Source organism: Rhinopithecus bieti, unplaced genomic scaffold (assembly GCF_001698545.2).
Source record: "Rhinopithecus bieti isolate Rb0 unplaced genomic scaffold, ASM169854v2 scaffold_7049, whole genome shotgun sequence".
Lineage (NCBI taxonomy): Eukaryota > Metazoa > Chordata > Mammalia > Primates > Cercopithecidae > Rhinopithecus > Rhinopithecus bieti.
In genome coordinates, this window is record NW_016805922.1 from 984,060 (window position 1) to 1,125,213 (window position 141,154).

General features: G+C 43.8%; 1 protein-coding gene across 2 annotated transcripts; it reads right to left on the reverse strand.

Moving 5' to 3' along the window:
• Positions 1-52,562: 52,562 nt before the first annotated feature.
• LMCD1 (LIM and cysteine rich domains 1) lies at positions 52,563-117,469 on the reverse strand. 2 transcript variants are annotated; one of them, XM_017874161.1, is made up of 6 exons: positions 117,303-117,469; positions 85,641-85,729; positions 81,007-81,262; positions 70,257-70,592; positions 55,559-55,774; positions 52,563-53,760 (listed from the first exon to the last, which is right to left on the reverse strand). In XM_017874161.1, the coding sequence occupies exons 1-6, from the start codon at positions 117,342-117,344 to the stop codon at positions 53,602-53,604; spliced, it is 1,098 nt and encodes a 365-aa protein (XP_017729650.1). In that variant the 5' UTR covers positions 117,345-117,469; the 3' UTR covers positions 52,563-53,601. The 2 variants fall into 2 exon arrangements, with proteins under 2 accessions (XP_017729650.1, XP_017729651.1); XM_017874162.1 differs by lacking the exon at positions 85,641-85,729 and having other exon boundaries at positions 117,303-117,434.
• Positions 117,470-141,154: the final 23,685 nt, after the last annotated feature.

Below are 141,154 nucleotides of genomic sequence, written 5' to 3' on the forward strand. Positions count from 1 at the left end.
CAGCTGTGTTGGATGGACCAAGAGTCTGCATGCCAATCTCTAGTATGGTGTCTATACAAGGAATTTGGAGAGTGTTTTCGAATAGATACAGTTTTTTACATCACAGGCTGACCTTAGAGCCTGCCCACTGAGTAAGATATGAACTTGATGCTCTGTGCACCCATCACAGGCAGCAGCTCCCACCTGGTGGTGTAAGGCTGGATGGGGGGTGGTGCTGGAGGGGATGCCCTGCAGTCCTAATGCCGAATCAGCTTTGGAGAGGTGGTCCTGGGCTAGGCAGGTAGCTGTGTATCTGGTTGTGGGTAACCAGAGAACCTCTGTCATCTCATGATGCCTGCCCCACACCCAGAAGGGGATTGCTACAGCAGGGAGTGGCCTCAGGAAGCAGCCCCTCAGAGGGCCATTTGTGCCCTCTCTTGATCCCCAAATCCCCTTATCTGGATGTGGACTTAACAGGCCTAGTAGTTGAGGGAGGTTGGGGAGACTGAGACCATCCTCCAGGGCATCACTGATAAATAATATGGAAATAAGCACTCTCATCCTCACCCGCTACTACCGAACCCTGATTTTCCTGCGTCCTGTTTGCATGTGGCTGTTTCCCAAGTTTGGCTGAACCACAGGAACCCCACACACTGGCGGGTCCTGGCTAATGGCATGGTGGCTAGCCTTGTGCAGGAACAGCAGGGGTTAGGGGGTTCTAGCTCCCTTGGGACCACACAGAAGCCCAAGGGAAACTGGACAGAGAAGCAAAGGGAGATGAACCTGGAGAAGCCTGGGCTCAGCAAACCTTCCAGGCTCAGATTTCAGCTCCTGCTCACTCCGTAGCTCAGTATGTCAGGGAGGCCAAGGGCAGGATGAGGCGCCCCTGGGGTCAGGGTGCACTGGGGCATGGGCAGCAGCTGGTCCCAAGGACAGAACCTGCTGGTGGCAGGGGAAAGAGGGAGCATTCCCCAAGGAAGACCTCACTTCATCTTCATCCATCATGTTCAAGTCTGGGAGGCCCCTGCTCTGGTTTAACAAGGGAGACCATCCCCTCCCACCCCCATGGCCTACCTGTGTGGTTCTCAAAGGGGAGGCTTCTGCCTGTCAGGCACATGATACAAATTGGAGGGACAGCTCTTGGTTGTTGCAATGATTAGAAGTGACACCACTGGCACTAAGTGCACAGAGTCTAGGAAGGCCAGGCGTCCAGCAGTGCTGTTCTGCATCTCACACGACTTTCGCATAACCCACTAACCTTCATGCAGAATGTCAGTTATATATGAAAGTCCTATCAGTTAGTACTTAATGTAATGCTTATTTTTTATTTAGTGCTCACCTGTGTTTTTTGTTTTTTCCTATATGTCTTGTCTGAAATGACTTCAGATCATCTTAGTTTTCTTAAGTCCAAATGTGTGTTCTAAGTGGGCATAACTGATGAAGGCATTGTGGTTCCCCATGTGGTTGTGCCTGAGCATTTATAAACTGAAACACATGTATGTAAAAAATTACCTTCTTCCAATTGCTCCTCTGTATTTTATTGCTCCTGTATGTATATTTATAATCTGGGCATTAAATTCCTTTTTAAAAACATCTGTTATGTAAGTGGGCTATACATCATTTTTATTTTATTTTTTGGAGACAGGGTCTGCCTCTGTCATCCGGGCTGGAGTGCAGTGGCTCCATCACAGCTCACTGCAGCTTCCACGTCTTGGGCTCAAGCAGTCCTCCTACTTCAGCCTCCCAAGTAGCTGGGACTACAGGCGCACGCCCCCTTGCCTGGCAAATTTTTGTACTTTTTTGGTAAAGATGGGGTTTCAGCACGTTGCCTAGCTGATCTTGAACCCCTAGGCTCAAGCAATCCTCCTGACTCAGCCTCTCAAAATGCTAGGATTACAGGTGTGAGCCATCATGCCTAGCCTATGAATTTTATTTTAGGATGAAAAGGAAGCATTGTGTATGCTGAGGCTGAGGCTCAATAGCCCAGATGCACCGTTGGCTCGTGAATCCAAAAAGAAAATGCTGCAACAACATGGGCCCAAAGGACCACTGTTCCTGTTAGGCGGCAAGTGAGGGAAAGCAGCGGTGAGCCACGAGCCGCAGCATCCTTAGTTCTGATGGAGAGTGGGTCTGCTGGCCATTTGACGACTGCTGCATGTTTTCCCTTGCAGTGTCATCTGTTTTCATGACATTCACTGAAGCCAGGATATGACTTAATTTGCTATTTCTGCCTCTCTTTGTTATCGTAGGGCTGATTTGGCTGTTAGGGTATAGCCCTAGATTCAGTGGAAGTCATTAGGGGTAGAGAATAGAACATAAGGACACCTCTAATCCTAAAACTGGCCACCATAGACTGTGGCTCTGAGCCTGATTCAGTTTTGTTTTAGAATAACGTTAGATCCATGTGGTTTGCCTTTTCTTTATTACTCTGTCAAAGGGGAACATGGGCTCTCATCTTCACCAGTCAGCAACAATCACAGGGTCTCTTTTAGGTGGCCAGAGCCCTGCTGGGCTTAGTGAGGGTTTTGCAAAGATCTGAGGTCTCTTTTCTAAGTCTTCAGAATAATAGGAAGCATTATATGTAAACAGAAGAAAGTGAGAGGCTCAGCATGAGAGTCACGTAGCTGTACCAGATGAAAAGGCCTAAGACTTAAGTTGGTGGTGGTGTTTACAAATGACAGAAACTCAAATGGACTTAAACAGGAAACAGGTCATTGATGAATTCTTTCACCTTAATCAAGTTCACTAGCTTCAGGTATAGCTGGACTCAGGGATTTCAAGAATTTTATTCCAACAGGATCTCCCCTGCCTCCTGTCTTCTCCTTGTCCTATAAGCATTTCTCTCTTTTGCTTTTGTTCTCAGGCAGGCTTTCCCTGCCTTGGTAGTGAGACAGCTACTAGCAGCTTTAGAATTTCATCGTATGAACTCAGTGAACCCAGGAAAGAGAATGCTACGAGCTTATTTGCTAATTAACTTCCACAGAAATTCCCAGGGAAGGCTCTCAGTGGCTTGGTCTGGGTCACATGCCCAGTCACTGGCCAGGGAATGCAGTGACTGCATTGATCAACCTAGGTCACATGACCACACCCTCCCGCAAGCTAAGTTCTGTCAGCATGGGCCAAATCTGAAAGGCGACTGGAAGCTCTGCAGGCAGAAACATCACCTGTCCTCTAGAGAGGCAGACAAAAAGTGCCGGGTTCATCCAGGATGGCGTTCTGGAATTTTCTGTGTGCTTTATCCCAAATGACATCTTATGCCAAAGAGGAGCGATTGGGGCTGGGTCCTTTCCCTCCTTAGCCTTGCACCTCCCTTCCCTGTACTTGTTGGGGTTGCAGGACTGCTGTGCCTTTGCGCTGTGGTTATTACAAACACAAATTTGGACTGACCTTGGGCTTCCTTCCTGCAGGGCTCAGGGGAGGCATGTGGTCCTGAAATGTGTGTATGCATGGTGTGTACATGGGTGTAAGCGTGTGAGTTTGTGCGCTGTGTGTGTACATGGTGTGTGGGTACATGGTGTGTGTGTGTGTGTGTGTGTGTGTTCCAGTTGGGAGGGTCACTTCTTTGAAAGCAGGAAGGACTTCTCTCCCCCATGTTGTTTTCCTCCCCTTCCTTCCAGGCCACTGTCATTCTTGTGGTTCCCAGTACCCTGGCCCTCAGCATGTGATCACCTTGTTGTAACATGGTGGACTTAAATTTCTAGTTCACGGGCAGAACTTTAAATGGAGAATGATGAAAGAACTGTTTTTTCAGTCAGGGCAAACAGCCCACGTGGGGTTATATTTCTCAGCAGGAAGGCACCTGCTAGAGACAGCAGCTTGGATGCTGTTGGTTTACACTCAGATTTCCATTTTCTCTGCTTTTTGTTTGCATCGAGTGGTCTGGGGTTGTGTAAAGAGTATGGGTTTGGGAATCAGACACACTCGGGTTCAAATTCTGGCCCTGATCATTTTCAGTTCTAAGATGTTGAGCAATTCATTTAATCTGGCTGAGCCTCAGTTTCCTCATCTGTGAGATGGGGATGATAGCACTTGCTTTGCAGGATGGGTTGAAGAGATGAAAAGAGATCAGGCATGCAGAGCTCAGCATGAGGAGGTGCTGAGTACCTGGAAGGGTCCTCGCTCTCCCTGGATCGAGCTCTCTGGTGGGTCAGTGCTTGGCTGCTGGTCTCCGGCCTCTCCTGGGGGCTGGTGATCCGGGCCTCCTGCACCACAGTGGCTGCTTATAGGAGAGATGTGGCTTCCCGGCCAGTGCCCCTCTATTCATCTCTCAGTTCGTCTCAGCTCTCAGATCCTTTCCCTGGGGAGGTTTCCCTTGTTCTTTATTCAGGTGAGATCCCATGTCCTTCCTTTAGGGCTCACATCTTAGCAGCAACTGTACATGTGTTTGCTGTATTGCACATGCATTGTTGTATTTATTGAACATTTGACTTGTATCTGCCTGTCCCACTGGTGCCTGCCAATAAACGCCAGCAAGCATGACTGAAAGCCTGAATAAAAGTGCAGAATGTTGATTTAATACAAGGAATATTGGATTTTAATTCCAGCCTGGCCTCTACCAGCTGTGCAATGCTGAGCAAGTCCTTTCACCTCTGAGGTCTCTTTCTTGCACTCTGAAGAATGGGGTTGGATCTTATATTTCCTTTCCTTTCCTATGGCACTGTTTACTTCTCACTGATAAATCACATGAATCAAGCAGGACTGCTGTGGTTGGGTGTGTGTGGGGCCTCAGAACCCTTCCCTGCCTGAGCGCCTGGGCCCTGCTCCCCTCCAGCCCTCAGCTTCTAGAAATTCAGCTGAACACGGCCAGAGTAGAGCCACTCAGAGCCTCCTTGCCACCACATGTGTGAGTCTGGGGGATGAGCTGCATATCTAATAGACCACAGGACACTCCCAAAAGTTTTAATTCTTTTCTTTTCTTTTTTTTTTTTTAAGAATTAAAACCTTGGCAGAATCTGATTTTCTGCTTATTTCTCAGAATGGCAAACGTATTGAGGAGAAAAGCACTGTGGAGCCCTGTTGAGGGGTACTCTGGGCAGCAGACAGTTTTTCTGTTTTTTATCTAGAGCAGATGGGCCCTGGGGCATCCAGATTCAGAGGCCCCTCCCTCTATCCTGATCTCCAAGCTGCAGAAGCATGTTGCTACTTATTTTTGCATCTTTGATCCTGTGGCATTTCTTTGCTTTTTTCTCATCAGCTGATGGAATTGAAACTTACAGCTAAAAGGAAGATGGGATGTGGGAATGGGGATGGGGGGACACAAATCTTTTAGGTTAAATCAGTTACGGTCATTTTAGTGATAGATTCTGTCCCATAATCAGAAAGTACGGTAAAACTTTCAGGGGACTGGGACACAGGATGGGAATTTTTTTAGGGGAGACAGGACAGTAGGACTTCAAATCACCCAGTGTGGCTTCCGTGGTCACAGCCTGGCGCTCACATCTTGGCTCGACTGCATGTCAGCCAGTGAACTCTCAGGCACCTGTTTGCCTGGGACCAGTGACGGGTCTGCAGTGAGGACTCAGTGCAATTGTGCACACAGTGTGCATGGCACGCATGTCCTCAAGCCACATTAGGTGTTATGTGAGGGGGCACAGGGAGAGAGAGGCACATGCTGGGAGGGAGAGGTCAAACCCTCAGGCACGGGACTGGAGGGAGAGGGGTGTCCGCACACAGACTCTGAGGCCATGTGATGAAGGCAATGCTTTCCAAATGCCAGTCCAAATATTGGGACCTGACTGCACCGGCCTCACCTAGAAAGCTCATCAGAATGCAGATTCTCAGTCGCCCTTAGGTATTTGGAGGTAACGGTGTCTGAGATTCTGTAGTTTTACCCAGTGTCCTCAGAGGATTCTTATGCACGGTCAGAAGAGGGAATTGGCATTTAGAGTACGCATAGTTGAACTTTGGGATCAGAACTCTCAGCCTCGTGTCATTTTTTTTAGCTCACCATGGGAGGACCCCTTCTAAGCCTCATTTTTTTTTTAAATCTGTGAAATGGAGATGATCTTTAGCTACCTTGCAGGGCTCTTTTAAGGCTCACACGAGCTACTGAATGTGAAAGCGCTTTGCAATCGGAAGCACTGCCTCAATATCTTTTCTTGCTAGGAGTGGAAATGACAACCTTGATGGTTTCCAAGACTTCCGGCACTTTTCACTCGGTCCGCCAGGGGGCAGCAGGTACTAGTACATGAAACCTCGGAGCTGAAGCCATTTCTCCTGCAGGAGCGAGGTCCCGAGACTGCAACACCTGCATCCAATTTCCTCTCAGCAGTCCCTGGGCCATGGAGTGCCCTTACAGGACCAGACCCTCTGGAAAATCGAGGTGGCTGCAGGAAGTTTCTTCAGAAACGGATTTAGTATGTCTTCCATTATTTGTAGGCTGTAGTTAAAGTGTTTTATCTTCCCAAAGGAAGGATGACACAGAAAACAATAGTGACTTTGAGAAAGCCAGGCTTGAGATGCCAGACTGGAAGTTCATGGTCTAGGTTAATACGTTAGCTCCTGAATCCAATTCATTCATTCATTCATTCATTCATCCATCAGACTTGAACTGAGCCTCTTTTCTGCGGGGCACTAACTAGGCCAGGCGTGGGGGAGACGAAGGTGAATAGGGCCCTGATCTTGCCTTGGGGATTCTTGGTCTTTAAGGGAGCGGCAGATGTTTCTAGAATACCACGCATGTGTCAGGTCCTGTTCTCAGCCCTTTACAGGTGTCAAGATGTGAGTCCTATGATTGAGGTATTATTATTTCCTCCACTAGACAGAGGGGAAACTGAGGCCCAGAGAAATTAAGTCAAGGTCTCAGGTCTAGCAGAGACACAGGGCTTTGGACATGAGCAGCTGGGCTGCAGAGCCTTCACTCTCCCTGGTTGATGGGCGAAGCAGACGTGAGACCGATTCAAGGGTGGGTGCCCACAGCCCTGTTCCTTAGCCGCTCGTTCCTGGGAATGCTCTGATGGAGCCATGCTGCCAGCCCTTGAGCCACCGTCTGAAGGCGTCCTCCTGCCGACTGTGCCTGGCAGTTGGAAGTGCTGGAGGGGGTGCCCGCAGGAGCAACCCTTAGCCAAAGACGGGAGAGTGGGAAGTTGATTCTCTCCAGGTGGTGCAGTCATGGAGGGCTGCTCTAGAGTGCCTCCTAGCGTTCCCCAGAGGGACTGAGCTCCAGGTGCCCTCAGCGGAACCTGTGGCTGTCCCAACAGTGTATGTGGGATCCCCGTCCAAATAAACCACCCCCACTGAAAGCCTTGGCTCAGGCTCTGTTCTGGGAAATAGCCCTGCCTAAGGCCACTGTATCTCCCAGGATTTGTATCCTTTAAAGGACAAAGGGCTGAGTTCTAGGCACAGCTGTGGCTCCAGCCCAGAACATGCCGGGGATGAATGGAATCAGAGGTTGCGAAGCTTTGGGGGGCATTACTTTGCCCTTGTAGAGGGTGGTGAAGGCCTCTCAGAAGAGATGACATTTGGATTCAGATCACCTCTCTTAACTCCCTCTTAAAGGGCATGCTCCCTGGCTGATGATTTCCTTGCCTTTCAAACCCACGTGCCTGTCTGAGGTCTCAGAAAGCCACGAGCCAGCCCCTGGAATCCCAGTGCCTTCTGTACCCTGCTTGTTCATCTCTAAGCACTTTTTTTCCTCCATATTGGTCAGATATGGTAAACAATCAGTTGCTTCTGCCTGACTTTTCTGGAGCCATCTGAAGCCACACATAACCTCCCAGGGCCTCAGTTTCCACACCTGTGAAATGGGGACGGTGACGCTTTGAGTCTCAAATGTGATAGGCTTTGACAGCGGGCATGCTCAGCTGCTGGGCTCCCCTGGGTGCTGGGTGGCAGCCTTAGCCCTGCTCTCCGCAGCGGTCCAGTGCTCTGCCTTGCTCATGAAGGTGGCCCAGCTGCTGCCTGCTTATCTTCTGCCCCGTCACCTGCTCCAGGCATGGGGCATCCTTCTCTGATCCTTGTTGGCCCTGATGGTGTCCTGGGCTCCTAGAGGATATGCTGCACTTCTTCCTCGTTTCTTTCAGATGCCCCCAGACACCTGAAAGTAACCAAAGTCATTTTAAAGGTTCAAACAGCCCTCCCTGAACCCCTCCAGCACAACCCAGTAAAACATTTAGACTTTGCTCTACTGACAGAACGCTTGTCTCTTCCCCACCTTGTCATACTACAAAGCCCTGTGTGACTCCTCTAACTTACCCTTAGGGGGGCACCATGACCCCCTCCCAATTCCTTGCTTTTTAAAGGGATCCTTTCAGGTACTAATAATGGCAAACATTGATTAAGCTTTTCCCAAGTTACAGGCGCTATTCTAACCATTTTTCAAGTGTCAGACCCTAAGTCTTCACAACAAGCTTATAAAGGAGGGACTGTTTTTATCCCCATGTTTACAGATGAGGAGATGGAAGCCCAGAGAGTTTCAATTGCTTGCCAAAAGTCATAGAGCCGGGAAGTGCAGAGCCAGGCCACTGCCTGGTTTTAAATTCTGGATGGAAATGCAATGTGCTGGTTTACATGGTGTGCTGGTGCGTGTGTTATCCTCAGCAGTGCCCAGGGGACAAATGGGCAGACTAGCCTACAGTGACAGCAGGCTCCCCTCTTCTCCATTGGGAACTGTCAGAGGAGGCTGGGTAAGGAGAGCAGCTTGGTCGCCTAGGGCTGTGATGGGGAGGCCCTAGCACAGCAGCTGCTGGGTGAAAGTGGGTTGTTCTTCTTCAGTAGGAGTTTTGGCCCCAGGTTGCTTTGTTGCCAAGGCCAGCTTGGCCTCTTTGCAAATAATTGGCAATTGTGCCGTTGCACTTCAGCCTGTACAACAGAGTGAAACCTTATCTGAAAAAAAAAGAATTAATAGTAATAATAATTGCTGAGTACTTGGTATGTGATATGGTTTGGCTGTGTCCCCACCCAAGTCTCACCTTGAATTCTAATAATCCCCATGTGTCAAACGTGAGGCCAGGTGGAGATAATTGAATCATGGGGGCAGTTTCCCCATAGTGGTCCCAGGTAACCTCTTTAGCCACACGGGAGAGAAGAAACATCTTCATTTTGGAAGGCAAGTAAGGGTCCTATCCATAGCTTCCTGTGCATGATCATTGCTCAGGGCAAGGTGACCAGTAGAGCCCTGGGTGAGCCTCCCCTCTGCCAGCCACTGTGGGACTAGAATTACTTACAATGCATATTATGCAAGATATGGTGTATGTATACACACACACAACATGTATATGATTAATTGTAAAACAACTTTTGCCTTTGAATAAATCTTAGCTAAGCCTCATCCCAGCCCTGAGACCATCTCATCAATCTCTGCGAACTTGGTCTGCTGATCTGCAAAATGATGGTATTAAGAGTACCTACTCCTCCCAGATCTGTTGCGAGGACTAGAGATACATAATTAATGGAGGGCTCTTAGAACACAGCCCAGCACGTACTGTATTAGTGTGTTCTCACGCAGCTAATAAACACAGACCCAAGACTGTGTAATTTATAAAGGAAAGAGGTTTAATTAACTCACAATTCCACATGGCTGGGGAGGCCTCACAATCATGGCAGAAGGCAAAGGAGAAGCAAGACATGTGTTACATTGCAGCAGGTAAGAGGGCATGTGTTGGGGGAGCTCCCATTTATAAAACCATCAGATCTCGTGAGACTTATTTACTACCACGAGAAGAGTGTGGGGAAGCTGCCCCATGATTCAATTATCTCCACCTCACCCCACCCTTGACATGTAGGGATTATTACTATTCAAGGTGAGATTTGGGTGGGGACACAGCCAAACCGTATCACATACTAAATACTCAGTAATTATTATTACTATTAAATCATTTTTTTGAGATAGGGTTTCACTTTTGTCCAGGCTGTAGTGCAATGGCACAATCAGGGCTCACTGTAGCCTCAAACTCCTGGACTCAAGCAATCCTCCTGCCTCAGCCTCCCAAGTAGCTGGGATGACCAGTGTGTGCCACCTGCCCGGCTAAGTCCAGTGTCACACGTTGTCATTATTACTGTTACTTTTACAATGTGGAGTCACTGTGGGAATTAAATGCATAAATGAAATGATTCCTCACACAAAGTAAGTGCTCATTAATGGGTACTTTATATTTTTGTTGTTATTACAAAGTTCTTTCTTCCTCATTTGATCCCCACCCCAGATGTGGGGGAAGGCTGGGATTCCTTTTCTCATTTGAAAAATGTTGAAACAGATGCATCTAAAAAAAGCAAAATGTCTTGTTCCAGGTTTCCTAAAGAGGAAGCATGAAAGGCATAATTGAAATTCAAAATCTTTGGTCTGAAAATCCTACATCCTTTCTTCTAACCACGGTGAATTCTTACTAAGGGATAAGGCATTAAAGCCTTTTTTGAACCATCTTTCTCTTGTGGAGGAACACAGCCTTTTAAACCACACCAGCTACTAACTGCCTACTAGGGTCTGAAAGTGTCCTCCTAGCAGTCATGTCCCCAAGGTGATGGCATTAGGACGTGGGGCCTGTCAGAGGTGATTAAGTCACTAGGGTGGAGCTCTTATAAATGGGATTAGTAACAGCTTTTCTAAGAAGAGGCCGGAGAGCTAGCTCTTTCCACCAGGAGAGGATACAGGAGAAGTCAGCTGTCTGCAGCCTGGAAGAGAGTCCTCACCAGAACTCAACCATGCTGGCAGTCTGATCTCAGACTTCCAGCCTTCAGAACGGTGCGAAATGAATTTCTGTGGTTTATGAGCCACCCAGTCTATAGTACTTCGATATTGAAGCCCAGACAGACTGAGACACTGCCTGTTCACAAAATTCTGTTCCACCTATCATTTCAATTTCGTGCTCTTAGGAGTCCTTTGAGGCCCGTCTATTTTGAAACCCATTTCAAAGATGAGAAACTTGAGGTTCAAAGAGTTGAGCATCCTGCCCAAAGCCATGCAGCAGGGGGAGCCGGACCAGGGTCTTCTGGCTTCTGGTTCTCCAGTATGGTATTAAAGAAAGAGTCCCTTTAAATCCAGAGGAGGCTTGGGGTGTGCCAAGAAGCACCCAGTGCCTCCACAGAGCAGGCTTCTTCCTTCTCCGTCTTCACCTCCCTGGTCATCCTGGCAGTCCCAACTGTGCATGAGGGCCAGCCTCTCACTGTGACCTCCACCCCCTCTTGTACTTGGTGCCTCCTGGTGAACTTGCTGTGCCTTAGAACCCAGTGCTGCCTCCCTTTCACTGCACAGTCCCAGTGTGAACCTTTCGAGTGCGTCTCCCAGCACTGGACCCTGCAGTCTCTGAGCCCCACTTCCACACTGTCATCTCAGACCTGCCAGCAGGTGGTCATCTGTACATGGTATGGCTGAGCCTGAGATCTCACCTCCCAACACCCAACTGGCAGTAGATGGTCAGGACCATTCAGAGGCAAACAGAGGGAGGCATGCAGGGGTACAGAGGACAGATAGATGTCACTGACCCCACCAACAAATAGTGAAACAGCAGAAAGAAAACATAGATGTACACGTGGGCATTAGGACACTTGGTTGCAAGTAACAGAAATCTAACCCACCGTGGGTGAAGCAGTTTACTGGCACACAGAACCGAGAAGTCTGGTGTAGTTCTGACTCTGGGCTGGGGTGTTCCCAGAGGTTCAGGCACGCTGTTGAACATGTTTCTTTCTACATGTCTGCTAGGCTTCTCTATCCTGCTAATGACAAGAGGTATACCCTTAATTCCAGGCTGGCTGTGACTCTCTCAGCATTCCTGCTGCCAAGAGTTCATGACTTTCCTGGTTGCTCTACAAAAGTTCCCAGGACTGAGACTCCTTGGGCCAAACACCCTGGCTTGATCGAGCCTAACCCCAGTCTCTATGGCCCTGTGCTAAAATAAGCTGATTATCCGGGCCTGGATCTGGGGGATGGGACCTACCCCATCAAAACACCCTGGATAAGGAGAGGGCAAACCCTGCTTCCCGCAGGAAAATTCAGGTGCCATTTCCAGAAGCGGAGGAAAATCCTGGCAGTAAAACCACCAACACCCAGGGCAGTGTTTATGCACATACTGGACACTGGGTGTCCCCAGCCAACCACTTTCCTCGTAAGACTGCAAGCTTGGACCTGTTCAATGTCACATGTGAACTTGATAAGAAACCAGGGTGGAGGGTTTCCTCTGAGGATGCAAGGGCTGGGATGGAGATTCTCTGTCTAGACTGGCCTGAGTTCTTTCTGAAGCTGGGCAGGACAATCAGGCTCCCAATTTTCCCTTCTTCCTGGTGCCCCCAGCAGCCACCGACGATCGCCCTGCCTCACAGTCAGGGAGGCTGTTGAGGAAGACAAGATGCCTATTATTTCTAAGGGACATGCTCTCTCCAGGTGGTACAGAATGCAGACTCTCCCCTGAGAAAGAGAGAGTGAATGAGGACAGCCCAGGCTGCAGAAGCCAGTGTGGTCTGCCTTTGGGCAGCAGTGGGCAGGTGGTTTTGGCTCTGTGGTCATTGGTGGGCACAGGGAGTCCAAATTCTTACAGGGGAACAGATCCAATCTGACTCTACAAACATGAAAATCTTCCTGGCTGGAAGCATCTGGCTATTCTTCTCATTCCTCCAGGTTGGCTCAGAGGAAGTTTTCTCAAAGAAGGATCCACTCAGCGGCTGCCCCTTACAGCTGCAGAAAAGCCTCTTTAGTTTTGCCCTGAAGCAGATAGCTGCAGATGCAGCAACCGTCCGTGAAGAGATGGGATTTATATTGACAGACACATGTTTATCCAGATCAATTACGGAAAATTATTTTTCGCAACACTCCTCAAACAAAGTTTTGCAGCTAATAATCAGTTTGAGTTGTGCAATGTGAATGCCAAAAATGTGAGATGAGATGAGAAAGCTATGGGCTAGATTGCCTCTCGGGAGAGCACTGTAGGCCGGGAAGAGACACTATGGTGATCCTCTGGAGCAGAAGGCAGGATGCTCTCTAAATTACTCTGCATAATTAAGGAGAGATAAGTTTGATGTTGGGGAGGGAGTGATTGGATTGGGCAAACTGACCACTGTGTGGAGGAGTGAGTGGCAGGAGAGAGAGAGAAAGTCAGCACTACAGAGAAGGGCCTGGGGCGTGCCCATGTACTGAGTGGAGAACTTTCAAGGGAGATATTGGGTGCAGGGTGACATGGACCCTCCCACATTGTCAGGGGAAACTGTTGAGAAATCCTCAAATGCTTGGTGGATGAATCTGTTCCATTTGCTTCTCTGGATCCTCTCTGGACCCATCTCCACTCTAGACTGGTCCCTGGGAGGCTTTCCTGCATGGACCTCCTCACCCTCTGGCTTTTTTGAGGGTTTGGCCAATGGGGAGTGCAATGCACTGAATGTGTCCCACCAAAATTCATAGGTTGAAATCCTAACCCTCAATATGAATGCACTTTACTTTGGGGAGTAATCAGGTCATGAGGCTGGAGCCTTCATGAATGGGATTAGCGCCCTTATAAGAAGAGATGCAAGGGTTTGATCTTGCTCTCTGCTCTCCATCACATGGGGATACAACAAGAAGGTGACCATCTGCAAACCAGGAAGTGGGCCCTTCCTAGACACCAGATGTGCCAGCACCTTGATCTTGGACTTCCAGCTTCCAGACTGGGAGAAATAAATTTCTGTTGTTTATAGGCACCTAGTCTCTGGTATTCTGTAGCAGCCCAGACTACCTAAGATACGTGCTTTACTTAGGTTTGGACAACAAGGAGCTTTCATTTAAGCCTGGGAGGGAAAAGAGTGAGGCTGGGATACTGGTTCCCCTATCCCCCAACTGCTGTGTTGCCTTGGGCTGGTTGGGTCTCTAGACAGAAGACCTCAGCCGGGATGGAGTGGCATTTCTCCACAGCCTTCTCTGTCTCCTGCTTCCTAAAGTTGCTCCTTCCTTGGCTCCTGCTGTTACTAGCTCTAGGGAGTCACACAATCCCTTGGGGTTTCTATAAGGCTTGCCCACACCTTGACAAAATTTCCCTCCATTGAACACTCCCCAAATAATCCTGGTTTGAGTGTGCTGGCTGTTTCCTGCCAGGACTCTGACAGACCCACTTGGTGTGAGTGCTTTTCTCATGGAAGCCAGTCTAGGACATGAGTTCTGGGTCCTGGGTGAGGGGCTGAGCAACAAGTTCACACCAGGGAAGAGTTGGCTTGTAGGTTAAAGCAAACACATTTGGGAGCTCTCCGGGAATATCCCAGCAGCCCGGCTGCCGCTTGAAGCCATTCCCGCTTGCAACTCCAAACTTCGAGGCTCAGTGGGGGAGGGTTAGCATTAGGAGAAATACCTAATGTAAATGACGAGTTAATGGGTGCAGCACACCAACACGGCACATGTATCCATATGTAACAAACCTGCACGTTGTGCACATGTACCATAGAACTTAAAGTATATAAACAACAACAACAACAACTGCAAAAATCTGCGTGCTTCAGTGTGAAAAAAAAAAATATCAGAGTAGCCTCAGGAGCTCACCCAGGCTAGGGCCCCTTAGGCCATTATGGGGAGGTCTTTCATTAACTGAGACTGGGAAAAACTAGGATCTCAAAACACAGAAAGTAGGAGATTGAGAACTGCTGATGTGACCATTTCACTGATGTGGAAATTGACGTTATAAGAGGTTCAAGGTCACAGGTCAAGTAGACAGCAGCATTGAGAGAGCCATAGAAATGTAAAAATAGGCCTTCGTCCGAGATCAGATGCTGAGCTCAAGTGTTTATAGGCCACGTCTAGGCATGTCAGCTAGGAGGGTTCTGAGGTGCTGAGATTGAAAATATGTTTCTCTGTTTTTCTGATTACAAAAGTAATTCAGATTCATTACAAAATATTTTTAAAATATGGCATAAAGTAAAGATCACCCAGGATCTTACCACTTAGACACAACTCATATTTACCATATTTCCTTCCAGGCTTTTTTCTTCAATATAGCTGCAGTCATTCCCTTCTTATAACTTTGTTTTCTACATATTTTTCTTAGCATTATGAGTAAGCATTCTTTGTAAATGTGATTTTTAGAACTTCCTATTTTTTTTTGTCACATAGATTGCCATAATTTGTTTATATAACCAACTCATAATCACTACCATAATAGTGGCATTTACTTTTTTCTTTTTGTCTCTGATTTTTAATTTTTTGCTATTATAGTTAATGATACATACTTATATATGTATGTAACTAACATATACAAACCCTGTACTTACATATTTGTGTTCATGTACAATTATTTCCTTCATTTAGAGTCCTAAAAGTGGAATTACAGCATGATAGAAAACATGAACATTTTTCAGAGTCCTAATAAATATTGATGACTTAGTTTCCAGGAAATTTGTACAGAAGACCCTCAAATATGGTCATTTTGTTCAACATTGTTTTATTATAATGTTGATGAAAAAAAATCCATTTCCGGTTGGGGCTGCTGTGTGTGTATGGAGTATGTACATTCCCCGTGTCTGCGCGGGTTTTCTCTGGGTACCCCAGTCTCATCCCACATCCCAAGGATGTGCTGTAGGTGAATGGGCGCCCTCAGTTGTCCCAGCTTGAGTCTGTGTGGGTGTGTGAGTGAGTGTGCCCTGAGGTAGGATGGTGTCCTGGCCAGGGTGGGTTCCCACCTTGTGTCCTGAGCTGCAGGGACCGGCTCCAGCCACCCACAACCCTGACTTGGAATAAGCAAGTTGTAAAATGAATAAATGAATGAACATGAATTATTTTAAAATAATAATTTATAAAGTTCATGATAATCATACAAAAGCACAACAATAAACTATTTGGTACCAAAGTGCTCAGTGAGCCACCGTGTTTGTAATTGTTGGTGTTTGAACTGAGTGGTGGTAGGAGGTGCTTCTGACAATGTTTGCTTTGCATATGTTTATTCCTTGATTTAACTCACTCACTGATTCACCAAAAGTTTAGTAAATAATTCTCTTACTTGTTTTTATTAATATTTCTTAGTATGTGTATCTTACATTTATTTCAGTGTTTGTTATTACAGTGTTTTGGGTCTTTCTTTAGAAGTTGGTAATGATTTTGTGACCAGAATTATGACATAGGAACTTAACTCTTGTTTATATCAATTAGCCCATGGTCAAACTGGTTTTGTTACATGTTTTTTGCTGACAGTCTCAGTTTCAGAGATCCTATCAAAGACGTTAAGTGAGGACTTAGTGTGCTAAAAACATTTCTCCTGCCAGTCCCCTAGGACAGTGTGTGTCTCAATGTATGGAGTTTAGTAGGGGCTTGCTTCCAGGCATTGGCTCCACTCCAGATCCCAGCCCTTCCCCCAGGCCTTGCTTTGCTTCCAGGTTTCACTCCATTGGTCTTAAAGGTGAGCCCCATGCCGATTAGTGAGCGCATGGTGTGCATGAAGGTTCCAAGAGTAATATGTGCCTACTTTCTACTTTCCAGATGTTTCTCCCCTCTGGGGCCAATTCCACCACTCCCTGGAAAGTGATGTGATGACCCTGGGCTTGAGTCCAAAGAACATAGGAGAGTTTTGGCAGGTCGATGGTGTGTTGGTGCCAACTCACTTAAAGTGAAAACACTATAAGGTGAGTTTACATGGATGAACATATCAGCATCTGCCTCACATGATATCAGAGGGCACCACAGCCTCCTCCCAGAGACTTCCTGGGCAGCCAGATCTCTTTGGAGGACAAGTGAGCAGGGTGTGATTTAGAAAGGGTTTATGTGTGGGATGTTGACGGAAGGTATATTAGTCCGTTTTCACGCTGCTGATAAAGACATATCCGAGACTGGGAAGAAAAAGAGGTTTTACTGGACTTACAGTTCCACACGACTGGGGAGGCCTCAGAGTCATGGTGAGAGGAGAAAGGCACTTCTTACATGGTGGTGGCAAGAGAAAATGAGGAAGATACAAAAACGGAAACCCCTGATAAAACCATCAGATCTTATGAGACTTATTTACTACCACGAGAACAGTACGGGGAAAACCACCCCCATGATTCAAATTCTCTCCCACTGGGACCCTCCCACAACACCTGGGAATTATGGGAGTGCAATTCAAGATGAGATTTGGGTGGGACACAGAGCCAAACCATATCTGCAGGGTAAACATTTTCTAGGTGTGGAGACCTGGAGACACTGGCCTGTAGTGACCATTAGTACAAAGTCAACAGTAGTAAAAGAAGTGGAAACTTAGCCTCTCTGAGCCTCAGCTTCCTTCTCTGTGTGGGTTAATGTTGGAAAAGTTTTCTTGGGCATTTTCCATTGAGCACACATTTACCCATGTGCATGAGTGTGCACACACACACAAACCCATCCCAAATTTATTTGCATTATGAACTTGCTGGATGGTGGATAAATCCAAACTCTTACCTATATTAATTTTCATCTTCCTACTACTTATCCTGATGCTGGAAATACATTTAGTGGATTATTAGTAGTAGCTATGGAAACCCTGAACAAGGCCCTCTCCCCCCCATCACTACCCTGGGGCCTCACCATTTCCTGTGACTGGGTATAGCTCATTTAAATGTTAACTTTAAAAATGCAATTAAGAAAGTGGATCTTCAGGGCTTGTGTTTGGGCTTATCCAGTGTTTATGTAGTCATCTTGCATTGCTCTTCTCCCTGAGTGTGGGCAACTTAGAGTTGCTGGACATGACCATCTTATAGATGTGGAAACTGAGGCTGAGAGAGGGGCCATGTCTAGCCACAAAGCATCCACTTGGTGAGTGGTAAACCCAGGAAAACAATGCATACCTCCAGATTCCAGGCTGGTGCTTTACTTATTTTACCCATGACTTTAGAGAGGCAAATTCCCTTAGAAAATGTGTCTTAAACAAATCTTCCCGTTTTTTTCCTTTTGAGATGGGGTCTCACTCTGTCACCCAAGTTGAAGTGCAGTGGCGGCCATTTCAGCTCACTGCAACCTCTGCTTCCCAGGCTCAAGTGATCCTCCCACCTCAGCCTCCCTTGTAGCTGGGACCACAGGCGTGCACCACCACACTCAGAAAATTTTTTGTATTTTTGATAGAGACAGGGTTTCACCATGTTACCTAGACTGGTCACAAACTCCTGAGCTTGGGTAATCCATCCATCACAGTCTCCCAAAGTGCTGGGATTACAGGTGTGAGTCATTGTGCCAGGCTACACAAATCTTCTCAATTCATAAACAGATGGAAGTGGTGAGAGGGGGTAGGTGTGGCCCAGAGTCTCATCCACTATAGGTTTCTGAAGCAATTTTGTGGATCTCTACAGTTCTGCCTAGAAATCAGTGGGGTCCACTAAGCCTGCTCCCTTCTTTCACTTATTCTTTCATTCATTTATCCACTCAACAAACTTATGATGAGTACTCACCATATCTTATGCTCCAGGCTCAGCTTAAGTGAAGTACCTTGGATCCTTCCAATAAATTCCCTGTCTTTGCCTTTCTTTCCTTTCTTAAATTACTCAGAGTTTTTCCTGTTGTTTTCCATCAAGAAATCCTAATAGGTGCAAAGAGTTTATACTATTTAGTGGGTGAAGCCCCTTTGAAAGATTTTAGGTGGGGAAAGATTTGAGTGTTATATAAACTATGCTGATGGCTTAGAAAGAATGACTGAGTTCCCATATGAGAAGGAGGAGATAGGAGTACAGCAGGTTGGTTAGGTAGTATTGAAGTCGAGGAAAGAAATACTGAAAGTCTAAGCTAGTCAGTGATTAAACTAAAGGCAGGAAGGTGTAGTGATTAATAGCTTGGATTCTAACCACAGACCAGGGTTCAAATCCTGACCCTGCTGCTTACCTGGTGTGTAAACATGGGCAGTTTATTTAACCTCTCCAAATCTGTTTCATCTGCGGTAAGACAGACTGGATAACAGCATCTCTGCTTGTGAGGGATTCACTGAAATAACTAAAAGGGAGGTGAAGCACAATGCCTGGTTCATAAGAAGCATTCAGTAAATACTATTGGCTATTGTTACTGATAATGGTGGTGATGATGATGACAGTGATGATGATGGTGATGATAATGGTTATGATAAAAATGATGGTGATGATCGTGGTGATGACAGTGATGATATTTATGATGTTGATGATGATAATGGTTATGATAATGACGATAGGTGATGATGATGGTGGTAGCTGATGACAGCAAGACACTGATGGACAGTGATGATAATGATGGACACTGATGATGCATGTATAATGGTTTTATAATGATGGTGATAATGATGATGGCGTGGATGGACGTCATGACATTGATGATAGTGATGATAATGATGACACTGATGATGATGGTGATTGATGATGAGAATAATGTTTATATGATGGTGGATAATGATGGTGGTGATGACAAGTCCATGATATTGATGATGGTGTATGATAATGATGACATTGATGATGGTGATGATGATTGTATTGGATAGATACTGGTTATAATGTGGTGATAATTGATTGATGGTTGGTGATGACAGGTCTGATATTGATGGGATGGTGAATGATAATGATGACACTGATATGTGATGATGAATGATGATAATGGTTATAATGATGGTGATAATGATGATGGTGGTGATGACAGTCATGACACTGATGATGGCGATGATAATGATGACATTGATGATGATGGTGATGATGATGACAATGGTTATAATGATGGTGATAATGATGATGGTGGTGATGACAGTCATGACATTGATGATGGTGATGATGATGATGACAGTGAAAGTGAGCATGGTGATTGTGATGGTAATGATAATGATGGTTATAACTATGAAGGATGGAGACAATAAGTGAAATTTGAGGGGAAAGGCAAGGATGATTCCTGAAGTTCTAGGCTAGGTGATGGAGGGAGTCCTTTTTAAGAAAAAAAACATACAAAATGTGTTCATATGGTCCTATGCTTTTTGGAATTTGAAAAGTTGGATATCTTAATCCCAATAAATTAAGGTTGCCTTCTCTTTTCACTCTGGCTTTTTCTCCTGTATGCTATCTCTTTTATTGAGTGGTGCTTTTATTGAGTGGTGCTGGGACAGCTTCAGGAAGGACCTATGCAAACTTCATTAGCTGTGTGTTTAATCTATTTCTTTGTAATTTTCAGAATATCTGAATTATATTTACTTTATGTTTTATTACATTGTCTTATAGTTTTACATGGGAACCAACATCACTTGGCTGTTATCAGTCTTATGCTTATACATGATACCAACATTACTTTTATAAATAGAAAGTAGCTACAGAATTAAATATGATGAGATCAAACCAAATTATTCTATTTAGTTAGATACCTGCCAACACTTCTGTTTTTGCTAAAAAGGGAGATTAAGTATGTCAGAAAGGTGATAAAGACAGTGGCAACAAAGAGAGACCTTTTTTTTCTTGAGACAGAGTCTTGTTATGCTGCCCAGGCTGGAGTGCAGTGGCACAATCTCAGCTCACTGCAGCCTCACCTTCCCAGGCTCAAGTGATCCTCCCACCTCAGTCTCCAGAGCAGCTGGAACCACAGGTGCATGCTACCATGCCCAGCTAATTTTTGGATTTTTCTCAGAGATGTGGTCTCACTATGTTGCCCAGGCTGGTCTTCAACTCCCGGGCTCAAGCGATCCACCCACCTTTGCTGGGATAACACATGTGAGCCAACGTTCCTAGCTCAAAGTGAGACTTTCTCCTTGAAGTAACCAGCTAGATTGGCAGAGAAGTGATAAATGAATATGGTCAATTTTTCACTGTGTGAGTCAATGTTACTTAATGCTAGATTTGTGGAGCACTGAAAGCCATGTCCTGAATGGCCAGTGATACTCACGCTATACCATGGACAGTCCTGCTTCAAAGACAGGCTGTCATATTACACACCACGTGACTACACTATTCAGGACCTGTGGAAATGGACATCAACAGGTGGACACAGGTAAAAATTAGCTCATAACTAATCAGCTTGGCCTCTCAGCCTGGCTTCTGTAGGCAGGCAAAAGGGTAGGCATCACTAAACAAGGCTTCTATTTAGAGAAGGCATCTGAGCAGCTGAGTTTGGGATGGGCCAGGCACTGCAGAAGGATTGCTTAAATCTCCAAAGCCAACTTGTGGGTGACATCACTGGAGCCAAGGGGGCAATAGCCCAGCTCAGAGATCACCATGAAGCAATTAAATGGACAAGAAATGCTCCTCACTTCTAGGTTCTTCCATAGAGGACCCTCCTCCCAACGAAGGAGGCGAAGCTGGTAAATTGGTCCCCTGGAAAAGAAGTGAGGATGAGAAACAGTTTTGCCATTATTTTGTTGAGTGTTTTTTTTTGCCATTATTTTGATGAGTTATTTTGATGAGTGTAATTTTCCTAGTCCTTGTCCCATTCAATAGCAGTTTGGCCAAATGACTTCCAGGAAGACTAAGAAGCACTAACATAATTATGGATACCAAAATTGACCTTTGCAAAATATTCACATCCTTTTAAAATTCTCTTTCTAGGCTGTGACATTAGCAGTGATGCTCAAAATATTGGCAACGTATTTTTTCAAACTTTATGGAACATTTCAAATGTATACAAGAGTAGAGAGAAGAGCAAATGTAACAAGGCCCCTTGGTACTCAGCCCCCAGTTCAACGATTATTAACTGAGGTTGTTTCATCTGTCACTTCTCCCTCTTCTGGAACCCCCATTAGGCTATTTTGAAGGAAATCCTATAATTATGTCATTTCATCCACAAATACTTCAGAATGTATTAGGTTGAACCTTATGTCATTTCTGGTAGGTAAACATATTTATTTAAAGTTTATTTATTTGGGTGAGGATTCAAATGTGGTCCACCCATTTTGACATCGTCTTCATCTCGCCTTTTCTCCTTTCGCATGTCTCCATCGTTCTTCCCATGTCCCTTATGTTTATAGTTATCCCAACAGGGGACATTTGGGAATGAAGCACAGTAATCCCCCCTTATCTGCAAGGGGTATATTCCAAGACTCCCCGTGGGTGCCTGAAACCACAGATAGTACCAAATCTTAGGTATATTAAGTTTACTATGTTTTTCTCCTATGCAATCACTTTTTTTTTTTTTTTTTTGAGACAGAGTCTCACTCTGTCACCCAGGCTAGAGCTCAGTGGTGCGATCCTGGCTCACTGTAACCTCCCCCTCCTGAGTTCAAGTGATTCTCCAGCCTCAGCCTCCCAAGTAGCTGGAATTACAGGCATGTGCCACTGCACCCAGCTAATTTTTGTACTTTTAGTAAAGACGGGGTTTCATCATGTTGGCCAGGCTGCTCTCGAACTCCTGGTCTCAAGTGATCTGCCCGCCTCGGTCTCCCAAAGTGTTGGGATTACAGGCATGAGCTGCCATGCCCGGCCCCTATGCAATCACATTGTATAATATGGTGGGTGACACAGACAGTGTGCATACACTTGACAAAGGGAAGATTGAAGTCCCAGGTGGGATGGAGAGGGACAGTGTGAGATTTCATTATGCTACTCAGAATGGTGGTGTGCAATTTAAAATTCATGAATTGTTGATTTCCGAAATTTTTTACTCAATCTTTTCAAACTGTGGTTGACCTAGGGTAACTGAAACTGTGGAAAGTAAAACCACAGATAAGGGGGGATTACTGCAAATGTCTTTGGAGTCCCCAAGCAATTCTGGGTGTTGTCTGCTCTGTGAGGTTCCAACCTCCCTCCTAGAGACACTCAGAGATTGTGCATTGGCTACTACCTTAGGAGTTTTTATTCTCAAGAAACTCTGATTCCCTGAAAAAAAGAGGTTCCAGAGATGAGGGAGTTGGTAGATTGGAGGATGCAAGGGCCTCCTTTGTGCTTCTGGGCCCAGTGGGACTGACATTCCTAACAACACTTTGACCAAAGGTGGAAGGAAACCTGGTCTCACCCTCAGCCTTGCCATTGCTCTGTGACCCTGGCCAAGTCACTCAATCTCTCTGGGATCCAGTGTATTCAAATGCCACAAAACAGAACGTTTGTTCATTTGTTATTCCCTCTCTTTCCCACCATTAGAATCGAGTCTGCCCTATAGCGAAATGCCTAGCATGTAGTGAGCACTGGCTCATGTCTGCCGAGCAAGGGGATTGGGTGTTCTCAGGAATCCCTTGTGCTCCAAAGCCCTGCTGTTCTCCCACGCCTAAGACTCATGCGCAGTCTCGCCCATCTGAACACGTCTCACTTCCATCTCACAGCTGGGGTTGTCTCTCATTCCTGACAGTTTGGCTGACTGAGAAGAGAACAACTGCAGCCCCCAGTGGAGGGAGAAGGGGCAAGCATGTGGGAAGCCACTTTCGCATGTCCTTGACTAAACGTCCCCTTTCTGGGTGATAGCCTGGGTCCCAGGGCTCAGCTCTATTTTGGTTGCCATTTGGCAGGTGTTGCCTTGCTGAGGCCTGGGACCTCAGGGACAAGAGGCCAAAATCTGCTACAAGAATGGTAATTTGAGGAAACTTGGCCCCCTGCCCTTGGGGCTTCGGTGTTCTTTAGGACAAGCTGAGTGATGATATCACGGACTTAATTACTTTCTGGAGCCCTTGTCTCTGAGCTCTAGCCCCTGTGTGAGGCCCCAGGGAGCCTAATTTAGGAGAAGGAGTCAGTGGGATGGCAGCTGTTGAGAGGGGCTGGCTAGAGAATTTCAGAAAAAGGTGCTTTGCTACACCTGGCCCTAGAGGCAGTGTTTCCATCCTGAGGCCTCCCAGGAAAAAGGCTCAGTTCCTGGAGATAAAAGGGCCCACAGGGAGCATCTTGGCCAGCAACTACCGTTCTTAGTACCCCTCCGAGGTGGTCATTCTGCTGTGCTTGATTACTTCCAGTGACGGGGAGCTCAGTCTCTCTGGAGACAACCCATTTTATGATTAGACAGCCCTGACTGCTGGTCAGTACCGAGTTGATTTCTACATAGCCCAAATCTTCCTTGATGTCACTGGCATTGCACACACAGGCTTCACCCTGTGGAACCACACAGAACAAGTTTGAATTCTTCTTCCTTGTGACAGCCCTTCAGATATCTGAAAGCAGCTCTCATGTCCTCCTGAGCTTCTTCTCTATGCTAAACATAGTGCTTTCAGCCATTGCTCATAAGACATGGCTTCAGTCCCCATCACTCCTCACCATTTTCCACTGGATGGGTACCTGTTTTTCACTGTCCTTCAAGTGTGGGGCTCTGGAGGCTCCGAATCGGAGCAAGGAAAAGGAGGACACTCACTTTATTCTGCCCCCTCACCACACATCTGCGATCACAACTCTGCTTAGCAGACACCCCACACTCTGTACATGCAACAAAACTCCCCACGTCTTCCTCACACATGCTACTAGCACTCTGTGCTACCCCCTCTGGGATTAGGGCAGCTGCATTTCAGGGCCCAAGCACAGAGCTTTCCACCATCTGTCCCCATTAAAGTTTTGCCTTGTTGGATTCATGCTGTATTGTTCCAGGATGCCTGGATATTTTTGGGTCCTAATTTTCTCATTCAACATTTGGCAGCCCTTCTCATCACAGTGCCACCCACGCCATTGATGAGCATGCTGTGTGCCTCACCCCAAGTCATTGATAAACATGCCGTCTGGGCTGGCACATGCATCCCTCTCAGGCTCACATGAAGCTGTTACTCGGCACCCTTTTGGGGGTAGTCATTCAGCACATTATAGGTTGTACAGCCACATAGCTCCCATTTCTTCACCTACTCATAAGAGTGTTAGGGGAAGCCTAGCTGTGGTCTAGATTTTCTGTGTCTACCCACAACTCCTGACTGAGGTATCTTGTCTTAGGCAATGAGACAATGAACTGAACTACCTATGCCCTGTGCACCGCCAGCCCATGCTACCTCCTAGTGATCTCTGCCTACTGTTTAGAAGGTTAACAATCTCCAGGCTGCCCTGGAAGCCAGAAGAGAGGCAAGCCATGAGGCAGTGGCGTTCAGTGGGGCAGCTGCTTGTGTGGGGTTCTTGGGGCTGATTAGCAGGTGATGGAGACTCTGGGCTTCTGATTGAGGTCACAAGGAAGGGCTGTAGCCTGAGCGACAGGTGCAAGGAAAGGGGAGCCTATGGCCTCGTCCAGGTCAGCTCCCCTGTAGAACCTTTTCCAGAGGCTGAGCTCAGTGGGTTCATAACTAGAGGGACAATAGGTCTTACATTGCTCTACTTTATTTTCCTTCCTCCTTTCCTTCTTTCTCTCCCTTCCTTCCCTTCCTCTCTTTCCATTGAAAATTTTTTTTCCCCGAGCATGGTCTCTATTCACCATTGCCCTGTGTATTAGTCAATTCTCACACTGCTGATAAAGACATACCCAAGACTGGGCAATTTATAAAGAAAAAGAGGTTTGATGGACTCACAGCTCCACGTGGCTGCAGAGGCCTCGCAATCATGGTGGAAGGCAGAAGACACGTCTTACATGGTGGCAGACAAGAGAGATGGAGAGCCAGCCGAAATAGGAAACCCCTTTTAAAGCCATTAGATCAGGTGAGACTCATTCACTACCATGAGAACGGCATGGGAGAAACTCATGATTCAAATATCTCCCACCCGGTCCCTCCCACAACACGTGGGAATTATGGGAGCTACAATTCAAGATGAGATTTGGATGGGGACATAGGCAAACTGTATTACTCTGGGTGCCAGGTGCAGAGATGACTGAGACACTGACTTGTCCTCCATGTCACAGACCAGCGGGAGAGACACATGGCAATCACTAGCCTCCATGCCTGTGGTAAGAGGCGAGCTGGAGGGGCACACAGGGCGCTATGGGAGCATGGAGTCCCTGAGTTGTCCCAAGACCTGCTGCTCTGCCCCATGGCCTTCAAAAACCATTGAGCTATCCCTGGAATGACCACACTCTGGTATCCAAATGACAACTTCCCAGACTGTCTTTCATACCTGAAGGAGAATAACATTCGTCTGTTGGACCCTGGGCTTGCTCTTTGGTTTAAAAAATGCGTTCCCCTGAGGAGATGACTTAGCCCAGGTCATTTTGGGATTCAAGGTCCTGTTGAAATTGGAGACGATGCTTGACAGGCACCAAGTGACCATAGGTCAGTGTGATATGTAGATTTAACCGGGCCATCTGAGGGCTGGGAGCTCTCAGTACTCTCAGACTCTAGACTCTAACATCAGTTAGTCTGGGGTTTGCACAGTGGTCCTTCCTGTCACTGACTGTGTGGCCTTGAGTTGAGCTTCTTAGCCTCTCAGGGCCTTAGTTTTTCTCATCTGTGAAATGGGAGTAGTATTTTGCAGAGTCATTGCGAGGATTAATGGAATGAACGCAGTACCTGGTACACAGTAGACTGTTGCATTTCCTGCCTCTAATAGTACTATGAACTCTTTTGAAAAAGCTGTGACTCTTTTAAAAAGGAAAAAAAATGCTGGAAAATGTAAATAATTTAGGTTCCATATGGTGCTTGAATTATGCTTTCAAAATGATTCCTAATTTGTGTTTCTCAAGCAGATGACATTTTGTAAGTTTGCTTTTCTTTGCTGCTAGGTTTTGTTAGGAAGTCTTTATAGAGAGGAAAATGCAGCTGCATTTCAAAAGTCAAAGCCTCCAGGCCTTGCCTTTGTTTGGGACAGCTGGGGCCCACAGACCAGGGGTCCAGCAGTGTTTCCTGACAAGCAACGACAGGTGGACCAAGGACTGCCTTGCTCTGTGCAGAGAGGTGTGGCGTGAAGCAGGGAGCTCCTGGGGTGCCAAGCTGGAAGTGCTTGTGCGTGGCTAGCACCAGAGGAGGGAACAGTGCCATGCAGCAACACACAGTACAGACACGTGGCTTTGCCACTCACCTCTGGGCTACTGGCCAGGGTTCAGGCCGGAGGAGGCTCAGGGTGGAGAATATTCCTCCTGCACCTCTGACCTTCACCTTCCATTCCCCATTTTCAATGCCAAGACCTGAGTTCCATGTTCTCCATCCCAGCCACTGTCCCCACTTCTCCTCTGGTAGGACTCAGGCCAGCCTTAGATGCCAGCTCACCACAGCTCAACCTGATCCTTGTCTGATGATCATTTCTCTCCTGGATTGGTCTCCTTTACTCCCCTTCCTCCTGAATCCCAACATTGTGCCATTTCACTAGGATTTCCCAACTGTGAATTCCTGCGATATGGCCAGCTCATGCCATTCCACACCAAGTTAAGTCAGCAGATTTTATACTATTTATAGAATGACGTGAAAATTCAGACCTGGCACCATGTCTGCTGACCTGGTGGCCACAGTAGAATTTCTTTTCTCTTTCTTCTTTATTCCCGAAAGTCTAAAAGATAGCTATTTTCGCAAGCAATGTATGCAAATATATTCTCACTGGAAAGGATTTTAAAAATAGAGAAATATGGCTGGGTGCAGTGGCTCATGCCTGTAATACCAGCACCTTGGGAGGCTGAGATAGGAGGATTGCTTGAGCCCAGGAGTTTGAGATCAGCCTGGGTAACATAGGGAGACCCTATCTCAACAAAAAATACAAAAATCAGCTGGGTGTGGTGGTGTGCATCTGTGGTCCCAGCTACTTGGGAGGCTGAGGTGGGAGAATTGCTTGGGATCAGGAAGTCAAAGCTGCAGTGAGCTGTGATCACACCACTGCACTCCAGCCTGGGTGACAGAGTGAGTCCCCGTCTTTAAATAAACAAATAAATAAATAGATAGATAAATATAGGAAGAATATGTAGAGTAAAATATTTAAGTTCCATTTCAATCAATTCTATTAACAGTTTTATTCCAGTCTTTTTTCTACGTATTTGAGTACACTTTGTATTGTTTGTGTAAACACAAGTGCAACTATATATGTGTGCATACAGTAAAGAGTTTAACCTTTCCTACAGGAAGGTCTGGTTTTGCCCTCAACTCCTGGGAGGTGATCTTTGTTTGCCTAGTGCCCCAAGCTTGCCAGATAGTAACATGTGATTTCAGGTGAGGCTGACCACACCAGAAAGACCAGCAGTGTGATTGAGGGTGGGGCTTTGAATCATGTAGTATCAGTTGACCTGGAGACTAGATCAACCATGTGGGCAAACTATCCACCAATCAATCAATTACACCTATGTAATGAAACCTCAATAAATACTCTGAACACCAAGGCTCAGGCAATCTTCCCTGTTAGGCAATGCTCTGTGCATATTGTCACATATGGGTGCCAGGAGAGTAACATGTCCATGATTCCCTGGGAAGAGGACAATGACAGCCCTGCCTTTGGCACTTCTCCTACACTCTGCCCTATCAGCTTATTCTCTTGGCTGATTTTAATCTGTATTCTTTCACTGTAATATAAACTGCACTGTGGGTATAATCGCTTTAAGTGAGTTTTTCTTTAAGAAAATTATTGAAGCTGAGGGTTTTGGGAATCCCTCTGAGTATACAATTGGCAGGAGAAATGAAGGTGGTCTTGGGGACAGTGCCCTCTAACTTTATAGTTGCCTAAACTAATTGCAGTGTGTGGTTTTACCTATGTATACATGTGCATATTTAAATTACTTGATAGTGAATTCCATTCATGGTCCTGGGATTTGAATTTCATCTTTCATATGGTTGGAGACCTTCTTTATGCCTGTTGTGCCTCAGTTTCCTCAGATGCAAAATGGGGTTAGTAACAACAGCTTCAACTATAGGATTGTTATGAGGAGTAAAGGAACAAATGTTTGTAAAGCTCTTAGGTTGGTGCCTGTTATGCACTTAGGGTTACAAAACAGATGATAATGATTTTCATACCAGACCATGGAAATCTACCTTGTTGCTTTTAATAACTGAAATGATATCATTTCTATTAGTTGCCTCTGGGTTTCCCACAAAGAAAGTAGTAATTAGGGAACTAAAATGTGTTGTTGGAAAATGTCTCTTGTTGCACTACAAGGCTGAGTAAATTAGTCAGCTAGTCTAGAACAAAGTATTTATCTGGTACCAATTATTTATCTAGAAAACGCTAAGTTGGCCCACACTATGTGCAGAGGCCCAGTGCTGACAACTGTAGGGCTATAAAAACAGGTATATTGAGAGAAGCAAAAAAGGAATGAAATGAACATCCTTTGCAGATCTAATCAGTGGCCTTTGCTATTCATTTGTTATTTTATTTAATCCTCATACCAACACTGGAGAAAAATGGTATGAGCTCATTTTCAAGGAGACCAAAAAAGAGTCTCAGTTTAAGAAACTTGCTTAAGTTGACAAGGCCATGATATGTTGAAGGTAGAATTTAAGCCTAGATGTGTCTCATTTCAAAACCTGTTCATCTTGAACAGCATTTCACTGCTGGGCAAGACAGAGATGCTGCCTTAAAAGAACTTGTTGTCCCTTTGGAGGAGGGGTGGTAGAGATGGGAAAGATGAGACACCATGCAACTAAAGAATGTTCAAACTCTGATAAGCACTTCTCCATTTGCAAAGTTTGTCACTCAATAAGCAATTGGAATTTTCAGAACGACTCTGATATAAACAAACATTATAGTTTGCAGGTGAGAAAACTGAGGCTCAAAGAAGCTAAGCATCTAGCCTGTCAGTATCTAATAAGGGACAGAGCTGGTAGTTGAGTCTGCATTGCTGCATGAGTGGGTGTAATAATACTGTGAATGACTTTCTCTATGAAGAGGAGAGTCCCAGGAAAGGAGAGACTCGGAGTTCTTGCCTTGTTCCTGACCCCATCCCACTAAACCCTGGAAAGTTGTTTGCAGATTCTTTAAGTTTTAGCACTTTCTCTTGTGACCTAGCTGCTGAAATCATTGAGACACTGCAAACATATTCCTTTGGTCTTTTGATAATAGTGCATTCCAAAATTGAACATAAATTAAAAACAAAAGCCTTAATTAGTTTCCTTTGCATCTTTATCTGCAACCAAATAAATGGCTGCCTCTGGAGAGTTTTCTTCATTTCTTTTCCAGGCATGAATCATCCTCAGATCTATGCCTCCTCCAAGATACAGTAGAAAATGAATGGGAATTTAATGTCAGCCAAGCATAGTAGGACATATCCAAGTCGAATACAGGGATGGCCACAGGGCAGTCAACAATGACTTAGAACGCTTCGTTTCATTCTCTAAGTATGGGCTTTGAAATAGTGGCTGCTCTCTGAGCCAGCAGAAGAAGGTCATGAATGAAACTGGCATTTATTTTTCCCTGTAAACTTCCATTTATGAGATCTGATGGATTTACCTTCCCTGTGGTGAAGGCCTCTCAGGCAGGCTGGGGCACAATTACTGCAAGATACCAACCCTTCCTAATCTGGAACAGCTGCCACTGGCATAAAGGTAACCTAATTCTTCTGGAATCTGGGCTCTGTTTTTACTCTTTGGAACCAGTTAAACCTGGGGCAAATATTGTAACCACCCTCTCAGGTTCTTGTTTTGAAGACCGCAGGAGTGCTGGGATTTTGGAGATTATTCAGGAAACATCTGCTCTGAGAAACCTCCACTCAGCGGGAAGCAATAACAATGAATTTGCCCAATTCATCTAAGCTACTTTTAATTGGGCACCTACTATATCCCAGTCCAAGTGCTCAGAACTGGGGATACAGTCATGGACAATACAGACATGAACTCTCCCACCCTTTAGAAAGCTTCACTACAGGGCCTCGCTGGACTGAGATTTTAATTATAAGGTGTTTTTGCAGCTGTAGTCTCAGTTTACACATAGCAAGCATGTGGAGGAGGCATGGATTGGTTTTTCCTTTCTTCCAGATGAGGGAAACTGAGGCTGGGGAAGGCAAAAGAGGGAAGGTTTGTGATTTGACAGTCACACACTGGTACTGGAAATGGGTCTTCAAGGTCACAACTTTATCTAAATGCTTGGACTTCAAAACCAGTAAACTGGTTATTAGGGAAACTTTAGGGAAGTTACTTAATGTTTCAGAGCCTGTTTCCCCTCCTATAAGATGGGAATAAGATAATCTACTTTGCAGAGTTGTTGAGATGGTTGAGTTAGATAACGTAGATGGATATTAATAGACGGATGGCTACCTGTAGATGTAGATAGATACAATAGATTGTAATGTGCTTAAGCACTGGACATACTGCCAAGAATGTAAGAATACTTACCACTGCAATAATAACATTGGCAGATATTTATTGAGTGCTTACCCTGTTCCAGGTAATTTCTATTATTATTCCTGTTTTACCATTGACAAATTCTAAGCATAGAGAAGTGAGATGACTTTCTGAAGTTACACGATTCATTGAAAAGGTCATAAAGCAAGTATTCAAAACTTATAATTCAGGCGTGTATTATCTATAACTCCATTGTATATATCCCCCTTTTATTTAGCCAGTGGAAAGAAAAGGCAATTAGTTTTGAACTACCAGAGGAAAGGATAGAACCCGTTCTCAGGTAATTTATAATATTGCGTAGCCTTTCCAGATATAGAGCTCTACGTAGCCTCCTGAAGGACGACTGGGGCCTTGGTTTTCTCACCTGTTCCATGGTCATTGTGATAAGCCCTTCAGGGTTGTTGTGAATGGCCAAGGAAAAGTTTTGGAAATCCCAAAGTGCTGTACACAATGAGAATTGCTTGTTTTCGTGTGTTGAACTCTGAGAGCCACGTCACCTTGTGCTCTAAGTTTGTAACGATGCCATTTGACACAGAGAGAGATAAATCAGTCTGCTGAATCTACAGCCCCAAAGATGATATTTTACTGGGGCAGAAGGACACCAGCTGACTATCCAGGAAATTTGGAGTAAACTATTTAAGTTTAATGCCTGGTTTATTGATACCTGCCATTCAAGCTGAAGTGCTGACTTTAATCTCATTTTTTAAAGACTTGTTCAGAGCTGTTTTCTGTTTCTCATTTTGCCTTTAATTACCTGTCTCTTGTCTTAAAATAATGGTCAGCATCACTGCATTGAGGTACGTAATTCAAAGGGGGGGGGGGACAACATAAAATGGAAATTTCTTGCTTCTCAAGAAACAAAAATAGACGTACTCTTCACTATTACACCAATTTTCAGATGTGAAAGAGAAGAAACTGTTGGTAATAATTTCTTTTCATAGATTTTAAAAGTATTTTATTGTAGTAAAATATATACTACATAAAATTTACCATTTTAGCAATTTTTAAGTGTATAATTCAATGGCATTAAGTACATTCGCATGATTGTGCAACCGTCACCACCATCCATCTGCAGAATTTTTTTTATCGTCCCAAACAGATCCTACATACCCTTTCTATAGCACAATAACTTCTCATCCCTCTCTCCCTTCCCCTAGCCCCTGGTAACCTCTACTCCACTTTCTGTCTGTATCAATCTGGCTACAACTTTAGGTACCTCATGTATGTGGAATCACATAATATTTAACTTTTGTGTCTGGTTTATTCATTTACTTTGGGGTTTTCTAAGTTCACCCATGTTATAACATGTTATAGGCTGAATTGTGCCTGGACAAGTGTGTATAACATGTTATATTTTGAAATCCTAACCTCAGCATCTCAGAATGTAATATTGTTTTGGAGATGGGATCTTTACATTGATACTTAAGTGAAAATGAAGTCATTATGGTGGAACTTAATCCAATAGGACTGGTATCCTTATTAGAAGAAGATATTAGGACACCGCTCATATTAGATTAAGGCCAAAGAGAGAGTCCTAAAACAGATCCTGCCCTCATGGCCCTGAGCAGGAACCAGCCCTGCCAACACCTTGATTTCAGACTTCTAGCTTCCAGAACTGTGAAAGAATCAATTTCTGTTGTTGAAGTCACTCAGTCTGTGGTACTTTGTTATGACAGCCCTAGGAAACAGCATGTATCAGAATTTTATTCACTTTTTAAAAAGACCAAATAATATTCCATCGTATATGTATACCACATTTTGTTTATCCATTCATGTAACTGTTTCCATCTATTGGCTATTATTAATAATGCTGCTATGAACATTGGTGTACAAGTCTCTGCTGGAGTCTCTACTTTCAGTTCTCTTGGGTATTTACCCAGAAGTAAATCCATATGCTGGATCATATGGTAAATCTATGTTTAACTTTTTGAAGAATCACCAAACTGTTTTCCACAGCGGCTGCACCATTTCACATTCCCACCAGCAAAGCACGAGGGTCCCAATTTCTCCACATCTTCACCAACACTTGTTATTTCCCCCCCCCTTTTTTTTTTTGTTTTTGGAAAAACTCGTATCAAGGAGTTCTGCTTCTCAGATGGCAGAATATACTCTGTGATGGTTAATACTGAGTGTCAACTTGATTGAACTGAACGGTGCAAAGTATTGATCCTGAGTGTGTTTGTGAGGGTGTTGCCAAAGGAGATTAACATTTGAGTCAGTGGGTAGGGAAAGGCAGACCCACCTTTAATCTGGATGGGCACAATCTAATTAGCTGCTAAACAGGCAGAAGAATGTGAAAAGGCAAGACTAGTTTAGCCTCCCAGCCTACATCTTTCTACTGTGCTGGATGCTCCCTGCCCTTCAACATCGGACTTCAAATTCTTCGGCTTTGAGACTTGGACTGGCTTCCTTGCTCCTCAGCTTGCAGACGGCCTATTGTGGTACCTTGTGATCATGTGAGTTAATAATCCTTAATAAATTCCCCTATATATACATCTATCCCTTTAGTTCTGTCTTTTTAGAGAACCCTGACTAAAATATCCTCAGAGAACAATGATAAACTCTGGATAAAATACAAAGATCAACTCCTGAGGTTCTAAAAAGTGCAACAAAGTAGGCAGATTTTGGAGAGGGTCAGACCTTGAAAGAAAGGACAGGCACCCACTAAGTTTCTGGGGTTTATGGCTCTTGCTTGAAGACAAGATGCAGTCATAGTGAAACGAACCGTAGCCAAAATACCAACAGAAATCCTGCCATATTCTTGGCCTGGGAACCAGAGCCAGGTTCTTATAGGGCTTGTAACCACTGGGGAGTGAAGGTGGACACCAGGATGGGAGAAAGCTGAAGAAGAGGAACCCCCAAATTCCTTATATTCTCCCAGAAGCCTCTGGTTGAACCCTAAAATGCAGGCACAGAGCAGATGAAAGTGTCTTTCAGGGAAAGTCAAACAAAATCAATTGTGTTTGTACATATTGGCAGCAAACAACTGGAAAATAAAATTTCAAAAAATTACAATGTTGTCAACAATTTAGGAATAAATTCAACCAAAGATGTTGAATGTCTACAATGGAACTCTAGAATGGAACATATCCATAATAAGAAAAATGAAAGAAGACTTGAATAAATGGAGCCATATACCATATTCATGGATTGGAAGACTGAATAGTGTTGAGGTCAGTTCTTCCCAAACTGATCTGTTGATTCTACACAATCGCAGTCAAGAATCCCAGCAGGCACATTTGTACAAATTGAGCTGATTCTATAGTTGGTGTAAAATATTCAAGTGACCTAGAATAAACAAAAACAATTTTGAAAGAAAACAAAGTTAGAAGACTCACACTATCTGATCTCAATATTTATGATAAAACCATAGCAATCAAGACAATGTGGTGTATGGGTAAATATGAATAATAGACATACAAGTCAGTGAAACAGAACAGAAAGTTTAAAATAAGCCTACATGCATATGGTCAACTGATTTTCAACAAATGTGCCAAGGCAATTGAGGTGGGGAGGAAAAGTGTTTGCATTCAATTGGTCAAAGCAGTTCATAAGGCTAGTTTAGATTCAAGGAATTGGAAAATAGACTGTACCTCTTGATGGGAGGGACAGCAAAATCATATTGCACGGGTCATGGAGACAGAAAGATGGGAAGGATTGGATCTATTTTGGCGTTTACCACTGCAGGCAACCTGGATGTGCCTTTGGGACCACTCATCAGACAATTCTGCAAATCTGTCCAAGTCTCAGATCAAAAGGCTACCTCCTCTGAGAAGCCTTCCTGGATTGCTGTACCTCAAGGTGGCCTACAATAACTGTTTATCATCCCACTCTGTTCAGCTCCTTTATAGTTCTTCTACAATCTTGTTCATTTGTTTCTTCACTTGTTCATTATCTGTCTTTCCCGTTAGAATATAACTGCAGTTCAAGACGGCTTTACAGTACGTGAAAAGAAAAGAGTCTGGAAAAGTAGCTAGAGGCTAGACCCTGAAGGGCAGGAATAGCCCTGTAAGGAGTTCAGACCAAATATACAGAAACAAAGACTCAGACATTTAGAACAGGGTGTGACCTGATGAAATTGGTAATAGAACTATATACCATATTCTATTGGAATATGAATTGGAAGACTGAATATTGTTGAGATGTCAGTTCTTCCCAAATTGACCTGTTGATTCTACACAATCCCAATCAATAATGGTGTACGGTATAGGTAATAGAACCCTTGTTCTATTAGGTTGGTACAATAGTAATTGTGGTTCTGCCATTACTTTTAAATTATTTCAAAATCCCTGCTACAAGGGCACTGGAGTATATTTCCCTGGGCCCCCTGTAGTGGCAGGTGGTGTAAAGGGACAATTGGAGAACAGGGACAGAGGGAAGTTTGTCTGGAAGCTGCTGTAATAACCTGAGGGAGAGTGGATAACCTGGCTTCAGGGGACAGGGGAAATGGAGAGACAAGTCCCTGAAGGCTGGTGTGGCTGGACCTTCTGATTTTTCAACAAAGTACGGATATTAAGTTGTTCTTTGTAGAGCCTTACAATTTTTCATTGCTGAAAACTAATAAAAATGTTTAAACTGCTCTGTGGGGGGAGCTGTGGCTTAAATCCCACTAGACAGCTATGTAAGGCTGGTTGCCTCTCTGGTAAGCATAATATAATCATGATTTCACAGGTGTTAACTGTAACTTAACTTGAATTCCCGGAATCCAGGTTCTTATTCTGAACGGCTTATGTGTGCATCCCAAGATACAGTGCCAGGAGACAAAATCAGGAGGCATGGGGGGCAAGGAGCAGTGGGGAATGTGAGCCCACGGAGCGATGAGACCCAGCCCCCTGTCTGTACTTGGGGGAACTTTGGATTCTAATATGTTATGAATGGTCTAGATGCAGCTCTACCACTTTCTAGCTTGGTGAACTTGAGCAAGCAATGTCTTCACTTCTTAGAATGTTGGTTTCCTCCTCTGAAAATTGAGAATAATAATCCCTGCTCCTCAAAGCTGAATGATGGAGAAAACAAGAAAATGTAATTACTTACATGGTGACAACTGTGTACCACATGCAGTTCTGTACCCTTTGCCTCAACCATTCATGTAAGAGTCCCAGCAACTCTATGAGGTTATCACTATGTTTTCCTTTTTTTATACAGGAAAACTAAGGTTTGGAGAAATTAAACAACCTGTCAAGTCTACATAGCCACAAAGTAGCAGATCCAGAATTTAAACCCAGCCTTTAAAATCTGTGGTTCCACTCAGTATGCTATGCCCCCAGAAAGGAAAGTACCTGATACTTAGTAGGCCCTCAGCGAAGTCATTCATCCATTCAACTGCTTCCTATGCACCTACTGTGTGCCAGGCAGTGTGCTAGGCTCTGGGGGTGGAGTGGCAGAATAGATATGTGTGGCTCCTGTCCTCATTTTATATTTGTTGAGTGTTAGTTGAGTGATGATCTGTGTTTGGGGGCAGGAAACTATACTAAAAGGTAGGTTTTGCTATTATTCAGGTTGGTGAGACCAACAGATCAGAAGCTGATGGCTATTGAAAAATAGTTTGTTACTCACAGTTCCAGAGAGGAGTTGTGCCATGCCATGCAGGGCCACATGGGGAAGCCCCAGGGCTGGTCCAGAGGCAGAGGGAGTGAGGGGAAAACATGGGCGGGAACCCTTATTGTGGTTTTCTTGGGAAGAAATGAGCAAGGCAGAGTGAGCAGGCTGAGCAGTCTGGGAACTGGAGAGTTTGAATAACATGGTGAGTTCTGGGCCATAGGATCTGGGGTAATCCCTAGTTGCCTGGTACCTGGCCTTGGGGTGATTTAGGGCAGGGGAATAGTGTCTTGTGCTGCAGGAACCTGATAAAGGAAGCAGATGGGAAGTGTGGACTCAGGATTTATTGCACATCAAAGGCAAGCCCATTTACTATCTCTAAGAACTGGCTGGCACTTGGAGGGGCAGTCCCTCCTCCGTCAGCAAGGCTCCAGTGCCAACGTATCAAGAATACAGAAAAGAAGAAAATATAGTTAAATCAGAGACACATTCTCTGGCATGAAATAGACATGCTTCTGCCCTACATAAACTTATAGGCCAGCTTGAGAAAGGACAGTCCTGTTGGTAGCAAACAATAGCAAACTTAGATATAGGAATTCTTCTCCTGTTCATTCTTTTGTCAAAAATTTATTTATTCATTCAGGATGGTATTTATGATTGCCTACTGCATGCCTGCCAGGCAATGATCAAGGTGCTGGGGAATAAGGCACCGGCAATTCCCTGCTCCATGGAGTTTACATCCTAGTAGGGGTTATCATTAATAAGTAAACAAGTAAAAAAACAAGATGTACCTCCTATATGTGCCACACAAAAAACAAAGCAGAGGATGTCATGTGGAATGACTAGTGGGTGATGCCTTTCAGATAAGGTGGTCAGGGTCAGCCTCTCTGAAGAGGTGACATCTGAGTTGATCCTGGATGGCAAGATAGAGCCTTGTGATGATCTACGGAAGCAAGGAGCATCCCAGGCATAGGGGACAGAAAGTAAGAAGATCCTGAGGTTGGGTCAGGATTTGCCTGTTATGTCTCAAGCATGATTAAAAGGCCCCATCTGGCTGGAGCACAGTGAGCAAAGGAGGGGGTGGTAGGAGATGAAGCTGGGGTAGTTTGCAGGTGCCAGATCTTCCAGGCCATGATCAAGAAGTTGGATTTTATTCTATAGAGAGACATCACAAAGTCAGAAGTAAGAAGGGACTTGAGCTGATGTATGGTAAACATTGGCTTGTGGGGAATGGGTTATGGTGGGCAAGAGTGAAGACCAGGTGAGAGCCAGTTGAAGTCAGCCAGGTGAGCAATAAGTGTCTCCTGAGTGCCTGGAGCCATGCCAGGAGGTGAAGGCACCACAGTCCTGGTCCGCAGGGGCTCACGGTGTATAGAGCAGGGAATAGACCCTTACAGAACTGGGGCACTCATGCATGAACCTGGTGTCTCAAACTAGGCCACTGGGTTCTCAAAGTGCCGAACTTTCTCTCCAAAATAACTCTCCTGCTAGAAGAAGCCAGCACAGCCTGTTTGTAAAGTGGCTCTTGAAGAGCCTTCTGAAGGACTGAACACTCTGAGCTCTGCCTTCAGATGCCGGGGAAGGTTCTGGGCCCTGAGCTTTCCTTTCCACTGTGGCCCTCGGAGTGTGCCTTGAATCTGGGTGGCTCTGCTGGGATCCTGGGCCATTTTTTTTCTGCCTCTTTTTTACAAGTTTCCACTGGGATACACAGCTCTGAAGTATTTCCCCAGTCCAGTCATTATCTTAGTGTGGATTATTTGAGAATGGAGGTCATATTTGTCTCTTGTGGTTCAGCAAGCCACGATCAAACTCTGGCTAGCACAAGGATTCCATCAGTTGGCAAAGACCAGGCTCAGTATGGATTAAACTAATTGAGGTGGCAGGGTTTTTGCTGGTTTTTAAACTGAGAATGGAGGACCAAATTGTATAGCAAGCAGAGTCTAACTGAAGAATTACAATAAAGAAACAAGAAAAGGAGGGTTTGTTTAGAATCAGTTCTTCCTTTGCTTACTTACTTTAATTGAATTCTCTGAACTATGGTCCAAAATGAGAAGAAAACAACAAAATACAGACAACAACATGATTAATAAGTGGTACTTGTTTCACTGGTTCTACCACCACTCTTAATGAGGAGTAAAGTAGAAAGATCTCAGGAGCAGGAACCAGGGCAACTGTGATCCAGCCCCAGCCCTACTCCTCTTAGCTGCATGGTCTTGAGAAAGCCACATTTCCCTCTGGACTTGTTTCCCCATGTATAAAATTCCTACAACACATTTTATCATCTATGAAATGCAGTAACCCCTATCCTGTTCCTCCAGCCACCTTGTGACCTTGGGCTTTCTGAGCCACGGTTTCCTCATTTGCAAAAAGGGGATTACTTGCACCCCAGCTTACCCATAGGCAAAACACCAGGCCATGATTGCCTCAATTGTCCTCCTGATTATTTTCCCTGTATTTCTTTTTTTTTTTTTTGAGCGGAGTCTCGCTCTGTCGCCCAGGGCTGGAGTACAGTGGGCGTGATCTTCAGCTCACTCAAAGGCTCTGCCTCCCGGTTTACCGGCCATTCTCCTGCCTCAGCCTCCCGACGTAAAACTGGGACATACAGGCACCGCCACATCGCCCCGGCTATTTTTTTTTGTATTTTTTTTTTAGTAGAGACAGTTTCACCCGTGTTAGCCAGGATGGTCTCTGTCTCCTGACCTCGTGATCCGGCCCGTCTCGGGCCTTCCAAAGTGCTGGGGATTACAGGGGCTTGATCCACCGCGGCCCGGCCCCTTTTTTTTTTTTTTTTTTTTTTTTTTTTTTAGAGGTGGGTCTTGCTGTGTTGCCTAGACTGGTCTTGAATTCTTAGGCTCAAGAGATCCTTCTGCCTCAGCCTCCTGAGTAGCTGGAACTACAAGTGAGCATCACCACACCCAGCTATATTTTCCCTGTTATAATTTTCCTCTGTTCCATGCTGAATATCTGGTGATCTATGATGACGCAGGCCAAAGAAATAAACATAGTTGTTTTGAACTTTGTTTTCCAAGTGCCATGGGGACTGTCAGTTTGGGAAGAGAACAGGATGGAGCAAGTCCTCCCCAGTCATCCGAGGCCAGGAGCTGCCATAGATCATTTTTTATGCGTATAATCTGTTGTTTCCCAATAGGAGTTTGGTTAGACAGAAGGAACCATCTGGGGGTAAGCACCAGGTCCTTTTCAGAGCTGTTTCCCCCACCGGACATCAGCATTTTGGGTGGGACAGAAGCCTCATGTCCTCTATGCGGAAGATCCTGAAATCTGGTCTGAAACCTGCAGCTCTGGGGCCAAAATGCTGCTCCATGTGGTTGGATAGTTAAGAAAAATAAACTTGAGGAAATCTCCCCTAATTCTTCTCCTACTCAACACCATGTGGGTTGTTTGGACAGATGTGGGTGGTGGTTTTCTTTTCTTTTCTTTCTTTTGAGACAGAATCTCACTCCGTTGCCCGGGCTGGAGTGCAGTGGCACAATCTCGGCTCACTGCAACCTCTGCCTCCCAGGTTCAAGCAATTCTTCTGTCTCAGCCTCCTGAGTAGCTGGGATTACAGGCACCTGCCACCATGCCCAGCTAATTTTTGTATTTTCAGTAGAGACAGGGTTACATCTTGTTGGTCAGGCTGGTCTCAAATTCCTGACCTCAAGTGATCCACCCACCTCAGCCTTCCAAAGTGCTGGGATTACAGGCGAGAGTCACCGTGCCCAGCCTGTGGTTTTCTTTTGCATGATGTGTGCAGAAAGGCTGGACGGGGCAAGACTTGGAAGGGATAATTAAACGTGGCCTTGGCAACCTTTGCCCAAATTTCCCGCCTCATCTGTAGGCACTTGTTGCAGTCCCTCCAAGCCCCTGATGACAGCAGCTTTCTTGCTTCTTTGATTTGAACCATGCTGTCAAGTTGCCTTCTTTCCCCTCTCAAAGTCCTTCCTTAAGGAACTAGCAGACTGGGAGGGGCAGGACACTTCTACTGCTCCCTGTTAATGCTGCCACTAGCCAGGAATGAGACTTTTGGTATGGTCTGGTCTACAACTTTTTGCACCTGGTTGCTGGGAGCCCTAGGGGTCTGTGCAGAGGCCTTGGATGCTGCCATGAGAGGCTGATGGGTGGGGTGGTGTTGGGGGGAGTCTCTAGCTCTCCTCCCCCTGCTGATTCTTGCAGCCCTACTTTCATTTATTTTATATATGGAGAGACTATGTAAAATTTCGTTGATGTTAATAGTTCAAAAAATGTTTGAATGTATCTGACTTAGCCCATTCAATGCTGCTGAAAGAATGCTCATCTGAAATCAGATTAGGTGGGAACCATTAAGCAGGCCACACATGAATAGGGCTCTTGACAATGTTCACAGCTCTTTCCTATTGCCTACCTCCATTTCATCTACCTGAGAGGTGGATAGGACAGGTAGTCCCATCGTACAGTTGAACATGGAGGTTTAGAGCCACTATGTGGTAGAGCTCAGATCTGAACTCAGGCTTTCTGCCTTCTTGGTTACGGCTTCTTTTTATGTCTAGAGCCCCCAAGAAGTAGGTAGCCCTGCGTGGCTGAAAGAAGACTCTGGCTAGGAAAAGCCTAAGCTACTCTGCTGGCAGGGCCCTGATACCATGGTAGCTATGGGATGGGTGTAACGAGAGAGCATCACAACGGTGTTCGAGTCTTCAGAGACCTCAGAAATTCCCTCTCTCTAAGTAACACCTGGCACTGACTTCTCTGATGAGTCATTTGGTGCTGGGTTGTAGTGTCTGCCATTGTTCCTCTTCCCAGACCTTTTCCTAAAACACAGCCATTGAAACACTCGCAGGAGGGGAGAAGAGCCCAGATATCTGGCCTTAAATTAGGGATGTGTGTGTAAAACCCCTTACTCCCCACCCCAGAAAGGAAGCCTGATGCTACATGAGTCTCTAACACAGCAGTCACTAGCTCAAGTCCATTCTTTTCAGACAGCTGCTCATTTGCCTGCAGATGACTTAGTTTTTTTGGTAAAAGCCATCAGTGAGGAAAATAGCTCTAATTCTGCATTATAAATGGAACAGACAATACCCAGATTAGCCCTGTTTATTATTATGGTTATTTTTTCCTCTTTGAAAGTTTTCTAGCATGGAGGATGCCACATTGTGTCATGAAACCTTTGCCTGGAACTGAGTTTGCCTTTAAACTTTTTAAGTGGAAAGAAGTTTCCTAGAGTAAACAGTGCCCTGACCCCTAAAGTGAAGTCAGTTCCCAAAGTCACTCCCCATGGACAATGGGTGACCTATATTTGGGGCCATGTGCACATTCTCATGCAAGGGGATTCCTACTCAAGACAATAGAAAGCAATCACAATTTTAGCAAAGTCCAGAGGATCTCATTCTAATTTGTAGATTGACAGCTCAAACAAAATGGAACCAAAAAAACACATGTACCCAATCAGAAGGCACTTGAGCGACTCTGAATATGGAAGAAGAAATGAAAGTCAAAAGAAAAGCAGGCATCCATCCTGAGGACTGTGGTAGACTGCCAAGTATTTTTAGACTTGAATGATTCGACTTCTCATTGTTAATAGTGAGAGTTTCTGGGGCTATTTAAACTTTTGTTTAGTCATTCCAAAATAAGGTGTTTTAGATTTAGACTGTGGGTGTTTCCTTTATAATTTTTGGCATTTTCTTATTGGCCCCTATCTTTAATGACTCTTTGTTTAAAAAAGGGTTTCCTTAAAAAATGTGAATGTACTGGTGCATCCTGGCTCATTCTCTCAGACCCACGTACTAATTTGGAATTTGTGATAATTCAGCCACTACTGAATTAACTTCCTTAAGCAAAGTGACATTGGTCATATATTGTGTTTTACTTTAGAAAAGAAACAGCAATTTTTTACTGCTGGTTCTGAATTCAATGTGTTCACCAAGGCAAGACATGAAGTTTCTCCTAGATGGAAATGTGTTTGCTTCCTTGACTTAGAAATTCAACTTGTCATATCCTGTCACCTTGTTAGCTGAGGAGCCAAACATCACGTCCCATACCAGCTCCCTCTCTGCGGCTAGTTTCTTTTTTTTTTTTTTTTTTTTTTTTTTAGAGACGGAGTCTTGCTCTGCCGCCCAGTCTGGAGTGCAGTGGCCGGCTCTCAGCTCACTGCAAGCTCCGCCTCCCGGGTTCACGCCATTCTCCTGTCTCAGCCTCCCGAGTAGCTGGGACTACAGGCGCCCGCTTCGTCGCCCGGCTAGTTTTTTTTTTTGTAGTTTTTAGTAGAGACGGGGTTTCACTGTATTAGCCAGGATGGTCTCGATCTCCTGACCTCGTGATCCGCCCGTCTCGGCCTCCCAAAGTGCTGGGATTACAGGCTTGAGCCACCTTTATTTTATTTCTTTCTTTTTCTTCTTGCGGACAGGGTCTTGCTCTGTTACCCAGGCTGGAACAATCACAGCTCATCGCAGCCTCAACCTCTCAGGCTCAAGTGATCCTCCCACCTCAGCCTCCCAAGTGGCTGGGACTATAGCCACGTGCCACCATGCTGGGCTAATTTTGAATTTCTTGTGGAGCCGAGGTCTCACGATGTTACCCAGACCATTCTTGGACTCCTGGGCTCAAGCAATCCTCCTGTCTTAGCCTCTCAAAGTGCTGGGATTACAGGTGTTGAACCACTATGCCTAGCCTGTTTTTTTTTTTCTTTTTTTTTCTTTTTAAAGAGACAGGGTCTTGGTCCGTCACCCAGGCTGGAGTGCCATGGCATGACCACAGCTTACTGCTGCAGATTTCCTTAAGCGAAGTGACACTGCAGGCACAGGAATTTGAACTTCTTTATATAAGTTGTTTCAAATTGATCTGATGTCACTTTATATATGACTTTTCACTTCACTGTGCATACCACTCACTTAAGAAGCAAACTTGTAGAGGGCTGGAGAAATGCTACCGTGTTAAATGTACGCTGCATCTCTAAGACGAATCCCTATTTTAGGAATGCAATGTTTTTTATCTAATGTGTACTTTGGAACTGAAGAAACAAGACTGTTAACTTCTGCTCTCCTTTTAGCTCACAGAAGACAACACTTTATTGACCTTGAAAGACACAAGTTACATTTTTCAAATACTGTTCTATAATATCAGTCACACTTTGTATAAATAGAGACAATTTTCTCCCCAAGTTGTCTAGTCTGCTAAGACAGGGGTTAGCAAACTTTGGCCCACCTCCTGATTTTGTAAATAAAGTTTTATTGGAACAAAGCCATGTCTAGTTGTCAACAGATTGTCAATGTCTGCTTCCACATTACAACAGCAGAGCTGAGTAGTTGCAATAGAGCTCATGTGGCCTGCAAAGTCTAAAATATTTACTATCAGGCTTTTAATAGAAAAAATTTGCTGACCACTGGTTCTAAGGTTATAGGGAATGCAAACTGGCTGCCCAAAGGCCAGTTGTCCTAACAGCCATGTTTTGCTGGCGTTTTAAAAAGTGAGCCAAAGCAGCTGAGCCCCTGCTGTTTGGCAGCTAGCTTGCATCAGACATTTACCAAACCACCTGGCTCTTGCAGGCACCAGGATTTGATCCCTGGTTTAGTAGATTCAGAATGGGTGTTTGCTTGGGAGTGAAAGACCCAGATCGTGTTCTTGGTTCTGCTTTGAGCTTGCTGTGTGATATTGACATGGCTACTTCTACTCCCCAACTCTGTTTCCCCTCTTCTTAGGTGAGGGGTCAGATAACCTGACTTCTAATCAGCCCTTTCAACTCCAATGTGCTCTGGCCTTGCTCCTCCAAGTGTGGTTGTCAGACCAACATTTGCATCCCCCAGATTTGCTGAACCAGAGTCCAAAGTCTAACCATCTCCTCAGGTGATTCTCATAAGCACTCAGGTTTGAGAGGCAGTTTTCTTGAAGATCACCTTCCTGGAGTGATGTTAGTGGTACGTGCTGGTCTCCACTTTCTAAATTGAAGGCCTCTGGAGATTTCAATTTCTGAGTTTGAATCCTAGGGTGAGTTAGATGGGACATAAAAGCATGGCCCTGTTAGTAAAATGTTTCCCCAGCATCTCCCAGGTAGTCTTTTAACACTTTGTGGGACCCAGTGTGAGTCTGATGGTCAGTACAGTCACTCGCCCTTCTTAGAATATGCACAGCACAAATATAGGACAGGCAACGCTTTGCTTTGAAATGGCAGGTAGACCTCACCAGAAGAGCATCTACATTCACAGGTGTGTGTGTGTGTGTGTGTGTGTGTGTGTGTGTGTGTGTGTGGAAGTGTGGTGTGTATATTAGTATTATATGGTGTTGTGGTTATTATATATGTGTGTGTGTGTATATATATGTGTGTGTGTGTGTATGTATATATATGTGTGTGTGTGTGTATGTGTGTGTGTATCAGGATGTTGAAATGTTTCTCTTGGTGGTGGGGGGGTAATATTTGAGCATTTGCTGGAAGGTCTCAGACTAGAAAGAAGAAAATTAGTGAGCAATTGTGCTGACAGATTTTAAGAAACTTAATAATTTCTTTTTAATTGCTGTTTCAAAGAGTAGAAGAGATTGCAAGTGAGACATCTTCTTTCAGGGTTCACTGCTGGGTAATACAAACAACAGCAACGACAAGGGCAAAGGCTGGTACTTGCTGAACACTATGCGTCAGGAGCTGTCCTAAATCTTTTAAACATGCATAAACCTATTAAATCTTCAGAACAACCTCATAAAGTAACACCATTACTATCTCCATTTTATAATGGAGAAACCTGGGGACAAAGTGAAATGACTGATCTAAGGTGCTGGGATTAGAATCTGAGGCAGTCTAGCTCCTAAGTCCATGCTGTTAATAACAATGCTACACTGCCAGGCCTGTTGAATCTACTTGGTCAGTGAGTGGGAAAGACTACTCCTGCAATATCTGTGGGAGGCTGAGGGATACCGTGGAAAGGAACATAAGGTGGGATTCTGCTGGGATTCAGGCCTGTCTGAGTAGATAATTGTCTACTTGTTGCTCTCCCCTGATAGACCATCACTCCTTAAGAACAAGAGCCGTGTCTGCTGTGTCCACTATTGGACTTCCAAGGCCTAGCACAGTGCTTGGGGCATAGTAGGTGCTGAGTAAATGCCCAGTGACTGAATGAATACAAGAATCTACTAATAAGTGAGTGAGCTTCCCATTGTTCAGAAGACAAAACATGGGGTCTGATGTGGGTATGGTGTGATCAAGGGCCAAATTTATTACATAGTCAGTTGAGATTCTGAGAACCTAAAGGAATATCTGGAGGAATCAGTGGGCCTTCCTAAAGTGGGGAGAGCTTGTGTTAAACTTGGAAGCCAGAGGCAGCTGGAAGGAAGGCCTTTCAGGTGGAAATAAGCTGAAAGCTCAACTTATTTGCTGTGGCCCAAGATGTCACAGACACCTCTCCTGCAGACAGAGACCACACAGTCAACGTACTGAACAGACAAACACTGTTCTATTTGGCCCGGGGCTTTGGTTGGAGCATGCTCTTCCCTCTAGCTTTGGCACTGGATGGTCCCCTTGTGTGGGCCAAGGATGCCTGTCCGTCTGCTCCTTCTCCCTGTCCCCTTATCAGCAGAAGATGAACTCCACAGAGCTCTCCTGTCAACTGAAGCACAAACCATTCCCTTGTAGGGCAAAGGCTTGCGATTCCTTGTAACAATATTTCATAATTTATATATTTGATTAAAAACCGGAACCTGAGCCAGCAGCCTGCATACTCTAACATATTGGGATCATTAGCTGCTTGTGTCACTCTTCTATTTTAAAACTTTCCATATTTGAACTCATGGAAGTACATCCTTCACATTTGCTAAACTTTCCCCATAAAAACAGTTTAGTAAGTCTCCATCATCTTTCATAGAAAAAGAAAAAAAATAAGGCCACAATAAAACCCTCTGGACTTTTCCTTCAGGGAATATCATTTTATTTAGGCCTTTAGAAACATTTGCCTTATCTTGCCAGTAATTAAAAAAAATTAAGACAAATGAGAATTTTAGTGGCATTATAATTACTTCAAGATGAGCGGTGCCACTTGGCTTCTCTCCTGGCTCTGCTGCAGCTCTGCCCAGGCCTCCTGTGTGAGCTTCCATTCCCCAACCCTGCACAGTCTTAGTCTCTTGGATTCTTTGGGTCAGTTCTCTTCCAGCTTCTCCAAGATGGCTTCTTCTCTGTGCTTTGCTCCTGTTGCTCTCACAGGGACTTTTTTAAATAAGGGGGACTGTTTCATGAGATTTGGGTGTGGCTGTCTTCTCTAATCCCTCCCCCTTCCCCACAGTGGTTGGCCCACGATGAAGGCATTGCCAATCAGAGTACCCCACCCTCTGGGCACAGAGATTGGTCAAGGGATAAGCATAGGACTGACCCTTGTTGGCTGATCAAAGTCACCCCTGGGAAGCCCCAGAAAGAGAAGCTCCTTTTCCACGGGGCTCACTGGCTCCAAGGACAAAAGTGAGCCCAGCTGCCGCTGGTGGCTGTCTGGGTAAGCCTGCCTAAGAATAAAGCCAATGTGAAGGAAAACAGAATAGAGATGGAGAAAAGAAGCAGAGACTTAACTTGTAATTTGAACTACTGTATCCAATTGTTCCTGAAGGTAGCCCTTCTTCTGCACTTTCTGACTAGAAAACAGATTCTAGAATGCAAATCCCCTCTCACTTTTTTTTTTTTTAGGTTTAAACCAGTTTGAATTGGCCTTCCTTCATTTGCAACAAGGGAGACCTGAATAAAATTGCTTCTGTCTGCACATCCAAATACTTTCATTTTTCAAGAAGCAATGTTGTACCAAGGTCAGAACAAAGAAATACTTTATGCTGATCCTTGCAGTTTCCATTACTAGAGACCCAAGAGAATCAGACCAGGAGATCGTTTTGCTTTAAACTAGTAGAATCTGACCTAAGGCAAATACCAGTTGAGAAAAAGGAGAAAACACATTTCTTCCTTCAAGAGCATCATCTCCATTCTTGGCAGAGAGAGATGTGAATGACCAACAGCCATGCCATTGCATAGTTTCATTTTTCATGTAACTTTCTCATATTTGAAGCCAAACATTTGGAGCCAAAGCCCGATAACCCAGCGAGTCAAGCACTCGTGTCACTATTGCTTGTGTCTCCATGGGACAGGCTTGATTGAAAATTGCTAAGACAATATTTTAAAAATGTTCTCACTACAAAAAATAACTATGTGAGGTAATGGATATGTTAGCTTGATTTAGCCATTCCACAGTGTATACATATATCAAAACACCATGTTATAGACCATAAACATATGCAATTTTTATTTGTCAACTTAAAGAAATCCAAATAAACTAGGAAGTGTAATGGTTTCAGAAATGTTTAATTCACCCAAGCTACAATGTAAAACATCTCGGGTGTCTGTCACATTGTTTTTGGTTATAATTGACACTAATGAAAAGCTATATGTTGAAGAAATATATTTCAAAATGAGGAAATGTACTGCCCTATGTAGAAAACAAGAAAATCAATTGTCTCATGTAGCAAGCAGTCTAGAAGTTAGTTCACTGTCTCCATGACATAACTCAGTGCCTAGGCTCTGTTTAACTCTAAGCAGCATCATGGAAAGCTTATTGGCTTGGTTCGCTTGTCTCCTTAAGGTTCTAAGGTGGTACCAGGAGTTCCAACACAACAACAGCCAGATTAAGAAGGAAATCCTTGAGAAATTACTGATTTCAAAGATGGGGCAGGAAAAATACAGGATGGGTATGAAGCACGTTATTGTGCCACATGTAAAATGTGTTTAAAGAATGATGGGCCATGTTCAAAGGACATAGCAACCAGTTTGAAGGAGCTTTCTTTGGCCATAATTTGGGACAATTTGAGCATTAAAATAAATAAGGATGGTAATCAATTATAAACAATTTAGTAAAACAGAAATCCGTAACTCCAAACTGATGTAAGTAAGTGAATTAATAAATGGGGAGAAGATAGTACTTTTCCTTACAGTAGAATGCTAATAAACACTAAAGAAATGATTGAATTAGAAAAACCAACATTTGGCAACTATCATAATAGTAATTAGTTCGATGGGTGGAATTTTGATGAAGAACAGGATATTGACATAGTCCCAAAGTCCCTAAACACACTTATTAAATACAAAGGACAAGAGAATGACTTCACAATGGAAAAATCTGGCTGATACTGGCATTATCAAGTGTTCAAAATTAATGTCAACAGTAATGGAACAAATCAAAATCCTGTGTCATCTGATTGGATGCAACAGAAAGAAAACATCACTTCTGTGGTATTCCTACCAAAAAATGCATAACCTGAATCTAATTTCGAGGAAATATCTGACAAACCTAATTTAATGGATATTTAACTCAACAACTTTAAACAACCTTTAATCTTCTAAGATGTCAAGCTCATGAACATTCAGGAAAGAACAAAGAACACTTCCAAACTGAAGAATAAAGAGACAAGATAACCAAATGGAATGAGTGATCTTTGACTGAATGTTTTCTTATAAAAGACATTATTGGCCGGGCGCGGTGGCTCAAGCCTGTAATCCCAGCACTTTGGGAGGCCGAGACGGGCGGATCACAAGGTCAGGAGATCGAGACCATCCTGGCTAACACGGTGAAACCCCGTCTCTACTAAAAAATATAAAAAACTAGCCGGGCGAGGTGGCAGGCGCTTGTAGTCCCAGCTACTTGGGAGGCTGAAGCAGGAGAATGGCGTAAACCCGGGAGGCGGAGCTTGCAGTGAGCTGAGATCCAGCCACTGCACTCCAGCCTGGGTGACAGAGCGAGACTCCGTCTCAAAAAAAAAAAAAAAAAAAAAAAAAAGACATTATTGGGACAGCTGGTGATACGTGAATTGGATCTGAGGATTTCATGGTAGAAACGCATCAGTGTTAACTTCCTGATTTTGATGGTTATGTGGGAGAATGTCCTTATTTGTAGGAATTACACACGAAAATATTCAAGAGTGATAAAGCATTGTGTCAGCAACACCCTCCAATGGCTCTTTGTTCTCTTCTTGTAACTTTTTTCTTAAGTTTGACATTCTATCAAAAGAAAATAAAACAAAAGCAGGGCTATTTAATGCACAGTATCTTCTTTCATTAAGGAAGAACACTTTTCTAAGACCCTCCCAAAGCACAAGCCCCAGTGGCTGGTATTAGAGGCGCATGGCCTTTCTCCAGCTACCGACAAGGTTGGCAAAGCAAATTTACATAAAGGGGAGTGAGCTCTTCTCTCAGTCCAGTCCTTTCTCTCCATCCTCCCTTTGTCTCCATCCCCAAAGTCATATCTCACTTTGAACATTTTCTGCTCACACTGACAAGTCTCCCTGACAGGAACTCACCCTCTCCATCCACCGCTTCCTTGCCACCAGGAAGAAGGAAGTGGAGTGGAGTGGCAACGTGTAGGCCGCCAGCAGTGTCTACCTCATCTCAATCTGAAATTTTTATATTTGACCTCGGTCCTTTTGGAACCCAGTGCCATCAGCAAAGACGAACCTTCCCAGAACCCCAGGTTGTTTGTTCTTTCATTTAGTTGCCAGGATTTGTACTAAGAGTTGGGGAAATAAAGATAATACAATTATTCTTTAGAAGTTCATAGGGGAAGGCTTTCATGAACAAATAATTATAGCACAATAAAGGCCGTGGAAGAATTATTGTAAGCCTGGGATATTATGAGGTTACAGATAAAGGGCACCTAAAACACCCCAAGGGAAGGATGAGAGAGGAAAATCTTCCTAGAGAGTGGGAGGGGTGGGAATGACAGCCCCTCTTCCTGCTGACATGGGAGATAGAATCAGGCAAGAGTTAACATGGATCTTTCCAATTCTGGTACAGAATCCCACTCAGCTACTGCAGCCCCCCCACAGAGGCAGCAATTAAACACAGTGTTTAATTGTGGGGAATTCCAGGCAAAAGGCACAGCCTGAGTGATGGTACAGAGGTGAGGAAAGCAGGGGCACATACTGTGACTGCAAGCTGCCCATTTGGCTTCTGAAAGGATAACAGGAAGGAAGGAGAGTTGGGGTAGGAAAAATAAACTTGATTGCAAGGTAAAATAGTTTCAATTTTTTTCTGTGTGTGCAACAGGGAGCCCCTGATTGTTCTTTAAGAGGAGAGTGCAAGATGAGGGTTGTGTTTCTGAGCAATTCATCTGGAAGTGGTGGGTGGAAAGGGTGAGTTCCTGTAGGGGAGACTTGTCAGTCTGAACATTTGTTCAAGGTGAGATATGACTTTTGGGATGGAGTGAGAGGATGGAGAGAAAGGACTGGACTGAGTGACCCATCAGATATGAAGGCGAGTGCCAGAGATGATTCAGGTGCTCCAAAAGCAAGGATGGGTGTCATTAATAGACATGAGAAAGGCAGGGGCAGGCTCTGGATGGTGCCCCGTGGGGACTGTTGTCAGAGATAATGCCCATCCATGATGGTGTGACACAGTGGACAAAGTCAATCAGGCATTGTGCTGGGGTTTCAACAGAGAAGAGATGATGTATCTCATGATCTCCCTGTCCAGCTATCACCAGCTCCTGCTTAAAGATTTTTGAAGGGTCCCCCTTGCTCCTCGGACAGAGACCAGTCTTGAATTGCTCCAAAACGGGAGCAGGCTGGCCATGCCTACCTCTCATGCCCCAGGCCCACCCTCCTCACCATGCTCTGTGCTCTTGCCACACCAGTCTTCTTTCAGTTCCATCCACGGGCCATGTTCACTACTGTATCTCCAACACCAGCAAATAGGTGTTGAATAAACTGGTGGGGCTTCCACCACAGGGCCTTTGCACATGCATCCATGTATTCATCTTTAACCATTGTCCTTTCCCTCTTTGCCAACTTAGAGGTAACCCATTTTTTTAAATTTTTTTAATTTTTATTTTTGGAAACAGGGTCTTGCTCTGTCACCCAGGCTGGAGTGCAGTGGCATGATCATGGCTCACTGCAACCTTGACTTATGGGGCTCAGGTTATCCTCTAGAGTAACTGACACTACAGGTGTGCCACCATGCCAGCTACTTTTGTACTTTTGTAGGGATGGAGTTTTGCCATGTTGCCCAGGCTGGTCTCAAACTCCTAGGCTCAAGTAATCCACCTGCCTTGGCCTCCCAAAGTGCTGAGAATACAGGCCTAAGCCACTATGCCTAACAAGGCTACTCATCCTTTACAGCCCAGTTCAAGTGTCACTTTCCCAGGGGCACCTCTCTCGATATTCCTAAGTCCAGTTTACATGTATTATAGTAACACAAATCTTCCTTTTATAGCATGCACAGTAGGTGTAATTTTGCATTGACTTGTGAGAGTATTTGCTTGAGGTCCATCTCCCCCACAGACCATAACATCTATGGGTGTAGGGGTCACTGTTCTTTTTGTGCACGCCATATCCCCTATATTCAGCATGGGAATTGGAACTTTGATGTGCTCACTGAATATCTGTGGAATGGATGAATGAATGATGCATTGGTGAATATTTCACCAGTGCTTCAGGAAAGTGCCAGAGAAGCAGGTTATGCTTGAGAAGCACCTTATAGGATGAATAGAATTTCAACAGCCAGAGTTGGTCTTCAGGTAGCCAGTCCTCAGCTAGCAAAGGCAAAGGGAAGGGCTTGATCAGAGGGAGCTTCTGCATGCTTAGGAAGAACAGGGAACTGGAAATCTAGGGAAATAAAGGGCTCCAAGGCCAGAAAGACAACAAAGCCAAGTTTTGGAAGGATTCAAATGTCCATGAGGACTTGGTTGTTGACTTGGCAGGCAATGAAGAGCTATGGAGATTGAGTGAAGGAAATGACACACTTGAAACTTATCTTTGAGAAAATGAACATAACTAGGAAACTGAGGGTGACTAGAGAAGGCAGCTGGGAGCAGAAAACCACTGCCTTGGGAGGATATAGCAATGGCTTTGGTGAAATTTACAAAGCACACGAGTGGGGGTTTTCTAGGTACAAGATGGTCAGAGCAAAATTTGGATGGTGAGGTTAAAGAAACCTGGCAGCAGATGAGGAAGTTCAAGAAAGAAAACCACTGGCGACCAGACTGTAAGCTCCGAGGACTTGTGTCTTTTTCATCCTTATACTCCCAGTAGAAAAAAATATGTTTTTCTTAGAAATTGTGGGAAAGAAATTAATTTAAGAGCTGAAAATGTTCAGAGAGACCATAAAATGGAGATACAATTTGGCCCAAAGACCTATTCTACTTAACTCATTCAATGTTTAGTTGGCAACATTAAAAATTGAGATTTCTCATAAAAGTGGCATTAATTTTTTAGATTAATTTTTATTGAAAAAAATTTTATTTCCCATTATTTTGGCATTTGAAAAAGTGCTGTATTTTTAAAGATCTGCCCACATTAGTCACCATGTCCCATGTGGCACCCATTGCTGGAGCTCAGGTGGCCCCTGTTCAGCGGCTCCCCAGTACTGGTCTTATTCCCAGAGGGGTTCATTCACTATCTGCCTGGGCTCTGAGGGCAGCTGAGTCAGGTACCTGGCTAAAGAGAAGCTCATCGGTTCCCAGCAGGCCACTTTTTAGTGTACCATAAACCATGACACCTTTGTTACATTAGTGATCTGGGAGTATTGTGAATAGGTAGATGGGGCGGGGTTCTGTCCCAAAGCCTACATCCCAGTGGAAGTCTGATGAGATACCTTGATAGAGAGGCTCATTAGTATTTTACCATATTTTCTGCCAGCACTGGCATTCAGGGTCGTGGAGTTAAATAGATGTTGCAAAATCACTGCCATGGTGTAAATAATTAGATGAGGGTGTATGTGGAATTCACAAAACTTTTATTGATATGTTTATCATGCCAAAAATGTTGTTTATTTAAAATTCAAATTCCACTTGAAAAAGAGGCAACAAGCGATAGTTGGGATCCCAGCCTGCTCCTGGAGGAGCTCCTGCGTCCACAAAAAAGCACGCACATTTTACAGCTATGCGATTTGCTCACTCGGAATTGCATTCTGGAAAACTCCTCCCAGAGTCCCCTTGCAGAACGCCATTTGTGTCTTTAGTTGGTTGTAGCTGGGAAACAACAGAAAGAAAAGGAACTCCATCCTAAGATTTAGAATAGTTATGGCTTTGAAACTACTGACCCTCAAGGATCTACCACCACCCAACCTAGAATATATATATCATATATATATCTTATGTAATATATGATATATATATTCTCACTGAAAAGCAAATCACTGTTTATGTCACTTGCTTGCTGTCACGTCGGCCCCTTAGGATGGTCTCAGCACACCTGGCTCTCCTTCTCAGTGGGATCCTGTGGATTCTGGCTGTGAGTGGGCAGCCCTTCAGGAGCGTTTGGACTTGCTGCAAGTTGGGCACAGAAGCTGACCCTTAGTGACAATGTATGCCCGGCCACTCAGCAGCTGCTCACAGCCCTCACAGACAAAGTGCTTCCGGTGCCAGGCCAGATCTTCCACACGCTGGTAGTCCTCAGAGAATATTATCTGGGAAGGGAAGCAGGAGAAATGCATGACTCAGTTTCTGTCCCTAGGTAGAGATGGTATATCTAGGACAAGTTATAGGGTGGTGGTTCATCCCATCCTATTCTTGTTTTAACCTTTAAAAGCCTTAGTGGAAAAATCTGGCATAAATTTGAGGCAGTAAGGATAGTATTTGGTGAAGGTTGTGGTTGCATCTTAGCTTCTCAGATGGAATAAAAAAAAAAAATTCTCCACCACAGGCAGGTTTTACTTATCTAGCATCTGTGATACTCTTTGGGCCAAATCTAAAGTTTAGTTCCAAGGTGGGATTACACACCCTGGTGAAGAAAGCTTAAGGAAAGATAAGCGGCCAATGGCCAATCATCAAGAGCAAGAGTACAGAGGGTCACTTGGGCTTGGAAGGAAGTAACTCTTGGAATAGACACATGGTAAGGATCCCCTGAGGCTCAGGAAGTGCAGAGGAACATAATGTTTAATGGGCCTTCTAGTATTGGAGTCAAACAGGAACTGGGTATGAGTTTTCACTTAAGACCTCTACCAGCTTTGTGACTTTGGGCAAATTACTTAATCGCCCTGTGCCTCAGCTTCCACATCTGTAAAATGGGGATACAAATACTTTCCATCCCATAAAGTTCCATGATTTCCAAATGGCCAACTACATATGAAAGGCTTAGAATGTTGACTGACACAAAGTCAGGGACATCTGATTAGCACTGACCTTTTAGAGCTGCACTTTTCTTAAATATGAAATGAGAAAAAATCATGTTTATCTCTCCCTAAAGGATTGTTGTGATATAAATGGCATGTTGTACATAAAGTATGTAGCAAATTACTGACCCACTGTAAGCTCCTAATAAATGATGGAGAATTGTTATTGTGCATATACTGTTGTCACCTCAAAAATCAGGCTCCAGGGTAGGCCTGTGACAGTTCTTTTTCTTCTTAATATCACTTAATAACAGTTATTAGGTAAGAGAACTACAGGGTCTTAACTTCATATGGTGACCAATTCATAGAAGGTGGTAGAAAATAGGTGTTGGTTCAATATAAAGAAGGCATTTCTAACTTTCATACTTGCCAAAGATGAAGTCAGTAATATTGCCTGCAACCAAAGGCATGCAAACAGTACTTACTATGATCATAATTGGTATTGCCATTGTTAATACACCTAAGAGTTACTTTCGTGAAACCAGTATGAGAGACTTGAATCCCTTTCATAGCATCTCTATCATATCGTATAGTATCGTGTCACATTAATGTTAAATCTCATTATTGTTATAGTATATTATCGTAAGACTAACAGCTGCTACCATGTATAAGTTCCTAGGTCAGGCCCTGTGGCAAGCATTTTCATGCATTATCTCATTTATCCTTATAGCCACTCTATGGGATGGGTGCTGGTCTCATCCCTATTTCATAAGTAGTAAAACTGAGGCTCAACTGAGCCTCCGGAGTTAGGTAGCCACATGACTATAATAATAATAGATGCAGATACAGGTTTGAACATGGGCAATGCCTCCTGGTTCACCCTGGTATGTTCTGAGTACTTACTAAGTGCTAGGTATTATGCGGAGGACAAGATTCACTGGCACTGTGTCTGATCCCTCCCAACAATCCCATGGTTTTCTGCCTCATTTTGCAGATGAGAAAATGAAGGTTGAGAGCATGCAGTGAGGCCTGACTTCAGTTTCCCAATCTGTAGAACACATCATCCACAAAGCCGTACTCCTCTTGGCCTCTGGGCTCTTACCCTCAGCAGTGTCCCTCAAGCCCCCCAGCCCATCTAGCCACTATCTCCCACCTCATCGCAGCCGGAGCACCGGGGCCGCAGACTCTCGCAGTAATGGCGGCCGCACCAGGGTGCACCATCCTTCCAGAAGTAGATGAGGTCCACCAGCGGCTCGGAGCACTTGGCACACACAAAGCAGGTGGGGTGCCACTGCTTGCTGTAACCTGCCCTGTCCGAGTAGACCACGGGGCTGTCAGGAGGGGCCACTCCCTTGCAGAGCTCGCAGACCTGGAACGATGGGGAAAGACCACAGGAGACAAGGAAGTCAGGAGAGCACAGTGACATGGGTTCGAATTCCAGCTCCAGTCTCTCTACTTCCTGGGTAACCTTGGGCAAGTCACTATACCTCTCCATCCCTCAGTTTTGTCATCTGCAAAGCGGCACAATAATATTGCCTACCTAACAGGCTATTCATGAGGACTAAATAAAGTTATTTATTTAGCACAGTGATTCCCAAATTGTTTGGTCACAGTACCCTTTATACTCTTAAAAATTATCAAGACCCCACAGAGTTTTGTTCATGTGGGTAATAGCTATTGATATTTACCATAAGAGAAATTAAAACTGAGAACAATTTAAATATTTATTTTTTCATTTAAAAATAACAATACTAAACCCTTAATACATTAACATATATATGTTACTAAAATAACTATATGTTTCAAAACAAAAAAAGTAGTGAGAAGAAAATTTTAAGATATTGTTTTATATTTTTGCAAATCTCTTCAATGACTTGCAGAAGATTGCTGGATTCCCATAACTGCTTCTGCAGCCCATCTTTTGCATGCTGTTGTTTTGGTTGAAATATATGAAGAAAATCTGAACTCACAGTGACATAAAGTTGGAAAAAGGAGGGAGATGCATTTTAAAAGCCCTTCCAGATAACTGTGGATATTCTTCTTTGATATTATATTAAAATTTGACAGAGGATAGTTTCTCAAGTTAGTTGCAGTCTGAAATCTGAAAGCACATCAATGAATCTTTCATACTTGGTTACATTAAAACCTGTTTGTTTACCTTGCACGTTGAATGGATCTTTTACCCATGCATGAATAGTTTTAAATAATATTTAATAAGTAATATTTTTGGCTAGAAGTGGTGGCTTATGCCTTTAATTCTAGCACTTTGGGAACCTGAGGTAGGAGGATCATTTGAGGCCAGGAGTTTGACACCAGCCTGGGTGACATAGCAAGACCCTATCTCAACCAAAAAAAATTAAAAATTAGCCAATTGTGGTGGTGCTCGTCTGTAATCCCAGCTACTCAGGCTGAGGCGGGAGGACTGCTGGAGCCCAGGAGTTTGAGGCTGCAATGAGCTATGATCGTGCCACTGCATTCTGGCCTGGGTGACAGAGTGAGACCTTGTCTCAAATAACAATAATAATAATTAATAATAATAATAATAATAATAATAATATTTGAGTAGTTATAGAGTTACAGAAAAATTGCAAAAACAGTAGAGAATTTCTATATAGTCCACACTCAGTTTCTTGAGTTCTTAACATCTTACATTAATAAGGTATATTTGTCATAATTAATTAACCAATATTGATATGCTATTATTAACTAAAGTCTAGACTTTATTCAGGTGTTCATAAACTTTACCCAATGTCCTTTTTCTATTCCAGGATCCCACATTACATTTAATTGTCATGTCTCCTGAGGCTCCTCCTGGCTGGGACAGTTTCTCAGACTTTGTTTTTGGCCACCATGACAGTTTTGAGGAGTACTGGTCAGGTGTTTTGTAAAATGTCCCTCGGTTGAGATTTGCCTGATGTTACTATGATGACTACATTGGGAGGAAGATCATGAGGCAAACTGCTCCTCTCATCACATCCTACCAAGGGTACATACTGTCGCCCTCACTCGTCACCATTGGGGTTGATCTTGACCTTCTGGTGGAGGCAGTGTTTGTCAGATTCTCCACTGTAAAGTGACTCTTCTCTGCCTTTCCATACTATCCTCTTTGAAGGAAGTCACTAAGCTCTCCATGTTTAAAGAGTGCTCCATCTCCTCCAGGGCCAAGTATCTACATGTTATTTGGAACCCATGCATGATTTTGGCAGATCCCCCAAAAGGACGCCATGCATGTTAGCTAACATTATTTTTAAAATACCTATGGAATTATCTAATTTAGATCTGTTCCCTCTACTAAGTGGCTAGCTGCAGAGGGCAGAGAGAGGCTGCTTGGTTGCTGCTCTGACCCAGGACCCTCTACTGGGCCCCGCACACATAAATTCCCCATCAATAGTTGTTGAATGAAGGAATGCTCCACCCTGCCACGAGGCCTTTCCCCTTGCTGTTCAGGATGTCTGGTACATTGTTCCCATTCCTGTTTGCTTGATTAACTCCCTTTCATTCTTCAGAACTCAGACTTAAAGATCTTTTGTTCTGGGAAATCTTCTCTGACCTCCTTCCATGGGCAATTAAGTCCATACTAAAGCTTCTCTGCTTACCTTTCTCTGTATGGTTATTTGATACGTGTTCTTTCTACACTAGATGGAAGTACCTTGGGAGCAGGAGCCACGTTCAACTATGCTTGCTTTCACATCTCCCCAGTGCCAGGCACATAGTAGATCAACAATGAATATTTGGAAACCTCTGCCCTCCAACCTCATACTTCCTACTTAGGGGACAACAGATGAATGTGGAAGACACTAGCAGATGATGCATCTGTCTGCACCTTAGAGACAGGTTTAGACTAAGTGCAGCAGAGAGTTGGGCTCCAGAGACAGTTGTGGAAAGTTCTTGGGAGCTTTCAAAACACTCTTGCCTTTCAGGGGCTCATCCCTGTTTACTGAGCATCTACTATGTGCTAGGCCCTGGACTAGATGCTGGGGATACAGCAGTGACCCAGGCATATAATGCCACAGCCTTCAGAGAAACTGGGGCTGTGTGTGTACGGAGGCAGAAAATAAATATATAAACAAGCAGATGAGATAATCATGGAGTGTGATAAATACTAGGAAAACAATCACAGAGTAAGGGAATGGAGAGTGACTGTGGGGTGGATGGCAGGGACCACCTTAGCAGGAGAGGCCTCTTTGAGGGATAAGGAGCTAGGGATCAACCACATTCCTATCTACCTCACAGCAATCCTCTGGGTAGGAAATGCAGGTATATAGGAAATGCACTCATTTTATAGATAAGACCAGTGAGGCCCAAGGAGACAAAATAGCTTGTGAAGGGGGGTACAGCCAAGAAACAAGCTGGGATTCAAACTGCCGCCTTTGGCTCTGTGACTTTCTATGGGAACTGAGCTGGGTCAGGTGGGGAGACTAAACTCAGGGAATTGTCTGAAGGGCTAGGAGGGCTCCCAGGAGCATGCATTCTGGCATGGCAAAGGAGCAGCATGCCCAACGGCTAAAGATGAGAGGCAGCTTCCCTGTAGGGCCTCTCAGCAGTTAAGGCAGCCAGTGCTCCTTTATCTGTCTTTTACTGCCAGTAACATTTTCAATGGCCTGCTCAGAAACCATGACAAGGTGAACCTCAACTCATGTTGTTCCTCAGCTTCAGTTAGGATTAGGGCTTTGTGGAGAGGGTGAGTGTGCCTGGGAGAAGTTCTCTGTGAGAGCTCTAGATTTCTGTCTTATGCCAGTTCCCAGGAGCAGCAAAAGTTGCCAAATGTTCATTCATTCACTGGTTCATTCAGGTATCAATCCATTGCACATTTATAACTTGCCCATTCTCATCCTCTAAAGAATGGGAGCTTGACATTCTCAATCCATGCAATCTTTTGAGCCATTTTAGAGTTATCCCCTGCTGCTGTAAGCACCAATAATGATGATGGAGATGACATTGTCTGTCATGTCCCTATGGCGTGTCTGCATCCAGCACTGTGCTCAGGACTTTGCTCTCATTACTATTACCCCTTACATAAACCCAAGAGAGTTATTTCTCCTTCTAGAGTTATTTTTCTTTTCAGAAAATTATTATCTTCTCTCCAAGAAATGGCAAAACTAAAGTTCAGGGAGATTCAGTGATTTGCTCAGTAATGCATAGCTGATGGGAGGCAAAGCTAGGATGTGAACAGAGGCCAAACCTGACTCCAAAGCCAAAGTTCTTTCTACTCCGTCATGTGGCCTTGAGATCCGGCGTCAGTAAGCTATGGCCCATGGCCAAACCCGGCCACTGTCTGTTCTTGCAAGCCCCATGAGAATGAAGACTGGATTTTACGTTCGCCCTCCAATTCAGTGAAATGTTTTCTCTCAAGAAAGAATTCTACTTTTGTCATTAGTAGACCTATATTCAAAAAAACCCCTGTGCTCAATTATTATTATTATCTTTTGAATTTCATTAAAAAAACCCAAGGAAAGTTGTTTTCTCTCTTGTTACATAAAGTGCCCACATGATATTGCAATTTTGGCTCTTGGCTCACATCTCCTAAAATATTTACCACCTGGCCGTCCACAGAAAGTGTTTGCTGACCCTGGCTTTAGATGCTAATTTAAACTTAGTATCAACTATGTTTCAGCCAAAATAGAAATATTTATTGTTTTGCCATGTGAAGACAGGGAAGCGTATAAGAGTCTGCACACTTACTATTCTTAACTTACATACTTTGATAGCATACTTAATATACTTTTATATATTGGAGAGGAAATAAACATTAAAATGGTGAAAATTAGAAAAAAAAAACACTGAATAACAAAGAATGTCCATGTACTGATAGCAGTTTCTGAGTATAGGAGGTCTTGAATGACTGCCTATATAAGGAATGTGTTTGGTTAACTGGATATATCTTGAACTGGATCCTGACTGTGCCTGATAATGTTCCTTAGAACATGCTAGATTTGTGGTTTCAGTTGCACCCCCAAGAATGAAGGGTGTGAGTTTTTCGCCCAAATGAAAATCCTGTTCATCTTCACATGATTGAGATTCAGCTGGCCTGGAGTCCATCAGGGGGTCTAGACAAAAAACCAGTGACCAATCATCGTCTACTTATTTTCACCCTCCCTCCTGCAGAGCTGGGAACTGTAAACTTTTTGGCCAGGGCTGTCTGAATACAAAGTGAGTTGTCTGTCTGGCTTCTCAGTTCTACAGAATGAAATTTCCACTCTTTCCCTCCCACGCAAAAGGGACTTTGTGCCATTTCACCAAACTACACCCCATCGGGTAACACCATGATATATCAATGGGGCTCCCCACTCCACATTACCAAATGGGAATTGACATGAAAGTAGGGGAAGGGAGAGGGATAGAAATGCACATGGATTGGTCTGGGGAGCCCTGGCAGGCACCCTGATGTGGTTCTCAGGGTTGAGCCTGCCTCAGTATCCCCTAGAGGGCTGGTTAAAACATATCTTTGCTCCGCTCCTCGCCACCACCTTCCCACAGTGTCTGATACAGTAGATCTGGGGTGGGGAACAAGAATTTGCAAATTCTTAGGGGATGCTGGTGTGGTCGGGGCCACTCTTTGAGCACCGCTGTTATAGACTGTTTAAAAATAACTTTATACATAAGCTCAGCAAAACTGATATCACCAATTCAGTTCAGTTACAACAAAGGCTCATTTGAATTCCTGGGATGTTTAAATTCAACACTATTTTTAAGAAAGACCAATGAGGCCATTCTTAGGCTACTTCCCCTATTAAGGACCTAGTATGGTCAAATGAAAGTTCTTTGGGACTATGGTAAAAGGCATGGAGAAGAATACTGTATAATTAGCATATCAGTTGTTTCTTGTTCATGTTCCCAAATATCTAAGATTGGAGCTTGCTCATGAGAACGCTTCCAACATCTGTCATGTGACCTTGTTTGCAGACTATTTCCCACCTGGGTAGAGGATGTGTGAAACAAACCTTTCAGAAGTAGAACAAATGGGAAGTTTCTCCCTGTGCCAATAAAGTGTTACCTTGTTCCTTATTCTAATGGCACAAGATTCTTAATTGAAATGAAAGATTTTGAATATTGGGGTCTTTGCAATTTGTAAACACCTGCCTCAAGAAAGCTGAGGAGCATTTTAGATTCAGCTGCTCAAAAGTTAAGACCCTGCAGGGTTGTGGGGTTCCCTCAGCCATGGTGTGTTTAAGTTATGTTGGCAAATTTCTTGGATACCTTTTCAACCAACATGGAATTTAATTTCTTTCCATGAATATAGTCCTACCTTAGTGACTCGATTCTATAGAACAGAACATGGATGAAGTGATGCTATGCAGCTCCCAGGGTAGTAATAAAGGCAATATTTTCTCCTGGGCTCTCTCTCTCAGTACACACACCTTGGGAGCCTTCAGCTGACAGGAAAGAAGTCTTGGTATCCCGAAGCTTCCATCTGAGAGCAACCACGTGGAGAGACTTTGCAGAGGTCAAGGGAGGGTCCCAGCTGTGTGTGTCTTCCCAGCCTCTAGCCCAAACATATGAGTGAACGAGTTTCAGGTGATTCCAGCCTCCTGCCTGCAAGCTCCTCCAAATGACAGCGAATGGACAGAGACAAGCTGTCCCCACTGAACCCTGCCAAAATGGTGATTTGTGAGCAAAATAGATGTTGGTTTCAGCCATATGCCTTGGGATGCTTTGATATGTAGCCCTAGGTGATGGAAACATCAAATGTGTATATGCAGAATTATTAAGGTTTCTGAAATGGGAGTAACCAAGACACAAAGTGTTTTAGGCAATAGCAGACTTGGGACAGTGGCCAAGGGTTACTCAGCTGAAGAACTGTCTCTAAGGAATGAACTGTGTTGGCCTTCAGAGAGGGATCAGCAGATATGGAGAAGGCTCTAAATCAGCAATAATCTCTGTCTCGGGTTTGCCAGAAGTTCTGTCTGAATTGTGCTGTTTTCCTCTGAAAGGCCCTTATCCAAAGGCCTACCCAGTCTAAACCCAGAGTGCCTCGTGGAAATCTCACTACTACAATACAGTAAATATTAACACAAGGGCCTTGAATTCAGGCACTGCGTTCTTTCCAACACAAATACTCAATAATTTATTTATAAACAGCATCTCCCCATTTCCTCTTATGGTGACTATTTACCATCTTTGCTTTGCAACCTCATGTATCCCAGAGGTTTTTATGGGTGTGTTTCTTTCTTTTGTAGTCTAACATCATTTCTGGCATCCTTAGCTCTCTTAAGTTCTGTTTCCCCACACTGTATAGTCTTCCCAAGTCTCCCTATGGTGCAGAATGTGCAGGGTGGGTGGGCAACGGTTTGGGTCATGTGCTTTGGAACATGGTTCATGCCATGGTTTCATCACTGCTGAAGCTCTTGGACAAATCATCCAACCCTCTGAACCTCAGTTTTCTCATTTGTAGCACACAGAAGCAGGCCCTGGCTCATAGGAAATGTCTTACCCTGATGTTGGTGGTCACTACTATTAACTGATCCCTTCACCTTACGTTTTTTCTTGGGGCAGGTTATCCATTATGGGTCTCTCTGCCAAGCAAGGCAAAATATTAAGCATTTCTAACTGAATTTCCCTCCCTGGTTATGTGATGAAGTGAGGGAGATGGAAAGGCTTCATAAATGCTACACGTGTAAGAGAACATCAGTGTGGGTTGTTCTCAAATCCAGCTCTGACAAGCATGGGCCCAAGGACTGGCTCCTGGCAAAAAGATGCTGCTTGGTCCACAGCTGAGCAGGGACAGAGTCTCAGATATGTTCATTCCCATTGCAATGGCCTTGTCCGGGGCTTAGAACTGCGTGGATGCTCCAGAGATGGGAGCATCTGTTAATTAGAGCCTGTGTCAGGTTTGGAGTGAGGCAGGTCTAGATCCTAGTTCTGCATTAACTACTCACCATCTAGGTAACTAGACAATTTCCTCAGCTTTGTTTTTTGAAATTTTTGTTTTTGTCTGTGATCCACAGTGGGAAATACATTTCATGTCCTGATCCAACACACACACACACTCCCGAATAAAAAAAAAAGCTTCCTAGAAAAATATTTACTACTCCTGAAACACTCTCCCATTTTCAGTTAAAAATATTTTGGTTGTAATCCACTAAATTGATGTATTACCTACTGATGGACTGTGACCTGAAGTTTGAAAACACTGTTTAACTTTGTTAAGAGTGTCTCTTAATTCCCTTGTCTGTAAAAAGGAGGATGATATACTTTGTAGGATAATCCTTAGGATTAAGTAAAACAACATGCAAAATCTCTGGCACAGTGCCTGGCACAACCTAGGTAGTCAATGAATGGGAGATGACAGCATCAACATCATTGTCATCACTTAACCCATATTAGCAAAACAAAATTGAGTAAAACCAAAGAGATTAATAAAAAGCTAAAACCATTCTTTGATTCTTCTAATTCAGGGGTCAGGAAACTGCATCCATCTGTGGGCCAAATCCAGCCCACCACCTGTTTTTGTAAATACAGTCTGATTGGAACACAGCTACGATCACGTTTAGATATTGTCTATGGCAGCTTTAGTGCTTCAAGAGCTCTGTTAATTAGTTGTGACAGAGACCATGTGGCCTGAAAAACCTTCAATATTCACTATATGCCCTGCACAGAAAAAGTTTACCAATCCCTGTTTTAGTCAATGGAATAATATGCAGCCCACTCAAAAAAAAAAAAAAAAAAAAAAAAAAAAAAAGCTCGTGAAGGCCATGTGGCAATATGGGAAAGTATTTATAGTATAAAAAGTGGGAGAAAGGGAAGTTTCTTTGGAAAAAAAAAGATCTCCCTGAAAGTCTCTAAAGTATCTCCACTGCAAAGCAAGAGGCAGGCAGATGCCGAGAAGCTGGTAACCATAGTGATTTTGCAGTTGCCCCCAGGTTCCTGCCCATGATGCCTGAGCCAGGGGTGGCGGGACTGTGGGGAGCAGGGATTCCTCTGAGTGAATGACCCCAGGTTTGTCTCTGGCCCTCTTACCCTCCTGTCCTCCAGCTCAGATGGGGCTCACTAAGTCGGGAGGAGTGGCAGTTTCAAATTCCCAAGTGGAGCTGGCAGGAAAGCCAGCCAGCCCGCCTGCCGAGCCCACAAGCCAAACATCTGCTTAGACAAAGACTTGGAAGTCCTTTGCCCACAAATATGTCCCTCTATTGGGGCTGGAGTTGGGCTGAGCCGCCAGCTGCTGTAAGTTTCCATCTGAGAGGCAGAACTTTGGCGGGGAGGGAGGGGACGGAGGACTCCCGTCCTCCTCTCAGCATTCTTGTGGGGAAATGGGGCAGAGGGGTCAGACTGTGCTCCCAGCATCCTGGAGGATGATTTCAAACCATATTCACACATTTTTATGACTGTGGGGGAACATCTTCACTTCTCTCAATGGACTGTCATCCTCCTAAGTTTGCTCTTTTGGGGCAGTCACTTGGCCTGAGAAAGGAGTGGTTGGGGAAGGGGCAAGACGGGGAGGCGCCCGACAGGAATGGTAAATGCTAGAGTAAATTAAAGAGTAAATGGTAAATGCTAGAGAGCACATTAAAGGCTATGTTCTGGCTTTCTTTCCCCTTTCTTCAGTTACAAGTTCGGGGTGTGGAGAAAGGCGGAAATTCCTGGGCAAAATAACCATGCCCAGGAAATCTGTGTATTTAATTTCTGAGAAAATATTCAGCGAGCTTTCTAAATGCAGGGCAATGGCTTGGTGGAGCTGCTAACAGTCAGAACATTAAGATCATTGCCCACCCAGCTCAGGGGCCCATCAATTCCATCCAGGTGGGGAGCGCAGGGCTTGGAGAGTGCGCAAGGGACTCCTACCAGCCTGGTGAGTACGACGGGTCCAGGTTGCTGGAGTCAGCAGCTCCCTGGCCATGGAGATCTCTGATACTCAAAAGACCCACAAGAACCCACAGTGGGTGGAACTGGGGGTGGACAGGGGAGTCCTTTCATTGTTCTCAGTATGCAGATAAGAGGCTCCCAAATGCTTAGTGGGCTGAGCTGCGAGTTACCCCAAACACTGCTGCCCACCCTGGAGAACGTAAACACTCATGTATATACCCCATGGCATGGTTGGACCTACCCTGCTGAGGCCCCACCCCAAGACGGCTTCAGACTACATTCTGCCACTGAAGCAGAAGGACTGGGGATTGAACCGAAGCCCCACTATCATCAGCAAGTGGGGTAACCTCAATGTGCCCCAGGTTCCTCATCTGTGAAATGGGTATAACAACCCCAACCTCTCTCGCTGGTTGTTACAAATGGTTAAAGAGGTTTACTACTTGGGAGGTTGAGGCAGGAGGATGGTTTGAACCTGGGAGTTTGAGGCTGCTGTGAGCTATGATCCTGCCACTGCACTCCAGCCTGGGTGAGAGAGTGAGAGCCATGTATCCAAAAAAAAAGAGATTGAGACCTTGCACAGTGCCTGCTGCAGGCTCACAGTTTCCCCTTTCTTCCCTTGATTCTCATCTTGTCTTCTTTCCTACCCTCCATCCCCACACAATGGGACAAGTGAGGAAAAGAGAGGGAGACTAAATATTTTTGAATTGTATTGGCCTCACTGATTGAAAAGGGCTCACTTCTTCAGGGGTGACAGCAGGTGCAATAGCATCTGGGACCAGGAGTTTTCAGGCTTGGTATTGCCCCATGAAGAAGGATTACTCTGACAACTTGGTGGCCGGAGGAACTTCCCATGATATCCTGCCTCTCCTAACCTCAGTGTAATAATAACATTTTCAGAGGACTGCCCTGAGGTAGGCATGGACAGCCACAGCTTTTCGTTCATTTCTGAAGCGGACAGAGGTGCCAAGGCTAATTTTAGGTGGCCCTGTCCTGTCAATAGGGCCTGTCTGCTGGCCTGGGGTTGGGAAGCTGGGGTTGGGGTCAGAATCTGCTCACTGTGTTCAGATTGTGTAACTGACAGTCCCGGTCATGCAGGTGAGCTGGGCTCAGACGGCAGTGCGTCCTGCAACCTGGCCACCACTGTTATCTGGGCTCACTCAGAACATGGCCCCTTAGTAGGAATTCCCCACAGGCATTTTGGCAATAACGCTCCTCTGGTGTGGACATTATCTTCCAATGGGGACGGTTGGGTGGGGGGGCTGGGTGGGAGGACTTGGCAGGCGGACCCTGCCATAGCTCCAATAGGCCCCCTCCCAAGGACTCAGAGGAAGGACATTCCCCAGCAGGTGGACAAAGTGGGAGGGAGCCGAGGGAGCTCACAGCTGGTGTGTGTCGGGGGGTGGGTGTAGTGGAAAGTGGGGCCCTGGCCTCAGATTGCAGAGAGTTAGTGTCATCAGGGATGGGGGCCGTCAAGATAGGGTACAGAGCATAGTGTGGTAGATTCTGCACCTGTTTCCAGAACTCTCCAGCAACAGGAAGGGTTATGCAGCATTCTCAAAGATGGGCTCACTTGGGGTAATCCACCCCCAATTTATCCCACATAAATAAATACATACATAACTTTGGGAGGCCAAGGCAGGTGGATCACAAGGTCAGGAGATCGAGACCATCCTGGCTAACATGGTGAAACTCTGTCTCTACTAGAAATACAAAAACTTAGCTGGGCATGGTGCCTATAGTTCCAGCTACTTGGGAGGTTGAGGCAGGAGAATGGTGTGAACCTGGGAGGTGGAGCTTGCAGTGAGCTGAGATCCGGCCACTGCACTCCAGCCTGGGAGACAGAGCCAGACTCCGTCTCAAAAAAAAAAAAAAAAAAAAAAGATGATAAACAGGCAAGTGTTACAGTTCCCGTATGTTCACGTCTCTCTTTTGCCCTTCATTTTCTCCCATAAATCTCTGTTCAGTTTTGGGGTGTCAGGCTGAGTCCTACAATTTCTTCCCCACACCTTTATTTTCAAGTTGAATCCCTGGACCACTTCTTGCAAAAATCATTGCCCTTCACCAGGGGAGCAGAAGTCAGGCCTCTTGCCTGATGCTTGGCTCTGGTAATTGTTCTATGCTGCCCTTTTATGAGAAAGGAGAGGGTGCAAGCGTACAGGGCAGCCAGCACACACGTCCACTTGATGTGAATGCTGGTGAGGCAAGGAAGACGGGTCAGGGAGTGCAGCCCATACCCACCCCTAATGGTGGGGTTGCTGGGAACACATTGTCTGTGGCCTGTCAGCCTATCTAGCTACCCTTATCAGGATTCACTCCCCTGCTTCAAGGAGGTGAAAAGGGAGTTAAATAAGGGCACACAGTCTTCTTCCTGCCTGGAACAAATAACAAGCAGGGTTTTACAACTTAGCATCTTATCACAGAAAGGGTATTGGATCCAGGTTCTGCCCCATAGAAACCATGGGATCTTAGAAAAGTTACCTATTATCTTTGAATCTCACCTGTAAAATGGGTTTGGTAAAATTCACCCTACCAGACAACTGTGAGAATTAAAGATAGACCCTGACAGTGTGAGCATAGTGTTTGGCACAGAGCAGGGGCTTAATAAATGTGGAATTGGAATCGTGCCGTCCCCCTAGGCAAATTGCCTATCCAAATAGATCCCATTTTTTAGGCTTAAGTTCAAACTTTCATTCATGGGTCACATATTTATTGAGCAACTGCTATGTATATCAATGACAGCCACTGCACATAAAGAGATGAACAAGACCTCAGCATCTACAGAGGATGACAGACATTCATTCACTAATTACATAATAATTAAATTAAAATTGTGGTTGGGGCAGGGACATAGAAGTCTGTCTCCCACAGCTAGCCCAGCCCAGTCCAACCAATAAAGGCTTCCTTTGGAATCCCTACTTATTTTCTGACTTTGGCCTTTTCCATTTACTGTCTAGTATTGTTATTTAAATGCTTCTCAAGTGTCACAGTTATTTCCTAAAACTGACTGTAGACAAGGACCCGGGTTCTCGCGCCGCCTTTGTCTTTGTTCAATGCTGAACAAATATGCGAGGCTCAGTCAAGAATAAAATACGATGTCAGATCCACACGTCTCTTGGGAATGGCGATTTGGAAATACTACAACGACTTAGAGGTCTCCTTCCAATTTGGAATTATCTAGTATTTAGGGTTTATGAACAAACAGCTATTTGAGGGTAGACGGAAGCCAGGATCAGGGTGGGGTGGGGAAGACCAGTTTATAGACCACGGTAACTAGATCTAATATGTTTTTCTTTTTTACATCCCTAGGACATGTATTCTTTCTGAGAAATGGGCCTTTCATGCGTCACTGCCAAATCTGTAGTAGAGGAAATAAATCTTGTTCTTTGGTCTTAGAGTCCTCAGATAAAACACTTCCTTGGATGGCAATCCCAGATGGTGCTAATAAGATGGGGCTTGGAGATGGAAGATGCAAGTTTTGGATGATTCGCTTGAGTGACTCCAAGGGAGAAAGAGTACAACCCTCTCTGGATGTGGCAGCAGCTTCGTTTGGGCTGGCATTTCCCTGGGTCGCCTGGCTCATGGGTGACTGCCAGTCTGTTCAGCAAGGTAGATAATGTGCTTGGGGATCTCGTGTGCTGGGACTTCTATCTCCAAAAGTTAATTGCCATAGAAACAAATGAGGACACTTGGTTGACGGGGCAGGGGGAGCAAAAGGTAAAACACGGGCTGGGGACCAGAAATACAGTGCACACCAGCCTCAAGTATTCCTTTCGCCTTCTGTGGGGCAGTTTAAGACAAACCAAGCCATGAGGTTTCATCTCCCTAGCACTGGCTCCTCCTTTCTGTTTTCTCAAAATGGCCCCCAGTGGCTCACTCCTCAATAGCACTTCTTCCACACTGCCACTTCCTATGGGTTGAATATCCCCTCCAAAAACTCACGTTGAAACATAATCCTCTGCATGGCAGTATTGAGAGATGGGGCCTTCAAGAGATGATTGGGTCGTGAGGGCTCAGGCCCTCAGGAATGGATTAATCCACTCATGGCTTAATAGATTAATGGGTTATCACGTTAGTGGGACTGGCTTCTAAGAAGAGGAAGAGAGACCCGAGTTAGCACACCCAGCCCCCTTGCCATGTGATGCCCTGAGCCACTTCGGGACTCTGCAGAGAGTGCTCACCAGGAAGAAGGCCCACACCAGATGCAGCCCATCGGCCTTGGACTTCTCAGCCTCCACATATGTATGAAATACATTCCTTTTCTTTATAAATTACCCAGTTTCAGGTATTCTGCTATAAGTAACAGAAAATGGACTAAGACACTGCTAGAAGAAACGTTTGCAAGCACAGCATGGACCATGTACCTCTGACCAAAAGCCTGTCCATGACCTTTGGAATAAAGTCCTAACTTCGTGGCATTCTGCAGTTTGGGGACAGTGTCCTCTGCTTGTTTGATTTCCTGGGGCATAGCAGCTAATACAAGCTAATCAGTATTTGACTGATGAATGGATGGAAGGAATGAACCCTCCAGAAATCCAGCCTCTGCTGCCCTTCCCAGCCTTGTGTCCCCAGCTCCCCAAGCATGCCACACTTCCAATCACGTGGGACTTCTTTTAATCCTCTAAATGCATTGTGCTTTCTTGAACTCCTGGCTCTTTTTGCAAATGATCACCTCTTTAAGGGGGTACACATCCTCCCTTCAAAGCCTAAAGGCTTGGATGGCCCCTAGACATTCTTTATAGACCGGCTTGTACCTCGCCAACTTCTTGAAGCTTACCCTCACCACCAAGCAGGCTTAGATGACCCTTCTCTAAACTGTGTCAGTTTTGTCTGTGACCTCCACTGGACTATGAGCCTTTCAAGGGCAGTGGTATTGTATCATTTTCCATGGGCCCGTGCCTGACACAGAGTAAATGAGTAACCAATATCTGCTGAATGCACAAATTCATGAATAAATGCACGAATGAGGGAACAAAGTCCCGTGATGGGGCCCTGACGGTCCAGCCCCGGGTCTGCATGGTTTCAGCCTGGCTGGAAGCATGGGAGAAACTTACGTATTCCACTTCTTTGGACGGGTCACTGAGGCTGCCGTTGGTAGTAGCGGCAGTGGTCTCTGCCCCCTCTGGCTTTTCCTGTTGCTTCCCCTCCTCCTTGGGCAAGCCACCCTGCCCCGGGAGGGCCACTTCTCCCACACCGAGGGCCTCGCTCTTATATTGCTTGACAAATTCTTCCATCAGTTTCAACTCATTCTCCAAAAGTCCACGGCAGTGCGAGGGATCCTGGTCATAGATGGGGAGCTGATGCATGAGTTGGCGGCGGCGGTAAAAGGCGCCCTCCGTGCCTGTCACTGGCTGCTTCTCCTTGGGGATGAGCTCCATGTACTGTAGTCCCTAGGGAGGAGGAGGAGGAAGGGACAACGTGATGTGGACGGGGCTTCATCAGTTAAAGAAACTATGACAGAATCTACCTAAAACTAAAAATGCATTCATTCTCTTCCAGCATTCTCAGCAACTGAAAGACCCACCGTCTATTTTCTTAACTGAATGCAGTTAGATTACTTTTGTAATTTTAGAAAATTTCAAAAGCAATACTGTCCATTGTGACAAATAATACACACATGAGAGAAAAAAACTTTAGTAAAGGAAAAACATGCATCCCTTAGCTACCTTGTGTATGTAGGGAGTGTTCTATGTCTCAATTTTGGTGATAGGGCCATGGAAGAGTATCTGTGTCAAAGTTCGTCAAGCTGTACACGTCAGACGCATGCACTTTGCCATATGCATACTGTACGATCATGTGCTACATGACAGCATTTCAGTCCACGATGGGCCATACCACAGTGGTCCCATAAGATTATCATACTCTATTTTTACTGTATCTTTTCTAGGTTTGGATATGTTTATATATACAAATACTGACTGACCATTGTGTTACAATTGCCTATATATTCAGTACAGTCACATGCTGTACAATTTGTGGTCTAGGAGCAATAGGCCACACTGTGTAGCCTAGATACGTAGTAGGCTACACCATTTAGGTTTGTGTAAGTGCATTCTTTGACATTCACCTAAAGACAACATCACCTAAGGACACATTTCTCAGAATGAAACCTCAGCATTAAGTGGTGTATGACTGTCCTTTGTTTTAAAAAGGATTTTAAAAACTTACACCTTATTGGCTCATGCTAACAGCTTACCAGCAACTTTGTGTTTATCTTTCCAGACTATTTCCTATGTATATTTATTAAATAAGGGCACCCAGTCTTCTTTCTGCCTGGAACAAATAACAAGCAGGGTTGTACTTAATGTATTTACATGCTATTTTCTGTGCACGTGTACCACTTAAAATGAGTCCTTGGTCAGTGGGTTCTGTTTCTCCTGTGACCGCACCAGCCCATGTCATGGTGTGGGACAGGCAATAATCTTGCGTGTGAGAAAGAGACACTTGTTTGCATCTGCTAATGTGTGCTCTATCTGTTCGTTAAGTAGCTAGCTCTCTACTTGCTAATAATAATCATTATTTTATCGCTTATTCTCCAAGGAACACTGTAGTTTTCAATTTTGGATGGCACTGGAAAGAGAAAGGAGTTTACATTTACTCATGGGCTAGGTTTTCCATCAGAATTTGAATAAAGCTCATTTTGCTTTGTTCTCTGACTTTCAATTAATAGTAATAATTACACTTACTAGTTTGCCTCTATCCCCAAAGAAAAGTTGCTATTTTTAAACCTCTTCTCTAGTATCATTTGCTAGACAGTAGCCAGTTGATAAAACTCTTACAGTATAATGACAAGTAATGCCAGCTGGCTGCCTTCACGAAACCTGTGTCCCACTCGGCGCTCTCTTCTCACTGGCCCCACAATTGATGGGCTTGATTTCTACCTTCACTCATGGACTTACACCTCCCCCTGCCCTCAGAAGGAAAAGCCCTCTCTTGTCTTTCCTGTTCTTACAAGCAGCACTGTATGCTTTGATCTCTCCCTAGTCCTTAACCATTCCTAGTGTATTTCAGCTGACCCTCTAGCGGGACTGTCCACTCCCTGAGGGCAGGCCATGTCCCTTCTACTGTAGTAGCAAGAGCAAAGGCTCTGGAATCAGCTTGTCCTGAACTGAAATCCTGGTTGTAGGTATCCCAGCAGTGTGACTGTGGCCATGTCATGCCGACTCTCTGCACAGGTTCTTCAGCTGTGAAAATGAGGCTTGTAAATCCTAGAGTGGCTGCAGGATTACTTAACAGAACCATAGGACTTACCAAGCTGGTCCAACCACGGCCCATGGGCCACATATGGCCCAGGACAGCTTTGAATGTGGCCCAACAGAAATTCGTAAAAAATTTGTAAACTTTCTTAAAACATTATGATATTTTTCTGTGATTTTTTTTTTTAAGCTCATCAGCTATCCTTAGTGATAGTGTATTTTATGTACGGCCCAAGTCAATTCTTCTTCCAGAGAAGCCAAAAGATTAGACACCCCTGATCCACATGCTACTGACTTTCTCTTCTCTTTTCTTTTCTTTTCTTTTTTTTTGTTTTTATTTGCTTTTGTTTTTTTGAGACAGAGTCTTGCTTTGTCACCCAGGCTGGAGTGCAATGGCATGATCTCAGCTCACTGCGACCTCTACCTCCTTGCTTCAAGCGATTATCCTGCCTCTGCCTCCTAAGTGGCTGGGATTACAGGCATGAGCCACTATGCCTGGCTAATGTTTGTATTTTTAGTAGAGACGGGGTTTCGTCATGTTGGCCAACTTGGTCTCCAACTCCAACTCCCGACCTTAGGTGATCCACCTGCCTCAGCCTCCCAAAATGCTGGGATTATAGGTGTGAGCCACCACACCTGGCCCTCTTTGCTTTTCTATCTGTGGCTTTTCTCTTTTCAAATCTGTGATTACAGTCAGATTCACCAGCTACATATGTCAAAGTAGCGTCTCTCAATAGACACAGTGTACAATAACCCTGTGAAAAATTACTAACATGCAGATTCCCAGGCACCAAGCCCTAGTCAAGATCTCCCTCCAGTAGGTTAGGTGTGGGGTACAGGAATCTGCATTTTAAACAAGACTCCTGGTAACTCTGATGCAAGAAGTTGGCTCCTGGACCTTACTTGAACTACTGTTTCAATAAAATACTGGCAAACAAAAAAAATGAGTGAGATAAACAACTGGGATTCTCAAGCACTGGACAGATATCTGAGGAAAGGCCAGTGGATGATTCCCAGCTGCTTCAGGCTTTTGCAAAACTTAAGAATTCTCAAGGAAGAAATATGAATTTTGCTAACACCTGAGAGAGGCCTAAATGAGCTCTTACTCTGCTCCAAGTTATAGTCAGAGATTAACATTCTTGATCAGAATGGTGTAATTTAAGTAGATGTTCATTTTAGATTGGCTATCTTTGTAACATGAATTTTGTTTCTCTCAAAACTGAATATTTTACTTCATTTACCTCCTGGGCAACATTCCTAAAAAAAAAAAAAAGTCAACCTTGTATAAAATTGCTTTTTCTTAGAAAAGTCTAATTAAATCATTATTGACATAAGGTTTTTCATGGTTTATTAATTAAAAAATATGTAAAGGCAACTTCTAATAGTAGAATCGACAAAGTCTCAGGTCAATAACATTTCCACATCATATAACTGGTAACTGTCTGAATATTAATGTGTTCACAAGTAACTGTCCAATTTGGCCTCATTTATATATTTGTTTTTATTGAACAGAACTCTTATGCTTGGGTGAGTCCCAGGGACGGAGAGATTAGGGGAAGATACAAGTCAGGGCCACAGCCTGAGAAACTGTGAGAGGCAAATTGTTCATTTCATCCTGGACAACCATTTTCCATTTCTGTACCTGACCCTGACTCTGAACCTTAGCACCTGGTCTCCTGATTCCCGTCACCTAGGTGGCTGCTGCTAGGTTCATCCTCTTAGAACCCATCTGGCCCATAGCTTATCACTTGGGGCTGGACTCATTTGGGAATTGTGGGAGTGAACACGGAAATTCATGCTGAAATGCATATCGTACAGACCCTGTTGCTGTCTGATTTTAGGGAGCAGTGGTGAGGAAGCTAGGGTTGTTGTGAGGTGGGGGAGTACAAGTCTAGGGCTTGGTACCTGCTGAGATTCATAGTAAATAAATAAATTCTGGGAAACAGCATAGAAAAGGGAGAGGCAGGTGACCTGAGCTCCTGTGGGACTCAAATTGAGGGGTGGCTGCAGATGCCCCATTGGTGGCTCTGCCCTAGATCCCAGAGGACACTTGTCTGAGACACCTTCTGGCACCATAGGCTCATAGCATACCCAGTTAATCCCAGGTATGTCTGCACACTTCTGAATGCTTTTCAAGGTGCTTTCTCAGATAGAAGAGATGACCTGAGTGGTAGAGTGTCAGGAAGTCAGGGTTTTAGGTCCAGTCCTCCTGCTGCTCAGTGTCAGACCAAGAAAATATCTCCTGGGCCTCAGTTTCCTCATCTACAAAGTTCAGGGTAGATTGTGTAATCCCTAGGGTTCTGACTATCGTGAGAAATCCCCGGCAATCTCACTCAATAGTCACCACAACCAAGAGAGAGAGAAGAGCAGTATCACTAACCCGAATTTATAGCTCGCAAAAGGGGAAGGAGACGGTGGATTCCTGTCAAAGAGACCAAGATAGTCCACCAACCACATGGACGAGCAGGAGCCCCTGTGCATCCCACAGCTGCAGAAACATCTGGAAAGGGCTTCATCCTGACCCCGTCTTAGGAGACTGGGGTGTCTGGTATCTTCCTTCTTGATCAGTAGGAAATTACAGGTGGCTTCTAACACAAATATGTCAGCCAGGTAGGTCTGAAGAATCTCAAACCTTAGGGTGCATAAGAACCACTGGGAGACCTTGTGAAAAGTTTTCTGGGTCTATCCTTAGGTTCTGATTTAGGAGATCTGAAGAGGCCTAGAAATGAGCACTTTAAGCTAGGAGCGGTGGCACACGCCTGTAATCCCAGCATTTCCAAGGCTGACCCAGGAGGATTGCTTGAGGCCAGCCTGGGAAACACAGAGAGACCTCATCTCTACAAAATACTAAAAAATCAGCCAGGTGTGGTGGCACATGCCTGTAGACCTGACTACTTCAGTGGCTGAGGTGGGAGGATCACTTGAGCCCAGGAGCTTAAGGTTATAGTGAGCTACGATCACACCACTGCAGTCTAGCCTGGGTAACATGTCTCAAAATCTATCTATCTATCTATCTATCTATCTATCTATCTATCTATCTATCTATCTATCTATCTATCTATCTATCTATCAGCAGTTTAAAAGTTTCTCCTGGGTGGCTCTGACACAAGGCATCTCAGGGTTGGGGCTTCTCTGGGAGCAGTGAGTGGGGAAAGAGGATGTGACCATCAGAGACAGTGGGAAGTGGCAGCCGGACAGCCAAGAGGCTGGAGCAGGCACAGGGCCCTGCAGAGATGCGTTAGTGTGTAGCCTCGGGTCGCAAATTTGCTCACACTGTCCCCTTCCTATTTCTTGCCCAGGGCCTGTCCCTGCTTCCAGAATCTAAAGAAGGATTTTGGAGAAGTGGAAACAAGAGATTGGCTCACTCTCCTAGCGTGGGGATCAGGCCTGACTAGCATCTTTCTCATACCAAGTGCTGAAGCAGCCCCGTCCAGGCTGATTCGGCTCATGGGAGAGTAATTGCCCCTCCTGGGAAGACTGCTGACTTCCCCAGGTTCAGCAGTTGAAGGGATGATAGAAGTAGCCAACTCAGGGAGGGCTTGCTATGCTCCAGGCACTCTGCCAAGTGCTTCACACACGTGAACCTATTTAATTCTCACAACAATCCTAGCAGGAAGGTACTAATGTTACCTCTTGAAAAACAGAGGCACAGAGAAGTTAAATAACCTCCCCAAGGTCACACAGCTAGTATGTGATAGAGACAGCTTTGAACCCAGCAGCATGGGTCTCAAGCCCTTCTCTGCTGCCTCTCCAGAAGATGGATGATTTTCCAAGAGGAAAAATGTTCCCCAATCTCTGGAGGCATCTCCTTTAGTCATCACTTCAGAGTGAGCAGGCTGTGTAAGCATCAAGTGGTAACAGGATCCCCCATTCCCTGGATGTGTCTGTTTCTCTGGGATTCCAGGACCTGCCTCCTTTTCTTCTGAACTTTACAATCGTTGGTGTGCTAGGGATCCTGGGGCAGCATCTGGGTGTGGAATCAGCCAGATGTTAGCTGACCCCTGCGTTCATGGTGTCCTTTCACGGCTCTGCACTGGCTTTGGGTGTCTGTGGCTGCAGGGGTAATGTGCTTCCTGTCTGGAGCCTTGGAGAAAGGGAGTTTCCCTTCCCAAGGACCCAGTGATCCTTTTGCAGCTCAAAGCTCCAGCTGGGGCTGGGCATGGTGGCTCATGCCTGTAATCCAAACACTTTGGGAGGCCGAAGGGGGCAGATCGCTTGAGGTCAGGAGTTTGAGACCAGCTTGGCCAACATGGTAAAACCCCATCTTTACTTAAAAAAAAAATTAGCTGGGCATATAGTCCCAGCTACTTGGGAAGCTGAGGCACAAGAATTGCTTGAACCCAGGAGGCAGAGGTTGTAGTGAGATCAGATCCTGCCACTGTGACAGAGGAAGACTCAGTCTCAAAAAAAAAAAAAAAAAAAAAGGCTCCAGCCTCTCTGTCTTTGCATTGTCAATGCTACCACACCCAGCTGCCACTGGTGTGTACTTTGAGATGCCTGGCCTTGCCTGGCTGGTCTGAGACTTCCACCACTGCTCCCTATTCACAAACGCTGCTAATCAAGACCTCAGAATCCCTCTTAACACAGCCCTCCAAGCAACCACGATTGACTGGCATGGACTTGGGAAGGGAATGACAGGGACAGAGGTTTGGGCCAGAGTCAACCACCTGGCACTGCACTGACTCTGAAACAGAATCTCCCAGGTATCTCTCTGATAACCAACTACGTCACGTTATCTACCTCTGACACCTCACGTTCCCATAACCTTTAGCAGGAGGCGTTTTCCCAGACCAGTTGGGAAGGTTGGTTTAGGTTTTATGTTTTCCCTGAGGACCTTTCTTTATTTTTCTTTTTTTCTGAGATGAAGTTTTGCTCTTGTTGCCCAGGCTGGAGTGCAGTGGCACAATCTCGGCTCACTGCAACCTCCGCCTCCTGGGTTCAAGCAATTATCTAGCCTCAGCTTCCCGAGTAGCTGGGATTACAGGTGCCCGCTACAACACCCAGCTAATTTTGTATTTTTAGTAGAGGCAGGGTTTCACCATGTTGGTCAGGCTGGTCTCAAACCCCTGACCTCAGGTGATCCACCCACCTCGGCCTCCCAAAGTGCTGGGATTACAGGTGTGAGCCACTGTACCTGGCCCCCTGAGGACCTTTCTGAGTTATTTGGTGCTCTGCAACCTGGCTGGGACATGTTGAGTGGAGAAGTTCCAAGAATCTGACTGTATCAGGAAAGAAACTAAAAATGCAAAGCAAAGTGGAAGGGAAGGAACTCCTATACCCTGGATTAGGCAGTGAAACACATGGGATCTGGAATCCAGAGACCCTGTTCTGATTCTTTTCTTTCTGATTCTTCTGCTGGCAGCCAAGAACAGTAAATGGGCTTCAGCTGACAAGTCAACCCCAGCCCATAGTGGTGACCTAGAGTGCTGTGTGAAGAAGGATCCTGAGGGCCGATAAGGAGTCAATGGGAACAGTACTATGACTGATAAGCAATGCCTGCCATGGGTGTGGAAGCAGAGGGCGAGGTATGAGTAAGTGCCACCCCTGCATTGGCTCCTCACGGGCCTCTGTTTGCTCCTCTGTAAAATGGGCCTGTAACATTCTCAGTAAATAGGGAGTGGTGAGATGTTCATGAGATATATACACAAATGTTCAGTGGATGCTGGTTTCCTTTGTCTTCTCCCTCTTTCCTTCCCCCAAATCCTGGCTAGCTTTCAAAGCCACACTCAAGCTGCTTCCTGTTCATGATCGCCTTCCCCGAAAATGCTAACCCAGAGTATCTGCTCCTTCCTGCCTCCCCTCCCACCTGCCAGTTCGCCTGGCCTGGCCTGGATTGGTAGGGAAGAGCCCAAACTTTGGAGTCAGGGTGGCCTGAGTTCAAGACCTGGGTCTGTCACTTAAATCGGCTGTGGGACATTTGGCTAGCTGCATCGCTGCATCGTCTCTCGGAGCCTCAGTTTACTTCTTTGTAGATGAGGGTAATGATCGTATACTTCTAACAGTGCTGGAAAATTAGATGAGATTGTGCATAGATAGTTCCTAGTATAGTGGCTGGTAGACAGTAAATACTTAACAAATATCCACAATTGATAACAATAGGCTTATTGTTATCAGCATTTGAAGGCTTAAGAATTGCTCAGGCTTTCTTTCTGGTTGCAAAGGATGAGACATAGCAAAATTCAGTCCCATTCCCAAAATATAATCAGTCTTGATCATTCAGTAATTTAAAAAAAGTTAGGAAGCTCAGTGGCAAGGGAGAGTTGTCCAATCTCAGAAATGTGACTTGCCCTGGACGCCCAGATGCAGAGCAGACAGAGGGGTTCTTTATAGCTATGTGGTTTTATGAGCCAGCATTAATCACTGCCTGACGATGCCTTCCCCTGATTAGTCTGGGGTCAACGTGTTTGGGGTTTTCACCAGCCAGTCCCTGACGCCCATAGATGGTTCCTTCATGAGCTGCTTGCTTTAGTTTCCACTGACATCCTGGAGACCTGCTTGATAGCTTACCCAGACCTGGAGCTGGAGGGAGACCTGAGCTCTGACCTACCGGGCATGTCCTGGCTCTGCTGTTGTTCTGTGGCCACGCTCTGTGGCCCGGGACCAGCCCCTGTCTAGCACTAAAAACTTTTGAAGGCCAATTAACCATTCTGTGTTTCCTTACATGTAAAACAACTCTGCCTTACAGGGTGATTGAGTTCATGGATGCTGAAGTGTTCTTTTAAAATGTGCTTTTCCTTTTCAAAAAGTACAGATCAAGAAAAAAATCTTAGCCGCTCTTCACTTTATCTGGAAGGGATTTTCCCTCCTTAAGGCAACAGCTTAGAACTGTGCCTCTCAAACTCCATATGGTGAAGGATCAAGGTTTGTTTGTTTTTCACTTATTGCAGAGTGATTTGTAGTCTCTCTCATGTGATTAGAATGTAGCACATGCCCCATTAGATTTCAGTGTGAGTCTTACCACATGGAATTCTGTTCAATGGTATGAGTTCTCATCCCATCACATAGTTGCATGTCAAACTGCTGTAACATTTTCCCAACATATATTCTCACATTGGGTCTAGGTCACAAAGACTGTGTGGAACAGCTCCAGTCCACAGCCCACACTTGGAGCATCTCTGGCCTAAAAGGTAACATTGCACTAACACTTGTCACACCTATCCTGCACCCTGCACTGTGCTGGGTGCAGGGATGTTACAGTTTACAGGACAGACAGGGTGTCTGCCTTCGTATCTAGGCACAGAAAAAAGATAACCTGCTTGCAATAAAAGTTGTTAAAGAAACCAAAAGAAAGAAAAAATGTGATAGGATGGCAGGTAACATCTATTGTAAACTGAATATCTGGGGAAGGACTATTTAGGAAGAGCAAGGAAAGAACCTTTCAAAAAAGGATCAGGAAGTGCGAAAGCCCCAAGGAGGGCAGGAGCTTGGTGTGTTCTAGCACTGGAAGCAGGAAGCTGGAGTGTCATAAGGTGTTGAGATGTTGGGAGTGACAGCACAGTGATGGGAGCCATGGAAGAGTCTGAAGGGTAGGGCTATGAAGGGCTCCAAAGTCACTCCTTTTCTTCCAGCAAATATTCAGTTAAATGCCATGCTTGCATTTTTAAAATTGTTGAACCTTCTACAAATTGTATTAACTTATAGAAATCATCCAGCCTCTTGTTACTCCACGTGTGGGGTTCTGGGGAGCAGTAGCATCAACATCACCTGGGAGTGTGACAGGCGTGTCATATCTCAGGATGGCCCTAAACCTGCTGGATGCATTTTGATGAGCTCCCCAGGTGATATCTACACATGTTGAGATTATAGGAGCCCTGATCCAGTGCATTGGATCTTGAAGGTGGCTGCATGGGGAGTCATTTAAAATGGTCACATCTGATGATTTGGATTCTGTAGTTTGGAGCTTCTGACTCAGTGGTCTGGGATAAGACTTGGGTATGGAGACCTTCTGCAGGTCCTGGGGATTTCAGTGAGCAGCTAGGGTGTAACCTTGTGTGAGTCACTTGCTCTCTCTGGACCTGTGTCCTTTCTGCCCTCCTCAGGGTTTCTCTGATCATTTACCTGAGATTTCTCTGGTTGCTTTTGTTCAAGGTTGTATAAAACCAGTTGGTTCTCCCTTCTAAGACCAATAGGTTTCAGCGTTTAGGCAGAAGAGAGAACTGTTTCTCAGCTCTCCTACAGGTTTGCAAAGGGCATATCCCAGGCTCCTTTGAGGGAAAATGAATATCTTGCAGATGGAGACAAGCACTCAGAATTTTGAGTGATAAACTATCTCCTGTTCAGAAGTATGGAGCCCAAATGGAACAATGATTGCCCCTGTACTAGAGCTGCAAGGCCTCTTAGGGTCCATATGAATACCTCTACCCATTTCATGGATAAGGAAAACTGAGGCCCGGATAGTTTTCATTTCAACATCACATAATATAAGGGCAGGGCTAAAACCACAGCCACTCCTGTCATTTTTGTGACCTTGATCTCTTGCCACAGCCACTCCTGTCATTTTTGTGACCTTGATCTCTTGCCACCCCATGTTTGAAGTTCAGAAACACTTGACATAGCTAGTATTTATAAGGATAGGAAAACAACTGCTTAGTTGGGGAAGCTCTCTTACCAGTTTCTGGGTGACTCCAGGGGGAGCCCACTCGTAGGTGATGGTGTCAAAAGTGGGATCTTTCCCAGTGGCAATAGGGTTGGTCATGATCATCCGGTTCCTCTTATAAATCCGGATGCCGTCCCCGCCTTTCACCCGAGCAGTGAGGGTGGAATACTTGGAGTCCATCAGCAAGCGGCCAATTTTCCGATCATCTTCTAGGTCAGAGGTTAGGCAGTGGTCCTCTTGGCTGCATTTGCAAGACTTGCATATTTTTCTGGGGGTGGGTGGATAGAGATGAGTGAGATTAACTTCCAGAAAAAAGAGGCAGATTTTTTTTTGCTAGCAGCATCTACACTTTTAAAAGCAAGCTAAAACTTTAAGTTGGAAAGGTTAGCAGCAGACAAATGGTAACCTGAGACTAAAAGGCCTTTGGAATTGGGATTTGCATTTGGGAAATGACAGTGTTTGTATTAATCTATCAGTGAGGAATGTAGGATACAATTTTTGCTGGTAAAAAGAGTGGCATGTTTTCCCTCCTGCTGGTTGCCACGGCAAAGGCTGATTTGTTCATCAGAGATGCTCTAAAGCTGGGATGGAGTCTGTGTGGCCCATAGCCTAAACCTGGCCCACAATCTGCTCTTGCAAATAAAGTTTTATTGGAACATAGCCATTCCTATTCATTTACATATTGTCTGTGGTTGATCTGGGGCAACAACAGCAGAGTTAGTAGTTACAACCGAGAGCACCTGGCTCACAAAGCCTAAAATATGTACTTACTTTCTGGCCCTTTACAAAAAAAGTTTGCTAACTCCGGCTCTAAAGAATTATTAAAATTGTTTCCCAAGATCATAGCCTCAGAGCTTCAGCAACTTTTAAACTCTTTTGCATAAATACTGACGTTAGAATGCAGCAAACATTTTCTTCAAGAAATTTATGAACAGAACCCAGCAGGGAGAGAGCTGAGAAAACCCCTCTGGCTGCGGAGATGGATGTTTGTTGGGAAGGCTTTGTAAGGAGAAGGAAACACATGCTGGAGAGGGTTCAGGTTTACTAAAAAGCCTCATGCTTCTTTTTGACAATAAAAAAAAAATGTGTGGCTACTTGGTGTCATGCTGTTAAGGTTTAGAAATCCAGAGTTCCACGGCGTGAGGGGAAAATTGCTCCCCTCCCTTTCCAGCCTGTCACCATGGGCAGGCTGTGCTGGGTCTCAGATGCTCTTCTGCATGCAACTTGAGAGCTTGTTAAGTAAAGTGAGCAATGTCAAGGCCAACTGCAGGGATGAGGGAGGCCCAGCAAGGGAGGTCACTGCAGCTGAATGATTGGCAAAGCCGAGGGAACCCTCCTTTTCCCTCCTATACTCAGGAAGTAAATACGTCTGATCGAATATCACAAATGTTGATTGTGTGGCTAGTGGGGACATACCTTGATGGACTGCATTAATGGTGCTCAACTAAGGTCAATTCTGTCCCTCAGGACAGAATTAGCAATGTCTGAAGACGTTTTCGATTGTCCCAGTGGGGTAGGGGAGTGCTATTGGTGTCCGGTGGGTAGAGGCCAGGGATGCTGCTAAACATTCTACATTCCACAGAACAGCTCCAACAACAAAGAGTTATGAGGCCCAAAATGTCAATTGTGCTAAGAGACTGGGAACCCCTCACTGAATATGAAAAGAAGGGCTTGTTGTGACCTTTAAGGAGCTTACAGTTGGGATGGGGGAGGGAGAGACAATCAGATGGAAACTAAAGTACAATACGTTCGGGGCAGAAGAGAGTTGCCTATAATCTGGGGGTAGTTCTACTGGCCTAGGCCAGTTCTTTGGGAGATTATTATGTGGTACATAGAAAAAGGCTTGGTGCTTAGTGGTCATGAGTTTGGAAAACAGTGGGCTAAGGGAGGTTAAACACCTCTCTTTAGTGCAAAGCTACTCCTTGACTTTGATATGGTGATGTGCGGCATGACATTTTGAATGCTACTGGAGAAGCTTGCAGTACAAGTTCACATTCAGTGGGCTGCAATTTGAGAAATGTTAAAATTGACAATCTCAAGGATGCATTCCAGTAGCAAAAAAGAGAAAATGACCCTAAGGGTGCTGCAGGGAATAAATGAGGTTTTCCTTCTCAAAAAAAATTAAATAAGTAAAAATAAAAATGGGTGGTTTTGTTTTGCATTTTATTCACAATCAGTAATATTCTCTTGCTTATCCCTTTTCAGAGCCAGGCACGAGGAACCTGCTTCTTTAAGAAGTCAGGCACTAGGCAGTATCAGGGGTTGACAGGTGGGGAGTGAGACTAGCAGGGCTGGAAGTGGAAGGAGGAGGAAGAGGCAGAAAGTGAAGGAAATCCTGGCATGGAGGGACACGGAGGAACCTGACTCTTCAGTGTCCCATCTGACCTGCTGACCTCCCCAATATTTTCCATAAATAGAACTAGATGAGGAGGCTGCCCATAGCTTTTTCGGTTAATGTGGAATTTCAGGATGCTAATTAGAGAGGCTGGGAATGCAAAACATTTCAAAACAAAAAAAAAGTTAACAGATCTGAGATGCTCTTTGAAACTGTGTCGACACAATTTCCCCCTTTTATTCACACTCTTCATGTGGCCAGACACATTTCTGGGACTTTATACATGAGGGATACACCCCTCTCACTCCATCCCACTCTTTCCAGGTGCCCAGATTGTAGAGGACACAGGCACACCCCAAAATATCCTCAACGGTATTAAAACGGTCATTTCTGCAATCTGTCATTGGTAACCTGAGACTGAATTCTGTCCTGTGATGATTAGTTGATGGACTTTCCTATTAAACCAGGTTGGGTGGCACTTTGGTCATTTAAAGGTCTTTCAAACAATTGAGAGTTTTAAAAAGTTTAACAGGATTTCCCTCCTAAGCTTCTGTGATGTTACTGCTTCAATTTGAGTCTAATTTAAGTCCCTATTTGGATTCTTCAAACCAAGTCCCTATTTGGATTCTTCAAACCAAGGACACTTGATATGCAGGACCTACAAGCTTCAATCTGTATTTCTTCACTTGATGTTCAAATCATTTGTACGACGACAAGGAAATGGAGGGATTAAAACAATACTAAGAGACTTCTGCTTGTAGCCATGAGAAACAGGGTCCAGAATTGTCCTCTCTTCCTAAACAACTGGAAAACCAGAAAAAATCTACTAAACGACCATTTTCAGATGTTTGACAGCAGGCAGCACAGGATTGTGATCCTTGAGAGAAAGGAAAACTGATTTAATTGACTCAGTGGGTGTATTTAGATAACATTTTCTCCTGGCTCAAGAAGTCTAAAAGGAGACATCCTAGCTGTCTTCAAATTGCTGAGGAGGAATCAATGCTGTTCTGAGATTCTAAGGGAAGATTCAGGACCAGTGGGGTTGAAATGATAAGGAAGTTGACTTTTCCAGGCCAGAAAGAGCTCAAATGGCCAAAACAGAAATGTGGAGAACTCCTCCTAGGAGTGTTTAAATTATAGATGGATTTTTTGCAGGGGATAGAAGCCTGAGTTAGATGACCTTGAAGGTCCCTAGCAACCAGAAGATGATGCGAGCTCCTCTGAGGTTGGGAACTGTCAGGGAATGGAGTCAGGGAACAGAGTTCTGCTCTGAAAACTCATAGCCCAGTATACTGCAGAACGGTTAGGTGCATGGGATTGGGATACACGCAGATCTGAGTTCAAATCCTGCCGTTTGGTAGTTGTCACCCCATTGCCTGCCTTCAGTGTCCTGATCAACAAAAGGGAGATACCTAATACCTACTGCTTTGGTTTATTTCAACATTTAAATAAAAAAGATTCCATTCGGTTCATGAGTAAGTAGTTATTTTTATAATTCCCATCTCATAATGGAAGTCACCTGCTGCGAAAACACCTTCCAAACTTTGTTCCCCCACTGAGGGCCCAGGGCAACACTACAGCAGTGATGATAAAAACTCTTTCTTTGCTATGTGCTCCACAGAACTTAACTTTCCTCTCCCAGGGCTGCAGGGACAGTCTCACAGTCTATTCCCTGCACAACTCTAGAGGTGCTGTCCACATACATGCTGACATGAGTGCTGCCCAGGGACTGTGCAGTGTGGCAGCCTCACTCTTGTCCTCAGAATCATCAGTGGAAAAAAAGAAAGAAAACTTCTGCAAATCCAACTCCAGCTGGATCTTATGGTCCTCCTGTGCGGATATGAATACCAGGTCCTGGTTTTTAAGTACTGTGGACAGAATGACCTCTCTTTCTGTCCCAGGGGTCACTCTAGACCAAAACCCATCAACAGCGATGTCGGTGCAGTGGGGGGAGATCAATCTCATCCACCAAACCTCAAGGCATACCCCAAATGCACAAGGGACCAGCTAACCTCTGCCTGGGTCTTCCCAGAGCAGTTCTTGCTGGGCTGGGCTTGGTGGACTCTACCTTGAAATGGTTTAGGAAGTGCTAAACTCCTTCTTCACATCTTTACTCCCCCCGCCACCCTCCCCCAAGGACTTTTTTCATGTTTCTGAATTGGACCAAGCAGGAGAGCCTTCCCTCTGCAGCCATCCTTCCCTGACAACACATACAACCAAAGCAGTCTCAGCGAAGAAAGCAACCAGGGTTCCCTGAGAGGACAGCCAAGTAACAAAGGCAGATAGGGACCCTCCTGACAAAATCTGTTACCTCCATGAATGTGGCTCGAAGCCCGAACATGTCCCCTTGCATCCCAAACATGCCACACCTCTTGCTGACTGCAGCTGGCCCAGGGACATCTGGAAAAGGAACAGAAAAGAGGGTGTTTTCCTTCCAAACATCTTGGACCGGAGATGCTTGACCTCTAAAAGACTTGGCATGCTGGCAAAGGGACTGTGTGGGGTTCAAAGGGCTTGAGATCAATAAGCCATCACAAACTGTTTACCAGGAACTGAGAAGACCAAACGGGAACATGGAATGGGGCCAGAGGGTAGGCAAGTGTGGAAGGGTGGGGCTCTTCCCAGTAAGAATGCAATGGGGGTTCTTTCCCAGCCTCCAGTGCTGTTTCAAAACAGCAAGACTGGTTGGAAACGCCCTGCTGTGAGTGACCATCTATCTGTTCCATCCCCCACCCTCACCCATTCTCACTTGTCACTGGAATGGAATCTCCAATGAGGGTCTCCTCTCCCTCATTTATTTGTGATTTATTGATAGAATGTGATTAAACCAAAGCTACAGACACAAACAAACGTGCATGCTGCCAAATGTTTATAGCTCCAAGCATAACTTAAATATTTTGCTAAAACATTGAAAAATCACGAGTACTTAAAATGTCCTTTGGAAGGAGAACAATGCATGAGACAGGTTTTATTACTTGTTACCAACCAAAGGTACCAAAAGTGCATTGGCTGCTGCTGCTGAGGTGTTTAGACCCAAATGGCATCTTCGAACCAGAAGCATCACCTGGGAGCTTGCCAGAAATACAGACCATCAGACCCCACTCCAGCCCGTTTGAATCAGAATCTGTACTTTAACAAAATTCCCAGGAGATCTTCATTACATTAACATTGGAGAAGAAGTGGGTTAGTAATATGGATCTGCTGGCTGAGAAACTTACCCAACTCTCCATTGGGGTTGGGGTGGGGACGACTTGGTACAGGGATGTACTTTATTATGATTTCACCAGAAGCAGGGCTCAATCAACTAGTAATGTAAAGGGATAAGCTTCTTATCCAACAAACATACCATTTATTTAGCATCTACTATGTACCAGACACAGGAATACAATATAAGACTCAGGTGTGCCCTAGTGGAACTCACGGTTAGCTAGGTGGATATGGAGAGAAAAACACATTCATCTCCTGCTCCTGTAAGGGGCAAGTCTGAGGTAAAGGAAGCTGCCTGCTGTGTAGTAAAAAAGGCACGGATTTTGGAGTTTGAGAGACTTGGATTCCAAATTGAGCTTTTCAACTTATTGTCTGCATGGCCTTGGACATACTGAGCCTCAGTTTCCTTACCTGCCAAATGGGTACAGAGATAATATATGTAACATACAGGACCACATTAGGCACTAGAAATGGTAACTGTTCTTATTTTGCCACAGATTTTAGAAGCACAAAGGCAGGTGTTAATAAACTCATATGGGAAATATGAGTTTATTAGAGCAGATTACTTCTTCTTAGAGGAGGTGATTTTGGATTTGGGCTGTGCAAGATGGACAGACAGAAAAGGGGAAGGAGACGCCTAGCAGAAGGAAGAAAATGTGCAAGGTAAAAAAGGTATGAAAGCCATGATGAGTAGGGTGTACAATCTGAGCATGTCCTTTGGATGCTACTAGTCTATTCTCTTGGCATTTAAGAGGGGAAAAAAAAAAACAAGCAGTGAAACTTGTGAAGCCATCCTCATTGCCAGTGGTAGAATTCAGACATATGGAAAGAGACAACTGTCCTTCACAATACTTCTCTTCTGTACCAAATCTTCCTACAATAATGCCTCCCTCCCTGCCTTCTATTTGGTCACTGCTGTTTACACCATGTCCCCACACACTCTGTCATTTTGTTCAATACATATTTACAGCTTCAGGGAGTGACAGCCATATTGCACATATGTGGAGTGTGGAGGGAAGCATGTTTATATTTAGGCCTATTCAATGCTAGAGTCATGTGAAAAGTGAAAATTAAGACAACACCCACTGCTAACTCATTCTCCTAAGCTGGGGAGCTTTCATTCACAGGCAGGACTTTGCTCCCTAAAGCCACTGGCATATAACCTTGGTCATTTCCACCTCTCCTTCTTGACACCTTCAGTTCTCCTAGTTGAAATGCAGTGATCTTTACACACTTAAATTTGGAGGCATTCAAAGTTTATTTTGGGAGATATACAACTTGTGAATAAGGCTTCATTGTTGGACCATTTCAGATACACTCAGAGGGCTGGAAACTGGAGAGGTAGGTGGAAGCATTTCCAAGTGGCAAAGCACCCTGCACACTTCAGCTTTATTGTTCTTCTAATGAGAGGCTGATTTAACCCTCATTCTACAAGGGGATTAGTTTTGATGCTTGGCTTGGAGAGTGGAGCTGCAATCTGCCTGCAAACTCAGAGTTTGATTTAGAAATAGTGATGCAGGTAGCATAGCAGGGCAGAGCAGAGCACTGGCTGGTGATGCGGGGGTCTGGCCTTTGGGTGCCAACTCTGGCATTTATTAGCTGTGTGACAGGAGACGAGTAATTTTCTTGCCCAGCCTAAAGCATCTCCTCTGAAAAACAAGGAACTTGCCTGCACTGGGGTTGCCCACATTTTGTTCTGCAGGATCCTCACTTGGTGAGATGTTACAAAGCGGTTCCTGGTTGGGAGTGGGAGAGCGAATTACCTGATCAAATACAAATGGCAGGCACTGGATGTGTAGATGCTCCCGAGCCTTTAACAGGCCAGCCTACGCTAGAAGCAAGAAGTGAGGTAGAGAGCAAGCAGATGTTTTGGGTTTGGAGACCCAGGCTTTAGTCCTGGGTTTTAGTCCCAGTTTCTCCCCTTTCCTCTGCTGTACTTGGGCAAGTAGGTTTGTTGAATTCCAGGCTCCTGACCTGCGTCATGGGGATAACAAGAATGCAACCTGCCTCGCAGGATTAAAAAGAGGTTAAATGGGATGCTGCCTGAAAAGGGCTTGGCATACACTTATTAGGCACTGAGTGTTCTTTGTTGTTGTTGTCATTAATTACATCTTGTGAAAAAAAGTTTGAGAGACCCTGAATTAGCTGTTCTCAACGCATTTTTTTTTCTAGCTTCAAAATCCTAGGGGACTTCAGAGGAACTATTTTTTCTAAATACACATCCACTGTACTTTCTTATTCCCTACTTTTTTGACATGTAAAAGGAGTTGTCTCTCTGACTAGGTTTTCCTACAAAACGTAAAAACAAAATAAGCTCACACATGTCCCATACTTAATGATTAATTCATTAAGCGAGGCCATCCCTAGCCCTTTGCCCTTGCGGTGCTCTGCTACCCATCACCTGAAGAGAATCGACGTTAAAATCTCAGCAAGCACAAAGAAAGCCCCATGCAGTCAGGTAAGTGAAGACGCAGGCAGTCTGGCCTAGTTGGGCAAGAATGCTAAACTAAATGGAGGTTCAGGAAGTAGAAGAGTTGGCCCTGGTCTCCATTGGCTAGTGGGACGGTTTCCATGGCAACAGAAGTATGTGGGAGAGAAAAATAAATGGCCTTGCAAGGAAGAAATTGATTCAGGTCATCAGGCCACACTTGCAGCTAGTTTCCTGGCTGACTGTTTAATGTAATAAATAGTCATTTGTCTACTGCATGCCATTCATCCAGAAGCCAGACAGACCCCACTATCTTCAACACAGAACGATCTTGTTTACTGAGGAGGGGAAAACATCAGTCAGCCACAGTTCCAAGTGAGATACTCTGGTTTATAAACAGTAGGTTTTTCTGATGCGGGCTCTGTCTCTTGAAAGACGGCACAGTGTCTCACAGTAGCTGAGAATAGAAGAGTTTAAAAGAAACCAACACTTAAAAAAAGGTTTCTTGGAATGCAGCATCTAATCTCCCGAGAAGAGGAAGAAATGTTTTGACGATTTTATTTGGCTCGGGTTAGTAGGATGTGGTTCATCTGATATTATCATGAAACTGAATGGTGGCAGGGACTTAAAAGGACTTAGATCAGACCAGGAGACCCCTCGGGATGCAAGGAGCAGGGGCAACTCTCAAGTATTTGCCTTCAGGTGAATCCCAAGGGAAGTCTTAGAGGGAAACAAATGTCACCAAGAACAATGTAGGGTTGAGAGGAAGAGGAACGTAAAAGAGAAAATGCAATCGGGAATTTAGGGATGAGCATGGGATTTGGAATTAGAAAACGGGGGTTCTCCTTCCAGCTCAGCTTCTTCCTCATGGAGTAACTTAGTTTCCTCCTCTGAAAAATGAATTATCCCTGCCCTTTCTTTGTCTCAATAGGGCTGTTGTAAGCAGCATGTAACATTAAAAGGCAGTAAATTGAAATAAGCATTTACCATTGTTAAAAAATAATTAGATGTGGTGGCTCATTCCTGTAATCCCAGCACTCTGGGAGGCTGAGGCAGGGGGATTGCTTGAGGCCAGGAGCTCGAGACCAGCCTGTGCAACATAGTGAGACCCCCCATCCCTACAAGAAAACAAAACAAAACAAACTAGGTGTGGTAGTATGCACCTGTAGTTCCAGCTTACTTGAGAGGCTGAGGCTGGAGGATAGTTTGAGCTCAGCAGTTTAAGGCTGCAGTGAGCTATGACCACGCACTGCACTCCATCCTGTCCCCCCGGCCCCCCAGAAAAGTATTTAAAACTCAGACGTAAGGCAGAAAGGTGAGTGGCACATCCTTTCAATGCCATATGGAGGCAACATGACACTGGCTCTCCTCATCTGCATAGGATTATCTAGAGAAATTTACTTTGCTCAGCTCCGAGACTTGGTGAAGTAACATGTTAACTTGCAGATCTTGGTCCAATAGAGATACAAACAATTTCCGTCCTTTCAAAAAAGATAACCCCAAATGTTATAGTTTACTGTTCTGGAAGACATTAACCAGTTTTGTAACTAACCCATCAATCTTGTCCTAACATTAAATTACCTATAAATACCTAACTCCTCGAGAGCTTTTTAAACTGGCCTAAACATCGTACAGGTTCGTTAGAACACAATCTTTGTTAAATTTCACTTCGTATTTACACAAAAGTCGTGATTCTACCTTTTTGAAAGTTGTACTATCACATGCTCTAATGATTACCCACAGGTTTGCTTTCTGAGGTGGTACGTTCCAAATTGACACAAAATTCTATTCAAAGCAGACTTGTCTTTTACCGGTTAAGTTCTATAAGCATAAATGTTATTAAAGATTATTGGTCAACATGACTTGTTATTTAAAACAAACCCTCCCCTAGGGGTTCCAGGAGAGAAAGTAGTGTGAGATGGGTTGGGTGGAATACAATTATGGGAAGGTCTTGGAAGGGACTGGAATTGTATTTTAAAATATGACCCTGAAACTACTCTACCACCATGAACAACCTCAATAATAACAGCTTTAGAGTTTACAAAGTGATTTTACTTAGTAATTCTCTTATTTAATAATTTAATACTTCTCTTATATAATAATTATACTTCCCATTGAAGTATAATTATTATCATCATTATTCCCAGTCAACAGATGATGAATGACCTTGAGTCTGAGAGTGGAGAAGCAACTTGCCCATCCAGATGGTCTCCACTGGAGCTCCTTTGAAGGCAGTGGTGGTGGGGTATCCTAAGTCTACCTTTCCCTATACTGGCCTTTAATCAAAAGTGTTTTATCTTTCCCAGTGATCATGATCATAGTTAACATTTATTGTGTACTTCCTATGTGCCAGGCACATGCCAAACATTTTATGATATTTCATTTAAGCTTCTTGACAACCTTAGGAGATAATTTCATTAGCCTCATTTTCAGATAAGGAAATTGAGGCCCAGAGAGGTTAAGCTCTTCTTCAAGATTCAATAGCTAGCAAGTGGTGGAGCCAGGATGTGAAACCAGGCAGGCCTTACATCAGAATTGTGCTCTTATCCAATCTGCTATCGCACTTTCCACCAAGGACGCAGCACTTTACAGTTTACAAAGTATATTCACATCCCTTATCTCAGCTGGTTTTCACAATGATCTTAGGAAGTAGGTATTTTACATTTTGCTTATGAGAAAAGCTCCTAGAACTGACAGAATTTGCTTCTAAGAATGTAATTCACACACATAGTATTGCAACCCAGAACCCATGACTTCTTACCATCCCGGGAGTCTCCAGACCCCAGACAGCACTCCTAGGAGTCTAGTTCTGACTCTGGGCATTGGACCAGTTGGGTTCAAAAAGGAGGGACAGTGTGTCTGCAGGGGTGAGGGGTGCTGGAAAGGTTTGGGCTGGGAGTAGCAGGACAAGGGTTAGACACATTCACCTTGGTCCCAGGCTTTCTACCACTTGCTCCTGTTCTGTTCAATAAACTAAAATGTAGACGTCCAAGGCAACAAATAGACTTCAAGTGCAGGTGGGGAGTCAATGGCCAGAGGAGAAAGTGAATCAGAACCTTAGGCAAAGTTTGTGGGAGAAAAGGACAGGATATTGACTTCACTTAATTTGTCTGCTGCCTCCCTAGAAGCCTGAAAGGCCAGAGACTGCATACGCTGAGGACCAGATCTAGGAGCTGGAGCTCACATTGGGACCCAAGTTGTGCAGATGCCTGGATGGACGGTAGCTTAGGGGACTACACGTTGAAAACTACTACCTAGAAACTGTTCCCACTTAAAAAATAGAAGCAAAATCCATGCTAATCAAGAAGCAAGTCATTTCTGGGTTTATTCCCAACTCTTCATAAATCCGTCTATATTAAGGATACTAGAGACTGTCTCATTTTGAAGTTATGCTGAATCACTTTTAAATGAATAAAGGCTGCTGGATGTTAGATGTCGTGGGGCTTCCACAATGTGACCCACCTCACCTATCCAAATTTGTCTCTATTTCCATATTATTTACTGTTTTCCACCCAGATTTTCTTTCCAACCACCTGAGCCTCTTGCAGAACTAAATCCACACAAACTCTGGGATTTTGCTCATGCTCATCTAAACCTCAGAGAGTTTCAAACCTGCCCACTCCTTAGGGTCCATCTTTAGTCCCATCTTTTCCATAATCAAAAGGAATAATAGTAGCTGTAAAAGGACTAGAATATGTGGTTTTCCAGGCACTGTGCTAAGCCCGACCTTGTGCAAATCTTACAACTCTATAAGGCAGGTATGTTGCAGTGGTTCTCAAGGTGTGGTCCCCAAGCAGCAGCACAGCAGCAGCGAACCTGTGAGCACTGCAAATTCCCAGACCTCACCCCAGACCTATGAAATCAAACATTCTGCAGGTGGGGCCCAGACAGTGCTGTTCAAGTCCTCCAGGTGATTTTGATAAACAATTAAAGTTTGAGACCACTGATATATTGTTAGTGCTTCTAGGTTGCATATGAGTTAACTGAAGGGTAACTGTCCTGGTTTGCACTAGACTGTTTGGTGCCTAGGATGTAGAAATTTTTAGTACAAAACACAGAAAAGCCTGGGAAAATCCAGTCTCTCTAGTTAAGTGTGGCTCAAAGGGGTCAATTTAAAGTGCTAGAGCTTAGATTTGGACACAGGTATCTGAATTCCAGATCACATTTTAATTTAACCAATGCACTACAGTTCCATGTCAAAAAGCCTCTTCCAGATATTTTGGGGCCCTCACAGGTTTTTCTCAGCTCACACAAATGTAAAATTACAAATGCAATCAGTGCTAGGAAGGAGGAACAGTGTGCCATGAGATTGTCCTTTAGCAGGGGATTTTGCCTGGTCTGGGTATGTGAGGAGGGCAGTGCTCCTCAAATTAAGTAAACACTCTAATTAGCATAAAATCACCTGGGATCTAGCTCAAATGTACACTCTGGTTCAGCAAGTCTGGGGCAAGCCTGACATATAGTTCTACCCACCTCCCAGCAGAAGCCATTTCTGCTGTCCCAGGGACCACACTTTGAGTATCGAGGGGCTACAACAGTGGTTCCCTAACTTGTCTGCAACATTCAACTCTCCTGGGGATCTTTTAATGCTTCCAAAACTTGGGCTGCACTCCAGGCCAATTTTGCCACAATCTCTGGGGGTTGATTACAGGCATCATTTCTGGAAGTTCCCAGGGGATGCCCATGTTCAGACAAGTTTGGGAATCATTTGATCTCACCATTGTAACTTCAACTGTTCCAACTTGGACTTTTAGGCTCTCAGTTCATTAGTTTAATAATCTCCCTTCCTGGACCTTTGCGCACTGTTGGGAGGAATGTAAATTGGTACAGCCATTATGGAAAACAGTATGAAGTTCCTCAAAAAATTAAAAGTAGAACTTCCATACAATCCAGAAATCCCACATCTGGATATATATCCAAAGGAAATGAAATCAGTATCTCAAAGAGATATCTGCATTCCCAAGTTCACTGCAGCGCTATTCACAATAGCCAAGATATGGAAACCACCTAAGTGTCTGTCAACAAATAAATGGAAAAAGAAAATGTGGCACTCACCCCATCCCCCCCACACACACAAACACACACACAATGGAGTAATATTCAGCCTCAAAAAGGAACAAGAATAATGCCATTCGTGACAACAGGGATGAACTCGAGGACATTATACTATGTGAAATAAGTCAGGCACAGAAAGACAAATAATGATCTCATTTAGAAGTGGAATCTAAAATAGTCAAACTCATAGAAACACAGAAGAGAATTTTGGTTGCCAGGGGCTGAGGACTGAGAGAAATGGGGGGATGTTGGTCAAAGGGTACAAAGTTTCAGTTAGGCAGATTGAGTAACTTCAGGAGATCTAATGTAAAGCATCATGACTATAGTTAACAATACTGTATTCTAGACTTGAAATGTGCTAACAGAGTAGATTTTAAGTATTCTCACCATGTAAAAAAATTAGTTTGATTAGTTCACAATGTATATGAATATCCATTTGGGCTAGGCTCAGTGGCTCACACCTATAATCTTAGCACTTTGGCAGGCCAAGGAGGGGGGATTGCTTGAGCCCAGGAGTTTGAGACCAGTCTGGGCAACATAGTGACACCTCATCTCTACAAAAAATTAAACAATTAAGCTGAGTGTGGTGGTTCACTTCTGTGGTCCCAGCTACTCAGGAGGCTGAGGTGGGAGGATTGCTTGAGCCCAGGAGGTTGAGGTTGTAGTGGCCTGTGATTGTGCCACTGCATCCAATCTGGATGACAGAGCGAGGCCTTGTCTCAACAACAACAACAACAACACAAATCCATCAAGTTGTACCTCTTAAAGACATACAATTTTTATTTGTCAGTTATACCTCAATAAAGCTGAAAAAAATTCCCTTTTCATACTCAGCTTGTGGACCACCATTCCTTACAAGGAGAGTTTTTTATAGCAAGTCTGGCTTTTGTTGTCATTTCAGCATCAGCCCTGGCACAAGCCTGCCCCACAGGTTCTGGTGCCAAATGCACTCATTCTCTTAACCAGACCGAAGGGAAACCACAGCCCTTCCTCTTCCTCTAAATTTCACTGGCTGGCTGACTCCTCTCTGGGGCGCTCATGGATACTGAGACTCTCTGCCCCGCCTGAGGTGAGGGGTGGTCCCCAAACCCTCCCCAACTCCAGGTGGAAGCTTGGACTGAGGAATCCCACTAGACGAAGGGGCCCAACCTGGGAATGTGCAACACTCAAATGGTTGCAAGCTGCATGGGAAGTCTTTTTTTTTTTCCTTAAGAAATACGATTTTCTGGGGAGTGGCCTGGCAGGGAAGGCTTTTTTCACTTTCCCACTTAAGAATCCTGGGGTCTATAGCTACTATGTAACCACAAAAATTAAAAGTTAAAAAAAAAGGAATACTGGGGTCTTGACAAGGGTCTGGACTTCTTCCATTGTTTGAAGCTCCCAAGAATTGAAGCAAGGACTTGCCGAAACACGGTTACACAATCTTAACAGAGTAATGGAATCAACATACTTACCAATATGATCACTGCCTGTCCATAACTTAAAGTCTACATTTGTTGCCCTTCCTGAAAGTAAATTCTCTGCCTGACCTCTTCCTGAGACAGGTCCTGTGTGTCACCAGAGGAGAAGGCCAGGGGTTTGGAAAGCCAGGGATGCTGAGGGAAGGGGAACAATGACTCTTTCCAGTCTATTTGCTCTTAAACATCAGGGTGACTTTTTGCATCCTATTCCATAATCTATATTTTTTCTGTTGTAATGTAAAACAAATGTTCCCCATCTTACTCCCTCCAATCTTAAAGCAGAACTGCTGCTCTGTGTTTATCCTTTGGCTTCTTGCTCACTCATCTCCCCAAGCTTTGGGAAGCCCCACGCTAGGGCTTTAGGCTGTGGCCAAGAGAATCCTGTCTTCCCAAGTATGATATGAAAGAGTGAGACTTGCAGCCCACTTTTATGGCAGAAATCAACCAAAAAACGACTTGGATAAAGTGCATCCTAAAACCATAGTGAGTTTCACATAGACAGCAACAAAGACCTCATCTGTATTAGGGGTCATATCACAGATGCTCTTTAGGGAGCTGTGAGTGCTTGTGCATGTGTGCGCGTGTGTATGTGTGTGAGTGTTTGTGTGTGTGTGTGTTCAGATCTACCATTTCTACTCCAGGGTTTTTCCTTGGGCATTCCTATTCCTCTGTCTGGACAAGCACAAATATGAAGAAATCCCTTTAATTTAGAGACTCTTTTCCTGAATTGTGTAATGAAGATAAAAATGCACAGACTAAACAAATTGAGATGAGCCCTACTGATCTAGTACTTAGAATTCTATGGATGGAAACTTTTGTTTTGGTTTGTTTTTAAAAATCAATACTATTTAAAGCAACAGAATGAGAACACAGTTGGTGGATAATGAGTTGATGGCAGAAGTGCCTGAATCAGCAGCACTTCAGGGTAAAGATTCCGTGATATTTCCTATTACATGGTTTGTGTGTGTTCAATTTATCCCATGGACTGGTTGTAGTTGGAAGAGTCAGATGGATTTATCTCATGATGTCAGGAGTTTCTGGTGTCCCAAATAAAGTTTTAAGCAAATGCTGAATGAAAGAATAGTTTTCACTCTCTATGTCAAATTATATATTCTCTTTAATTTTAATTTTAAAATCAATTAAATTGTTCGATCATTCCTTTTTTTATCCCCCTCTCTCAGGATTAGTTTTTCCAGGTTCAACTCTAGGGAAAATTAGGGTTTGGGGCAAAATATACCATGTTCTCCTTAATGTCCCTCTCTCTCAACATGTCATGTCTAATGGGTGAGATTAAGTTAAAATCAGGGTGGTCGCAAATGAGGAATAAATTCACAGAAGCCCAACGTGCCAAGCTGGAGCATGTGAGAGGCTGGAGCGAAGCATGGTAGTCCCAGACCCTTTGGGGAACTGTTGAAAGGGAACTGTTGCTCCTGTGACTCCCACAGCAACTGTCCCTGAAGTCTCTGTTCCAATCACTGTGTTCAGGCTCCTTGAGGAACAGAACCCTGGGGCAGTTCTGGAAAAGGTTGGCCACTTCCTCCTATCACCTCCACAGAGCAGACTCTGACTTTCCTAGACTAGATACCCACTCTCCTCCCCGCTGCAGTCTCCAAGCCACCATGGATGCCCTTTCATGGAACACTGCTGAGCTTGTAATCACTTGTGTAGCTCTGCCTTCCCCTCCAGGGGAGGGGATAATTGGAGACCACCAAGGCTCACATCATCTGTGAACAAAAGGGGTTAATCTGGCTATAAAAACAGAGTAGAAAAGCAAATCCATATGTGGAAAGGGAAATACAAAATGAAAGCTTTCTCTGTTTAAGACCTTGCTCTTGCCTCCCCCCACCCCATCTCTGCTAGCCAAGTTTCACTGATTTGAGAATGGCTCCAGGAAAGCCAAAATACTCAGACCCTGGGCCATGAAAGAAGTAAGCATATAGAAGCCTGTGCTTCCCTTTGAGGGGTTGGGTGATGGTGGTGGTTCTAAAACTGTACTCCACCCGAGAAGCTGACCCCACCATCTGCATCTTGAAAAACAAAAACAAAGCAAAACAAAACAAAAACAACTCTCCTTCTAATTAGGAATCCATTACTGCAATCACAATTCCCTCGGTCATCTGGTCTACCAACCGAATCTACTAGCATTGTCTACCTATCATCACAGTATCACTTGGCATAAGGGAGCAGACACTGTGAGTGCTCTGCTAGCCAAGATAGGAGACTATCTGCCCCTTTTTCTTTTTCTTCTGTCTGCCTTTTGGATAATTTTACTCTTTTGTATTTTAGCACTTCCATCAAAAATAGACGAAGAGGTGATAAGACTCAAATCAGCACATTTTTCAAGGGTTTGCAACTCTTGGAACAGCCTGATGTGAGGGACGTTTGGACAGAAGAGCTGTAAGCAATTCTATACAATCATTTGCAGGCTGGGCTCCTTCTCCCAGTTGGCATGGGTGATAGCCTTTGAGAAGGGGAAGCATGGAAACAGTCACAGGATCTCTCTTTTATCTGTCAAAGGGGATGGAGTTGGGGTCACTTTGAAAAAGAGGAGTATGGAACAAGGCAAAAAGTTCCAAATTCTAAATTCAAAGATTCATTGCTGGGTAACTGGATCTGTGTGATGGCGCATGGAACATCTATGAATCTGGCAGTCCTGGCCCAGGACACGGACTCCTTGTTGAACATTCTGTTGGCAGGGCGAACACGATGATGACCGAGGGGGAAAGGAAACCAGCCTTTTTGGCGGCCAGCTTCTTGCTTCTTGCTGATGTTTACATGCCGTTGTATCCAAAGCAGGCCAACAAATCTTATGTATAAGGGACCCCACTGGACTGAAGTGATAGGATTTTTAAGGCTGAACTAATATTTTCCTTTGACACAAGCTCCCTTTGAACTAGCTACTGATACTGCCCAGGCTAATGTGAATAGTGAATTGTACAAAGGCAGACTGAGAAAACCAGCTAAGAGGCAAAACCATTCTCTGCTGTTTATTTCAGAATTGTCCATGTTTCTAGAAAAGTCAACCTGTTATTTGAGGGGCTACCTGCTTAATTCAGTCAGTGAGAGGATGGTCCTCTGATCTCCTTCCATTTGTGGACTTCTTATGAATCTTTTGAGATCACTCAGAGTCCCAAAGGGTGGGCATTGTTTTAATTGCCTATGAAAGGGATTCCTATAGGGCAAAAGTTGACCTGGTATTTCTTGCCAAACTAAATGCTTCCAGAGGTTCCAACACAATCGTTTTTTCTCTTGGAGTTGTCTTTTTCTTTCCCTAGGTATGCCCTGCCAGCCTTTGGGAAAATGTAGTAAAGTCACCAGCATCACTATGAGCCAGAAGTTATCCAACTCCCCTGGGAATCTTATTTAGTGATTTACCAAGTAACTTGAGGGAAATCAAGATAGAAGAAAAGAAGGTCCCCATGGGGACCCCTTACTCCCCTCCCACCCCACCTTTCCTAAATTTGAACAAGCTGTTGGTGTCCCCAGGCCTAGTGTCTTCAGGTTACACTTGGAAATTAAAATCTAATTGGTTTTGTGGTTCTTAGGTTTCCGCCCTTAACAGACTCCTTCTCAAGGATACATCTGTAAGCTTGAGGTCAGCAATAGCGATTTATTATACCTCCCTAGTTTTATAAGATGCCCCTGATTTTAGCAGCCTGATGTCTAAGAATGTCATCCTGTAGGAATGTCATTTGGTGTGTGAGTGTGTGTATGTGTTTGTGCATGCATGTGTCTGAAATCCAAATTTGCAGCACTACTGATCTTTCCAAGGATAACACACTTTTATTGGAGTTAATTTTGGAAATAGGGGAGACATAACACACCAAGTTGGTGGATTTTTAATCTTGCCTGTCTGAATCTTAGTATCTTAAAAGGAAATGTGTTGTATAAACGTACAGCACTGTTATTAAAAGTCTTAAGGCTTTGCTTATGCAAATGCTTCCTGCCAGGAATCTCACAGGAATTCCTGGGTTAACTTTCATGACAATGGAAGTATTGATACATACACACACACACACACACACTGTCACATACAGCACACACACACATGTGTGCACAGATGGAAAAGGATTTCCTTCAACCAACATTGGTGCCTTGATGGTAAAATACCACATGTGTTTTAGTGTAGTGCCTTCAGCAAGATGTTTTCCGGGTTTTAAACCAAGCATCCTTCTTGTAAAAGACTCCTTTTCTTTTCTTTTCTTTTTTTTTTTTTTTTTTGGCTATCATATGTTTTAAAACTAACAATACACTTTTGGTTCAGATGTTTTATCCTTTCCTTGATTTTCCCCCACATAATGATCTAACTGTACACACTATATATAGTTGGATTCTGCATGTAAGAAAGTCATAGATCTTTAGGACTAAAAGGAACTTAAAGAGTATTTAGGCCACATTTTTCTAAGCTCAGTTTTATGGAACAGAAATTAGTTGCAAATAATTCACTTTCAAGGTCTTGTTTTTCAGACTCATTTGCCACAATTCAAATGTAAAACAGAACTACAGAAGCCAAGTTACTTTCCAGAAAATTATCTCTTGAGTAAATTTAGAATTATTCATTTAACCATATGTCCCAGGAAAGATGCCAAATTCCTGCATACCTCTGAGCCTGCCCACATACAGTTCCTTCTGTTTAGACCATTTCTCTCTCCCTTCACCTAACAAACTTCTATTTATCCCTCAGACACTCCTATCATATGGTCTTAGAAAACCCTGTACCTTTTATTTTGTAGTATCCACCATGATGATAATTATTTAATTATGTATATAACTCTTCAATGTCACTGTTTCCTGCTAGACTGTAAGCTCTATGAGGGCAGGGTCCCTTTATGTCTAGTTCATTGCTCTATTACCAGTGTCTAGAATAATGCCTTACACATAGTAGCTCCTCAATAAACATTTATGTAAAACACCTTCATCTATGCTTCATCCATGCCTTAATCTATGCTTCATCTATGCCATCATCTATGTTTCTTGGCACATCAAATCTGATATATGTTAGATATCCTGCATCTGAGTTTGATGCCCAAAAGGGGAGCTGGAAGGAAAGAGAGCCACCCTGTTTTCCTCTGGTTTTCAGGATCCTAGCCTCCTGTGGTTACGCCAGCCCCTCTGACTACCCTCTTCTCTGCCTTCCTCAAAAACTTCCTTCTCTCCCCAAGGTTCTCCCACTGGCTCTTCTCCTCTCTTCTTAGAATCTACTTGTAGTTTCAACTATTCTCTCCAGCTCTCATCTTTATCTCCAGGAGTGTTTTCAGTTCCTGGAATCTCTTCATGGATAGACAGATGAGACTGCTTACTCACTCTCTCCCTGTTTCTCTTATGTTTGTGGTATCTTTGCCTATCCAGCCACCCAGACCTGGCATCTGAATCCCAATCAACTGCTCAAGGCAAGGAGACTTGGAAAGAAATGCTGTCTTCTTGCTGCAGAACCCAGTTTTCCTCATTAAGAGGTTCGTTTCTAGTTTGTGTCATCCCTTGTGTGGTGTACTCAGGAGGCAAGAGATGACCCTCTGATGGGACAGCCAGTTTCTTGACCGTCTGGAAGGTGACTCACTAGAGAGAGAAAATCAGACTTCTCTAGAAAAACTCTGCTGCAGGCTTCTCCATGAAATAGAATACAGACAAGCACTGGGAAATTGTGAAAACTCAGAGCAATCAGTGGGTCAGTAAGCCTTGTAGCCTTTCCATGGCATTTCTGGTCTGGGATCATTGCTCTGGAATACCCCTTGATCCACTCCTGCCCTTGAATGATTTGCTGACAAAGTGTTGGGGGAACTCTGTGCATGTTGGAACTTAGCATTGAACCTGAGCCCTGGCTACATTTTTACTACCTGTGTGAACCCTGGCAGGTAGTTTCCGCTCTCTGAACCTTTTTTTTTCATCTTTAAAATTGATCATAATCCCTATGAGCTTCAAGAGGTGGTTGTAGAAATCAAATATCTTAATGTATGTAAGATGCTTTGAAAACTAGGGATAATGAAACATTAGATGTTTATAAAACCTCATGTTCCTCCTTTATGAATTTTGTTCTCCATACACCATCTGTGCGATTATTGACTTTTCTTTAAACACACGTTTAAAACATTTTCTTGAAAACATTATCTCTAAAGTGTATAATAATTAGATGGTAACCACGACAAATGCAATAAATATGAATCATTAAATTCTAGCTAGGTATGATTGCCTTTTAAAAGTTCTGAGCCTGGGAACTAATTGTCAATTGTTTAAAGTGAAGTTCAGCAAGTGTTTGGGATGATAAAGACGTTTTAGCATCAGATGGAGACTTCCTCCTTGACATAATCGGAAGAATGAAAGAACTGAAATGAGAGAAAGATGCTGACTAACATGGTTCAATGTTGTCAATGCATGTCTGTGTGTCAACTAAATTCATCTTTGGACCAACAAGTCCATGACCCATACTTCTGGAACACTGCAAACATGTTAGATATAGATTAGAAATAGTACAGGTTGAGCATCCCTTATCCAAAATGCTTAGGAGCAGAAGTATTTCAGATTTTGGATATTTTTCAGATTTTGGAATATTTGCGTATATATAATAAGATATCCTGGGGACAAGATCCAAGCCTTAACCTGAAATTGTTATGTTTCATATACACATTATACACACAGCCTGGTGGGTAATTTTATACAATATTTTAAATAATTTTGGTGCATAAAACAAAGTGTGTGTACATGAGGTACATGAGGTCAGATGTGGAATTTTCCACTCAAGGCTTCACGTCAGCACTCAGGAAGTTTCAGATTTTAGAGTATTTCAGATTTTCATATAAGGGATCCTCCAGCTGTACAGAAGGAAAAGGAAGAGCTATGGGTTGAACTGCCCACATTTCATTCACATTCACCATGACTAAGTATGTAACCATGGAACTTAATCCCTCTGGATCTTAGTTTACTCATCTGCAAAATGGGATGATTGTAAAATTCGGAAAAAATGATGTAGCACAATGCCTGGCACCTGGGCTATACTTGGTAAGAGCAGTTACTATACCTCGTGCTAGAGTAAAGCCTCTGTTTTATCTTCACACATCAAAGGTACGACATGGTTGAAATTTCTGGTGTTTTGGTTCTGAGGAGTAGAGGACGACTAACAACACTAAGGATAAAACTTGGGGTCATTTTTCTTACTAGCAAACTAAAGAGGAGAATTACAGTGATTAATTGGATCATTCATATTTCAAAAATATCAACCAAAAAAGCAATTTCTCCCTGCAAAACTTCGAATAGACCTATCCACTCCTTCAAGAGTGCTGTGGTCAGCATGGTGTCAAGGGCTTGACTAAAATTATAAAGCACTGAGAGGTGTTGATATTAAACATTTTTTTTTTTTTTTTAAAAGGAGTGCCAACTCTAAGTCTTCAGGATAAGAAGAAATATGATGAATTCAAGGCCTTCTCAGAATTTCTTGCACTTCAAAGAGCATGTACTTGGCAATGATTCCGCCACTTTCCTGAGTTTGGTCAACGTGGCTGAGGAAAGGCAAAACTCTTAAAATCCACGCAGATGGAACTTTTCCACTGGCCCTAGTTTGGTATAAATATTCATCAAGGACTACAAACTTAAAGTAGATAGCCGTCTGAGTTATGAGAGGTTTGCACTAAATTTCAGCCAGTTTTCAGTCGTCCCTCCGGCTCTTGTCTCTCAGGAGGGCCAAGCCTCCTGAGATGCAGCTGCTGTTGTTCCGTGATCCAGGCCAACCGCTTCCCCAGACCATGGAAATCATTGGAGTTTGTTCTCAAGAGAAGTCCATCCAGAAAGAGAGAGCCTCGAGGTTCAGATGAAGGTTCAAGTTAGTTGTTTGAAAAGGGGAAATGAATCAAGGCCTGGCTCGTTCACCATCCTAAAGCCCATCTTTTTGTAGACAAGCTTAAAGAAGGAGAATAAAACTTGAAAGCATAAAAAAATTCAGGGTCTGGTTTGGTGCGCTGCCTTCCCCAGTTCCTCTCATTTTCTTTTCCTTTTCATCTTAAGATTCCTCCTAAACGCTACCAGGTAGTCTCCTCCCCATTCCCCCCGGCCCACTCCTACTTTGCCAGTTCTGATCTTGGTGCAGAATGGGAAGGGACCACACTGAAGGGCGATTGAATAGGTTAATGGTCTGCCCGCCTCTATTCCACAGCTGTTTTGTTTTTGTATCCTCTGCTCTTAGGGTCTCTTTCCTTCTTTCTAACCTCTCAGAATTCCTTGTCCCTGTCAGAAAGGAGAACAAAGCTGCTCTTACCTCTTTTGATGTCTTTCCTTCTGTCTCCTATTTCCCAATTCCATCCCACTCCCTTTTCTATCCATTAATATCACTGAGCCCTTAACATGTGCCAGTGTTCCAGGGTACACCCAAAGGGGAAGAGGGAATGTCTCTGTTCTCAAGGAGCATAACATGGAGAATTTCAGCATAAACAGGATATGACGGTACCAGAGTTAGGCAGGCAAGACAGCCACTGCAGATGCTTCAGGGTCATTCAGAAAATTAAACGTGCATGCAGCGGGAGAGTAAGTCCACACTAGGAGTTCACAGGACAGCGAACTTGGTCAGAACTGATGGTTTTATGGAGGAAGGCACTGAGGAAGGGGTGGGATTTGGGACCATGGAGAAGGAAACTCAGCATGCACACAAGGAAGAAACATTATGTTCAGGGAATGAGTGACAGGTCTGCCTGGGGCAGCAGAATGTTGTAGTGGAAGATGTGGCTGAAAAGGGACCCATCGCATAGAAACCTGGATGCCAGGCTAAGTTCAATGGCAAGATTTGAAAGGGTCCTGGTGGCAGCTCCTGGAGACAAAGTTCTCCCTTAACGTGACACCTCCAGGGGGCTGCAGCAGGAACTCACTCTTCATGCTTTGCCCTCACATTGGTCTGCTGCCTGTATACATATCACTTTCCAACTGTTTATCAAATACTGTCTCTATTATCTAATAGTACTCCAAAGGAAAACTTACATGCAGTAAAAATGCACCAATCTCCAGTATTTGCTCGATTACTTTATATGTATATCCCATGTGACCATCACCTAGATAAACATGTAGAATATTTTCAGTGGCCCAGAAAGTTCCTTCAGGCCCCTTTCTACTCAATAAAAACCTCTTCTTATAAAGGTGGTCGTTATTCTGATTTCTATTACTGTTGATTAGTTTTGCTTGTTTTTGAACATCATCAAAATGAAATTACACAGTGTGTATTCCTTTGTGTCTGGTTTATTTTTCTGTCTAACATGTTTAAAATTACCCATATTGTTACATATGTTAGATTTTTTGTTACTAAGTAATATTCTGTTTTATAAATACAAAATGATTGGTTTATCCATTCTCCTGTTGATGGAGATTTGAAATATTTCCAGGTTGGGTCTGTAATGAATAACATGGCTTCAAATATTCTTGCCCAAGATTTTTTGTGAACATCTGTGATCCTTTCTTTTGGACATATACCTAGAAGTGTAATTGTTGGAATACAAAGTGGATATATACTTTTTAGATACTACCAGACAGCTTTCCACGGTGGTTGTATCATTTTATATTCTCCCTGGCAACATCTGTGAGTTCCAGTTGCTCCACATCCTCTCCAGCACTCTCTCCTGTTAGTATTTAATTTTACCATTCTGCTGGGTATGTGACACTGTCTCATTGTGCATTTGTTTTTCTGTAACGAATAATGATGTTGAACATGTTTTCCTATACTTTTCGCTATTTAGACATCTTCTTTTGTGATATGCTTATTCAAGTCTTCACCTGTTTTAAAAAATTGGATTTTAAGTTGATTTGTAGAAGTTTTTATATATTCTGAGTACAACCCAGATCGATCGATCGATCTATCTATCTATCTATCTATCTACCAATCATCTATCTATATACACAAATATATATACACATACACAAATAAATATTCAAAATGAAGGTCAGAGTGTCTATTTCTTGGGTTTCTTCCCACCTTCAGGGAGACCTGGTGTCAGCTCTTAGCGGAGTGAGATGGCAGTAGACATGCCCCAGGGTTTGTCTGGGGATCAGTATATACAAATACCGCAAATATTTTCTTTCTGTGGATTGCCTTTCACTTTCTTAGTGGTATCTTTTCATGAGAGCAAGTTCATTTTGATGGCCAGCCTTCATAGGTGTTTACTGAGTACCGCCTCCAGAGGAAAAGACACAAACATGCAAAATTTGATTACCCTCAGAGGAAAAGACACAAGCATGCAAAATTTGATTACCCTCATCCTGTTCTAGCATTCCACAGAGTAATAAGTGATGACAACTTTACAAACAATTTTTTAAAAGTTTTGGATATTACCTCTATTTATCAAGCATTTCCTCTTTGCCTCCTTAGCCTTCTTTGACTTTGTATACATCCCTCTCTTCCTTTTTTCTTTGAAAGAAAGGTGCTATGCATGTATGCATGTGGAATAGTGCTGATTTTTCTTGAGTGTTTATGACACGGGTTTGGAGTTCTTCTCTTGGTGCTTTAATGCTGCCTAGCACCTCTTTCTTGCCATGATTTCCCACATTAAAAATCCTCTTGCAAGAAACAGGATAGCTGGTGGCACAGAAGGGCTTCCCCACCTGAGTGAGGCCAGGAGAGGGAACTATCCTAGCCAGGTGGAGGAGCTGGCACAAGTAACAAGATGGATCCCCAGACAAACCCTGGGGGATGTCTGCTGGCCATCTCACTCAGCTAAGAACTGACACCAGGTCTCCCTGAAGGTAGGAAGAAACCCAAAATATAGATGCTCTGACCTTCATCCTGACCAATATGTAGGACTTAGTAGGTTAACTGGGACTGGGACTTCAGAAAAAAATGGCCATTACCTCCTTGAATCTGTCAAGGAAATAAAGGAAACCAATAAGGAGAAGTTACATAGAGAGAAATTTTAGCTCAAAATAACAAAAAGCTTTCCAATAATTAGAGAAGTTTAAAAAATTAGACATCTTCAGGAGGTGTGAGTGTTCCTCAGTGGTATTCTGACAGCAGCTGGCTGCCCAGCTCATCTCATGTTTATGTGGAAGTGGTTCTACACAACACAGCTTTTAAAAGTCTTTCTGAACTTGAAAGGCTATAGTACCTTGAATTCTAATCCTACCTCTCCCACTAACTAGCTCTGTGACCTCAAGCAAGCCATCTGGCTTTGCTGGGTCTGTTTCCTCATCTGTTAAAGAAGGCAGTTGACCTAGAGAATCCCTAAGCCTCTTCTTACTTCTTAAAAGTTAATTTTAATTGCTGAAATATACAGTACAAACATTATTCAAATAAATATAGGATGATTTCCCCTGTGATGGTCCAATTTCTGGGCTGGGCTCATGGAAATGTGCAAGGTGGGTGATGACAGCCATTTTAATTAGCTGGGAATCTCATTACAGGGTTGTATCTTCCCCACGGGCTACTGAGATCTGTTGGTTCTGTAGGAGGACAGATGAGAGGAAACAAAGCTTTTCCACCAAATCTTGCCCTTTCTTCATGTCCTTGCAAATGCAGGGATGATCACCATAATGTTATTTTTCAGATAATTGCCAGGGAATCATCTGGGATTTTATTTTTCTCTGTTTAATGTACCAGGTACAACTGACAAAAATCAAGGACAATCATCCTAGCGGCACTGAGATATCCAAGCCATGTGTGTTTCATTTCAATGCATCACCTGCTCTAAAATACGGCAAGAAGGAACTCACATTTTCAGACCAAGTCAGAAATCGAAGTAAAAACCGTGTGAAAGAAATTGTTTTGATGCAAGATTCCAGATCTTATTAACCAAGTTCCCATATTTCAGAACGCTGTTTTGCTTCCTCACAGTTCATCAAAAAGTCCTACTTGCGATTTCTTTTCCTCTTGTTATTAAATGGCTTCAGAGTGAAGCTCAGGGTGCACACACATGCTATGGTGCTCTGAACGGTGTTTTCATGTTCTGCTCACATGTGCCATGTGCTGGATCTCACAGACGTATATGTGTGTGCACACACGTGTGTGTTCCTTTCTTTCCATATATATTGCATATATTTGGTTACCTTTTTTCCTGCTGTCAAAACACAAACCTGTATCTTCCTGCAAAAATTCAAACTCAACCGGGAGGAGTTTTGTGGATCTCCATTGCAGGGCTTAGGAGAGCCTCAAGTCACTACCATGAGAAGTTTTCTACGTGCAGCCTGACAGGCCTTGCTATCCTGTCACCCCAATGGGTTTTGCTTGAGAGGAAGAGGAACAGGTTCTCAGATGAGAAGATAAAAGATGTGCATTTGTGGCTAGATGAATACAGTGGAATGTATTTTTCCATAGTTCAAGATGGGTGATATTCCCCAAGTTGGAAATCGAATAGAATGGAAAATATGGGTGTTAGATTTGGAAGGTATAAAACTGGACTGTGGCCTGATCCTAACAGCTCATTCATCCTCGTCTTTTAACGCTCAGCTCAAATGTCCCCTCTTTGGGAAGCCTTTCTTGACCTCCCCAGGTAAGATTAAGTATTTCCTCTTCTGATCTCTCTCAGTCCCACACATGTACCCCGATCAAGGTCTTTAGGCACTGCTATGATTCTTTGATGATTTGATTAGGCTGTTCCTTTTCTGAGACCATCAGATTTTAAAATTCCTTTCCTTTTATTTCTCCGTTTCCCAGCTCAGTCCCTGGCATATAATATTTGTGTAATATGTGTTTGGACAAAATAAATTCTTAGAGTTAGCCAAATCAACGGTTAGTTTAAAAAGCTTCAACAAAGTAATGTTTTCATTCTCTTTACCATTTCACCTTCATTAGCTCTTTTAATGGTGAGGCTGCCTTGTGTTTAATACACATTCCTTATATATCAAGTACTGTGCCAAGAGCTTAGATGATTGTTATGAGTACAATAACTTTTAGGCCCCTTTTATTGATGAAGAAACTAAGGCTCAGAACTAACATGACTTGTTGAGGTAATAGGAAATGAGTGGCAGAGTTGGAATTTGAATTGAGTTTGTTTACTCCAAGAGCCTCAGACCTCAATCCACTACAGCTGTATGTGTGTGCTTACATGTTTATGCTTATATGTGTATATTTGTGTGTGTGTGTGTGGTGCAATGCTGCTAATGCCTTAGCTTGATGTGGAAAGAGTCTTTATATTTTTAGGTTCTTTGTTTATCTGACATGAGAATATCTCTTAGGACAATGTCTTAAATGCATAAGATAAAAATGCAAAGAAAACCAATATTACTAAGATAGTATCAATATATAAAAACAAATTTGTGAGTTAGTAACAGATGTGCCTTTACTAAGTTAATGAATATGATCTAGCAGTGGGTATAATTATGGTCATTTCAGAGCAGGGATTAGTATAAATGGTAGGATGAGGATCTATCTTAGCTGTAATGTGATATAAAAATACCTGCTTTCCATTGGTATGAAAGGCATAGGGGCTGCTAAACTTCTAGGGCATTTATCTTTATTCATAGCAGTAAGAAATACTAAATTTCAGTTATAGGTTAGGGATAAAAAATGCAATACTTTTTCTAATTTAAGTTCCCTGACACCCTCAATTCTATCTACAGATCCTAGGTTAAAAGCCTCTCCTCTATCCACTAATAAGATTTCAAAACATCTCTCTCTTATACTTCCTCTAAAATAAGAAGCCCCCAGATGCTGACCTCTCCCCACATTAGAGTCAGATCCTCTTAACAAGGAGACTGGCTGGCCACTGAGCCAGGGTTGGGGTGGGGAGCACCCGCGTGACGTGGTAGGAGGGGTGGCTCTCCTCCAGGATGAGGGCAGAGCTGGGATCTACTTTCCTTCCACCTCTTTCAGCCAGCAGATTGCTCGGGTCAGTCACCTGGATGGTCAGCCTCATGAATCAGTACCTAGAAACGCCACTGAGTCATACAGCCCAAATAGATGCTCTCTTCTAAGGGCAGGTTTCTTATGAGGCCATTAGCCAGCCAAGAGTCCTTTCCCTATGCTCCTGCCTTTTGGTGTCCCTGACATCAATACTATGAAAAATACAATCTAAATGTTCGGCTGCCTCTGAAAACATATGCTGAGCAAACATATGCTGAGCAAAGACAACTGGCCTACCACCACATCGCTGTAGGAAGGCTGAGGGACCACTGGCTGCTGGTGGGATCTGAGAGCTGCCAATAGTCCCCCTTGCCTCAGACTCCTTTTCACTTAGTGCCTCTGGTGGTTTCTTCCCAAAGGCCCTGTTTGAAATGTGACAACTGGGAGAACTACCACACTCATTCTACTGTTACACTGTAGGGATGATCAGAGCTGAGATGTGGCTCTGAAGGTATGTGTCCTGGAAAATCTGAGGGTGGAAAGGGGGGTTGGAAAAGGAAGGAGAGGTATGTGGGTGTGCTGAGGAGGGGAGAGGTCAAGGAACACAAAGACTCACAGAACACTGACATTATTTGACCTGTCTCCTGCCTTATGAAAAATAAATTCTACCAGACTCAAGTTTTCTTGGCAGGGATCAAAGCTTTCCTATTCATTGTCATGTATTCAGCACTTAGCACAGTGGCTGGCACATAACAGATGCTAAATAAATATTTGTTATATAAAGAAATGAGTGACTGTTGCCCTATCTTATAAGCAAGACATTGGAAGGAAAGACTGGTAATGGAACAGGGGAGGGCTGCTGTGGAAACACCCAAGATGAACTGTGGCTATTCTCATGATTTTGCAATGTGATGTGGCCTGAGCATATTTATGGCTAGGTCCAGGTTTAACTACAAAGAGAAGGTCCTGCAGTCTGAGAGCTTAGAAGCCCCATGTGATGTAGGTAAACTGAATTTGGTCTTCCACATTCCAATACTTAATAACCTATGGGATTTTTGCATCTTGCTGATGAGAGGGGATACCCATAACAGCAGGAGAAAATGTTTATCAAGGGTATATTATGTATCCAGGCACTTTATGCACTTTACCTCATTAAACTATTGTTTAATGTAGAACTATGGTTAGCTATCTTTCTCAAATGAAGAACCAGAGGTCCAGAGAGGATCAGTAACTTGGCGAAGTTTGCAGACCTGGCAAATTGAAGAACTGCAGGTCACACCTAGATCTTTGTGCTTGCAAATGCTGTGTGTTTAATGGCTCCTCAAAGTGGCTGCTGGATCTTGTGGCCAAAGATCTGGATCTTGTGGCCAAAGCTAAGTTCACAGTCAAAATGTCCACCTGAACTTCTGAGTTTCAGGGTATGAGGTTGACACAAAACTGGGACACTCTGGGTGTGGAAGTGACAGAATACAGCAGACACTCTTTTCTCCTTCATTCATAAAAGACGCTGAGAGTCAATGTATCTTGGTTGTGGCACCACTCAAGTAAATGTAAGTTTGTAAATTTCAGGTATGCCATTTCTTATGTAAATTTCAGATATGCCATTTTTTTCTTTGTAAATTTCAGATACGCCATTTCTCCCCCGTCCCATTTGTGACATGAAGGGGTTGAATGAGCAGATAACAAGATTCTGCTCAACTCTTTTAGACAATGTCTCATTAGCATTTGTCTCCAAAGATAAATTTTACAAAGGACTCAATATTTTTTAAACAGGAGGAGGAGACAAAACCTATACACAAAGCATGTGGATTTGAAACAGCCACCTTGAGTTGGACACTGGAACTCCTTTGTCCTTCAACAGAGTTAGTTGCCAAATGGAGCCTTTGTTTATTTTCCCTTAGCAATTACACTTCCTTTTAAAGCATGTCTCCTGGTGGGGGCCCAGGCCATGTTTGGCTTGGTCATGATTTACATATTATTGGGTAAGCCATGGGTCAGGCTGACCAGACATGTAGAAATGTGCATGTCAAGGCCAACCTTACCTCCAGGCCAGAGTTTCCTGAAAGCTCTGGGACAAGGTCTCTAGGATTATTTTAGAGTATTAGGATAATATGTATTATTCTTTAAAAGGTCTCTCTACTAGTCTTTTGCTGGGAGATGTCCATTAGCCTTCTGGAAAACCAGGAGAAATCAAGAAAGTCTTTATTCTATACCTAGGAAATGGCTCTGATTTGGTGTGGGTGACAGTATGCTCCTGGTGGTGACCAAGAGCTATCGAAGAGATGCAGATGCCTGGAAACATTTTGCAAATGCTGGGAAGATTCTGAACCAGACTATCAATGAGTTCAGTGGGCTGGAAGAAATTGATCTGTGTATGAAAGTCACAGTAATAATCATAGTCTCTCCACACCAAATTTCTGCTTTCTATGAATGCCTTCTGTTTCTTGTAGAGTAAAAAGAACTAAAGTTTTGGAGTCAGAGAGGCCTGAGTTTGAGTTCTTAATCTGTCATCACGTGACCTTAGGCAAGTCATTTTAAACTCTTAGTCTTACTCATGTGTAAAAAAGGACACAAATATCTTTGCATGGTAGTCCTTGAAGCTAAAGAGCTAACACACAAGAAAATGTCAATCATCTCTGGACCCTTAGAGACGTCTTTCCTTCCCCTCTTTTGCCTAGCCCCAAACTTGCCTGTCCTAACAGAGAATAAGTCTGTTAGGAGGCAAGAATCCAAATAGGTAATAAAAGCAAGAACAGATTCCTTTCTCTTTTCTGAGAAAAAAAAGTAAAAGGGTTTGCTTCTAATGCAAAAGAGCAGATGAGACAAGGAGTTGATCTGGGAGTTTCACAAAGCACTGTAATTGATTTGTCACTTCTGTTTTTGTGAAAACACAATTTCTGCATCAAATATACAGGATTAGATACTAAATTTGTGTTTCAGCCAGTAAAGGAGCCTTGGTGGACATAGGAGACTCAACTTCATATGTAACTCTTTCTATAAAAGTTTTACAGAGAGCATTTTCTAGAGCTTTTGCAGATATACGCTATTGCTATGTGTAAACATTCAAGAATGGTTTGGGACATACCAATTGTTCCATGTGGAGTTAAGGAAATGTTGTGATCTTGAAGGAGTCCTGCAAAAGTAGCTAGTGGCCCTGCACCTGGTGAGATAGTAGCAGCTGGGCAAATCCTCTTCCTGTTATCAAATGGTAGGGGATGTGAGGATATTTCTAAACGAAGGCTCTTCAAGAGCAACAGCTGGCTCTTCGTTTTGGATGTCCTGAAAAGCCGCTTCACAATTCCGCTTTCAGTGGAACGAAGTTTTAAGCCTATTTTTCCATAATCATTTGTTATTTGGGAGATGGTCTGGTGTAAAGGAAAGGTCAGTGGGCTGCAGGCAGAAAGAACCCTGGTTGTTACCCAAATTCTGCCACTTCCTAGGAAAGGTGACCTGTCCAAAGTCACCCAGTGAGTAAATGCCTGTAGTTATTATAATGACTCACGCCCCTGCCAGAAATCTGTTCTTAAAATAAAGATTTAAATGGTGTTGGATGAATGGTCGGGAGATAAGAGCTCTCAAGGTCTGTTACTTATCATGGCAAATCTCCACTTTATGAGACACACAAGCTATTTTGAATGTGCAAGTTGAAAAGAAAGGACGATCTGCCTTCCTAAAGTCAAATGGAATACTTCTCCTGGAGCCCTCTCGGCTCTAGTGGATTGTGAGAGGAACTATTCCCTTACTTCTCTACTCTTTACCTTTTCCTCTTGGGAAGTGGCCTGGATAAGGGCGGAAGGAAAGACACACACAAAAGCCTATGCGCAGCCCCTCCTTCCTGGTCCCCAGCCTTTGCTGATTTCAGCCTATTCTTTTTTCATCCTTGTCACCTTTGGTCAGTTGCATGAAGAAAGGATCAAACCAAGCATCCTCAGAGGGGAATGCCAAAGTCATTTTTCCACTTTCCAACTCGTAGGAGTGTTGGTAAGCTCTGAGCAAATTCCTAGCCTTGGAGGTGAGATGGCTTAGATTAAAGCCTGAAGATAATCTGATGAAGCTCCTCCCTGCCTCCCACTACCACAGCGGCGGATACATTGGTGAAAGTCAACTGTCAGCCCCCAACTCCACATAGTCAGACACACCTGCAAGTTAGGACAAAAATCTGCAATTTACAAAGTAATGGTTTCAGCATCTGTTTTAGAGAGCCTTTAAAAGGGACTTGGATAATTTATTTCTGTTTTAAAAAATAAGGCTCTGTTTTGGGCCAAGTTGCTTATACACCTATGGGCATGTCTCCAATGTCTTGGCTATTAAGGTCTTTAAGTGACAGTTTAATATGTTTTTAAGATTGAGGGAGCCAACAACAATTCTCAAGGAGCCATGTTTACATTGGATCGGCTCACCCGGGTGATGTGCCAGTAGTTTTGCACACTGCAGGAAGTGGAGGTGAAAGCAGGAAGGGCTGAGTATAGAGGGAAGGCCTAGCCTGAAGGACAGGAAAGCCAAGAGGGATGTGACGTAGAGAAGCATGGAGAGGGACATCCAGGTGGACCTGGCAATGCACTTAGAATTACCATCATTTAATGCCCCATGGGCATTTTGTTGAGGGGTGAGAATTTCTAATTAGCTCCCTGTGGAGCCAGCCCACTGGTGACTGCACAGTCAACTATGAACAGGCTCCTAGCTCTCTTTCTTCTAATCCCTTCTAAATTCCTACAGATGGCTCCTTGAGAGTCAAGAGGTCTGTATTCTTGCAGAGCCTAATAGGCTTCAGTACATTTTCTTTGCAACTTCTGATAAGGAGCTTGATCCCTCTGGGCCTCAGTTTCCTTATCTAAAAAGTAAGGAGCTCCAATTCCCCTTCCAGGCCCAACATTATATAACTCCAAAGTGAAATGCTCAATAACTGGCAATCCACATTTGGAAGGGAAGACTATTCCACGTAAGCAGATTTTGCATCCATTGGGTGAGAATGAAGGCAACAGCATTTGGTTATTGTCTTAGCCTGTCAAAGCTGAGCAATGGCTTAGGTTCAGCTGAGTGCAAGCTGAGTGCTCTTCAGATGGGGGCAGTTATAAATAAAAGTGTCCTTCATTTGCCAAAAGACTCCTTTCAGCATCCATGCACCCACTGAAATGTACTGCCACCACCAAGGACTGCCATGGCTAACTTTGAGTGCTCATATGCTGAGCCTTTTATGTACATCATCTCACTTAATTATCACAGCCACTTTGGCAGGTAGATGTTGTTACTGTTTCTTCAACTTTCAAATGAGGTGAGGATACAGACTCAAAGTTAATTAGCTTGCCCAAGAGCACACAGCTAGTAAGTGGTAGAGCTGGGACTTAACCCAGATCTGAAGCCAAAGCCTGCACTAATAATTTGCATCCTTAATCAACAAGAACAAATCCATAGTCGAGATTGATTTCACCCAGTAAAATGGCATTTGGCTTTCAAGGCCCTTTGTTATCAAGACATGTTGGCAATTTCACCATTCTCAGGGAACTGTCTGGGCTAGGAAACCTTCTCTTTCCTAATAGAAAAAAAAAAAGATGGTTCAAGAGCAGCCAGTGGTAGCATTTTACTTAGAAAGAAAGAGAGAAGTTGGGGAACTTGTAAGGTCTGCCATGATGTATGTATGTGGCCCCTAGTGAGTCTCTTTCCCTAGCCTGCCTGGGGTTGGTGAGATGATCTTTAAGTCTACTCCAGTTTTTAGATTTTGTGTTCTCTGCTGAAGATCTTTTTATGACTATCCAGTTGGTGGGGATTCCTGCCCCAACCCCCTTGGGAGTAGGGCAATGGAAACAGCCTGTATGCCATTTCTCATTTTGTAAATAGGTCCCTTGTAGCTCTAAGAGTCTATGAAATTGTTTCAAAATGTCTAAGTGTGATTATGCATCCTGAAGCCAAATGTTATAAACCTCCCCCCCACTGTTGCCGATTTAAAAAATAAATATGCAGTAAAAGCTTTTCAGCATGTTGCTGATATCACGTAGTACTTAATCACTTCTGTGACGTTCAGTTCAGCAAGAGGAGCTTGTCGGTTCTCTTCTTTCCCCTCCACATTTTGAGTTGAAGGCATTGGTTAACCTACAAAATGGTGATCTTCCTCCTGATTGTCGCAGTACCAAGAGGTAAAAAATATCTGCCCTTTCATCTCTACCCACCACATTCTTTCTCTAAGCCTGTAATTGGATCTAAATGGAAAACAAACCCTTTGCAGGCCAAGGAAGTTGGCACTAGGGGGTGACAAGAAGGAGAACATGTTCCACCTCTAATCAGGATAATCACACTCCCCTATGCAAAGGAAAATAAAAACAAGGCTTCCTCCAAGTGGCAACCCAGGACTGCAGTGAGGAGGGGGAGTCTCCATACACCTCATCTCACCTCATACAGTAACCATAAACCAGCTTATATTAAAAATACTCAGAATCATTTCACTTTCCAGAGGACAATGGAACTCTGCCACCTTTAGGCCGGAACTATTCTGTGTCTGAACTTGGGGAGGCAGTTCAGACACACAAATATCAATGCTACAAGTTAAAAAATAATGCATAAAATGAAGCCTATGCAAACAGTGTGGTCTTAGCTGGACAGATATTCTCGTGGCTCACTCATACGTTTTTGAGTCCTGCTGTGTGGCATGGTGTGCTATGTTCGAACAGGGATGAACAAGACAGGTTCGCCCTCAAGGAGTCCAGAAAAATGTATACAGAAATAAGAGCACTGCATGCATAACTCACTACTAGGTAGAGATTAGTAGGTATCTTCTAAGAGTCTAAAGTATTATGGTAATTTCTGTAGAAAGGGAAATGACTTGATTCTGCAAATAGCTTGGCAAATGCAATGAGGCATGATACATTCCAGAGAAATGCCCAGATTCAATGTGACTTGGTACACCCATTTAGAAGGATCCACTGGACTCTGTGATAGGGTCTGGGCAAATTGTCTATAAAAGATCACAGCTATAAATTCGATGGTGAATGCTGTGCCTCTAAGTGGCTGTTTGTGTCTTTAGTTTGATTCTCACAGTCTTTTTTCTTCCCCCTCTCATTCTATCCTGCAGGTTAATGGCAGATGTTTAAGGAAGACTTGGCCCTGCAAGACTAAATCCTGTGAAATCAGAGTTTAACAACTACTGCTTTGGGAAATTAACTCACAATGTCAATATCCCTGCTACCACTGCCCTGAGGGAGGTTAGGTCTATCATCCCCACATCAGAGACAAGGAAACTGAGGCTCAGAAAAGTGACTTGGTGAATACTGTGCAGTTAAAAAGTGGCAGGAACTGAGTCTGGATACCTAGGGCTTTCCTTACAGTCAGCTGCCTGCTAGAACCAACTCTCTGTGACTCCAGGCCTCAGTTTCCTCATCTGTAAAGCCTAGGTTGTCTCTCTGTTCCCTTCCCATTCACATGTTGTCTAAGTCTCCAGCCTGTGCCCTCTCCCAGCTGCATTCAGGTAAGCAACAAATGATATTGGAGCTATAGGCACAGCCGCAGGCTCCTGTGAAGGAGTTTACCCGTGACCTTCTGGGCTCCCGGCCAGCCCTTCTTGAAAGGGAAACGTGCAGACCCTGGGGACAGAAATCAGTTCCCTTATGCTGGAACTGCTGCCACTGCCAACATCACCAACTAAAGAAACTGTGCGTGTGTGTATGTGTGTGTGTGTGTGTGTGTGTACTGGGGAAAACACACAAAACACTGGGATAATAGCAAAAGGGAGACTATGAGTAAATATTACATGCCCTCAACCCTTACTTCAGCCACCTGAGGACAGGGAGTGAGGAAGCTAGGGGTTTTCCTTTACAGATCATAAGATTATATATATATACACATATATATAATATTAAATTTTAACTAGCATCACCAAAGACATAAGACCCTTTGCAAATATTTTACACAACAATGGGTTTGGGATGTGTGTGCCTGTTAGCTCAAACATGTATTCCCAACTATTTGTTTTCCATGCAGTTTTGGAATTTAAAGAGTTTCCTTCTCATTACCTTTTGGGAAGTTTCCGCGAACAGATGGGAAGGGGAAACAAGAAAAAGAATGAGTCTGGGTAAAAACAGACAGCTTTCCGCTCACCTTTTTAACTCCTGGGTTGAGGTCCTTAGCCACCTTTGCCATCCTCTTCTGGGGTGGAGGAACAGCGCCTGGCTTCTCAGGCAGAGGCGCGAGGGCGCGCAGCGGGGACAGCGGCGGCTGAATGGCCAAGTTCGCGGGCCCGGAGGGAGCTCTATGCCCAGCTAGGCGCAGCTGGGCCGCTTTAATTGGAGAGCGGGACTCCCTCTAAAACCTCGCCAGCCACTCCGCGCCGGCGCTCGCGCGAGGCCAGCCAATCCCAGCGCGAGGCTGTCCCCCTCCCTCCGGGAAGTCTCTGCACTGTGGCGGCTAGCGGAGCGTAGCGCTGGCTGCCCTGACGTATCAGCATGGCCGCGGCCCATGACTGCCCGGTTCGCTTCTACCCGTCGAGCGGCAGGAATCCGTCCCCACGCCCTTTTCCTTTAAAAGGCAATGGGCCGAGGGTGGGGCGGACGGCGCGGCTCCAGCGATCCATTCAGGTCAAAAGGGAGAGTGATCAAACAGGAGGGCCGAGGTATTTTTAGTGAGCGGGATCCAGAAATAAATGTTGAGCTGTGCTCCCCTTCCCACCCTTTCTGCCTGGTCGTAGGGGGCGCGGGGAGGGCCGAGGGAGGAGGTGTTTTGCAGGAGCTGGCTAACTTTTCCCAAACCTGGGCGAGTTCTCCAATATCCAGAGAGGAGAAAAGATTCCAGCGATTTATGATTTTTTTAACGTAACATTTGTAAAGTATTAAACTGCTTTCACATAACTTGCTTTAACATAAATCCTCCCTATTCCATGAGCAAGAAATCACTGTCCTGATCTTAGAGATGCTCCTAAGGACATATTGTCTTGTTGTATGCTTATATTATCTCAGGTATTATTATTATTATGACTCTAAGACGATAGATGAGGAAATAATCAGAGAGAATTACTGGTCCGCAGCTGAGCTCTTGAGCAAGGCTTTAACCTGAGAGACTGAGAGTAAGAGAGAGAGAGAGAGCTCATGGGGGTGGGGCTTGGGGGGGCACAGGATTGTTAACTATAAACTGGTAAGTTAGTAATTTTTAGATAAATGGGGTCATGCAGGCCTGGACAAACAAGATTCCATCTGAGTTCACAAATCCATGGAATGTGGAGTCCTTGCAACACATAACATAACTACTCTTATAAGACAGAATTGGCCAGGTTCCTCTGTCTATGTCATGTTGTTTGCCCATAAAGCCACATCTCTCTGCTGAGCCGGTTCCACAGACTTGGATTCCAGAGGCATTTCCCCCTGCCCTGACAGAGGATTAAACACAAGTTCTTTTTATCCTCGAGAGAATACTGCTGTCTCTGTTGTGAGGGTTTCGGCCTGGAACGCCTCTTTGCAGTGCCCCCTGCTAGAAACCAGGGCTCCTGTGGGCTAAAATAAAACTCGGTTGCACAGAGACTGAAGAGTGGTTCCGAAGTACACCGTTCCGGAGGGATTTGCTGAGAGTGGGAGGCTGCAGTTCCCATTCTGGGGGCTGTCTCTTGCTGGAGGCTTTTTCCTCTTGAAAGCCTCCTCCAATTTAGTTCTTATCATCGTCTCCAGTCATCCCAAATCTCGGCCAGGGATCCTGAATTGTGACTTTTTATTACACATTCCTGGAAAGGGCTTTCTATTTGTGGCTTTTCTTTTCCAAGATGAGGGTTGACCTCTTTCTTCTTTCACAGATTTCTGCTATAATTGATTTTTGCCTTGTTTGCTCCCAGCTGTATCTGCAAGTACCTAGCATGTGATATAGGCTCAGTACACATTTGGCAAATGAATAGAGGTTGGGTTCTGGCTTTTATATATTTTTTAATTGATATGTAATGATCGTACATGTGATATTTTGATACATGCTTACAATGTGTAATGATCAAATCAGGGTGTTTAGGATTTCCATCACCTTGAACATTTATTATTTCCTCGTATTAGGGACATGTCAAATCACTTTTAGCTTTTTTTTTTTTTTTTTTTTTTTTTTTTTTTTTTTTTTTTTTTTTTGAGACAGAGTCTTGCGCTATTGCCCAGGCTGGAGTGCAGCAGCGCGATCTTGGCTCACTGTAACCTCCACCTCCCAGGTTCAAGGGATTCTCCCACCTTGGCTTCCCAAGAAGCTGGGACTACAGGCATGAGCCACCACACCTGGCTCATTTTTGTATTTTTAGTAGAGACAGAGTTTCACTATGTTGGCCAGGCTGGTCTTGAACTTCTGACCTCAAGTGATCCTCCTATCTCAGCATCCCAGAGTGCTGGAATTACAGGAGTGAGCCACTGCACCCAGCCTCTTTCAGCTATTTTGAAGTATACAATTCATTGTTGTTAACTATAGTCACCCTACTGTGCTATTGAATACTAGACTTTTTCTTACTATCAAACTATGTTTGTTCCCATTAACCAACCTCTCTTAATTCCCTGACACCCCAGCCCACCACTTCCCAACCTCTGGTAACCTTCTTCTACTCTCTACCTCCATGCAGTAAGCAGACAAGGTAAGAACAGGGAGAGATGGCGCAATGGCACACCTGGCCTGATTTGTCCAAACTTCCAAGGTGGGCTGCATGTTAAACCAGTATGTAAATAAACAGTGGTCAACAGAAGCCTGGCTTGGGAGAGGAGGTTTCCACATGAATAGTCCTTTCAGTAGCAAATCCTGGGAACAATAGTGCTAAATCAGGATGTCATGTCAGAAGCCTTTATAGTTTAGAGCTATGGGAATAGAAGCCAGGAATATAACAAAGGCAAGCTTTATCCCTTTCAAACCAGGCAAAAGCCTGCCCAGTGAAGTCATTTCCCACTCCCTTCCCAGCCACCCTCCTTGCCCCATCTTGAAAAAATATTGTTCCATGAAATAATACTAATTTATTAACTTTAACACTATTTATTAATAGCTCCAACCACAAGAGTCTCTCCCCCTCCTTATTTTTACCCTTGGCTCCAGGTACAATTAAGGAGGCAGATATTGCAGCTGTTTCTCAGAATTTCTCAGAATGCGAGTGTCAGAAGCTGCTGCTTGGGGTGGCTCTTTCCCTGCTTTCTGGAAAAAGACCTGCTGTAGGCAGAGGGGGGATCCCTGCTCTCTGCTAGAAGTTGCTGTCTCCCCAGTTGAGGATTCTGACTTTGACACTTTAAACCTTACACTTGACCCACTTGTTCCAGGGGACCTATATTCAGAGACTTAGCCAGACACCTGGACAGACTATTACAACTTGGGATTTTTCAGGAGAATGAGGGAAATATAGTTATTTCACCTGAGCCTCACTCCAGCTCTGAGGTCCTCTTCACCTCTCTTTGGAAGAAAATTGGATATCTTTTCCAAGTTGAAAGAGTAGAGATCTGATTTCTCCAAGGGTCATTGCTTTTTGACACTGGGGCTTATTAGAAGCATTCATTCATTTATCAAGGAGTTTTGGGGTACGTGCCATAAGCCAAGCCCTCTGATAGGTGCTGGAGACATCAAGGTAAATAAAAGAATCCTTCTCCTTGGAGAGCATCTTGGTCTAATAATGATTTCTGGGGCTCTCTGGTTGACAGAGCCCTAATCTTACTTGAACTCCAAGATAACCAGTCTCAGAGAAAACAGAAATCCCAAACAGTCCCAGGGCTGTATCAAAGGCCATACAGCTGGCAAGTGTCAGAGCTGAAATTTAAATTCAGAGTTTTTAACTTCAGATTGCACCCTTTCACCTATACTGCACTGCTTCCATAATGATTGCAGATGGTCAATTATAAGCAAAACAGGAAGCACTTGGATTAAGATGCTGTTGCTGTTGTCCTCATTTTCACTGGTCTTGTCCTCACTGGGATTTTTGACTCTGAGTTTTGTATTCTTTTTACCATTCATGAATGAATTAATTAAACAAACACACAAAGATTGAATTGGGAAATACTATGGGTTAGGCCATGAGCTGAGGATGCAACAGTGAATAAGACAGGAAATGTCCCTCCCCTCATATAGCTTCTATTCTAATGTGTGTAGGGGGGAACAGGCATTAAACAAGTGGATAGATATTTAGATAAGGTAATTAAGGATGGCAGTGAGTGCCTAGGAGGAAATAAATTGGATACAGTCATTTTAGATCGGGGGTCCAGGATGGCCTGGCTGAACAGGTGGTGTGTGAACTAAGCCCCGATGAAGGAGAATGAGTCAGCTGTGAGTAGAGTCCCCATAGAGAGAACATTCCAGGAGGATGGGGTCATGAGTGCAGAGACCCTGAGGTGAGTGCAAGTGTGGTGTGTCTGAGGGATCATGAGGTCAGTGTGGTGGGACAGGGAGAATAGTATGAGGAGCCTCAGGTGAGGCATGTAGGAGCTGGCTCATGTAGGCCCTATAAAGCATGCTAAGCAGTTTACCTTCTCTTCTGGACTGGAACACAATGCAAGCCATGTATGTAATTTGACAATTTCTAATAGTCATATTAAAAAAATCTAAAAGAAACAGGTGAAATAGTTATTATATATTTTATTAAACTCAATATAACTAAAATGTTGTCATTCCCACCTGTGATTAATATAAAAATTATTGAGACGGTTTACACTTTTTTTGGTGCTTTGTCTTTGAAATCTGGTGTGTGTTTTACCCTCACGGCATATCTCTCTTCAGTTTAGCCACGTCATAAATACTCAATAACCACATCTGGCTGGTGGCTTCCATCTAGCTACCATCAACCACATCTGGCTGGTGGCTACCATATTGAGCAGAGCAGTTATAGCGAGTCTTAAGCAGGGGAATGACAGTATCTGATTTACTGTGTTACTCACAGCAAGGACACCAAAAGGTATTAATGGAAAGCTAGCCAGTAACTCACAATGTCTCACTCTCAGGTGGAGAAACTGAGCAATTAAAAACTGGTAATTAATTGGTGCAGTATGGTCTACCATGTGTTCTAAACACTGCACTGGGAGGCACATGTGATTTTCTCAGAGTCACAAGGCTAGAAAGGGGCAGAACTAGAAAGACCTTGAACCCAGATCTTTTGGTTTCATGCCAACATCTTCATAAATTCCCAATAATCATGGCTCATAATGATGTTTTTACTATTACAATGTAGCAAGCAGGGCCCAAGTTATTTGAATGTGAAAACATGAATAGTATGTTCTGTTTGTATCATTAAATAGTATACTAGTTAAATTAAATTATAACCAAATCCTATTTGGATATTGTTTTTTTACATATTGTATTCATTGAAAACAACTAACACTTAAGCGTCAGTAGACAGAAATGGTCCATGGAACACAGTATATCTGAATTAACTAATATAAATATACAAGAACCTTCTACATTAATTCGTATCAACTTGGACCATCATTTGTACCATATATATGTGAATTATTCACAACTTAAGGTTTTTGGTTTCTTTCCTGTCATTTTCATGGTAACCTTCACTTTAGAATAACTGTCTAATTTTTTCCGGATTTTTGGATGACCTCTTAGAACCAGAAAAGTTTTTGCCTATACGGCTAAAACATCTGGATAAAAACAGAACATGATTGTTGGACCCAGACAATGTCTTGCCTTGCAGTCTTCGACAAGGGAAGTGGAAACACAAGGAAAATGTGCCTGTTACAAAATAACAATAGATCAGGACTCTGGAGCCCTGCATTTTGATCCTGGTTCTGCTAAAAATGTGACTGACCATCATCTGGCAATTCAAATTTGTCATAATTTACTGGGGGAAAGTGATAAACTTGCTCTGCACATCAGTCGCACATCCCACCTGATGGTGCAGTGGGGCCATTCCCTTCTTTGACAGATTGATGAGGGTGAAAGGCACACATGCCTAAGTCCCAGAAAATCTGCATGTTTAGCTCCATCACAGGGGCAAGCTGGGTGATTTGAACAAGGTACTTTGGAGTCTCTGTGAAGTCAGTGGTATTGTTACATAGCATAGAAAACCAATACACTATCATCCCCATCTTTCCTGGTTCTGTTTTAAAGATTTAATTATCTTGGAGTAAAAAACCTTGGTACCTATTTTTAAATGAAGGTTTCATTTAATTGATTCTTGATTCTTATACTTTCCTGGGGCACTAAGTGCCATAAGCTGAGTATCTCGTTTTTAAAGCAGCATTTTATCTTATTCTAGCATCTAGGAGATGACTCTAGCTATGGTCCTGGATGATTTAATCATATTACACATTTAATTTAACTAGTGTACTATTTAATGACACATCCAGCCTATCCATCTTCTGAGGGTGTGTGTGGATGTGGTCAAGTCTCTATCATTTTTGTTTTGGGCAGCAGAATTGGAGAGGCCCCCATTCTGGGTAGCTGGAAGGAAGTGAACACATGCCTTTTATTTCCAATGTGGCATTAGTGCTTTATAAGTTTAATCCTTAAAACTCCAGGGGCAAGCGTGTTATTCCTACTTGCAGATGAGAGACTGAAGCTCCGCTGGGTTAAGTAAGCTGTTCCAGGCCTCGTCGCTAGTTGGAATCCAAACTTACCCTGGGATTGCTCAGAACACCCCTGGTTTCAGGGTGAGGACATAGCCTGGACAAGGATGGAGAGACTGGACCCCCAGCCTTTGGGAACTATTCTGGATATTTTCCATGTGCCCCTCAGATTCACTCTCTTCCCTCTTCCTCCAGCTCTGTGCCCAGGAAGTTGACCCTTGGACTCCATCCATGAACTCCTTTGCTGTCTTCCATTGGATTCAGCCAGTCTGAGGTAGGAGATCAGGGGTAGGTGTATTTGTTCTCCCACTGCCTCCCTGTTGGGCTAGGCAGGGTTTTGGTGGGGTTGGCATCCTCCCTACCTAAAGCCACAGCTCCCATTGGTCTGGTGACTGCTCTCTCCCTTGGCCTCTTCAGGCCTAGGGGTGGTCCCTGCTTCCCACTGTTATGGGAACCAGTGGGGAGTCCTTGAGTCACACTTTCTCCTTTATAAATAACCCCTTCATTAAACTCCCTCCAGCTACCCCTTTGAGTGTTTCCAGCCAGAACACTAACCCACGCAGACACAACAGTGAGTTTGAGAGATGATCCTAGGGCAGCCTTAGGTGGCTTGCTCAGATATAGACTGCCCGGTATGTTTCTTTTATATTATCTTTGTCTATTAGTATGTGGATTAATTAAAATAATTGAATTGAAGACTTGGAAATGAATTACAATAGGAAAACCAATTAGAGGTGTTGGGAAGACAAGACAAAAAATTAGCAGCCTTCTAGATTGGTCTGTTGGCTGCTCTTGAGTCATAAGGAAACTGACTGCTGAGTTCTTCCTCAGCCACTGACAGTGACTTTAGGCACTGAGTCCCTTGTGCCAGGGTCTCCTCATCTTTAAAAAAGTGGCCTCTTCAAGTATGGGAACGGCCTTATTAAAGAAACACAAAGAACACGAGCGATGCCAACAGTCAACACTATCAATATTTTCACGGGGTCATGGAAAATAGCACCAGGGCCTCTCACTGGGCCACGAGGCGACAGCTGGGCAAACACTTCTCATGAGTGGTTTCCTTCACTTTCTGTTTTGTGCTTTTCCCTCAGCTAATCTAATCCTGAGCCATCAGACTTCTTACGCTCAGGAATACCTATACATAAAAATGACTTGTAAGTTGGAGATGCAAGAAAAATATTGTCATTAAAATAATTATCAATAAAAATTGCCCCTAAAAAGTAGGGCTTGCTGTGAGGAGTAGATTTGGAGCTGTCTGCAAAAGTATGGTTTGAGCCCTGATGGCGTGGATTCCTGGACCAGGGGGACCAGTTGCATTAATCTCCTCTTGATTCTTTGGGGATTAGGTGTGAGTGTGAGATAGTGGGGAACCTAGAGCAATTTGCTGAGCCGGACCCTCTTACTGAGCTGAATCTCTGTAATTTGCTGACCCAAAGGTAGAGTTTGCAGTGGGATATAACAAAGTCCTTGTCATTATCTACGTGTCCCTCAGGGGATCAGGTGTTGCTATGACTCACTGAGAAAGTGTGTTGAATAGGATTAAGGAGCAATACAGCAGTTCCAAGTTCTTAGTCTAAGAATCATTTTGATTCTTGGGAGAAAGGGAGAGTAGTGGCAGGAGTGAACTAGCTTGCAGGGGGCTGGGTTGTGGATTTATAGTAGCCTGTCAGAGAGGGAACTATCAGCTTCGAGGGACATGCTCAGGATAATTGGTACCAGGTGCTGTTTCTGAGCTACCACCAACATGACGTTGCCAGGCTCTAGCCACATAAAATTTCACTGAATCCTCCTGACACTCTCCTGAGTCAGGCGATCTTATCTCCATTTTGCAGAAGAGCAAACTGAGCCCTGGGGATGTTAAGTAGTTTTCGCAAGGTCACATAGCTGGTTGCAGAGCCTGAAATTGAACCCCCATGGGTCAGACTTCAAAGTTAACACTGAGAAACAGTACAAAACCATAGCTAAAATACCATTGACCACTTCTTGGGTAACTACCATGTGCCAAGCTGTGCTGTGCTACAGGACCTGGGATAGAGATAAAAACCACTTCCTCTCCTCCCTACCCATCACTTAACACGTGTGGGCTAATTGTAGGTGACCCTCAATAACCTAATTATGTGGCCTATTTAGAATAACATTCCAGTTTAGAATAACCTTCTACCCACCAGTAAATAGGGAAAATTGGGAATGTTCCCATCAGGGAATCTCTAATTAGTGAGTGGAGGAGGGAAGTCTTATAGCACCTGTGTTCTCCAGGTGAACTTAAGAGACAGAGAGGAGGTAAAAATCAGTATAATTAAAGCCTTAGCATTTTTCCCATTATCACATTTTCCATTCTGTTTGCCATGTTGGCATTTTAATTTTCCAATGCCTTCTGGAAAACATAATGTTACCTGGCAACTTTGCCCCATGGGATGTTGAAATCATGTCATTTTCTAGAAAAAAAAAGGTGAAGATGCTTCTGAATGTTACCTGTGTCTGAACTCCTGTCTATGAACCTGCATCATTTGTGATTGGAAATAATTTCTGTAGCTTGGGCTCGAGGCCAAAATTAGACTCAACTGTGAAGGAAGGGATGTCTGCCCTGATCCATTTCCTCCCAGTTTCTCACCCTTCCTCAATGATGAAATTATCTGCCTGAGCATGTCCCTCTGACCTAGTGTCCTAGTCCTTTATGTCTCACTCCGTGCTGAAGCCTCATTATTCATTTGCTGCCCATCAAAGTTTGCCTGTCCTACCTACTGTCCTCTCAGTGCCCTGTCTCACCTTCCCCTCACTGGGTTGAGCAGCATACTTTTGAGGAAAGAGTGAGGGTTTCCAAGTCAGGCATATCTGAGTTTGAACCCTAGCTCCATCACTTGTTAGCTATGTGGCCACAGGCAAATGGACTTCTCTTCCAGGTTGTTGTGGCTGTAAAATGGAAATGATGAGCCCGCCATCAAGAGGGAGGCACCTAGCTGAAGTGAGATGATGTGCATAGAGCACCCACCCATTGCCTGGCACAGAGTCACACCCATAGTTCTCCCAAGATTCCCTTCCTTTTTAATGTTCACCTAGTTCTTCTTTGTTTGTCATGAATTGGATTCATAATAACAGTTCCCCACAGTGCTTTCTTCATCACCAGGGAGATGAAACTGTCTTGTCAGACTGATTCTGCAAAGATTCTTTTACATGCATGTCTGCAATAGGGAGTATCTGCGTGCAGGCAAGGGGGATTAGTAAACATCTTCCCAAAGCAAACAGAGGGGCTGGGAGCTGGACAGAACCTCAAAGATATTGTATCCCCCAACTTTGTAGCATCCCAACAGGGTGTGCTTCCCTCTTCTTGGATGCTTTCCATGGCAAGCAGCTCTTTTTTTTTCCTTTTTTTTTTTTTTTACCAGCCAGTTCCAAGTACTTTTGGACAGCTCTCACTGTCAGAAGGTTCTTCTTTACCTTGGGCTGACATCTGCTTTCCTGCGGCTGTCACCCTTCTGTGCTTTTCCAGCCTTTGGAATCTATTCGAAAGGCTCTCCCTTTCCCACATGATTACAGTTAATCTATTAGAAAGCTAGGATCATGTGCATGAGAGGTCTTCTCCTCCTCTCCCCTCTGTGTTTTAGGCACTATGGTACTCTGCTTAAGTTTGATTCCACTATTATATTCCACTTTGTGGGCAGTAGCCCTCCGCCCCCCATCTCAGTGGGCTAGTATAACCTGTAAGGGAGTAGAAGTTCCTGCTTTGGAGTCAGACAAATTTGGTTCAAATCCCTGGTTGGCTACTTACCATGATCCTCAATCCACCTATTATAAAATGGAGGCAATACTACCAACCTCATAGTCCTGGCACACAGATTAAACGAACAGCGTGCAGCTAGTGCCTGGCATGGAGAAGGTGTTTGGTACTTGGTAGCTGTATAATTATTTTCTAATTGCCAGGTAGGTAGCTATCATGTTTGGTTCTCTGAGAAACTCTTCCCAGTGACATTTAAGATTTTGCTCAGGCTACATTTGGGAGTCCAGTCTTCCCTAGTGACAAAAAATGACACTAAGTAAGTGTTCCACTTATCACAATCACAGATTTTTAGGAGCAAAATAGGATAGTCAGCATGTTGTTCAATGGCCATTTTAGTTTGTTCCCACAAGGCAGGTAATAATTTAAAAACATAGTTTGGATATTCTGTGACTAAACATGCACATCCCAAGAGGCCCCTTGGGAATGCAGCAGAATTTCCAGACAGCCATGGGCAGAATTCCAAAGCTTCTGAAAGATGAGTGTGTTCGTGGCTGATGAACAAGGTATGAAGACACCAAATCCCCCTGACAAAGTCCAGCAATGCCTTGCTGCTGATCAGTCTTTCTGGAAAGACTGGATGAGCTCACCCAGAAGAAAAGAATGGGTAGGAGATTTCAGGAAAGATTCTTACTTATCAGAAATTAGGCTTTAAAAGTTTTGGGCCTTCCTGTTGATTCTCCCAGCTTTTCTCACAACACAAGACACATGGTTTAGCAATGACGTCATCTGACATGGATAGTCATACTGAAGTCAGAACTGTCAAACAGATCCTGGATTATGATGGAGGGTGGGAGGGATGTACAATTTGAGGGCTATGTGAATGTGAAGTGAGTGCTTTGCCGTAGGGTATTACTCCCTATCCCATCACTGATGGGTAGCAAAAACAGAATTAAACTCTTCAATATATTCAGAAATGGTTATTATGTGTTCCTCTAAAGACCTTACTATTTCCTAGGTAAAATCTACAGTTCTGTAGTCCTACCTCTTGTCATGCTAGCAAAGTACTTTTATGTACTCCAGTTGAATATAAATGCCCAACTTCAATCTTTGAGTTTGTTCTTTTTTTCATTGAATCACTCAGTTATTCAATCTGTGGAGCAGTCTTTCAGGCATTTAACAAATAACGATTGCACATCTCTTTCTGTATCAAGAGCTCTGCTGGGCATGCGGCAATGTAAAAAGACACACACAGGATTCACTCTCCTGGGGAAGACAGATGTTAAACAAACAATTACAACAAAAGGTAATGAATGGGAGCATTATGACAGGAAAAGAATGGGCCTTGAGGCAAGAAAAGTTGAGTTTGGCTGGCACTTACAGTTCTCTATTACCAAAAGTATCAGATTCCAGTGGCTTAACTTCTAGGACATCTAAATAAATAACTCCAAACACTCCTCCATTAGAAAGAGTAAGAGCTAACATTTGTGGAGCTTTTGCCATGTGGGTAGACACTGAGCCAAGCCCTTTACAAAGATAGTCACACTTAATCCTCCCGATAATCGTAGAGTTAGGGCCTCTGAGTACTCCCATTTCACAGATGAGGAAGCTGAAGCTCTAAGTGATTAAGCAACTTGTCTGTGGTCATTCAGAGCCAGGTAGCAGAGCTGGGAGTTGAACTATGGTCTCTCTGAGCTCCTGGTAATAACCATGAGTGCTTGTCCCCCAACACAAGCCTAGGAACTGGAAAAGCTGTGACAAAAGACTTTGAGAACGCAGGAAATTCCTAGTTTACTCCCAAAGAGCCAATAACCCTGCAGTGAGGCTCACAGCCCTTGGGAACAAGAGGAAGAATTGGGGGGACCAGGTCAGAGGGCATGTTAGGGTGAACTATGCTCCTGAGTCCCAGAAAGCATGAGAAAGGTTTTCAGGAAGTTACTTGTAACAGTAGAAAGAACGTTAGAGAATCTAACCCAGAAATGAATCAATCTTAGATTCAAGTGTGCATTTTGATTGTAGCTGGAATAATATAAACCAAATTAGAAAGCTTAATGTCCACGTGACATCTTTATTTGGTTGTAAAGCAATCCATTACACACACTCTCTTTCCTTTTCAATGATCCAAAAAATAAAGTGAGTCAGTCATTTTTTACAAAAATAGGTCCTGCCTTTCAAAAGAAAATAAATTGCTTTCTCAAAGAACATAGCCTTCTATTTTTTCTCACTCCTTATGTTCCTGTCCTCCGATATGTACCTTCTGTCTAGATGTTAGATCGTTTTGAACTAACTTGGAAATCTTCATGCTTAATTTAGAAGTGATTCATCTACAGATCGTGTAGTACCTAAGTTTGGCCAGTGATGGGGACAGTTGCTAAAGGGGGTGTTGATTCAGGCTTGCCAGTAAGTGACCCATCTTCTATCATCTAAGATGTCACTGACTTGCTGCAGTGACTCAGGTGGAGTCTTCATAACTGTGAGTATGCTGGGGAGCTTTCTCAGAAGCTTCTCTTGGTGTCCCCCACATGGTTTGGGATGGCTCTATGCTCAAGGCATTGCTGATACAGTGCCGCATATTCTCATGAAGGTGTGAATGATTCATGTTTCCCTGCCAGTTCCATTTGGTCATTTTACAGTTTTTTCAGGCTTCATCCATATATCATCTCCTTCCCCCAAAGGATTCTTTTACCCAATATCTCAGTTATCACTAAAGTTGGCTCCTTCTCATCCAGACTCAAGAACAGTGAGCCTCAGAATCCAACTGTATTAGTCCATTCTCATGCTGCTAATAAAGACATGCCTGAGACTGGGTAATTTATAAAGGAAAGAGGTTTAATTGACTTACGGTTCCACATGGCTGGGGAGGCCTCACAGTCATGGTGGAAGGCAAAGGAGAAACAAAGTTATCTCTTACATGGCAGCAGGCAAGAGAGCATGTGCAGGGGAACTCCCCTTGATAAAACCATCAGATCTCATGAGACTTATTCACTATCAAGAGAACAGCATGGGTAAGACCCACCCCTATGATTCAATTACTTCCCACCAGGTCCTCCCAAAACATGTGGGAATTATGGGAGCTATAATTAAGATGAGATTTGGATGGGGACACAGCCAAACCATATTACCAGGTAATCTGCTTGCACCTCATATTACTACAATTATTGCCTGTTCCTGAAAACAATTAGTACTACTGTACTTGTGTCATACTACAACTACCACCACAACCACTTCTATTACTATAGGTAAGCAGTATTTTGGAACACTTATCAGGTTATAGGCACTGGGTTGAGTTACTTACATGCTGTATCTATTTTTTTTTTTTTTTTTGAGATGGAGTCTCACTCTGTTGCCCAGGTTGAAGTGCAGAGGTGCAGTCTTGGTTCACTGGAAGCTCCGCCTCCCAGGTTCACGCCATTCTCCTGCCTCAGCCTCCCAAGTAGCTGGGACTATAGGCGCCTGCCACCACACCTGGCTAATTTTTTGTATTTTTAGTAGAAACGGGGTTTCACCATGTTAGCCAGGATGGTCTCCATCTCCTGATCTCGTGATTCACCTGCCTCGGCCTCCTAAAGTGCTGGGATTACAGGCGTGAGCCACCGCACCTGGCCTACATGCTGTATCTTAATCAATCTTCATATTAGTTTTATGTGGTAGGTACTGTTTGGATCCCTATTTTGTTTAGAAACCAACCAAGGCTCACATAAGCAAAGTAACTCACCTAAGCCCCACCAGTAGTAACTTGCAGAGGCATTATCTAAACCCAGCTTATCTGGCACTATGACATCATCACTTTCTACTTTCATGATTTTTTTACACCACCTCTTATCATCTGTACCGTTATTTACTTAACATAAAGTTCCTGGCATGCACCACACTTGTATGATTAGGTTGTAAGAGCAGACAAGTCATTTTGAGCATGCGGTCCTTTGAACCTACCGATACTTCCACTGCCCTCTGCATCATCCATCAAAGTAAATCCCATGAAGGAAAACAGAAATTCTAACATTAACATGAACTTGGAAAGAGGAATTTGTCAAGCTTCTGGTTTCCTCTGTGGCAGATACTTTTCTTATAAATCTCCAGGCATGAGAGTCATTTTCTAAGCAATTGTTTTTCTGCTGTACTATAATGTACTACATGATTTTTTTTCTCTACTGTACTATAATTGTTTCTTCTAGTGAGGGCCTTAGTTATTTCTAGGAATAGTTTGAGGGCATCTGTAAGATTTTGTGCAACTTTATTTCTCTAGATTGAACAACTCTAACCTCTGCCTAGAAGGACCTGGTGGTTTATTTGGAAACTGGAAATTATTTCATGATTTCCAATTACAAGGGGCCTCTAGTGAGTTGTGACTACCAGCATCACCCTCATGCCCAGGCAAGAGTGGCTCCAGTCCTGAGGACCATACTCTGGCCCTCCTCTAGGCTACCCACTTCTTCTAGACTGGATTTTAAGTACCTTAGTCCCCACTAAGGGTCTTTGAAGGGTCTTAATCACACTTCTGGAGCAGAGTGGGCCGCTTTCCTGGGTTTATTTGCTTCCAAGATGAACCTCATAACAATTTACCCCTAGGCCCAAGCAATAACCAAGAGCTGGCTGTGTATGGGTTATAGATGGAGTTTAGGCATATATGTGAGCAAGACCCCTGGAAGTGTGGAACACAGCTAGGAGTGGGAAGAGTAGGTGGAGACAGACCAGGATCCAGAGAGAAGGGCAAGAACTTGGAATTCAAACCTTAACTGCCAAATTGTTTCAAAAACCTTTGTCATGGTAGGAGAGAACATATCTTTATTCAACAGTGTGTTTGCTTGATTTACAACTCATATATTTAGACCTATGCTATGTGGGTCTCCACTTATATACCCTTTGCCCTGGGTTGACCAAGTGGTAGGGTCAGGTAGCTACTACTAGGGCAACGAGCTTTCCTGGTTTATCTGGGACTAAGGGGTTTCTCTGGGATGCAAGATTTACAATGCGAACAGAAAAAGTCCCAGGCAAACCAGAATGAGTTGAATTGGTCACTCTAGATAACCCACTATCTATATTATAGTGACTGATATTAATTTGTGTAACTGTATAGAAGTTCGAATCTTTATGGGGCAAAAACACCTCCTTATATTTACGTTTTCATCATAATAACCTATTAGAAATTCCATTTAATGATAGCTTTGCTCTCAGAGTCAGGAGGTAAGTAAAGGCCACTTAGCCACTGGCAGGCCTTCTGTCTCTGGGGCAGGATGAAGCAGTGGCTTTTGTAAAATTGCCCAGAGTCAACAACGAACATTCATCAAGCACTAGAAGAAGCAGCCTCATCAAAATTCTTGCTGGAAGTCAAAATAGATTGGAATGTCAATCTATTGGATTTTCTCAGACTGCCTTGTTTTTACAAGAACAAGGAACCTGGAGATTCCTCCATGTGACATGATTTCCATCAGTACCCAGTTCAAATGGGTACAGTTGTCTAAAGTGATTCCCTTCTAGAGAGCCCACAGGTAACTAAGAACTGTGGATATTTTGGGATATTTGGTAATTGAAAAAAGAGGGGTAAAACGTCTTTAACCAGAAGACTCTCTAGGTCAAATTGAAAAGTGGGCAAAGTTAGTCTCCAGCCATGCTGCTCCTAGTTTTGCCATTGTCTTTTCTGATCTCGTGGGAATAAGCTATTCATTCACTCAGCACATTAGGCCAAGATTACATTCCAAGCAAAAGGAACTGCAAAAACAAAGGCTGTGGGGTAGGAACATACTTGAAGACCTGAAAGTAGACCGGCAGGGTGGGCTGGGAGAGGAGAAAAGTGGAAGAAGATGGGGTCTGAGTGGTGGGCCAGGGCCATATCAGTAGGAACTATGGGTCACAGTAAAGACTTTGGATTTTATTAAGTGTAATGGAAAGACAATGTGGCAGGCTAAATAATGGTCTCCAAAAGGTATCCAGATCCTAATCTCTGAGACGTGTAAATGTTATCTGATATTACAAACCAGATTTTGCAGATGTGATTATGTTAAGGATCTTGAGATGGGAAGATTATCCAGGTGGGCTCTGAATGTAATCACACGTGTTCCTATGAAAGGGAGGTGAGGGAAAGTCAAAACAGACAGAAGAGGACAACGCAATATGAACATGGGACAGAGATTGGAGTGATACAGCCACAAGCCAAGGAGTGCTGGCAACTTCTAGAAGCTGGAAGTAGCAAAGAATGGATTCTCCCCTAGAGCCAGGAGCACAGCCGTGCTGACACGTTTATTTTAGTCCAGTGACATGGATTTCAGACTTCCAGCCTTCAGAAACAGGAGACAAGATGTTTCTGTTGTTTTAAGCCATCATATTTGTGGTAATTATTTGTTATAGCAGCTGAAGGACACTGATAAAGGCAGATTTTAGCCTCAGGCTGGGGTATAATATAGTCTGATTTATGTCTTCTGATGGGCCCTTGGAGCTCTTTGTGGAGTAGAGACCAGAGAAGGCAAGAGTAGAGGCGGAGAGATCAGCTGGGAGGTTCTTGCAGGCATGCAGATGAGACAAGATGTGGCAGTGGATGTGTAGAGAGGTGGAACATCCAAGATTTTCTTTGGAGGTAGACTGAAAATACTTGCTAATAAATTCCCACTAGGAAAAGCGGGCTCTGAAAAGTCGTCAAAAACTTAATCTGAGTGTAAGTGTGTGTGTGTGTGTGTTTTTATCCAAGAAAAAAAAAATTGTAAGTTTTTAAAAGAAGCACAGTTTAAGCCAGTGTTGGGGTTTTAGGCTAGAAACTCCTCCAGATACGGAGAGAAATGCTCAGTGGGTGGCGGGTTGTGGAATTTCTTTAGAACACGTTCTATTATGCTCCTTAGCTGACCACCTGCTCTGTGTATAAACAGTCACAATTCCTTTTTCAGAACTTGATACATCGCAGGTCAAGTCATGATATTGCCCATGCCTGCTCACAGGGAATTTTTGTGACACTCCTGGGTATGGGAGGCCTATGAGGAACATAGTTTAGATGCTGCAATATTGACATTCTTAGGACATTTCAAAGGTTTAATGCCCTGGTGACCAAACTTTAGTATGTGTCTGATTCATCTGATGAACTTAGAAATTATGCAGATTTGAGAAATGTAGCTCCAGAGATTCTGATTCACTATGTCGGGATAGTGATTCTCAAATTTAAAATAATTACCTGGGGAACTTGTTAAAATGCAGGTTCTGATTCAGTAGGTCTGGGTGGAGCCTGAGATTCTGCATTTCTGATGAGCTCCCGGGTGATGCTCATGCTGTTGGTCTCTGGACCACACCTGGAGGAACAAGATTCCTAGGGATCGTTTTCAGAGCTGTAAGCCCCTGTGTGCCAGGGTTGAGGCTGCCTCCAGTGTGGATGTGATACCACATGTGTCTGAAAACAAAGGCAGCCCTGGATACACTGCCAAGCCCTTTTGTAGGATGACCCAGCTGTGGTCTTGGTTCAGCAGATCGTTTTCCTCTCTAAACCAATGACACTCTGCATTCCCTCCTGCTGAGCTCATACATGTCTCCTTGCCAAACCCAACAGAGGCCGGCTTCCCAGACTAGGTTACGAGGCTGAGGTTTGCCAGGCTCAGTCCTTCCACAAGTGCCACTTATGGGCTAGACGACTTCCTCAGCCCAGTGGTGTCTGTCTTGTTCAGGATGCCATGTGGGCTGCATACCACTGTCAGCATGTTGTTTCTAACACACAGTCCTGGTCATGCCCTTCCCCTGCTTCCAACCCTGCTTTGGCCGCCATTGCCCTCCAGAGAAGGTCCAAGTTCATTGGTCTACCCACCAACCTCTACTACCTTCTCCAGCCTTTGCCATCTGCTACCACCATTGGTTACTTGTTTTATATATGCATTATCTCTTCTCTCCAGGCCAGAAGACTCACAGTTGAATTCAGAAACCATCCTCACACTATGGGGAAAACTACATATGGTGAGGAGAGAGAGGAACAAGATTTGAGAGGCAGTGCAACCTAGTGTATAAGAGCACAGGCTTTCGCATCAAGGCCCGGCACGGTCATACTTCAACTGTGCGACCTTGAACTGTCCCTGGGCCTTAGTTTTCTTATTTGCAAAATGGGGAAAAGAAAAATTTTCATTTAGGGCTGTTGAAAGGATTTAATGAGGTCATATATTTGAAAAACTTAACTTTGTCCCAGGCATGTAATAAGCACTCACGTCAGCAATTGATGTCCATCACTCTTTTTCCTCTTTCTTTTCCTTTCTTCTACTTCCCCTCTTTTCTTGCTCTACCCTCAGGATCTTGGGGCCTTCATAAAGGTACAATTCTTGGGATTTTCTCTAAGTGAAAATTCCACAGGGGTGGGAAGTATTGATCATATTCCAGAAACTGTTTTTGATAATTGGCCAGTAGGAACTGTTTTGAGCTGTCCACTTAGCTACATTTGCAGGAGCACTTTAAAAGGAAATGAATGAAAATGCTCATTATTCTGGCCATTAGTCCATACTTGGAGCAAACAGGAATCTCTAGGTCCAAACATTTCCCCTGTAAAGCTTTGTTTACCTTGGAGACCAACATCAACACAATTAGGTTTCAATATCAACAACGCGGGAAGGTTGGAAGTCAGGAACAGCGGATGCCTTTTGTAAATCCAGTGTCCAGGGCCACAGTTAACACCTTTCTTTCTGGACTGGGAAGGGTTGTTTTGCTGTGGGGGGTAGGGTGACATTTCAGAGTTGCTCTATTAGGTGAAATAATCAGGCACTGACATTCGATTGCAGAAGCGGTTGTCAGTAGCATTATGTGGGACACTCCTTGACTTGGTGCAGATAAAGTCCAAAGATGAGTGCTTGCTAAGGTCCAGCCACCTCCACTGCCAGTCAGATGAGGTATAATTTGTCTGTGGGTCACACTAAGTGAAATAAATGCAGGCTTCAGGGAGGGTCAATTCATCCACTCAACAACAAATGTTTTCCAAGTACCTAGTATGTGTCAATCACTGTTCTAGAGACCAGTTATGGAGCAACAAAGGGAACATAAAAATCCTTTTCTTCATGGAGCCTACTTTCTAGTTGGGTACGTTTTTAAATTAAGCCTATAAAATATCTACTTGCCTCAGCCTGAATTCAAAGACATAAATGATTCCAGGTCTTGGGATTCGGTGGCGGAAGCAACCTTAAGGATCGTTTATACTATTGATTCACTATCTTTCTTAGGATCACACACTTCTTTGAGAATATTAAAGAAGATGTGAGTCCTCATTCAATCTATGCAAACTTTCACCTTCAGTTTCTGATAATTCATCCCCCCACCTTCCCAAATCCAAGCCGTAGGTTAAAACCGTTGATCTGGTTCTAACATCTTGAGACAGTTCCTCAGTATCCTTGCAAATAAGAACTTACTGAAATATAACGGATTTTTTTTTTTTTAAATGAGGACTTGCTCCCTTCTCAGGCAGCTCATTTCATCCTAGAGCTCTGACTATAGACTATTCCAATTTCTTTTTTGACACTGTTCCTTGTCTCTAAGCCTTGAGGCTGAGGTCTTGTGCAAATATGTCTGGCACCCTATTCACTGTGTTCCCATTTTTTTTGAAGGAGCAGAGAGAAGTACCTCCCTCTATCACTGATATGGTTTGACTCTGTCCCCACCCAAATCTCATCTTGAATTGTAGTTCCCATAATCTCCACGTGTCATGGGAAGGACCTGGTGGGAGGTAATTAGGTCATGGCAGGGTGGTTAATGCTGTTATCGTCATAGTGAGTGAGTTCTCATGAGATCTGATGGTTTTATAAAGAGCCTTCCCCTTTGCTTGGCTCTCATTCTCTCTCCTGTCATTCTGCAAAGATGTGCTTTCTGCCTGATTGTAAGTTTCCTGAGGACTCCCAGCCATGCAGAACTGTGAGACAATTAAACCTCTTTTCTTTATAAATTACTCAGTCTTGGGTATTTCTTCATAGCAGCATGAGAATGGACTATACAATCATCTTCCAGGTTTTGAGGCTATTATGGGCTTGGCTACTATTCTTTTCCCTGAAAAGGAAAGACTTCAGTAATATTTTTTCTCCTGGTCTCTCTATAAAGATACTAGCCTAAGATAGGCCTCTACTTAATCTCCTCCATCCTCTGTTTACCTTCTTATCTGAAAATATTACTGGATTTGCAAATTAGCCAAAGGAAACAGAGACTTGTTTTTAAGGCTGGCAATGTGCTCTTTGAGCCTGCAATAATTCATATGGCTTAAATGACTTCTCTGTTCCTTGTGTCACATGGAAGGAAATAAAAAGAAAAAACACCTCGAACTTACAGCCAGGTAGAAGAGCCATGTCAACAAGGTACCCTCACCCTCTGTGGAAAGCCAGTTTTTCTTTTGACCTGAGGTCCAGACCCAGAGAAATGGTTCAAAAGGACAGGGCCAGAGATCAAACTGTGAGAGCTCCTTATGAAGCAAAGGATTGTGTGGCACATCCCCGTACCTTAAAGAGCTCGCTGTTCAAAGCAAATCTGCTGAGATTTGGAAGTGAGTAGGTTTTCTTATCTATCAGACAAGAGCTAGGCGATTTTTGAAAGCATGGGCCCCTCAAGAATGGAAAGATTGTATTTATTCATAAAATTAATGAAGCCACAAGGCAGAGGGGGTTGGAGTAAAAGGATTTTATTTTCTTTAACCCACTTCAACAATCACCACCCATTACTGTGGGCCTGCTGTGTGCTGGGGTATGTAAGAACTGGGCTGTTCATTCTGCATCTGCATAGCATCCTGACCAAGAAGGAATTGTTGTCACTGGTCCTCTGCTTCACAAAATTAAATTGAGGATTAATTAAGGATTCTTGTTTTATACACATACTAAAAATTTCATATTTGAATCACGTAATGAATACTCATGACCTCAAATTTAAAACAAAATCTCAGACTTTGACAATAACTTACCTCTCTAAGTGTATGCCTCCTCCCTCATCTCATCCCCACCCCCCCATTATACTATTGTCCTGAGTCTCATATCCGTCACCCCGCCTTTCCTTTTTATTTAACTTTATTTCATCTATACATATTCATAAATACTTGTGTCTATTCCATTCTAGTTGTTTTAAAATTTATATAAAAGGCGATCACACTTTAGGTAAGTTTAGGGACTTGTCTTCTTTACTTAATACATTGCTGAGACCCATCCATGTTGTTGCATTTCTCTGTAGTTTATCCATTTAGACTCTTACTATATTCTAAGTATCTGCCATATACTCTTAAATATTCTATTGTGTGAATATCCCACAGTTTATTCATTCATTCTTCCTCGAATGGGCTTTTGGCTTATCACTAGACTGTTGCTCTTGTTAACAGTGTGGCCTTGGACATTCTTTTGCATCTTGGTTTTCCAAAGTAGCTGCACCAATTTACATGCTTACTGGAAATACGTAGATTATAGTCAGTCCAATGTGTGGAATTGTCAGTTTTAAATTTTTTTCCAAGCTAATGAACATTAAAAAAAATTGTGGTATTGATTTGCATTTCCTTGATCATTAAAGATTTTGAACAACTCACATATATATTTGGCTCTATGTTTCCTCTTTCATGAATTGTCTGTTCCTTTCTTTTGCCCACATTTTCCTATTACATTAGTTATGCTTTACTTAGTGATATGGTTTGGCTGTGTCCCCGCCCAAATCTCATCTTGAATTGTAGTCCCTATAATCCCCATGTGTTATGCAAGGGACCTGGTGGAAGGTAATTGAATCATAATCATGGGGGCAGGTTTTTCTGTGCTGTTCTCATGATAATGAATAACTCTCATGAGATCTGATGGTTTTATAAAGGGAAGTTCCCCTGCACATGACCTCTTGCCTGCCACCATGTAAGATGTGCCTTTGCTCTTCTTTTGCCTTCTGCCATGATTGTGAGGCCTCCCCAGCCATGTGGAATGTGAGTCCATTAAACCTCTTTCCTTTATAAATTACCCAGTCTCAAGTATGTCTTTATTAGCAGCATGAGAACAGACTAATACGCTTAGTGACTTTTTTATAGGAGTTATTAATGTGTTATTGTTACTAATCCAGAAAGACAATTAATAGCTATATTTTCTCAACAGGGAAACTGAATGTCCTAGAGTTAAATGACTTGGTCATGATCATGTAGCCATATATGGAGGGCCAGCATTTCTCCCAGGCCTGTCTGATTTGGCGTATATCCCAAATACCTGGTCCATGCTATCTTCCTACTGAGACGTCTATGGACCTACAATGCAAGGTCTGATGCTTTTCCCTGCCATAGCACCAATGGACTGGAGAGTACTGAATTGGTCCCTATGTCTCTGGGCTTAGTTTCTTCATCTATACATCTGTGCTGTAGTTTCTCCCAGTAAATCTTAGATCATCTGTCCCCAACATTTTAACTCTTCTTGTCATTAGATATCAAAGTGGCTGGTGTGCTGGGGGAGGGAATGGTCCCCACCAGCCTCCACTCCATCTGGCCAGTTCATAGCATGGTCTCCACAGTCTTGGATAATCAGGTCTTGATTGGCAGCTCCAAGTATCTTACTTGATTTGGGTTTGGGAGGCCTGGGGTGAACAATGATAGTCCTAGTAGGTTGGTGTAAAAGTAATTGCGGTTTAGTAATGGTAAAAAACACAATTACTTTTGCACCAACCTAATAGCTTCTTTTAAATTTTTCCTTGATTGTCAATTACCATGATACTTGGTTATCATTTCTTGAATGCAGTGGTTTCCAGGGAGCCATTGATTAAGCATGGCAGAAGGGAAAATTAAGAATAATTGTCATGATGGCTCTCATTTTTTTGTTCATTCAACAAACATTTATTGAGCACCTACAATGCTTCAGACACACTGGGCAGATAGTGCTCGTAGATGTCAGATAGATTTGAGTTTAGTGCCTTTTACTGGCTCTGGGGACCTTGACCAAGTTCCTTAACCTTTTTGAGCTTCAGTTTTCCCATTATTAAAATGGGGGCTAATATCCAGGTAGTAGTTTTAAAATATGCCTGCAAATTCTTTCCTCTTATTAAGAAGTGGCATCAATGTCTCCTCCCTTTGAGCCTGGTGGGCCTTGGTGGCTGCTTCAAAGAACAGAATGGGATGAAGTGATGCTGCAGAACACCCAAGGCCAAGTTAGAAAAGGCCATGCATCTTTGCACTCTGGGGCCTTTAGCCACAGTATAAGAAACCCAGGGACTCTAAGGCTCCCAGGTACAGACCCCACATAGAAAGAAAACACAGAGGATGAAAGATAGACAAGGAGCCACAGCTCATCCAGCCCCAGCTGTGGAGACTTCCCAGCACAACATCTAGACACATGAGTGAATACAGTATTGAGATGACCCTATCTCAGTCACCATCCAACTGCACCCACATGAGGGCCCTGAGCAAAATCTGCCCAGCTGAGCCCAGTCAACCTCCGGATTTTTAAGTAAAATAAATGATAGGTTTTTAAAAAATTATTATTATACTTTAAGTTCTAGGGTACATGTGCACAACGTGCAGGTTTGTTACATATGTATACATGTGCCATGTTGGTGTGCTGCACCCATTAACTCGTCATTTACATTAGGTATATCTCCTAATGCTATCCTTCCCTGCCCCCCGCTCTCCACAATAGGACTCAGTGTGTGATGATCCCCTTCCTGTGTCCAAGTGATCTCATTGTTCAATTCCCACCTATGAGTGAGAACATGCGGTATTTGGTTTTCTGTTCTTGTGATAGTTTGCTGAGAATGATGGTTTCCAGCTGCATCCATGTCCCTACAAAGGACACGAACTCATCCTTTTTTATGGCTGCATAGTATTCCATGGT

Bases quoted from the DNA above. Each gene is read 5' to 3' on its own strand.
- LMCD1 (XM_017874161.1), bottom strand. From the start codon at position 117,344: ATGGCAAAGGTGGCTAAGGACCTCAACCCAGGAGTTAAAAAG. The intron at 70,593-81,006 runs GTAAGAGAGCTT...CCTCCTCCCTAG, and splicing joins CTGGAGTCACCCAGAAACTG to GGACTACAGTACATGGAGCT. The intron at 53,761-55,558 runs GTGGGAGATAGT...TTCCCTTCCCAG, and splicing joins GGTGCTCCGGCTGCGATGAG to ATAATATTCTCTGAGGACTA.